Source organism: Phocoena phocoena, chromosome 11, assembly GCF_963924675.1.
Source record: "Phocoena phocoena chromosome 11, mPhoPho1.1, whole genome shotgun sequence".
NCBI lineage: Eukaryota > Metazoa > Chordata > Mammalia > Artiodactyla > Phocoenidae > Phocoena > Phocoena phocoena.
The window spans coordinates 69559-208369 of record NC_089229.1 but is presented as its reverse complement, the minus strand read 5'-3'; the positions used below and the strand labels follow the sequence as shown (position 1 = coordinate 208369).

Genomic DNA, 138811 nt, shown 5'->3' with positions numbered 1-138811 from the left:
CTACCTGACCTAGAATCCAGTGAAAACAGCTTTCAGGAGATAGGGCAAAATAAAGACATTTTTAGACAAACTGAGAGTTTACCTCCCAAAGCTCTCAATAAGGAAAATTCTGAAGAATGTACTTCAGGCAAAAGGAGTCTTTTAAGACATTTATTTATTATTTTGAGGGAAGTTTTAACATTTTCATTTTATATACAAAGAGCTTGCATTGTTTCTGCATAGGGTAGATGTCCTCGATGACACATTCAAGGAAGTTCGCTTAGTCCAGCTTCATTTATGAAGCCAATATCCTTCTCATACTAGCAGAAACACTGGTGGCACATATTGAGGCCATATTTCCAGATCAGACCAGGCCGGTTTGAGCAGACATGGCAAAAGTGAGAGCCTTGCCGAATTTTCTCCGATGGCTCTGGTAGAGCTGCTGGTGACCCATCTTGCTTTCTTGGCTGCAACGAAGCAAAAAGCTAGACATTTAGATTTCAGAGATTGTTATTATTTCCTCGTAACAATCCCTTAAGAAAAAAGCTTCAAGTCCGATTCATTGTCATAATAGTTTTCCTCATTGGTAGAAATCTGTTTTCCAAAAGGTATAACTATTTGTAAGCATTCTTTCTTAAACCCAAAGAAGGACATTTTAACTGTCCTTTCCTTTAAGGCATAACAGTACTGAAAAACCCCATGGCTTTGGATCACTTATATGAAGAGATGAGAATATACCATTTATTTTTAACACGAGATTATGCTTGTTTGCTGTTGGAAATGATCCAGAAGAGAAGAACTTGATGATTCCAGAAAGGAGTTTAATTTAAAGCAAGGAACTTGAGCTGGCAATGAGAAAAGTGGGAGGATCGGGCTTCCCTGGTGGCGCAGTGGTTAAGAATCCGCCTGCCGACGCAGGGGACACGTGTTTGAGCCCTGGTCTGGGAAGATTCCATGAGCCGCGGAGCCACAACTACTGAGTCCACGCTCCTATAGCTCGTGCTCTGCAACAAGAGAAGCCACCACAATGAGAAGGCTGTGCACCGCAACTGAAGCGTAGCCTTCACTAGCCGCAACTAGAGAAAAGCCCGCACGCAGCAATGAAGACCAAATGCAGCCAAAAATAAATAAATAAAATAAACAAATTTATTTTTTTAAAAAGTGAATGTTAAAAAAAGAAGTGGGAGGGTCAATGGATTGGAGATCTGTGTTGCGTTTATAACATGGACCCCCAGTTCTTTGACACTCATCCCATTAAGAGGTGGATCTATGACTGCTCTCGTGAATCTGGATGGGATCGTGACTTTGACCAATAGGAAGCCATATGACTTCCAAGGCCAAATCAGAAAAGGCCATGCAGCTGACCCCTGGCCCTCCTAGTACAGTCACTCCGGGAGAAGCAAGCCATTATGTAAGAAGTCCAACTATCCTGAGACTGCCATGCTGGAGAGGTCAGGTGTAGGTGCTGGTTGACAGCCCCAGCTGAGCTCCCAGTCAACAGTACCAACTGTCAACTTTGCAAGTGAGCCATCTTCGACATCTAGCCCAGCTTACCTCCAGCTGTAACCAAAGTGCATGAGAAACCCCAGACAAGAGCTTCCCATTGGAGTCCTTCCCAAATTTATGACCCCCAATCTGTAAGCAGAGTAAAGTGGTCGTCTTAATTCTCTAAATTTGGTGGTAATTTGCTACACAGCAATAGTACCTGGAATAAGTTTCTTTATTTTTTCTCCCCTGGCCATGCTGTGCAGCTGGTGGGATCTTAGTTCCCCGATCAGGGATCGAACCTGGGCCCTTGACAGTGAGAGCACAGAGCCCTAACCACCGGACCGCTAGGGAATTCCCTGGAATAAGTTTCTTATGGAGTCAAAGAATTGTGAGTGTCATGGTAATACCATAAGAAAGCGAGAAAAATAGGAGGCAATCATCAGAGAATTGGAGGCTTAAAATCAAGAATCAGGAGGTGGTGAAGTTCCTGGTTTTGACAGTATTCCCAACAAGGTGTGGCTCGTAAGCTTTTCTTTCTTTTAAAAAATATTTATTTATTTATTTCGGCTGCGCCTGGCCTTAGCTGCAGCATGCAGGATCTTCACTGCAGAATGTGAACTCTTTAGTTATGGCATGAGGGATCTAGTTCCCTGACCAGGGATCGAACCCCAGCCCCCTGCACTGGGTGCACAGAGTCTTACCCACTGGACCACCAGGGAAGTCCCTCTTAAGCTTTTCATTTTTCAGTTTTAGCTATTGGCGTTTTTATTTTGTTTGTGATTTCGGTGCTATGTGAGTAGAGTAAAAGATAGAAGGTTTGCATTTATTTATTTTCTAATCTATGAGAAAATTGTCAGAAAGTATCCTCTGATGTCTTAGGATTCATCTGTCATGAGGATTGCTGAGAGTGTGTTGCTATTTCAGTTTTCCCACGTAAGTCCATTCGATTTTGTGTTTTGTACTAGGTGTACCATTAGTGGATCACAGACCATCAGACCTGATCAGGAGTCAAGGGTGTTGGATGGGTCATTTATGTGAATGTCCAAGTTAATCGGTTTGATGACAAGACTCGGGATAGAAAAGAAATCTGGGAAGTTTGGGTCACAACTCTTTGTGAGTCCAGCCCGGATCGGCACTCCTTGGGCAGCTGCCTCTGCCCAGCACTGATCAGCACCCGTCGGGGAAACAGCTCCTCCAGTCCCAGTCAGCACGTTTTAGGGAGAAATCTCCGTGGGCCCAATCAGCACCCTTTGTGGGACAGCTCCGACCAGCCCTGGTCAGCACCCAGACGTGGACAGCTCCTCCAGCTGCCCAGTCTCAGTCTGACTCACTCAGAGCCAGGCTTGGGACCCCAGCTCTTCTGATTCCTTGGGACGCCAGCGCAGCTCCTGGGGCTGCACCCACCACCCCACCAGGCCCCGTCCCATCCACTCCACACCCAAAGTCAGTTAACCAGAGGTGTGCGGACCGACTTCCCCACAGCAAGTTCCTCATTTAAACTCTCACCATACGAACTGATCCCCCATCCCCACTAATCCGCTTCTCACCTGCCCCCACCCCGAAAAAACCAAACCGCAACCCGCTTCTCCCCCAACCCGAGCCTCTTAGTCAAACCATCTTGTCTCCTCCAACCAGCTTCCCCGCAGTCCCCTTCGCCCTCCTCCCGGGTCCGCCCTCCTCCCCTCCTCCCCGGATCCTCCCTCCTCCCAGGTCCTCCCCTCCTCCCCTCCCCCCCGGCTCGCGCTGCCGCGGTGTCCTGGCGTCGAGGTGTGCTGGCGGCGGGGTGTCGCAGGGCGTGTCACGAGGTGACTTGGGGCGGGCTGAGGGCGGGCGGGAGGGAGCGACGAAGGGCGTGCGGGGCTGTCGCTCCGGGCACCCCTCCCCCGCCGCAGTCGGCGGACCTTTCCCCGGAGAAGATGGCGGATCGGGCGGAGATGTTTTCTCTTTCCACCTTTCACTCGCTGTCGCCGCCAGGCTGCAGGTACGCACTTGGGCGCCCCGGGCCTCGGCAGGCCCTTCCCTTCGTACAGCATCCCCTCTGACCCAGTCCCCAGACTTCTCCGACCCGACTCTGCCAACCCCCCCCCTCGTCGCTTTTGGGGGCCCAAGCCCCAGACCCCCCCCTCTGGTCCTGAGGCCCGTGGTTCCGGCTCCTCGCCCCCCGCCCCTCGGTTCCAGGTCTCCCCATTTTTGTCCTCCCCTTATGCCCGTCCTCCAGCCCCAGTGACCGCCCCCAACCCCAAAGTCCTGCTGGGATCCAGGGCTGCACCCAGCCTGAACAGCCGCCCCCCTCTAAGGTGGAGGTCCTCAGGGGTCGTGGGCGGAGCCTCTGAGGGGTGGGCTGCCTGCGCAGGACGCTGAGTACCCGCTCTGTGCTTGGCAGTGTCCTTTTGGCCTTGTTGGGCCTCTGGTGGAAGCCCGGCCTGGTCTGTAGGGCTCTGGGAGGGAGAGAGCCGAAATCAAGCCTGGGGCCTGGGGGAAGGGACTAGGGTGGGGAGAGGGCTGGACCTCTGGGTGTAGGCCTGCCTTCCGCAGGAGTGGGGGACAAACTGGCCAGATTCTGCTCCCGGAACAGCCTTCACCCCTCCCCCTCCTCCTGCTGCTGCAGCTTCAGCCCCCCCTCCCCCTTCTCCGCTCAGCCTGACTCCCCTGAGGCTGAGCCTGTGACCCAGAGGGGCCTGGAGCTGAGGGTAGAGGGGGGAGAGGCTGCTGGCTCTTTGCGGAAGGAGGGCCGGGAGGAGGGTTTGGGGGACAGGTGCCTCTTCTGAGCTGGTCGTGGCTCAAATTGAGGGGGAAATCCGCTGGAGAGCAGAGTTTGAGGTCCAAGATAATGGCAGGATGCAGGTCTGGGAGTTGGGGGCTCTGGAGATCACGGGGCCTAGAAGCTGGGGGGGGGGGTGTCTCTCTTGGCCCCTCCTTAGGACCAGTTCCTGGCCAGGGAGTCCAGGGTTGGTGGCTCTTTCAGGAGCCCTGTCCTTGCTCTCCTCTCCAGGCCTCCACAGGACATAAGTCTGGAAGAATTTGATGATGAAGATCTGTCTGAGATCACCGATGACTGTGGTCTGGGCCTCAGCTACGACTCGGACCATTGCGAGAAGGTGGGGAAGGGGCTGGGGGCAGAGAACTCTCTCAAGGGGGAGTCTCGCTTAGGTTATGCTTCGCAGTCTCGTGGGGGTTTAGGGTGGGTCTAAGCTCAGCCTTGAAACAAGAAATCCTCTGATTGCCCCCTCTCCCTTGGCCTCTCGACCCGGGGTCTTCCTTGATACCAGACCTCTCTTTTTCCGACAGAGGTCCACTGAGGACCTTCCCCATCAGTCCTCGCTTGACCCCCACCAGCTGGCTAGCTTGGGGGAGGGGAGATGTGTCTATGCTTTGGTGCCTCTGTGTACAGCTCACTTCCCAGAAAGATCTAACCCCTTCCAGCTGCCATCTCACCTCATCTCCTCCTTTGCCCTTTCCCCACCTCTCAGGCCTCCATCTGTCTGCCTCATGTCTCCAGCCCTGAAGTCTCCGCTGCCCATCTCCTCCTCCCCATTTCTTTACGTTTTTGTTTTCATTCAAGAACATTTCTGAGCAACTCCCATGTGGCAAGTGCTGGGGGCTTCCAGGTGCCTGGGAGGAGAGCAGGACACGTGTGGCTCTTGCCCTCAGGAGCTTATAACCTAGTAGGGGAGAAAGACATGAGAGAGGCAGTGGCTGCCTGAGTGTCAACGGCTGGATTCCAGTGAGGGGACAGAAGGTGCGACGAAGGGAACCCACCCAAGACTGAGGCCATCAGGGAGATTTTCCAGTGGAAGTGGCACACAACCGTGCCCTTAGGGAGGACTAGAAGGAACTGGCAGATGAGGGGGGTTGGAGGGAATGGAGGAGAGGCATTGCTGGTAAGGGATTAGTGGTCAGAGGCCCTGAGGTTGGTGAAGCCTGGTGCTGGCTGTCTTTACTTCATGCATTCATTTGATATTTACTGAGCTCTCACTGTGGGCCCGGTCCTGTTCTCGGTTGGGGGTGGGCTGTACCAGTGTCCAGTATGGACACGGTCCTGTCCTGGTGGGGCTTGCAGCTTGGTGGGGGAGACAGACCCGAAACTCTATGCGTTGTGTTAAAATGCTATGAAGGAAAAGTGCTGGTGTCAAATGTGACGGGGTTTGAGGGTGAGATGAGGCTGGCAGGTGGGTTGGGGCCACTTTTAGTATCTCTGTCACCCAGACTTAGGAGTTTGGGCTCTTACTTACCAAGAACTGTAGCGATCCTTATGTATCTTAAGCAGATTTTTTAAAAAGCTGCTCTGTTGGTGGAGAGCAGAGAGAACTGGAGGGAGGCATCTGTCCCTTGACTTATAGCTTCCTGCTTTCCCCTTTCCTGGCGCCTGGGACCCAAGTCACCATCCCACACTGGCCCAGCTCTGCCCTGGCCTTCTTCCCTGCAGGACAGCCTTTCCCTGGGGCGTTCGGAGCAGCCGCACCCCATCTGCTCCTTCCAGGATGACTTCCAGGAGTTTGAGATGATCGATGACAATGAAGAGGAGGAGGACGACGAGGAGGAAGAGGAAGAGGAAGAGGAGGAAGCAGAGGGGGAGGTTGAGGGGGGAGGCCCTGGCTCAGCAGCCCGCGCCCGGCAGCCCCTGATCCCCTCGCCCTCCCTGGAGGAGCCCCACAAGCACCGGCCCACCACGCTCCACCTGACGACGCTGGGAGCCCAGGTGAGCCGGCACCCAGACCCGCAGCTATCCGTGGTTCCCAGCATCCGGGACTGGTCCCCCGCGGCAGCCTGTCCCCCCACCTACCCCTGAGAGCTGGGGCCCCTCCTCAGCGCTGCTCTCCTCCCCCCGCCCCTCCCCTCCTCCCCAGGACTCCCTGAACAACAATGGAGGGTTTGCTCCAGGGCCTCCAGCCTCCAGGCAGGAAACAGTGCTGTGCCCACCGGCCCAGGAGCCCCTCAGAGGTGAGCTGGGCAGTGGTGGGCGGGGTTACGCCGGAGGCGAGGGAGGGAGGAGTGGGGGAGGTGGGCTGGCTGACCCAACCCCGTGCTCCGCAGAGCCGCCCGCCCCCCTCCCGCCCACGGACAGAAGCCCCTGCGGGGCGCAGTCACCTGTGCATCCGGGTTGCGACTCCGAAGGCAACCAGCCCGCAAGGCCCCTGGCGCCAGGTGGGGCCTCGCCCTCCTCGGATCCCGGCATCGAGGCCGACCTGGGGAGCGGCTCCAGCGGAGGCCGCGGGGGTCGGCGCAGCAGCCAGGAGCTGTCGTCGCCGGGCTCCGACTCTGAGGACGCGGGCGGCGCGCGCCTGGGGCGCATGATTTCCTCCATCTCAGAGACAGAGCTGGAGCGGAGCAGCGACGACGGCGGCAGCAGCAGCGGCCGCTCCTCGCACCTCACCAACTCCATCGAGGAGGCCTCATCGCCGGCCTCGGAGCCCGAGCCCGAGCCACCGTGCGAGCCCCCGCGCCGCCCCGCCTTCCTGCCCGTGGGCCCCGACGACACCAACAGCGAGTACGAGTCTGGGTCCGAGTCTGAGCCGGACCTCAGCGAGGACGCCGACTCGCCCTGGCTGCTCAGCAACCTCGTGAGCCGCATGATCTCCGAGGGCTCCTCGCCCATCCGCTGCCCTGGCCAGTGCCTGTCTCCTGCGCCGCGTCCTGCCGGGGAGTGTGCGTCGCCCGCCGGCGAGGCTCCCGAGGCGGCGGCGGGGCCGGGCGTGGAGCTGGTGGACATGGAGACGCTGTGTGGGCCGCCGCCCCCCGAGCCCTCCGCCCCTCGGCCCGGCCCCGCGCAGCCCGGGCCCTGCCTCTTCCTCAGCAACCCCACGCGCGACACCATCACGCCCCTGTGGGCCGCTCCGGGTCGCCCTGCCCGCCCGGGCCGCGCCTGCTCTGCCGCTTGCTCGGAGGAGGACGACGAGGATGAAGAGGAGGAGGACGAAGCCGAGCCCGAGGCAGCGCCCCCCGGGGGCCGGGGCACGGGCGCCACGGCGCCGGACGCCTCGCTGGTGTACGATGCGGTCAAGTACACGCTGGTGGTGGACGAGCACACGCAGCTGGAGCTGGTGAGCCTGCGGCGCTGCGCGCGCCTGGGCGAGGACAGCGGGGACAGCGGTGGCGAGGCCAGCGAGGAAGAGGCGGGAGCCGCACTGCTGGGCCGTGATCGGGGCTCCGGGGCTGCCTCCCCGGACAGCCCTGACCTCACCTTCTCCAAGAAGTTCCTCAATGTCTTTGTCAACAGCACCTCCCGATCTTCCAGTGAGTGGGAGGTGGGGAAAGGGGGTGGCCCCGGGGGAGCAGGCTGGCTCCTTGGCCCCAGGGCTTCCCCCAGGCCCCCGTAGGGTAGGGTGGGGTGGGGAGTTGCCTGGGGAAGGCTGCTCTGTCTCCAGCGCCCGCCCGGTGAGCTACTTCTCCCTCCCTCGGTGACTGAGGACAACCCACACCAGACCGTTGAGGGGAGGGGAGCTCCGCGGGGCCATCAAGTATTTCTCTTCCTGCCCCTCCCCTGAGCCTTGGTCTCTTTTGTTTCTGTCTCTCAGGCACCGAGTCTTTCGGCCTTTTTTCCTGCCTGGTCAATGGCGAGGAGAGAGAGCAAACCCATCGGGCTGTCTTCAGGTACAGCTTCTCCCCCTCGCTGCTAGCGACGCTCCATCTGAGCCTGCAGACGCTATGGGACACTGGTGGACACAACCCAACCGTTCCTGCCCCTGCCCCCGTGACCTCCTACCTCTGACCTGACCTCAGGTTCATTCCCCGCCATCCCGACGAGCTTGAGCTGGATGTGGACGACCCGGTCCTGGTGGAGGCCGAGGAGGACGACTTCTGGTTCCGTGGCTTCAACATGCGCACGGGGGAGCGTGGCGTCTTCCCCGCCTTCTATGCCCACGCGGTGCCCGGCCCGGCCAAGGACCTGCTGGGTGAGGCCCCTTCCCCAAGGGGCGTCTTGTCATCCGAGGTCCTCTCTTGCTCACCTGACCTAGGCCCCTGTGATCTCCCAGGGAGCAAGCGGGGTCCCTGCTGGGTGGAGCGCTTTGACGTGCAGTTCCTGGGCTCTGTGGAGGTGCCCTGTCACCAGGGCAATGGCATCCTGTGTGCAGCCATGCAGAAGGTCAGTCTGGAGGTGGGGGCCCCTGAGCCCTGCAGGCTGGCACAGCCCTTGGAGGCCCCAGGCCTCCGCCCTCTTCCACGGAGGGTTCCAGGATGCTTGGGGGCCTCAGGGCCCGGGCCCCCCCCAGCCCCTATTCAGAGGCCTGGCAGACAGGCCTCGGGCAGCGCTCAGCAGCTGTTCCCCGTCACCTTCCCGCCGGCCCCTCCCCCTCCTTCAGCCCATCCTATTCGTGTCTGAAAAGCAAGACCAGCTCTCACAGACCCTTCCCTGGAAGTTATTTGCACACTCGTTATTCACTCAGTGGACACTCGGTGAGGGCCGGCCCGTCTGCTGGGCCTGTGGGCGAGCGGGGGTGGGGCAGCAGGGCAGCAGCACGGCTCTGCGCCTGAGAGCCCGCGTCCAGCGCACGAGACGGGCAGTGAGCAGGCCGGGGTTGCTGGGGCCGCAGTCCTGGGGAGGGGCGGAAGGCAGACGAGGCAGGCCGTCCTGAGGCTGAGGAGAGGCCAAGGCCACGCTCACATCTTCCCGAATCGCTGCCAGGAGTCTTCAAACCTAATCGACAGCGTCCCGCCAAGAGGGAGAGATACCCTCGTAGGCCCTGGAGACCCTTTTCTCCCCTAACTTCTTCTGCAGATCGCCACTGCCCGGAAACTGACCGTCCACCTGCGTCCTCCTGCCTCCTGTGACCTTGAGATTTCTCTTCGGGGGGTCAAGCTGAGTCTAAGTGGAGGACCTGAGGTGGGGTGTGGGGGCCTGAGGCACAGGGGACGGTGGGAGGGGTGAGGCAAGGGGGTCAGACTGAGGCGCGTCCAGCAGGGGTGGCCGGAGTGGCCCTGGGCTGCTCTAACGTGGCCCTCTCCTGCCACCTCTGCTCTAGTTCCAGCACTGCAGCCACTTCTTCCAGATGAAGAACATCTCGTTCTGCGGCTGCCACCCCCGCAACAGCTGGTACGAGACTCACCCATCCCCTGGTCCCCTCAAACCCTGAGGGCTGCGCATTCACCATCCCACCCTCTCACCCGCACCCACTTGGCTCCAGGAGTTGAGTCCCCACATGGCGCCCACTCTGTTCTGGGTCCAGGACACCTGGATCAGACAGGCTCCCATCTGGTCTGGGTGGGGAGACAGACACACAGACAAGTGAGTGCTCGAAGCACTCGTGGGACTCTGGTGGACGTGCGCATGGGGCTGCAGTGAGCAGACCTGCAGGGAGGCGGGCAAATTCTCCTGGGACTTAGCGGGGTGGCTGAAGACCACTCTACAAACCTTGAAAGGCAAGTGGGTGACAGGGTGGATCTTCTTGGCAGGGAGCCAGCTGAGCCAGGGCTGTGGGCAAGGGGCACTAGGGGCTCTTTGGGGGCAGCTGGGTAAGGCTGGAGGGACACTAAGAGCACCTGTGTCCTTTTGACTATGCCAGGGAGCTCTGTGTCCTTTTGACTATGCCAGGGAGCTTATGCTTAATCCCATTGGCGATGAGGTCATGGGGTGACACGGTCAGGTTGACAGGCTGCCTCTGGCTGCTGTGCAGAGTGGAAGGACCCAAGTGCTGCTGGCAGGAGACCAGGTGGCTGCCGAGGTTATCCAGGTGCTGTGACCTAGTGGCATTTAGGAGGTGGGCAGGCAAGACCTGAGTTGATTGGATGTAGAGGCTGACCTGGAGAGAGAATCAAGGGTGGCCTGGGTGTTGAGCAGTTAGTAACCCACGCGCCAAGAGAAGAGGCCTGGAGTGAGTGGGCCTCACAGGCTGGCGATGCAGTGTTCAATCCAGAGGCAGTGAGGGTGAAGTGGCCGTTGCTACGTGGTCTGGAGTGTGGAAAGGAGACCTGGGGGGAGGTACGTTCGGAGCCGGTAGGTAACTTCGGCCGTGGGGCAGACAGGATAGCCAGGCAGAGAGAGAAGAGATGGGAGCGAAAGGGAAGCATAACCAGCAGATGGAGGGCTACAGCCTTCCTGCCCAGCCGGCCTCCTGTGCACAGGATGCCAGTGCCCTAGATGAAGCGACAGGAGGAGCTAACCTGTGACGCAGACAGGGCCAAGCAGAGGCTCCGAAGGGCCCAGTGGTATTTGAGGAAGCAGGTCCTCAGGTCCTCAGGGGAGGCAGGATGTGGGAAGGACACACTGCTGCTGGGGCTGAGGCTTGTGACAGATACTGAGGCCGGCATGTGTGTCACCTGGACACTTGTGGTAAGAGTGAGGGGCGCTCTGTCTGCTGGCTGGGCGATGGTGTCCACCCTCAGCCGGGTCAGAGCCCAGTTTGGTTTCTCCCTTGAGAGGGAGGTGGTTTGATGGGATCACAGTTTAGATGCTGCTCTGAGGGGTGGAGGGCCAGGGCTCAGAACAGGCGGCAGGCCAGATCTGGCACCATGAGGACCAGTGTGCACGGTGGCCCACACGGACAGTGGGCTGAGGGTGGCACACCTGAGAGAGGAAGGACAGCAGAGGGAAACTGTGGGTGCCACAGGCTCAGGCGTCCAGGCCAGACGCTGACCCGGATGCAGTTCCATGGCCAGGAACCGGCCCAGACTTTCCTGGTACATGTTACTGCAGAGCTCAGCCCAGTCCGCACAGTGAGGGGCCACAAGGAGCCAATGTCGGGCATCTCGCTGTGAAGCGGGCTGGATTAGGCACGTGCTGGGCCCACTGTCCGGATAAGGTGGGAGCATGTGACGTGTGAGATCACGGGTGGCTGAGAGCACCCCCAGGGCGCCACAGACGGGCTGCGTTTCCGACGCCCTCATCTAGAGGCCCAGCGCGCAGGGCCATTGTGAGGTTTGTGGGAGCTAATGACATAAAGAGCTTTGCTGAGGACGGTGCCTGGCACTCCCCGTGAATGGGATCATCTGAGCGTGGCATTCAAGATAAGGCCGTGACGTGTTCGTGGCCAACGTGAGCACGTTGTCCCAGCGATGATGCTGCCGTGTGGATTCCCATCTGGTGGAACCGCAAAACCCTAATCCCACCTGACGTGGGCTGCATTAGCCACGGTCGGGGGGTGGGTCTCAGCCCTCCTGCTGCAGGATTCTGGCAGTTCCTCCCTCTGGACAACAATTTTTATTAATGTCTTGATGAGAAGAAGGGCAGATTCAGGAAAGGCATACGTGGAACAGAGCTGGGGCGACAGAGCCAGGGTACAAGCTTCTTCAGAAAGACTGTTTTACATGTCAGGGCCCATGCCGAGCCCCACATCAGAGCCCGGAAAACAGCTGTGGGTTTGCAGGACCAGAGGTGGGACTGGGCAGGCTCAGGGTGTCAGGTGACATGACAGGGAAGAGTCAGCTGAGATGTGGTGCCCAGAAGACGGGGAGGCCTTGCTCTGTGGTCCAGGGGCAGGCTTTGGGTGGGGGTGGGGGGCACAGAGGCAGCTGGCACTGTCTTGGGAGAAGGAAGATGCAGTGGGACACCCTTGTGGACAGATGAGCATAGATCGCTAACTTCTCACAGATGCCCAGCGCTGTGCTTTGACGAGGACCCAGAAAGGGGCCTCGAATCTTGAAATCATGTGACCCGCACATTCCCCAGCCCCACACGCCCTCCCTGAGCCCTCTGTCCCTGGCTCTTCTCCCCGATCCCTGGGGGCTGAGGGGTGGACCCGGGGGCGTCCCGTGTGCTCACCGCCGCTCTCCCCGCAGCTATTTTGGCTTCATCACCAAACACCCGCTGCTGAGCCGTTTTGCCTGCCACGTTTTCGTCTCCCAGGAGTCGATGAGGCCCGTGGCCCAGAGTGTGGGGTGAGTGGGTCCGGAGGGTGGGTTGCAGGATTAGAGCTGGGCCAGCGTGGAGTGACGGCTGGGACTGGAGTGGGGATGCAGAACCGGTGCAGCGGTTCCCCGGGTAGGGGGGGCGGTGAGCAGACTGGGAGGAGGGATGGAGATGAAGTTTGGGGAGACAGGGGAGGGGAAGGGAGGGAAGGCCAGATGACAGTGGTGGTGGTGGAGGGTTGGGAAGGTGGTGGGCAGAACGCTTGGGGCAGGAGCGTGGAGGGGAGTCCTGGGCGTGGGAACGGCACGGGCACACTGACCACGGGGCTGGGGGTGGGAAGGCAGCATTGAGGTTAGACCGTAAGGAAATGGGGCCGGGCCAGGAGGGCTGAGGGACGAAGCTGGGGGCGGGGCATGGGCAGGCCCAGGTGGGCGGGCCTGGGGAGCCTGGGGCTGAGGCCGCTCTCTCCCCCAGCCGCGCCTTCCTGGAGTACTACCAGCGGCACCTGGAGTACGCCTGCCCCACAGAGGACATCTACCTGGAGTAGCCACCCGCCGCTCTCCCGCTCCGGGAGCGGCTGGGGCTGGGGGCATCTCATGCGGCCACCTCGACTTTGGCAAGGACTGGACTGGGGGCACATGGGACCTAGCATCTGGCGAGTCTCCGGGCTGTGCTGGGAACTCTCCTCCTTGCTCCCCAGGGGCTGCTGAAGCGTGGAGCCTGCACCTTCGCTACCCCTGATCTGTTCTCTCTGTGTCGCCCTGGCCTGCCCTTGGCCTCCCTCTTCTCTCCTCCTGTCTGTCTCTGCTCCTCTGTGCCTGCAAACTCTTGCCCTCTGCTCTTTACTTTGGGGTCAGAATTGGGAGGGGCGTGTGGAGGGAGCTCCCAGGTGATCCCCTCTTGCTTTTCCCGTGTGATTTATAAAGGAATTTTAATTTTTATAGTGAATATCAAGGGGTCATATCCCATCCTCACCATAGGGACAAAGAGAGGGACCCCCCCCCATAGTGCCCCACGAGGAGCTCAGGGGTGAGCAGGGAGGGGTTCCCCAGTAGGGCCCTGCGGGAGACTAGGAGTCGTGGTCACCCCAAGCCCCAGACGCTGCTAGGAGGAGGGGGCCCCGGCCCAGGCCCCGGCCACACCAGCATCTGCTATGCCGCTGCAAGCACTCCCCGCAGTCCAGCACCTCAATAAACTCTCTGCTTCGTGTGACCTTGGCTGTTTCTGGGGTGGGGGGGAGCAGATAAGGGGCCAGGGGCCCAGGCACTGTCCATGGCAGTGGGGACCAAGACCCCAGGGTGATGGAATCCGGAGACCCCTTCACTGCTCTCTGAAATCACGCTGGTGTCCCTGTGCGGCGCGCAGCGGGTGCTCTGCAAATACACTTGCTTGGCCAGCGAGGAAGCTGAGGCCAGAGAGAAAGGTCACGCAGCGTGTGTCATTTCCGCTGCACTGGAGCGCCAGGCCGGGAGGTGTGTGCGTGCTTATGTGTGGGCCTGGACGCTTGTGAGTGTGTGTGTGAGACAGAGAGCAGGCGCCAGTCTGCTTAGACCTTAAGATTAGTGTTTTTAAAATTCTCCACAGAAAGCCAGAAGAAAAGAGGTGACTGTCACATGCCCTAGGTGATTACAGATGGTACCTCCTGGAGAAAGGGCTTCCCTGGCCCCAGTGAGCCCCAGCTCTCAAGTGCTGAGGTCAGCATGGTGGTCAGTGCCTTTCTGAGGGTGGGCCTGCCCCCCGCCCTAACCCCCCGAGCCCAGGATGCCAGCAGCTCCAGGAAGACAACAGGTGAAGGTTAAGAAATGAGAGTGAGAAAGGCCAGTGTAGACAAGTTCAGTACATGAAGCTTGAAAACCACTGTCTATAGAAATCACACACCTCTACTCAAATTAATTTAAGGGCAACCGGCAAACAGAAAACATAGTCACGGGTTACGAATCGGTAAGTGGCCGCCCTTCGGCATTTGGGTAGCCCCGGCGCAGGCCGGGTCCCCGACCCTGCAAGAAGACCGACGCAGCAGAACATCTACGAGAAAACTTTCCTGATTACAGTAGAACGAGGCAGGCAGAGAGCCCCTGGACGCGCACCTCTGCCCCGCAGCCTGGGGGGCGTGACTCTCAGGTCCCTGTGGCTGCACCCCGCCCGCTGTTCCCTTCACTCTCTGTCAGGTGGAAATTTGACCCCCCATCTCGGGGGAGGCTCCATTTGCCCGGCCCCCACTCCGCCCCTGTTGGGCTCAGTCCCTCCCTCCAACTCATCTCCTCACGTCTCTGCATCCATACCTTTCCCTTCCTGTGGTGGCCCTTTGGGACAGCAGCCGGACACGCTTGGGCATCCTTCACCTGGAACAGCTTCCTGTCAGTAGGGTCCTTCCCACACCTGTCCACCTTCCTTCCGCCTCTGGTCTCCTTTCCTGCACCGGCCCGGGCACCTTCCTTCACCTCCCCAGCTGTTCCTTCTCGGGGCTGGCTCATGGTCTGCTCTGGCTCAGCTGCGCTCCAGACCCCGCCCTGGCTCTGTCCTGGGTCCCCTTACTGGCCTCCTCTCTCCCGCGGCGGCCTCGGTGCCTTCCCTGTGCTGAGGGCCCCAGAGTCCTGCCCCCGGCAGACCGTGTGGTTCAGCTCTGTGCTGTGCCTTACCTCACCAACACCAGTGCCCTCCAGGAGCGCTGCTTCTGCCAGTCACTGGCCAGGCGTGTGGTGGAGTTCGGTAAACGCGGGACCCTAACCAGGGCCCTGAGGTGCAGAGACACAGAACTGGTGGGAGCCACGGACACTTCGAACTGACGTGAGCCTCTTCCCCGTGTGCCCCATTCTATATTCTGTGCTTTGTGTCTCTTCCAGTTGCCTGAGCAGGAAGCGTGGAGGCACCCTAGACTGCCCCTGCTGTCAGCGCCACCCCCCACCACCCCAAGCCTGCCCCCCCCCCCCGGCCTCCCCGCCTCTGCCTGGATCTTTGTGCATCAAGCAGCCTCCTCTAGGCTCCCACCTCCACCTGTGTCTGCAATCCACCAGCTCCTGCAACCAGACACGGTTGTTTAAACAGAAACCTGAGCAGGCCGCTCGCCCTCTTAACTCTGCTGTGGCTCCCTGTGCGACCTCAGCCTGCCCTGTCGCTGCCCCTTTCCAGCCCCTCCTCCCTCCACCCCATTATTTCCACCCTGGACACTGAGCTTTCTCTGCATGTGGCTGGGTGACCTCCTATCCTCCCGGACGCAGGGGGGCCCTGGGCAGAGGCTGCCAACTGTGGGTCTGCTAGTGCCCCCGTCCTCCCAGAGCCTGGCACACGTGCTGGGGGCCCTCAGAGCCCTGAGTGGTGAGTGAGTAAGCCTCCAATGCCAGGACTGTGCCATCTGGAAATCCAGCCAAGGAGAGCATCCTAAATGAAAAGCTTTGTATTGTACATGTTCTTGTTTAAAATGTTGAAAACATAAAAGACAATCTAAATATTGACCAGTAGGGTGAACTGTATTAAGGTATATACACCTAATTGGAATAGTGGCTGGTACAAAAAAAGTGTGCTTACAAACGTTTAGTAATAATACAGAAATATTTGTTATGCTATTGAGGAAAAATAAATATGCAGAATCTACCCTAGAAACTACACTGAAAAAGACTGAAAGAAAGCACAAAGACTGCAGTCTTTGTTGCCGGAGGTGGGGCTGACAGTTTCTCTTCCTTTTTTTCTCTGCAATGAACATGTCTTGTTTCAAGCATTATATGTTGCTATTAGGGACCCCGGAATGCAAATAGAAACACCCACAGAAAACTAAAAAAACTACAGATACATTCATTAATTCCAAACATAGGGACTTCCCTGGTGGTCCAGTGGTAAAGAATCCACCTTACAGTGCAGGGGACGAGGGTTTGATCCCTGCTCAGGGAACTAAGATCCCAAGTGCTGCGGGGCAACTAAGCCCGGGAGCCACAACTACTGAGCTCGTGCTCCTCAACTAGGGAGCCTGCGTGCCGCAAACCACAGAACCCACACGCCCTGGAGCCTGCACGCCACAACTAGAGAGAGAAAAACCCGCACGCCACAACTAGAGAGAAGCCTGCACACGACAATGAAAGAGCCCACATGCCTCAACGAAGATCCCGTGTGCCGCAACTAAGACCTGATGCAGCCAAAAATAAAATAAAGAAATAATAAATACATCTAAAAAAAAGAACAAAAAAACCCCAAACATAAAAAGTTATTTTGGCCACAATGGAAATACCAATCTCATAGGATTTGGCGAGTTCAGCTGTCAGGCCAAGAGTGGGACTCCCCTGAGCGTATCTTTTCAACTTAAAGACGATTGCTAATGTTTTGGTGTATTTTTTTTCCAGTTTCCTTCTTATCTATGAGTTTTGTTTTGTTTTGTTTGAGGCCAGAAAGAGATTGGGAGAATCAAGGAATAATTTAGGGCAAAAAGATTAAGGCAAACAGGCTTCCCTGGTGGTGCAGTGGTTGAGAGTCCGCCTGCTGATGCAGGGGACACGGGTTCGTGCCCCGGTCCGGGAAGATCCCACATGCCGCGGAGCGGCTGGGCCCGTGAGCCATGGCCGCTGAGCCTGCGCGTCCGGAGCCTGTGCTCCGCAACGGGAGAGGCCACAGCAGTGAGAGGCCCGCGTACCGCAAAAAAAAAAAAAAAAAAAAAAAAAAAAAAAAAAAAAAAAAAAAAAGCTTAAGGCACAGTAGCTAAGATCATTATAAAATAAAGAATGGTGGTCTCAGCTCAGATTCTAGTTATGAAACTGCTGACCAAGAAATTCATGATTTAAAATGTTTGAGTGGCAAGAAAAGGAGAAAAACATAATCATAGATTCAAAAATATAATCAATAAGGTAAAAAGAAATACATGTACACCCTGGATTTTATATTCTGCATGTCAAGAGCTCGCTTCTTTTTGGATGCCACTGGGAATGTTTCAACAGTGGTTCGTGTGATAGGTGGGATGCAGAGCATTCAGCTCTAAGAGAACTGCCCAGGGAGACAGTCTAATAAATCAGGGCGTTTCTTGTGCCGCAGGAGGCCTGGACGCTGGTGTGGCTTCTAGAAGGTGACGTCGAAAACAGCAGGCTCCTTCCCTTGGTCCTGTGTGCTTAGTGTGTGGTCTTTGCCCTCATGACTGCCTGAGGGCTGCTGTATCTCTGGGCATTGTGCTCAGTTCCATGCAAGAGGACATACAAGGGCAGAGGGGCAGGCAGCTGGTTTTGTAAAAGCCCCACTGTGTGCTGTAGTGAGGAGAGGGCACGAACGAGGTAGGGAGGGAGCAAAAGCCAGTGTAAGGCCCATCCTTAAGGCTGGCTGCCCTTCTGAGAAGCATAAGAGTTCTTCCCTGAACCATATACCCGAAGGACGGGAAGCAGGAACACTTACCTGCTGGCTCCTGACCCCCACTGGTTGAGGACCACCCCAGGAGTGTACACCCCTTGCCCTTTAGAGCAGCTCGTTTGCGGGCTGAGAGCAGAGAGAAGAAGCAAGCCCTGCCTACACCAGGCCTGGGGTCAGGGAGCTGGCAGGACTCTCCAGACATCCCACAGGCAGTGTCCAGCCGTGATGAGGGTCAGGGTCGAGTTCAACACCCACAGGTAAGATGTGGGGTTCACAGTCACAGTCACGGGGGGTAGGAGGGGCGTGTCCAGGTATCTCTTCTTCCCTCCTGAGGGAAACCACAGCACCCACAGCACAACGTTCTGTTCCTTCCAAACACACGTGGCTCCTTCCAGAGGATGCTGGGATCCCTGAGGAAGCCACTCGGTGGGCGTGGATGGTCTCAGGCTCACAGGAAAAGGGCTGCTTTTCAAATCAACAGCAGCAGAGAAGGGACATCGCAGACAGCATGTGGGGCTGTGAGTGTGTGTATGAATACGCGTGAGCGTGTGCATGTCTGTGTCGAGCATGCGGGCCCGTTTGCGGGCGGTGTGCACGCACACGGGAGAGCACGTGCGCATACTGGTGCCTCTACAAAGAGGGTGCATCGCACTAAAGCAGCTAAAATGATGAGAAACAAGCTTTTCTGCCCTCAGAGCCTCACAGCGAGACCAAAAGTGGAGGGGGAGGGGGAGAACCTTGCGTCAGGTCTCAGCAGACGGGGAAGCAGCCCTGACTGGTTCCATCATTTCCCGCACCCCCGCCCCGCCCCGCCCCGCAGTTGCACTTTTGTAGCACCAAGCTCTCTTCCTTTGTCGTGTTTACGACAAATTTTTTTCTTCCAGTTTTCTCGAGATACAGTTGACACAATCACGATTAATATTTTATTTCTACTGAAGTATAAAATATACATGGCATCATAAAGGACACTCAAGCTACACACTCAAGTGTGTAGCTCAAGTGCATTATATATATGTGTGCACCACGTTTCCACCACCCCCAGTCAAGACAGAGAACTTCTGTAGCACCTGACGGTTCCCGATCCTTGTTCCCAGGCAATACCCACACCCCGAAACCTGGGAAGTTGAGTTTCTACCACACTGAACTCCATTTGGTCTGAGTGCACAGGGTTGATGGTCATCTCCTTTGCTAGGCATTAAGCACCAAAGGAGCAGGGGTGAGTCCCCTCTGTCGATCTGTGCCCCAGCCCTAAGCGCAGCTCTGGGTGGTAAGTAAAGGTCTGTGGAACTAATAAAGCGATGCTCACCACCCAGCTGGGCGACAGACCTGGACAAGGCGCCTGCACGTTAGGCCTGAGTGCTGGCATTCATGTATTCTTGCTGGAGGGTTTGACCTTTGGATGTGATACAGAGATCATGCACCTGCTTCCATTCCTCTCTGTTCTCATCCTGAAACCAAGGCACCTCGAGGTGACTGCAGGCCCCCTAGAAGAGAAGCTGCAGGCTGCAGGGGGTGGGCATGCCCAGACCACACGTGCACGTGGGCCCTCCTTATGTCAGCGTCAGTGGCTGAAGGGGCCTCCAAGGAAACCACTGCCCTGTGGGGGCAGCTCCAAGATACAGCAGGATTTGGGGCATGGCTAGTGCCGCCCCCAAACCAGACTAGAAGTGATGGGAGAGTCACATGGAGAACACAGAAGGGGCCTCAGCACACGGTATCTGACACCACAGGCTCGCTCAGGAGGACCCCGCACACATACACATGCCCTCTACACGTCCCGTTCACACATCATTCCAGCAAGACTGCTTTCAGCTGCAAGTGATAGACAAGCCAGCAGCACTTGGCTTAAATAGGCTGGTTTATTTTCTTACATTGTGAGCTCTGGAGGTACATGGCCGGAGACACGTGTTTAGCGGATGCATGATGTCTGGTCAGGGCCCGTGATTCTGCAGCACCGCCCTCACCACTCCTGGAGGATGAGTGATGCAGGAGACCCCGCGATTCAAGCAGGCGCCCCTGACCTTTCACTGACCAGGACCCTTGGTCACACGCCTCTCTTGGACCAATCACTGGACTGTGATTGGCTCAGACTGGCTACTAGCCTCCTGGGACTAGGAGAGCCTGTACCTCAGAGGTCACGGGGCCTCTGCCCACCAGTGAAACAGTGAGGGGACCGTGAGGAGGACGGGGATGGCTGTTTGGTCTACCATGAGGACAGGACACCCACTCGGGGCCCTGAGCCCCCAGACAGCACTCTTCTCACTCAACCAATGCTGAGGGAGCATGTGGGGTGTGACAGCCGCTCTAGGAGCACGTGGCCCTGGATCGGTACACACACAAGGGGACCCCAGGAGGGCTACGTGCCACCACGCAGATGCCAGTGGGTGGGCAGGCAGGAGGCCCCTCTGCAGAGAAGATGCCAGACAGAGTCAAAGATGAGCATCTTCCCCTGATGATGGGCAACCCGGCCAGCTGCCAGGGCTGACGGACGAGGGCTGTGGGGTGGGGCATGGCGGGCCACTCCAAGGAGTCTGGGTTCTATTCTGAGCATGACAGGAAGCCTGCAGTTTTGAGCACAAATGGAGCCCAACCTGCTTGTTTTTGAGAGATCACTTTGCCGGTGGGGAATGGCTCCCATGGGGGCAGAGGCGAAGCCAGGAGACTGGAAATGTGTGTGCAGGTAGGAAATGCAGAGTTCTGGAAGGGGCACTGGGGGACCGAGGGGAAGCCTCTGGAGCTGCTGACATGCCTTCCTCAGAGCTGGCAGGGCTCCCCAGCCCACTTCACCACAGTAGACCGTGTAACCCCTCCCCCTCCTTCAGACAGGTTTCTAACACCCAGGGCGGTCCAGTTCCTGTGCTTCTTCCCCGGGGAAAACCTGGCTCTTGTGGGCACTCCGCGTCTTCGGGGTCCGCTGCCCGCCATGCCCTCGCCCCCTCCTCACCCCGTCCTGGCACATAAAAGCACCTAGTTTTGCCCCCGTGAACAGGTGTGCCCACACTCACCACCACGCTTGTCTGCACTGACACAAGCAATCACCAGGGGGAGGGGGACAGCTTCCGGAGCCAACCTCTCACTGGCTGGGTGACCTCAGACAAGTTGCTGGACCTCTCCACGCCTCAGGTTCCTCATTTGTAACGGGCAGAACAACACCTATCTCAGGGCTATCACAAGGATCATGTGAATTCTCACACCTACAAGTGTCAGCTGGTGTTATTAGCGTGCTCAGGTACAAACCACCTCTCCACACCCACAGCACAGCAAAGAACCATCACACGCCTGGGTGGGGCGAGGGGCCTGGGGCTGGCCTCCGCCTGTGCTCTCAGGGCTGGAGCTCAGGGCAGTGGCAGCAGGATGGCCTGGGGGTGCAGCTGGGCTGACAGCAGACCTGCAGGGCAGGGTCCTCGCCCCGGGCTATCTGGCTGGGGCCGAAGGTCATGGCAGCATCAAACTGGGCCTTGAGCAGCTGAAGTTGCTTCAGCGCCTGCAGCGCCTCTGGGGCGACCTCAGCCACACCCCCCAGAAGGTTGTAGTTCTCACCAGGGTCCTCAGACAGGTCAAAGAGCAGCGGGGGCTCATGGGCAGTCAGAGGACTAGAGGCATGGCAGGCAGGGTCCGCAGTGGTGTCGCTGTGGACAGAGCCTGGGGAGGGGGACACATCTGTGCACAGGGTGGGGGCGGGGGGGGGTAGGCTCTGGGGCTACGAGGGGTGGGCGGGGCTGGGGAGAGGCAGTTACCCTGGGTGAAGAAGTGTGCCTTGTACTTGCCGCTTCGCACAGCGAAGACCCCTCGGACCTCGTCTGGGTAGGCCGGGTAGAAGAAGAGGGTCTGCCGGGGGCTCTGGGGGCAAAGTCGGGGGTCTGCACATACCTGGAGCCTCAGCCCTGCGTTGGGCCCTGGCTGTGCAGTGGCTCCCTGCCCACCCGAGAGCCCCAGGGGCGGCACCCCCTGGACACTGCTCAACAGAGGGTCTGCCTGGCCCCAGGGGCTTCAGGTGCTCCCCATACTCACTCCCGGGGAGGGCAAGTTGGGGGGGCCCGGGGGGGGGTTGGGGGGAGCAGGGGTCATGAGGTCACGGGCCCTACCTTGCCTGTGCCCAGCAGCAGAGGGCTGAGGTCAACGCCATCCAAGGTGACATTGGGCAGCGGGGCCCCTGCCAGGGCTGCCAGGGTGGGCAGTAGGTCCAGGGAGCTGGCTAGCTCATGGGTCACACCTGCGGGTAGAGGGCTGTATAGTCACTCCATCTGTGATCAAGGTTGGGGAGGTGGGGCCAAGTGTCCAGGAGGAGAAGGCCTGAAGACTGACCGGGAGCGATGTGGCCTGGCCAGAAGGCCAAGGCAGGCTCTCGGACGCCCCCCTCGAAAGTGGTTCCCTTTCCGCATCGCAGGAGGCCAGAGCAGCCGCCGTGGGACATCCGCATCGTCTCAGGTCTGCAACACCCGAGAGGTTATCTGCGATGAGGGGCCCAGGGTCTCTGGCCTGCCCCAGTGACCGCGGCCCCAGACTCCTAAGTTACACATTTTGCCCAGAAACGGCCAGCATGTGCCTGTCCGCTCCCTGTCCTACCAAGACAAGCACCTCCATGTACTCGTGGCCCCAGCCTCCCACACACATGCACCTGGTGTCACCACATATGGCCAGCATCTCCCGAGACCCCCTTATCCCACTACATCCTCGGCCAGCAGTCAAGATGGGAAGACCCTAGGGCCCTGTGAGGGATCGACCAGCATCCTCTGCCCCCTGCCAGAGTACCCGTTGTCTGCAGTGAAGAAGACCAGTGTCTCTCCGAGCAGCCCCAGGTCCCCCACAGCCGTCATCAGGGCCCCCACGGCCGCATCCAGCTCCATCAGGGAGTCCCCAAACGGCCCTCGGCCTGAGCGCCCCAAAAAGCTCTGCCCACTGAACTGGGGGTAGTGGGTGTGCTGGGGATGGAGACAGGAGTTAGCAGCAGGTAGAGGTCACAGGCAGCCCTGGGCTGGGGGGGGGGGCACGATCACTCACATGGGAGGCGTAGTACAGGAAGAACGGGCGGCCCTGGCGCTGGGCATCCGCCATGAGGTCACGGGCGAAGGCCACGTAGCGGGCCTCAAGTCCAGGAAGCCAAGGGGGCTGTGCCTCCACCGATAGGTTGGCCAACAGAGGGACAGGGACCAGGCCCTGGTCGCAGCCGCCATCGCAGGGGGTGGCCGGCGGGAAGCAGGTCAGGTTCTGGCAAGGGCCCTGGGGGAGCAGCTCCTTCAGAGGTCTGGGCTGTGGGCTGGGGCTGTAGGGTCAAGGGGGAGGACCCCTGTGGTTCCTACCTGGTCATGGGAGTATGGGATGCCCAGGAATCGATGGAAGCCATGGTGGGGGGGCAGAAAGGCCCCCTCAGGCCCCACCCCAAGGTGCCATTTGCCAGCTATCCCTGTGAGGTAGCCTCGGGCAGTCAGGACCTCAGCCAGGGTCACCTCCTCCAGGGGCAGGCCCCCTCGGGAGCTGGGCTCCAGAACGCCAGGGTACAGGCCCATCCGAACTGGGAGTCGGCCGGTCAGGAGAGCAGCCCTATAGGACAAGTCACAGAGTCCGTGAGAGGGAGCAAAAGTGACTGAGATGGACACAAGGAGAAGGGGAGGGAGAGGACAAAAACAAAGAGACGCGAACTTCTCCACAGAGGGATGGAGACCCTCTTCCTCCCTCTGCAACCCAGAGTGCATCTGGGAGGAACTGGATGGGCAGGGGTGGGCATTTGGGGTGAGGGCTCCCGGTCTCCTTGCTCACCGGGAGGGTGTGCACAGAGACACAGGCACGTAGAAGTCCGTGAACCGCAGACCCCCTGCGGCCAGTTGGTCCAGATTGGGGGTGGTGGAACTGGGGTGTCCATAGGAGCCCAGGTCCCCATAGCCCAGGTCATCAGCAAAGATCAGCACAATGTTGGGTGGGCTGGTAGCAGCCAGGCCGGCAGCCAAGGCCAGAGTGAGGGTCCACAGAGCCACCATGGCACCCGGCAGACAGGCCTGTAGCAAGAGACCCTTGGGAGGGAAGGCAAAATGGTTCCAGAAAGCTCTATCCCAGAACCCCAGACCCAAGGCACTACCCTCCCCTGAGACCCCAGACCCAGGCACTAACTTCCGATACCCCAGACCCAGGCACTACCCTCCCCTGAGACCTCAGACCCAGGCACTACCCTCCCCTGAGACCTCAGACCCAAATACTCCCCTAACCCCGCCTGAGACAACTCCTTTCCTTAAGTCCCAGCGAACTCGGCACCTGAGACCCTTGACCTCAACAGAACGCAGGAGCCCGTATCCTGGGATCTAACTCCCTGGGGACCCTCAAGGGCCAGGACACCTTTAGATTCTTAGGCGGAGATCTGACCCTCTTCACGTAAAGGTCCAGGCCCAGGCTCGTGATCGGGGCAGAAGTCCCAGGACGCTGACCCGCACGAAGCGGGACGAAGGCAGTTCACGGCCGAGGAGGGGCGAACGCGGAACAGCGGGCAGCAGTGCCCTCTGCCGGCGCTTCCGCCTGGCCCGGTCCCGCCCCCGGCCCGCCCTGCGACCCGCCCCCTGACCCCGTGACTTCCGCGCGGCCACCCCACCCCACCCCCGCAGGGGCGGGGCGCAGGGCCAGGCAGGGGGCGCCCGGCCCGGGGGTGCGGCGAGGCCTTCTCTGACCGGGGTTGGGGGCGGGGTCGCGATCCTGCGGCGGGGGACGGCCTGGGCGGGGGGCGGCGCGGTCGTGCGCGCGCGCTCCGATCCGGTTTGCCCCCCGAGGCATTTGGCGCCACGTGCGGGGCGGCGGGGGAGGTGCTCGCAAGCGGGTTGCCGGCGTTCGCGCTCGGCGCGCGGTGTGTTCCTTAAGGGGCCTGAACCCGGAGAGTGTGGAACGAGCGAATCGAAACAAAAACCGTGGAGCCCGCGGGCTGCTGGCTTTTCCTTCAACACTACTTTTGGTGTTTTTCTTGAAACAGGAGATAAAAATTTCTTCCCAACCCTTTCCCCTCCGTTCATGTGTGTGTCTGTTGTGCGTCAGGGTGTGTGTGTGTGTGATGTGTGTGTGTGTGTGTGTGTGTGTGTGTGTGATGTGCGGTGTGCGAGGTGGGGCGTGTGTGTGCTGTGTAGAGGGGCATATGGGGTTTGCTCTGCGTCCGGGTTACACCAATGGGAAGGGCCCATCGAAAGCGGAGATGACGGTCCTGGCTCCATCACTGCACAGCTTCGGACGAATGGCTTCACCTTTTTGGTCCGCAGTTTGTTTAGCTGTTTCAAAGTAAGAGAACGCCCCAGGGGGTGGTTAGGTGGGTATCTTAGTGCAGCTGAAGACCCCACGTAACTCCCCCAGAGCGCCTCCCCACAGCAGCTCCCCTAGGACATTCGTCGCCCACCCCCAGCCCTCCCCAGGGCAGCTCTCAGGCTTCAGGGTCCCCCACAAGGTCGGACCTCAGGAAGAGCAGGATGCGGGCTGCTGGTTGGGTAGGGCTTCCCGTGGTTACTGACCCTGGAGCCAGTGGGAGAGTGGACAGGGCCCCTGAAAGGCCTCTGGTCACTGGGGTGGGGGCCAAGACACAGTTTCCACTGCAGCCCTGGCTGGGGAGCTGGTATTTTGCTGGTGAGAGATGAAAGCTCAAGATGAGAGGCAGCGTGGGGTAGAAAATTGGAAGGGTAGCGACTCCCAAAGACACGGCTGGGCCTGCGGCTGCTGCTGGCCTCGTGGGGAACGGAAGGGGCTCCGGTGAGCCACCCCCTTGGTGTCACATTCCAGTGTGGTTTCTGGGCCGGTGCGTGGGAGCAGTATGGGGTGGGTGGCCAGGACAGAAAGTTTTTCCGTGGCCCAGAAATCTTTGAACTTGTAATTGGAACTATCACAGCTGGTTGGTGCTGTGAATCGGAGTTTAAAAGGAATCAACCAAAAGCACTTTCTTCCCTCTCTGCTGCAAGCTGGGAACCACCCCAGGCAGCGGAGGGCCTGCCCTGATTCTCTGGAAGAGCCGGCCTGTGGTTGTGATGTTATGCAAATGACTGGCACTTTCCCCTGCAGTCTCTGGAGGCTGTTCTGGTGTGTGCACACGGGACGGCAGAGCCAGCCCAGCCCTGACCTCTGGGTGGGGGGAGGGCGCATGTGCTGCCAGCTGTGTTTGTTCAAAGCCACGCTCTGCGGGCGCCAGAGTCTTTTGGAGATGTGAGCCTTTCTTGGCTTTGCTGCGGGAGCCGGCAAGAGGGTCAGCTTGGGACAGAGCCCCGGTGCGAGGCATCCTGCCAGGCTGCGGAAGTGGCTCTGGGCATTGCTAATTTGGAACTAACACCCACAGTTAGGAGAGGGGCCCTGTGAGCGGTGCGTGCCTGCTCTTTGGGCACCTAGGGCAAGGGAGGGCCTCCCATTTCCTGGGCCTGCCTGGGGTGAGTGGGGTGGGCCAGCCGCTTCATGGAGAACACTTGGCCCACCTGAAGGGCTTCTGCAGTGGTTCTTGGGACTGGCGGATGTGGGGGGACCCAGGACACCGAAGACCATCTGTGCAGGCCTCCACCTCCTCCTTTGGGTCTGCTCCGTCCACTTTGCCCTCAGCAACCATCATTCCTGTCCCCTGGATATTGGAGGAAAATGATCCTAAGTCAGGCGGGACTGACTGAGCACAGGTTCTGGATCTGAGGGGCTCGGATGGTGTTGGCTGTTTGTGCTGTGCTTAAAACCAGGGCTCATGACAGCCCATGTGAATGAAGCCAAGATGCTGGAAACTCTTTGGTTTAATACAGAAAAAGGCATCCAAAGACAGAGAGGGACAGGAGTGTATTGTGCTTGACCTGCTCTGTTGTCCCCTAACTGTCCTCTGTGAGGGCCTGGAAGATGCTCTCACTGAGACATTGAGGTGGACCTTGGAGTAAGGAAGGGAAGCAGCCACACCCTTGCAAGGCTCTGGGGAGCTGGCCGTGGTGGGACACAAATGAAATGGATGAAAAGATGCTAGGGTGGCAGAGGCCACATGGCCAGGCAGGTATTATCACCATCATGGTCAGGCAGAATGGCGTGCCCTCAGATTTTTGGCTCCCTGGCCAGTGGAGTTACCCTCCAGGACAAAAGCAGGGGTCAGCACTAGTGGAGGCGGGGCTGGTGGTGGAAAGACCCTGGGTATCAGGAACACGGCCCAGACGTGACTCACAGCGCAGCTCCTCTTCCAGTTCCTGGACATGAGTCACTCACAGACCTGGAGCCCTCTGTCAGAGGGAAAGACCTGGCAGAAACACCCAAGGCTGTACTAAGTCTTTTTCCTGGCCTCCGCTGCAGGGAGGTATGGCCTTTGGCCAGGATGGCCATGCACTAGGGGAAGGGACACCTCAGGCTCGGAGGGGTTGTTGGGCACTGGCTCTGAGCGAATGCCACTTCTTGGACATTCTTTTTTTTTTTTTTTTTTTTTTTGTGGTACGCGGGCCCCTCACTGTTGTGGCCTCTCCCGTTGTGGAGCACAGGCTCCGGACGCGCAGGCTCAGCGGCCATGGCTCACAGGCCCAGCCACTCCGCGGCATGTGGGAACTTCCCGGACCGGGGCACGAACCCGTGTCCCCTGCATCGGCAGGCGGACTCTCAACCACTGTGCCACCAGGGAAGCCCCACTTCTTGAACATTCTGATGCCCCCACAGTCCACTGATAGAGCTGGGCTTTGGAAGTCAGACAAGTCATGCATTTGAGGCCACTGTCCGTCCCACAATGGATACAGTGGTTACGTGAATTTATTTTGTATTAATCTCCCTGGTTCTCAAGCATATTATTCAAACAGATATGTTGAGCAGCTGGACAGCACAACACTACCTGCTGATCTAGACAAGGACTCTGAAGGTGGAAAGCTCAATGGAGTCTCCTATAGCAGTTGAGGAAACACCAGCTACTTTAACAGGTAAACCCCGAAGTCTCAGTGACTCAATACAATAGACATTTATTTCTTGCTCACAGGAAGTCCAGTTTGCGACATAGGCAGGAATGGGGGTGGGTGAGTCTCTGCTCCATATAGGCATTTAGGGACCCGTGCTGAAGGAAGTGCTGCCATTTGTGACATGTGGATTTAAGGTCATCCTAGACGCCTACATTCAGCCAGCGGAAGAGCGAACAGAGAGTGTGCAGGATAAGCAGGTGGTATTTATGGGTTAGGCCTAGGAGTGGCACACATCATTTCTACCCAAACCAATTCCAGAACTCTGCGACATGGCCTTACCTAGATGCGAAAGGGGCTGGGAAATACAGACTCCGAGGTGTGGTCTGTTGGAGCCAGCAGTTGGAATATCAGTTTTCTGACACCTCAGTTTGCTGACTGTGGCAAAAAGGAACAAATCCCCAGGGGACTAGTTCTGTGGTATTGTTGGGGGAGAGTATAATTCTAGCAGCTCAGGGTAAGTGCTACTTTCAGTACTTCCAATGACGTTGTAGACACTAATTCCATGTATTAAATACCTTTCTGCTCAAACTAGCCGTACGTGGGTCTATAATCTACACCTAAACCCTAGCTTTTACAGTCAGTGAGATGAGAGGTGGAGGAACTGGGAGGCCATGGTGTGAGGGATCACTTGGAGAGACATGGAGGATGTCAGAACTTGGAGTGAGCAGACAACCTGTCATCAGGGTGCTGAAGTTCTCAGTGAATGAGAGGATGTGGTTGACCAGGAGGGACCCATTTGATCACTGCTGTATTCCTAGTGCCTTACCCTCATACTTTGTTGTATGTGGGTAATAAACATTTTTAAGTGCAGGATGTTGGACTTCCCTGGTGGCGCAGTGGTTAAGAGTCTGCCTGCCAGTGCAGGGGACATGGGTTCGAGCCCTGGTCCAGGAAGATCCCACATGCCGCAGAGCAACTAAGCCCCTGCGCCACAACTACTGAGCCTGCGCTCTAGAGCCCGCGAGCCACAACTACTGAGCCCGCATGCTGCAACTACTGAAGCCCGTGCGCCTACAGCCTGTGCTCCACAACAAGAGAAGCCACCGCAATGAGAAGCCCACACACCGCAACAAAGAGTAGCCCCCTCTCGCCACAACTAGAGAAGGCCTGCGTGCAACAACGAAGACCCAATGCAGCCAAAAATAAATAAATTTATTTTAAAAAGTAAAATAAAATGCAGGATGTCTTTCTGTTCATTTATTGATTCATTTAATATCTGACCAGCAAACAATCATTAAGCACTTCTATGTGCTGACTGCTGTGGCTGAATAAGAAAAACAGATTTCCAACAATATAACCTAAAACCCCTCTATTGTAAAACACTTGAAAATGCTGAGTAAAATATAGTAAGTAGAAACTAAAAGCAACAGGGTAAGCAAGTGTGATATCAGGGACATTCTCAATACCAGGAACTTAAAGCTCTGGGTTTTAATGGCTGCATAGAAGGCAAGAGAAAGGGATGTGGGCCCATGCAATATAAGAAGTTGGTATTTTGATACCCACATAAAGTCAGGATTATTAAAGACTCGTAATTTCAGTAAAAGGTTACAAAGGCTAGGAAAAAAAATCTCCTTTCCAGGAAAGAGAAATGAGAAAATTTGTGACAAACTCACCACAAGACAGAACTCAAATCTCCCTTCAGAATTCATAAGTACAGACTTTTACCTTCAAATGGGTGTGGGTTTTAAATATATACTGGATGGGTTTTTTTTGGTCACACTGCACAGCTTGCAGGATCTTAGTTCCTCGACCAGGAATCGAACCTGCGCCCCCAGCAGCGGAAGTGTGGAGTCCTAACCACTGGACCATAAGGGAATTCCCTACCTGGGTGGTTTAGAATTGAGTTGAAGTGGTTATATGTTGGCAGCATTGAGGCACCTAGCAGGAGCAAATGCAAATCACCTCTGGAGGAGTTCAATCCCTCCAGCTTACCACAGTTTGGATTAACCAAACATGAGATCACAATCTAAAAATCACAAAACATGTAAGGATGCTAAAAATGGCCTCAGAGATAAAAGATGCAGTTGAAAGCCTGAACAAGGAATGAGAAACTGTTAGAAAGCATCAGAAAAAAAGGATAAAGGAAAAGAAAGAATCTGATAGATTTTAAAACAAATGAAATATAACTTTAGAAATGAAAAATATAATAATTGAAATTTCAATGGGCAGGTTAATAGCAGCCTAGGCACAGCTGAGAATTATTGAACTAGAAGATGGTAGACTGAATGCAAAATAGTTAGACTGGGAGATAAGACCATTTTATAGAAGTTACAGTGAGAAGGTCTAATATATATTAAAAATTTCATTCTTTTAAAAAATTTCACAATTTATAATTTAACAAAATATATTCACAATGTTGTAGAACCATCACCACTATTCATTTCCAGAACTTGTTCATTATCTCAAAGAGAAACTCTGTCCCCATTAACAATACTATCTATTCTCTCCTTTCCCCAGCCCCTGGTAACCCCTATTCTGCTTTCTGTCCTATTCTAGGAACCTCAGATCAGTAGAGTCATATAATGTTTGCCCTTTGTGAATGGCTTATTTCCCTTCACATAATGTTTTCAACGTTCATACATGAGGTCTAACATATTTTTAAAAGAAGATACTGAGGAGGTACAATATTAAAAAAGATAATAGCAGAGAATTTTCAGATTTGATGAAAGACATAACTCCTCAGATTCAGGAATCACAACAAATCGCAAACTGGATAAATAAAAGTAAAAGAACACCTAGCCACATCATATTGAAATTGAATAATATTAAAGACAACAGGGTCTGAAAAGTAGCCAGAGAGAACAAATTACCTACGGAAAGAATAACAATTCAAAACAGTATTTATTTTAATGGCAACAAGATGACAATAGAATAGTAAGTTTAAAATGTGGCATGTCAATAACTGTTAATCTAGAATTGTATACCCACAGTGGCATCTTGCTAGTTGCCTATTCTGATATCCATCATGACTTCTTCCTTATTAACAGAGCCCTGGTTTTCTAGGAGGCAGTAATGTGCTCACTTAAGAAAGAACATTTTCTAGCCTCACTTGCAGCCAGACCCAGTTCTGGCCAATAGGATGTACGCAGTTATTGGGTAAGGTATCAAAATGTTCCTTAAGTGTGCCAGCTATCTGTTCATAATGAAAAACTCTCTACAGACAAGGACTACAAGGTAATTTTCTAAATCTGATGAGGGGTATCTATAAAAAAACCTTCAGATAACATACTTCATGGTGAAATAGCAAACATTTTCTACTGATGATTGAGAGAAAAGCAAGAATGCCTGCTCTTATCACTTCTGTATGACACTGTACTGGTGGTCATTGCAACAAGGCAAGAAAAATAAATGAAAGGCATAAACATTCAAAATAAGGAAGTATTTTGCTATCTGCTGATGATTTATGTAGAAAATCCTAAGGAATCTACAAAAATACTATAAAATGAAGTGAATTTAACAAGGTTATAAGCTACAAAATTTACCTACAAAAATCAGTTGTATTTTTATATACTAGCAACAAACAATTATAGCATGAAATTTAAAAATTTCATTTGTAATAACGTGAAATAACGAAATTCTTAGGAGCAAATTTAACAAAATGTTTAAGAATGCAACCCTGAAAACTACTAAGCCTTGCTGAGATACCTGAGGAAAACAAAATAAATGGGGGACATACCATGTTCAAACATTAGAAGATTCAATATTGTTAAGATGTCCATTTTCTCTAAAGATATTTATAGACTCAACGCAATACCCAATTAAATTCCCAGGTGGGTTTTAATTTTTGTAGAAATTGACAAGCTGATTCTAAAACTTCTAAAACATAGAAATGAAAATGACCTAGAATAGCCAACAAAATTAAAAAAGAATGAAGTTGTAGGACTTACACTATCTGATTTCAAGACTTAGTATAGAGTTATAGAAATTAAGATAAGTGTGGTATTGGAGAAAGTGTATAAATATAGATTAGGGTGTCCCTGGTGGCACAGTGGTTAAGAATCCGCCTGCCAATGCAGGGGATACAGGTTCGAGGCCTGGTCCAGGAAGATCCCATATGCTGCAGAGCAACTAAGTCCGTGCACCACAACTACTGAGCCTGCCCTCTAGAGCCTGTGAGCCACAAATACTGAGCCCGCATGCCACAACTACTGAAGCCCGCACTCCTAGAGCCCATGCTCCGCAACATGAGAAGCCACCACAGTGAGAAGCCCATGCACCACTACCAAGAGTAGCCCCCGCTCGCCACAACTAGAGAAAGCCTGCGTGCAGCAACGAAGACACAACGCAGCCAAAAAAAAATAAATAAAATAAATAAATAAATAAAATTATAAATATAGATTAAAGGAAAAGTAAAGAAAGTGCAAAGGCAATTCAGTGGGAAAGGAAAGTCTTCAAAAATGGTGTTGAGGGCTTCCCTGGTGGCGCAGTGGTTGAGAACCTGCCTGCCAATGCAGGGGACACGGGTTCGAGCCCCGGTCTGGGAAGATCCCACATGCCGCAGAGCAACTGGGCCCGTGAGCCACAACTACTGAGCCTGCGCATCTGGAGCCTGTGCTCCGCAACAAGAGAGGCCGCGATAGTGAGAGGCCCGCGCACCACGATGAAGAGTGGCCCCCGCTTGCCACAACTAGAGAAAGCCCTCGGACAGAAACGAAGACCCAACGCAGCCAAAAATAAATAAATAAAATTAAAAAAAAAAAAAAAAAAAAATGGTGTTGAGAGGTCCCTAAAATAGTGGTGGAGACAGAAAGTAGAAAAGTGGTTACAGGGGCCGGAGGAGGGGAATGGAGTGTTACTAATTAATGGGCACAGAGTTTCCATATGGCATGATGAAAAAGTTCTGGACATAGTGGTGATGGTTGCAAAACAATGTAAATAAAAATATTTTAAAATAATTAAAAAATGGAATGAAACAACTGGACACCCCAAAAGGGAAAATACAAACATCAACATTTTCTTGACACCACAAATAAAAATTAACTTGAAATTAATCATAGAACTAAATGAAAAGTTAAAACTACAACTTCTCATTGAAAACACAGGAGAAAATTTTATGATCTCGCAGGAGGCAAAAATTTCTTGGATAGGATACAGAATATAAATGATAGAAGAAAAAAGATAAGCTCACTCTATAATAATAAAAAACTTCTGTTCTTTGAAGGAAACTACTATGAAAGTGAAAGGAAGCTACAAAACTAGAGAACTTTTGCAATACACGTATCTTGCAAAAAAATTTGTTCCCACAATATATAAAGAGCTTCAAAATTTCAATTAGGTAAACTACACATTTTAAAAAAAATGGTCAGTGGACTTGAATGGACACTTCACAAAAGACATGTGAATGGCTAATAAGCATATGAAAAGAGTCTCAATATCATTAGTCATCAGAGAAATGCAAATTTAATCACACAAGGAGATACCACTATACATCCATTAGAATGGCTAAAAATTAAAAAGACAGGAAATACCAAGTGTTAGCGAGGATGTGGAGGAGATGGGAAAAGCTGGAATGTAAAATGGTACTATCATTCTGGAAAACTGCTTGCCAGTTTCTTTAAAAGTTAGCAAAAATATTCACAGCAGTTTTATTCATAACTGTCCCAAACTAGAATCAACCCAAATATGCATATCAACGTGGTATTTTCATAAAATGGAATGCTGCTCAGAACAAAAAGAATGGACTGAGTGGGATTTATCCCTAGGAGGGCTTCCCTTCAAGATGGTGGGTGGGGACGTGTGAGTGCAAGGGGACCCTGGCAGAAAGTAGGCTGGGGATCCCCTGTCATTCAGAAAGTTGAGAAGGAGGGGCTAGGAATTACCTTTCATAAAAAGGTAAGCCCCTCCCTCCCTGCAATAACAGCCCCACTTCTCTTCTGGCCCAGGGGTCTCTCCAGTCCCCCGCCGACTATACTCAGGGAGCAGTTCTGTGCCCTGCAGCTGGAGTCAGCTGACCCCACCCCACTCCAGCATGGTCCCACTGTGCCCAGCTGGCCCCTTCCCCTGAAGTTGCTGTGACATTAGGGCTGTGCAGCCGACTCTTCAGCTTTTGTTGGCTTTTCCATCTTCTGATCCATCCGTATCATGTCTTCACAGATTTTATTCACAATCCATGTGCCTGTCTTTTAACACTAGGATGGACTTATTATTTTAAAAAATATATTGTTCCTTTTAACGCTACTGTATTATACACTTAAAAGTGGTTAAGATGGTAAATTTTGTTATGTATTATTTACCATAATAATTAAAAAAAAAAACCTCACATAGTTCTTAAATTGTCAGTGACCTTTGGGAAGAAGAGGTAAACATGTAGGCAAAACTCACAGTCTTGGGGCTTCCGTGGTGGCGTAGTGGTTGACTGCGCTGTCCCCCCTGCAGGGGACACGGGTTCATGCCCCGGTCCGGGAGGATCCCACATGCCGCGGAGCGGCTGGGCCCGTGAGCCACGGCCACTGAGCCTGCGCGTCCGGAGCCTGCGCTCCGCAACGGGAGAGGCCACGACAGCGAGAGGACTACATACTGCAAAAAAACCCCCCAAAAACCTCAGAGTCTTGAACCAAAGGGTAAGCAGAATCCTAAGTGTAAAATTAACTAGGCATATATTTCTCACTCTTAATTTCACTGTTAAAATAATATTTTAAGTCTAATGCTCTTCCTAAGAACTTACAACAAAGATCAGCCGTCCCTTCTCACGCCTCTAAGTTTTGCCACTATACATGAAGAATGTGCATTAGAATGCACTCCTTTGGTTGAGATGACAGAAACCAAATCTGAACTAGCTTTATGATTATACCAAAAATGTGTTCACTATGTACCAGGCACATGGTGAGTGTGTCACATCCATGGACCTCATCTAACCTGCACAACAGCCCAGGGGGAAAGGAGCCACCTTGTCAGCCCAAAGGCAGGTTTTTGGTATGTGGCCTGAATGAGGGAGGGAATGAAGTAATTCTTACCATTGTACCCAATGTACCAGAGCTCACAGGGAGACATAGGGAAGCAAGGAGGCTTTCTCAGGCCACTGGGGTATCTCGTGGCTGAGCTGGCATTCCAGTCGAGGCCCTTGCCCTAGGGCCAGCCCTTCAGCCTCTCTTTTCCATGGATTTTCAGCCTAGAAGGGAAAGCCCCTTCTAGGGACCCTTGGCTCTTGAAACCAAAGGCAAGAAAAGCAGATTTCAGGGACCGAGTCTGGGGGCTCAAGCTCCTCGTCTCCTGTATCTATATTCCTTGCAGCGTTGCTTTCTTCCCAAGGCTGGAATCTCGGTCACTAGCAGTTGCCGAGCTACATCTTTCCTGTGAATTCCAAGAGTAGAAAAAGGGTTTCTTCCCTTAGTTGCAAGCGTAAGACTCCAGGGCAGGATTCTCACTGGTCCTGCTTGGGTCACATTCCCACTGATGTGTTTCAAATCCTGGTTTCTCCACTGATGAGCCACATGTGATTCTGGACAAGTTAAGTTACTTCCAGTTTGCTTTGTTTCCTCATCTGTTACGTGAGGACAGTAATGGGTTTGCTTAGTGATTTTGTGATGACTGAATGAGTTAATACATGTCATACACTTAGGATGGCACGCAGTGCTCAAAAACCCGGTGAGTAATCTATTTTCATAATTCTTATTATATATTTCTCTTTTATTTAAGCAATTTTCATAAAGCTTTGTGGTGATCTCGCTGTGGAGAAGTCTCCCTATGAAGTTGTCACCACTGCGTGTCCCCAACAACGTTGGGGTCTGAACTGTATTACTCTTTGTAGTCCCCAGGACCGCCAAGCCAAGAAATTAAGAGAAAACAAGTCCTGGGCCAGTCGCACTCCTCTGAGGGACACATCTAGGCTGCCCAGGATTTCCACATCAATACAGGCCCAGCTGAGTTCGTAACCCCAAGTCACAAAACTGTCACAGAAAGAACCTACAGTCCCCCTACAGTGAGTGAGTCGGTGGACACCGCAAACAGGATTAGACCACCAAAAATTTCACATAAGGGAACTACTGACTAGAATTTTAAAATAAATGTTTTTAGAATAATTAAAGACAAAAGAAATCTAAAAATTGCATTAAATAAAAAAGAAAAAGCCAATATAAAGAAAGAGCAAGCAGATTTGATAATGTACGAAACAGGGCTTACAGAAATAGAACCTACGGTCATTGAAATTTTTTTTTTTTTTTTTTTTTTTTTTTTTTTTTTTTTCGGTCATTGAAATTTAAAAGTCTGTGGGGAAAAAACCAACAACAACCCTATGGATGGGATTAACAGCAGATTAAAATCAAACAGAATCAGTGAGATGGAAGTCAGAATTGGGAAAATTACTCAGAATACAGCACACAGAGAGAAAAATCTTCCAAGTATTGAGAAAAAAATAATTTGTCAATTTAGAATTCTACAGTGGCTAAATTATCACTCAAAATGAGGGTGAAATAAGACATTTCAAAGACTGAAATTTGTCACTACTTTCAGGAAGAAGAAAATTCAAGCCAGAAGGAAAGTGAGTAAAGAGCGGGTTGACATGTGACTCCTGAAGCAGCCTCAAGACTCACTGGAGTGAGGACGATGTGGACAAATATCTGCAGCTAAAGCATCTTAAACTCCCCCTAGTTCCCGAGGTGGGTGGAGACAGTAATTAACTTCAGGCTTTGTTAATCCCACATGCTGAAAATTTAAGTGTGTTTATGAAAATGAAAGAAGGAGAATGCTGGACTTCCAAAACAATGGGAGTTGAGGGAAAAAGGAATAAAGATAATGTGATCAATCAAACGGAGGGCCCAAAGGGAGAAAAAAGCAGCACAGAGGAAAGACAAAAACAAAAAACCAACCGACAACACAAAATAAGATGGTAAAAAAATATGAAAACATATCAGTAATCAATAATCACAATAAAGCACCATCAAAAGTTGAAAATTGTAAGATTGGTTTTCATAAAAATCTGGCCACACATACTATTTACCACAAGCACACCTAGGAATGTAAGATGTAGAAAGGATAAAAGGAAAATGAGGGGAAAAGACATATGAGGTCAATACTCACAGAAAAGTGCCGTGCCTAGGCTAATTATTGAAAAAAAAAATTAAGGCAAAAAGCATAGGGATAAAGAAGGGTACCATATAATAATAAGAGGAATAATTTATCAGGAAGCTATAATAATCCTAAACCTGTTAGCATTAAAAACAAAGTCTGGAAAGACATATAAATCCCAAATTGGCAAAATTTCACGGTGAGACTGCTAAAGTGAGATTTTATCCCACTTCTTTTAGTAACTTATAAATCAAGCAAACAGAACATTAGAAAGGCCATAGGATATTTGAATAATACAATTAACAAGCTTGATACAATGGAGATATATATATATACACCTGCATTATGCAGATCACCTTCTGACCACAACACAATAAAAAAAGAAATCAGTAGCTAAGGGTTAGTCCTCCCTCCAAAGAAAACCTAGTTTACATTTGAAAATTTAAGTAAGCACATTTTGCAGCAATTCCTAAAGCAAACAATATAATTGATATTAGAAAATCAACAAGATGAAATTAAAAATGCTACTTATCAAGACTTACTGGACATAACTAAAGTCACACTTGGAAATTTATAACCTTATATACTCATTGTCAGAGAAGAGAAAGACTAAAAATTGAGTTGAGTACCCAGCTGAAGAAATAAGAAAACGAATCTTAACAACAACCAAAACAGTAGAAAGAAATAAACAAAATAGAAATAGAGATGATTAACAGAATGAAAAGTTGATTCTTTAGAAATGGATTTGCATTCCTAGAGAGATAAAACTTAACAAATCAGACTCAGGATGAAACAGAATCTAACTATACTGATGTTAAATAACTAGAAGCAAAACAACAACAGCAACAAACAAACAAACAAACCCCCAAAACCCTACCCACAAAAGTACACCAGATCCGGACAGTCAACTGAACACTCGGGTATTCTGCCCCTACAATCTGCTCTGGAGGTTGGAGAGGGTCTGCTCTGAAGAAAGTTGGGCGTGAACAGTCTGTAGATGAAGGTTCAGCAAACACACGCTGAGCATCGACTGAGCACCAGGGCCTTGGACACAGCAGTGAACCAAACAGGCAAAGCTCCCTCTCCACAGGGAGCCTCCATTCTGTGGGGTGGGGGTGGGGGGCGGGGAAGACAGATCCTAAACAGTGAGCAACAAGTAAGTGAATTACAGGCAGGTGGGCACTAGGGCGCTGCGGAGGAGAGATCAGAGTGGAGCATAGACTGGGAGAGAAGCCCGAGGGCAGCCAGGGGAGCAGCGGACAGCAGGACGCTCATCTCCCCGCCCCCCCCCCCCCCCCCCGCCCCCAGTTGTCAAGGAAACCAGGGGTGAGGGGAGATCGGAGAGAACGCAGGCCTGTGGGGTTTTCAGCGAGAGGCGGATTGTGCGGCCAGGCCGAGGGATGAGAGGGAGGGAAGGGTTAGGGTTTGGGTGAGGAAGTGGCCCCAGGAATGTAAAAGGAGGGAGGGATGGCATGGTGAGGGAGGGGTCACAAACGGCCTCACCAGGAAGGGCCAGGAGTTGGGGGTGGACCACCCACGCTGTGGGGGGGGGGGCTTAAGACTTTGAGAGTGTGGGGCACCAAGGGTGTCAGACGGCCTATGTGTGCAGGGGTTAACCCACGGATGGGTTTGATCCTGTGCCAGGCACTGTTCTGGACGCTTTGCCCACGTGAGCTCCCACAGGCCCCAGGCGTCTGAACGTATGTGGTGGGAAGAAGTGGGGATGGGAGAACCATGGGTCATTCTGGAACCTTAGCCCTGATGGAAGGAGTGGAGATGCAGAGGGGCCATGGAGTCTGGGGAATCCTCACCTTCAAGGACAGAGACAGGAGAGCAGCGGGGTGAGGCTGGGAGGTGGTGAAGAGCCTGGGGGTCTTTTATTCTCCACAAAATACCTTGTCCCTGGGCTTCCTCCTCTGTAAACCCACCATGTTGCAGGGACAGGAGGACATTGTGTGGGTAAGGTGCTTCTGGGTATTGGAACTTTTGCCATTTGCCAGGGTGGTGGTGGGTCCAGAGGAGTGGTGCCGGTTTGGCATTCGTTCATTATGTACCCATCCTTTGCGCCAGGTGCTCTGTGGAAACAGCCCTGGCAGTGCAGGCCCGCCTGAGCCTGGAGAACAGGAATGTGGCCATCGTCAAGGTTGTGAGGTTTTCTCCTGAAAGCTCGGCATTCATCTTGCTGGACTCACCGAGGCCAGTGGGTTGCTGGGGAGGCCGAGGGGGCCTCCGTGAGGTCCAGGATGGGCGGCCACGTGGGCGCCTGGCTCTCCAGGTCAAGGGTAGGTTTGCAGGGAGAGCACGGAGGCCTGGGGCTGCTCTGCAGCTGGTTGTGAGCCTCCTCCTTCAGTCCCACCACGAATCGGGGACTCCGGTGAGCACGGCCGGCCTTGCAGCTGCCACAGTGGGAGGGATGAGGGACACGGGGCGGGGGGGGGGGGCAGCTCTGGGTGACTCAGGGAGGGGAGAACAGGGGCAGGAAGACAGTGGAGACAGGAGGGGGGCCGGGAAGCACTAGCTTCCTCTCTCCAGGGCTGGGCCACGTGCTTCCCAATGTGCTTCCTGCAGATAAGTGGGCTTCCGACAGCCCCTTCCTGCTCCCCCCTTCCCCTACCCCTCCCATCCTGCTCCAGCCCCTGGGGACCCTCAGCTCCCCGACTCAGGCCAGGCCAGTGGCCTTGGGAAGAGCCTGGACATCCTGGGGCCACATTTCTAGGCAGGCAGGGTCCACCCAGGCTCGGGAAGAAAGCGGGCCCAGACCACAGACAGCGCTGGAAACTCGGCTCTGCGGGGTCAGTGAAATCCTGGGAGGCAGAGATTTTTCCTGAAGGGGGGGCCGGCTGGGCAGGGAGAGAGCCCGGTTTCCCTCAGGGGTCAGGGCTGGTCCTGGGGAAGAGGGCCGCGCTCTGGGGTGACCAGAGGCTGTTGGGGGGGGAGGGGTGGGTATTGCGGGGCTCTGTGGGGAGGAGGCTGTTCTTGGAGGGGGTGTCAAGCGCTGGTCCGTGTGGGGTAAGGCTGCTTCCAGGTTGTCATGGGGAGGGGTAGGGAGGCTTTCTGTGTGTGTGTGGGGGGGGGGGGGGGAGGTTCATTCAAGTTTATTCCCGGGAGGCTCAGGGGACCCAGGGCTGCTCTTGGAGAAGGTAGGTGAGGCTGGGCTGTCTTCTGCCAGGGACCCGAAGGTGTCCTCATGCTGGGGTGTTCTGTGAAGGTCGGCCAGGGTGAGCGGCTGCGGGGGTCAGGGCCTGTTTCTGGGGAGGAGTCAGGCATGCTGGGGGAGTTCTGGGGGAGTCAGAAGCTGTTTCTCGGGAAATCAGGGCTATTTCGACGTCAAGGGGCCGCTCTTCGCTTTTAGGGACCTTGGGGGCACAGGGTTTCCCAGCACTGGGGTAGTTCTGTGAGGCTGATGAGTGTTGGTGGGACCTGGCCAGCTCCAGTGGGGCGGTGGCGCCTGAGCTAGTTTCTTTACTGCGCTCCCCTCTCCTCCGCCTACTCATCACCCCCTCCCGCGTTGCCACGACAACGCGTGAAACTAAAATTCACTTCCCGGTTGCAGGTGGAGGCTAGTGGCGCCCCCTCCCCTAAGCCCTTCCTCTCAGGTCGCGCCCCCATCTTGTCGTCGCTAAGGTGACTGGGAGGGCGTGACAGGCGTTGGAGCTAGACGGACCAGGGGACCTGAGGAGGAGGGCAGAAGAGGCGGGCCTCAGAGTCCGGAGTGAACTCCCCAGCCTCGGCCAGGGGTGGGGGAGCCGGGAGCCGCGCGGCACACTGTTCGGCGTGGTCCTAAGGGTTAAGTTGTGAGGTTAATTGGTTCTGGCTGTGGGAGAAGTCCCGGCCCCTCCAGGTTTCCGAGGTCCCCACCGTCCCACCCCAGGACTGGGGCAGTGTTGGTCTCTGTCATCTCCTCCGGGGCTTGAGTGGGGTGGGGAGGGGAGGTCGGTAGGGTGGTAGAGAAGCTGCCACCCCCGGAAATTAATTTTCCTGTTTTTCTCTCCCCTTCCTGCCCTGCCTCTGGTCCCTGTGCCCAAGGCGGCCCCCACGCCAGGTCCAAGACCCCCTCCTCTCCGCATCTTCCCCTGTGGGCCACAGATGCTCTTCCGCAGCCGAACGGCGGCGCGGCCCTCGCTGCTCAGCTACTCTCCCCACACTGAGGCCTAGGACTCCCCACACCCCCGGCGCAGCCCCTAGGCCCCCGCCTTGCTGAGCGGCCCTCGCCCTTCGCACCAACCCCACCCCTCACCCCTCACCCCGGGACCCCGCAAAGTACCCCTCGCCCTCGGCTGGCTCTGAGCCCTCCCGGCCCCCGCCTCCGGCGCAGCCCCCTTGCCACCCCCGCTTTCCTCGCCGCTCAGGCCCCCTCCCCCCGCCGCCCCCGCCCCCAGGGAAGGCAGGCGCCGAGCGGAGCCGGGGCCGATGCAGCTGAGCCGCGCCGCCGCCGCCGCCGCCGCCGCCGCCCCTGCGGAGCCCTCGGCGCCGCTGTCCCCCGTGCCGGCCCCGGCCCCCCCCGGCCCCCTCCCGCGCAGCGCGGCCGACGGGGCTCCGGTGGGGGGGCAGGGGGGGCCGGGGCGCCGCGAGGAGCCCCGGGGCGCCCAGCTCCCGGCCGCGAGCGGCCACGGCCGGGGCGCGGGGATGGACGGCCCCGGGGCCAGCGCCGTGATCGTGCGCGTCGGCATCCCGGACCTTCAGCAGACGGTGAGCCTCGCCGCCCGGATCCCGGCGGCACCCTCGCCCTCCTCTCCCAGCCCCCCACCCGCGCTCTCGGAGCCCTGTGCTGGAGACCCCAGGCCCGCCGCTACTCACCCCTCCCCCACCACCTCCGCCGGGACCCTCCCCACCTCCAGGGCGGGGGCGGGGCCCGGGGAAGCACCGCCCTCGGGGCGAGGCCTAGCCGGCGGGGCGCGGAGGCTCGGGGTCCGCGGCCTGGGCGCGCGGGGCCCGGGGACTCAGTACTCAGCGCCGCGCGGGGCCGATCGGCGCTCACGCTCCCGCTCCGCCGCAGAAGTGCCTGCGCCTGGACCCGGCCGCGCCGGTGTGGGCAGCCAAGCAGCGCGTGCTCTGCGCCCTCAACCACAGCCTCCAGGACGCGCTCAACTACGGGCTCTTTCAGCCGCCCTCCCGGGGCCGCGCGGGCAAGTTCCTGGACGAGGAGCGGCTCCTACAGGAATACCCGCCCAACCTGGACACGCCCCTGCCCTACCTGGAGGTGAGCGGCGGCCGGGGGCGCGGCAGGGGTCGGGCTGAGAGCTCCGAGCTCCGGGACGGGAGCGGCGGAGGGCGCGGCAGCGAGGGGCACGGACGCGGCGAGTTAGTGTGGAAGCGGCGGGCGGGGGGGGGGGTGTTGAGTTGTGTGTCTGGCGCGTGAGGTGTGAGCCGCGTGCCGTGCGTGTGGTCAGCGGCACGTGCGATGGGGTGTGAGCAGGCGTGAGTGCCCGGAGCGCTGTGTGGAGTAAGCCAGCCGTGGTCTGTGTGCATGTCGGTGTCAGCGTCTCCTCCTCCCCGCCCGTGAAGTTGTCCGAAGGGCGACCTAAGCTTCCTCGTTTGCTCACCCGTTCACGGTGTAAAGGCTGTTGAGCGCCCTGTGAGCAAGGGGACCCAGACCCACGGTTTGGAGGTGGGGGTGGCAAGTGCAGTGAGCACTGAAGCCAAGAATTACGGTGGCAGAGCTCAGAGCCGGCTTGGCCTCCGTGGTGGCCCCGGCAAGTAGGGACAGTTCTTCCCAGAGACGGGATGTCTCGGAAGGTCAGCCTGGAACCTGGTCTTGGAAGAGGACTGAGGTTTCCAGGGAATCCCGGGGATGGGAATGAGACAGAAAGGGCACTGCAGGCAGACAGCTGGGCGTACATCACGCCTGACCTCTGTGTTGGTGGTGTCCATGGTAGTGTGCATGGCTTCGTGTGGCTGGCCGGCAGGGGTTTTGTGACGGGGGCGGGGGGGGGGGTGGTGGTGGTGGTGGTGGCGAGCAGCGTGGGGCCCTAGCCGCACAGAAGTGGGCAGGACTCGGTTCTGTGCATACTTTCACTCACTCAGCCCAGGCGGATGCCTTTTTCTGCCTTGTCTTTACCTGAGCAGTTTCGATACAAGCGACGAGTTTATGCCCAGAACCTTATTGACGATAAGCAGTTTGCAAAGCTTCACACGAAGGTAAGGAGGCAGCCACAGGGAGTGGACTCCAAGGTCACCTTCTACACCCCCTCCGACCGCCGCCCCCCATGACCAGTGTTCACCCACCCCAGCCTTAACTGGGTTTTGTGGTGTCAAAAATGTTGTTTAAAAATTCCCTTCTTGAGGCCCTCCACCTGTTCCCAGAACCCCCCACCCGACCTTGGTTGGGGCTGACCAGTCAGTCCTGCCAGCGTTGGCTCAGTCTGCTTTCTCTTGTCCTTAGGGGCCCAGAGTGGGTGTTGGGGACGGCTAGAGGGCTGGGTGCAGACTCGGGGTACCACGGCTTTGGGGTGGTCGGTCTGGTGATGGGTTCTAGTCAGATCAGACTCTGGCTGACCCCTCTGGTGGGCCCCGGCTAAGGGGTGGAGTGCGATAGGGCACAGTGTCTTTGTGGGGGAGAAGTGAGCAGGCGCCAGATGTGGCTGTTGCGGGGAGCTGGGTGGGGGTGGGGAGAACAGGGAGCCCAGCACTTAGTAGTCATCCAGTGCTGGGCACTTTAGGCATCTCATTAATTTTCTTCTGTGAGGGACTGTTATTATCCCATTTCACAGATGAAGATACTGAGTCCCAGGGAAGTTAAGTGACTTACTTACAGCTCTGCATCCAGTGATGCTGGGGCTGAACCCAGATCTTTCTGACTCTGGGGCCCTGCCCCTAGGCATACCTGTGGAGTCTTTACTCCTCGATAATGTTGCTAGGAGGGTCTGACCCCAAGTGCTCTTTGGGGGGCACCTCCCTGTCTTCTCTGAATGTAGGAGGGGCAGGGTGGGTGCCACGGCCCTTCCCACAGTCAGAGTCGCTGAGCTCCCACCCCAGGCTCCCCTGGGCCAATGGACATTTGCTTGCTGGACACTTTATTGACAGTCTCTGGAGCCTAAGAGAGGGATCTGAACATTCACCCCTGTGGCCCAGTGACCGCGCTGTGATCCTGGGGCCTCCGTGCCAGACTTCTCTGCTACCCTGGGGCATGTGGTGGTCAGTAGCCATGACTCTGTGGCTGGGCAGAGACTCCCTCACTGGCCCCGGTGTGACCTATCACCCTGGGTTCCTCCTGTAGTTGCCCCTCCACCAAAACTGTCCCCAGTGACCCACAGGACACCAGTGACTCCTGACCTTCAGTGAGTCCCACTCGTTTTTAGGATGCGTTTCAATTCCTTACCACAGTCCCGTGTTTCTGCCTGCCTGGGCTCCAGCTGGCCCCCACCATCACACTGCCCCCCTCCCTCCCTGCCGGCTACAGCTGAGGTCTTCCCTCTCAGCCATGAGCATCATTCCTCCTTTCTCATTGCCTGACCCCCCTGGAGGATGCTACCTCCCGTGGAGCTGTGTCTTATTTCTGATGCACTTCGTTTCTAGAGGGCCCGGGGCCTCTGGCCAGGGCACCTTGCCTTGTGCACGTGGCACTGTAGCACCAGCAGGAGCTCAGTGAGGCTTTGCTGGGTAAATTAGCGCACGACTGGGGGTATGAATGAAAGGCAGTCAAGGTCACGTGACAGGAGGGGGACACCTGGTGATGGGGGAGGGCCCCGGAGTTGGCAGTCTGCCATGGGGTGAGCTTGTGAAGAAAATGGGCTGGATGAGGAACAGGCTACCTTGAGAGTGATGGGGATGTGGGCTGCCCTGGGCTGGCTCTTGCCCACGTGGCCTCGGGCTCTTCCAGGCTGGACAGGTTGGGGCACCAGGAGCCAGGGAGAGAAGCCAGGGCAGGGGCTGAGGTTGGGGTAGGGAACTCACTCAGGGGGCGTGAGCGAGGGCAGCCTGGCCTTGTCGAGGGGCTGGCTGGGCTCAGGCTGACAGCTGTGTTGGGCTTGGGATGCAGGGAAGGACTTGGAGCAGGGCGTGGGTCCAGCTGAGCTGGGATCGGGGCCACAGCGGGAGTGCAGGGCTTAGGGTGACACGAGAGGAGTGACAAGGTCACGATGTAGGCTGATAGGTCAGACTGAGGGCGGGGTGGGGTGGTAGATGCCCCACAGGTAATCTGAGGCTCCCTGGTGGAAGGTGGGTGATGGTCAGATGATGGTGGCCGTGGTGTGGGCTGATCAGGATGGCTGGGTATTCCAGGCGAACCTGAAGAAGTTTATGGAATATGTCCAGCTGCACAACACGGAAAAGGTGGCACGCCTGCTGGACAAGGGGCTGGACCCCAATTTCCACGATCCTGACTCAGGAGGTGAGAAGCAGAGCAGGAAGGGGCATGGCCTTGGAATGGCCAGGACTATGACCTTCATCTATCCCTTGAACCCAGAGTGTCCTCTGAGCCTTGCGGCCCAGCTAGACGATGCCACGGACCTGCTGAAGGTGCTGAGGAACGGCGGTGCTCACCTGGACTTCCGCACCCGCGACGGGCTCACCGCTGTGCACTGTGCCACGCGCCAGCGGAATGCGGCGGCCTTGACGGTCAGTGCGGGCACAGCCCTGGCCTGGAGGGGCGTGCGGCCCAGTAGCGGGAGGAGGCTGGCCTGGCATGAATACTGAGGTTCTCGCTCTCAGACCCTGCTGGACCTGGGCGCTTCCCCCGACTACAAGGACAGCCGCGGCCTGACGCCCTTGTACCACAGCGCCCTGGGTGGGGGAGACGCCCTCTGCTGTGAGCTGCTTCTGCACGACCACGCTCGGCTGGGGACCGCCGACGAGAATGGCTGGCAGGAGGTCCACCAGGTGGGCGGGGAGCACGACGGCGGGGGTGTCCCCGGCTCTGTCTCTGGGGTTTGGGGCTTGGGCTCTGTCCAGGGGCCCAGCAGCACCTCTTTCCTCCCCCAGGCCTGCCGCTTTGGGCACGTGCAGCACCTGGAGCACCTGCTGTTCTACGGAGCCAACATGGGGGCTCAGAACGCCTCGGGGAACACAGCCCTGCACATCTGTGCCCTCTACAACCAGGTGTGCCTGCGCCTGTGCACACGTGTGTGTACACACAGGTGATGCTGTACAGTGACTACCTGTGTGTGCACGTCTGACCCTGTGTGTCGCGCCACAAGTGCGTGTTCTGCGTCCTGCAGTGAGCTGTGGCCTTGTAGACCTACGTGTGTATAGCGTTTCCCTGCACACACGTGTCGTGTGTGTGTTCTGCACAACCAGGTGTGAATTGTGTGCACTTGGGCCCTCTGGGGCCTGACCTGCTTGTCCCTGTGCTACAAATGTGTGCGCTGAACATGTAGGCGTGGGTACGTGTGCCCTGCACTCTGGTGCGCGCATGTGCTGTCGCCCAGTTGCAACCCCTACTCCGACCCTCCCACAGGAGAGCTGTGCCCGCGTCCTGCTTTTCCGTGGAGCCAATAAGGATGTCCGCAATTATAACAGCCAGACAGCCTTCCAGGTACACCAGTGTCTGCAGGAGCATGAGGCTGCCCCAGGGTGTGTTTGTCTGTTTGTATGGGGCTTGGTCTCTCTAGACCTTGCTTTTTTTCCCTATAGAGTAATAAGGGAGCTCTGACTCCAGGATCGCCCCAGGGTGGGATGGAGGAAGGGGGTGAGCCGGTGCAGTGCCCAGCTCGTGGTGGGGGTGTTTGTTGAGGGTGGTTCCCTTGGTCCCCCTTCCAGGAAGAGGAGAAGAGGGCTAGAGGGCCCTGGGGCCAAGGGAGAACACGTGTGGGCCTGACCTACCAGAGACAGGTGGGGTGCAGAGGCCGAACCAGGGGCGAGAGGGGTGGTCCCAGATCCCGACTGAACTCAGGTCATGTTTCTGGGCCTTTTCTCTGGCCAGGCTTGGTTCTTAGCACCAGGATGACCCGACGGATGGGTCTCTGTGTGGCCTGGAGTTTGTGGGGGGAGTCGGGGACCACGTCATGGGGACTTTGGACACGGAGGGAGCTGGGACCCCACTCTCAGTGGGAGCAAGGGCCTTCATAGGAGACGTGGGAAGAGCAGGTGTGGCCACTGATTGTCTAGTCAAGGGGGCAGAGGCAGCAGTGGAGGGCTTTCTGGATGACGAGATGCAGGGGTGGGGGCACGGAGCAGAGAGGGTGACAGGAGTAAGGTAGTGGTGGGCCATGGCTGAGACAGAAAAGATGGTGTGTGGAGGGGCCCTTAAGAGAACAGGCAGAGTGGTCAGCACGTCCCAGCTTTAGCTCCAAGAGTCTCATGTCCCAGGAGGCCCCTCAGTCCCATGCAGACTGGGGTGGTGAGTTTAGGCAGGGGACAGGGTCTGAACCTGGGGCCCCCAGCCGAGGAAGACCCCACACAGGGGTCCGAGAAGGCGCCGCTGGGGCCCAGGGGAGGCGCGTTTGGGGTTGCTGAGCCTCCCTCCCGCCCCTCCCCTCCCGCAGGTGGCCATCATAGCAGGGAACTTTGAGCTTGCGGAGGTCATCAAGACTCACAAAGATTCGGATGTTGGTGAGTTCTGCCCACCCAGGTCCCTGCTGAATGTGCATTTGTGGGGGTCGTCGGGGCCCAGCAGTGCAAGGGTCAGTGGGGATGTTACAAGGAAGCCCCCATACCCTGAGCCTTTTCCTTCAGTTCTCCCAGCCACGGTCCAGGCTGAGAGTCAGGCAGGCCTCAGCTGCCCCTCTTCTTTGGACAGACATGCCAGGGCTCCTGGGGTCACCATTATCTTTCTGTCTACCTGATCCAGAGTGAGCTCACCCGGCTGGGGTTAGGCATTTGTCGCTGAGCTGAGAGGTCCATATCAGTTAGTCCCATTGTGGGCATCAGCTCTGCCGGCCGTGTACCCTTACCTGCTCAGGTGTCACACATACACTCAGAAGACGCAGCCAGGTGTTCGTGAGTATTTATGATAAACCCTGTTATTTTAGTTCACTGTTGTAACAACCCCCCAATGAGTGGTTGTTGTTAGTCCATTCTTACAGAGGAGGAAACTGAGGCACAGAAGGGTTAATGGCAAAGCCTGTCTTCAGTCCTGAGCGATCCAGGGATCCCTCCTTGTTACCCCACTCCCTCTGCGCACACTTCCTCCATGAGTCAGTTGTCACGTCCCACCCCAGCTTGGGGACCCGGGTGGGACCTGCACACAGAGGAGGAGCGGCAGGGAGACTTTGCCCAGTCATCCTTCCTTTTCCTCAGGCACGAAGCCCACCTGAAGGGATCTGGTAGGCTGAGCCCTGTCACCCTTCCCCGGACAGGTCACCTGGAAGCCTCTTGGCAGCCTCACCTTCCCCCTCTAGACTGACCAGCTGGAAGCAGGGATCCTACCTGGGAGCAGCCACCTCTGCTTCCTCACCTGTTGCCTTGGGCTACCTCTGGGTCCACAGGCTCTCCCACCCTCTCTTGTGTGTACACTTTCAAGTACACTTCTCTCAGACTTGCTATCCCAGAGTGCTTTTGAAGAGTGCCTTAGGGAGGTGCTTCTCACTTAGCAATGTACATTTGAGTCACCCAGGGATCTAGTTAAATGTAGATTCTGACTCAGAGGGTCTGGGTGGAGCCTGAGGTTCTGCATTTCTAAAAGCTGGAGGTGAGGACCAAGGCCCACACTTTGCATAACAGGAGTCTAGAATAGGGCTTGGCAAACAATGCTCCCAGGCCAAATCCAGCCCACCGTCAAAATCAGATTCATGTAACATAAAATTAACTATTTTAAATTGAATAATTCAGTGGTATTTAGTACATTCCCAACCGACTCTATTGAATTCCAAAACATGTTCATCCTCCCAAATGGAAGCAACATATATGTTAAGCAACGATTCCACATTCCCCTCTCCCTCAACCCCTGTCAACTATTAACATACTTTCTGTCTGTAGAGATTTACCTATTCTGGATGTTTCATTTAAGTGGAATGACCCTTAGTATTTGGCTTCCTTGTTTTCAAGCTTTATCCATATTGTAGGATGTATCACTACTTCATTCCTTTTTATGGCTGAATAATATTCCATTGTTTGTATATGTGACATTTTGTTTATCCATTCATCCTTTGATGGACACTTGGGCTGTTTCCACCCTTTGGCTATTGTGAATATTGCTGCTACGAAGATGTGTGAAATGTATTTGCTTGAAAACCTGTTTTCAATTATTTTGGGTGTACACGTAGGAGTGGAATTGCTGGGTCATATGATAATTCTATATTTAATTTTTTGAGGAACTACCAAATTGTTTTTCACCATTTTACATTCCCCCAGCAATGCATGAGGGTTCCAAATTCTTCAGATCCTCACCACCACTTGTTATTACCTTTAAAAGAATATTTTTTATTAAAAAATTTTTTTTATTATAGCCATTCTAGTCTAAGTGAAGTGGTATCTCATTGTGGTTTTGATTTGCATTTCCCTAATGGTTGTTGATGCATCTTTTCATGTGCTTGTTGGCTGTTTGTACATCTTTTTTGGAGAAATGTCAGGTTCTTTGCTCATTTTTATTTATTTTTAAAAATATTTATTTATTTATTTCGGCTTTGCCGGGTCTTAGTTGCAGCATGCGGGATCTTTTAGGTGCGGCATGAGGGCTTCTTAGTTGCGGCATGCATGTGGGACCTAGTTCCCCTACCAGGGATAGAACCTGGGCCCCCTGCATTGGGAGCACGGAGTCTTACCCACTGAACCACCAGGGAAGTCCCTTTGCTCATTTTAAAATTGCTCATAGAATAAGTTAGGAAGTGTTCCTACCTCTTCCATTTTTGGGGAAGAATTTGAGAAGGATTTTGCTAATTCTTCTTTAAATGTTTGGTGGAATTCATTAGCGATGCCATTTCATGCTGGATTTTTCTTTGTTGGGAGATTTGTGATTACTGATCCAATCTCCTTGCTTTTTATGGGTCTGTTTAGATTTTCTATTTCTTCTTGAGTCAGTTTTGGTAATTTATGTTTTTCTAGAATTTGTCCATCTAGTTTATCTACTTTGTTGACATACAATTATTCATTGTATTCTCTTATATTTCTTTTTACTTGTATAACGTTGGCAGTAATACCCCAATTTTCATTTCTGATTTCAGTTATTTGTGTCCCCCTTCTCTTTTTTTTCTTAGTCAGTCTAGCTAAAGTTTTGTCAATTTTGTTGATATTTTCAAAGAAACAACTTTTGGTGTCATTGATTCTCTCTGTATTTCTATTCTCTATTTTGTTTATCTCATGTAAGTTTTATTATTTCCTTCCTCTGCTAGCTTTGGGTTTGGTTTGCTTCTCTTTTTCTAGTTCCTTAAATAGGTTATTGATTTGAGACCTTTATCCCTTTTTAATGTAGGTGCTTACAGCTATAAATTTACCTTTTAGTACTGCTTTTACTGCATCCCGTAAGTTTTGGTATGTTGTATTTTTGTTTTTCTTTTCTCAAAGTGTTTTCAATTTTCCTTATGATTTCTGTTTTGACACATTGATTGTTTAAGAGTGTTGTTTAATTTTTCACATATTTGGGAATTTTCCAGGTTTTTTTTCCTGTTCTTAATTTCTAGCTTCATTCCATTGTCATTGCAGAAGATACTTTGTATGATTTCAGTCTTTTTAAATTTATTGACACTTTTTTGGTGACCTCATTAATGATCTATCTTGGAGAATGTTCCATGTGCACTTGAGAATAATGCGTATTCTGCTCTTGTTCTGTGGAGTGTCCTATATATATATCTGTTAGGTCTAATTGGGTCAAGTCTTCTATGTCCTTATTGATCTTGCCTTTAGATGTTCTATTCATTATTGAAGGTGGGGTGTTAAAGTCTTAAATATTATTGTAGAACTGTCTATTTCTCCAAAGATATCAGTGTTTGTTTCATATATTTTGATGCTTTGTTGTATACGTATTAATAATTGTTAATCTATTTGATGAATTGACACTTTTATCAATATATAATGTCCTCTGTCTCTTGTAACACTTTTTATCTTTTAAGTCTATTTTGTCCGATATTAATGTAGCTACTTAGCTCTCTTTTGGTTACTATTTACATGAAATATCTTCCATTATCCTTTTATTTTAAGCCTACTTGTGTCTCTGGATCTAAAGTGATTCTTTTGTAAATAGTACATAGTTGGATCATGTTTTTAAACTCACCATCTGCTATTTAAATAAAGTTTTATTAGAACTCAGCCACACCCATCTGCTTATACATCATTTGAGGCTGTTTTCATGCCGCAGTGGCCGTGCTGAGTCCTTGCAACAGAGACTGTATGGCTTGCAAAGCCTGAAATGGTTACTATCTGATTCATTACAGATGTTTGCCAACCCCTGGTCTAGAACATCTTTTACAGTTTCTCTGGTTATGGTCAACTGCAAACAGTCCTATACAGTGGTAGTCTGGTGAGATTTGTCACATGTGGCCGGTTTTGTCTCTCTGGAAGCCTGTGAAATAGGCAGTTCCAAGACCTCATTTGGCTGACAGGAAGGGCAGGCTTTTACCCCTGAAGGTAGAGGTAGAGGCAGTTTGGTATGTGTCCCTCCTGGCATCATAGTTTCAGTCATGGGGTGACCAGCTGTCCTGGTTTGCCTGGGACTGAGGCAGTTCCTGGGACATAGGATTCTACTTTTAAAATCTGGAAATACCAGGCAAACCAGGACAAGTTGGTCACCCTTTCTGGCTGCCCAGAGTCTCACCTGTCCCCCCTACCCCCTCCCAGTACCATTCAGGGAAACCCCCAGCTATGCGAAGCGGCGGCGCCTGGCTGGCCCTAGCGGCCTTGCCTCTCCTCGGCCCCTGCAGCGCTCGGCCAGTGACATCAACCTGAAGGGTGAGGTGCAGCCAGCAGCTTCTCCTGGACCTTCACTGCGAAGCCTCCCCCACCAGCTGCTGCTCCAGCGGCTGCAGGAAGAGAAAGACCGGGACCGGGATGGTGACCAGCAGAGTGACGGCAGTGGCCCCGCAGCAGGCAGGGGCAGCCAGAGTAAGATCAGGTATGTGGGGGCCGGGACCTGAGCCTGGAGGAGCCAGCATTAGCGGGGCAGGGAGGGGCCTGTTGGTGCCTGGCACCTCTGCAGTGATGAGCTGAGGCTTTGGGTCGGCAGGGGGGGGTCTCTTTGGATGGGAAAGGGAAGAAGGTGAGGTCCCCCATGCTGATCTCTGGCTGGAGCTGGACTTGTCCCAAAGGCAGTGGGCAGCTGAGGGAGAATGTTGTGGGGAGAGGGTCTGGTCAGACCTGTGGTTTAGAAAGGTTCCTGCAGTGCCAGGGAGGAGGATGAGGGCTGGGATGAGGCAGGGCTGGGTGACGTGTGGCAAGAGGTCAGGGACTGGAGCTTCCTCTCCATGAGGGCTCAAAATCTATGGGTGGACGCTAGCCCTGTTCCCAAGGGGGGAGTCTTCATCCCAAGACTCCCTCTTGGTGTTTCCCCAACCCCTCTGGCCCTGTATAACCACAGGACCCCATGGCTCTTCTCTTTATCCCTCACCATGAGTGCTGGGACCCTGAGAACCAAGGACGTCTGAAGGACTTGGCATTCCTAGAACTTAGAGCAAAAAGCCTGGGCGGGAGCCCCACCAGACTCTGTGGGCTGGAGCCCCACTGAGCTGAGCAGTGGGGAGTGGAAGGTAGAAACTGGCTCTGCAGACAGATGGATGGGCTCCAGTGCAGTCCTTGCATCTGCCTCCCGTGTGGCCTTGTGCGGATTAGCCAACCACTCTGTGCCTACCTTTCTCATCAGTAAGGTAGGCTAATCCTACCCGAAAGATTTCCTTTGGGAAGCCTTCTGGAGCCCGGGCAGTGGAGGCTCCCTACTGGGACCCCGTGGCCCACAGCAGCGGCCTGCTGCTGCTGATTAAGGCCTCTCTCCTCCCTGCACCTGGAGGGCAGGAGCTGTCTTTCTCATTTCCCACAGTTGCTCCAGAGCCAGTCACATAGAAGGTGCTCGGCTGACATGTTGACTGAAAGAGTTACATAAATAGCACTTTGTTTTCACAGTGACAGCTGGGCTGAGCGGCGTAGTGTTGACCGTGTGTGAGGCTGTGCTGTATTTTACAGATGAGGGTCCTAACTCTCAGGTGGGGTAAATGACTTGCCCAAAGCCACAGAGCTGGGAAGCAGCTTAACTTGCCCCCGGCTAGACCTGATTCCCAAACTTCCTAAGCCTGAGCGTTCCGCAGAGGGCTTGGGGTGCAGCAGGAGCTTATAAAAGCCATTTCTTCCTCTGCTGTCGTCCCTGCTCGTATAGCCTCGACCTGTGATGTCCCTACCCAGACTGCAAGGCTACCTGTCCTGCCCCAAATCACCTCAGTTCTCCCCCAAAACTTTTGCATGGCCCAGTGGCTAAAAGAACAAACTTTGGGGTGTTTCAGTTTTGCAGATGGGCTGCCCCTGAGCTGGAGCTGTGTGGAAGCCCTGCTTTCGTGCAGTTTTCGTATATTCGGTCATTCTTTTAGCAAACACAAGCTGAGACCTGCTCTGTGGGGAGAACAGAATTATTATAGCTTTCTTTCCAGCAAACATTTAGTAGGTGCCTAGGGTGCCAGATGTGGTGGGGGGCTAAGGGCGAAGCAGCAGCTGGGGCGGAGCGATCCAGGTAATTTTTATTGGGGGTAAGGGAGTCAGTCCCCCAGTGAGTGGCCAGGAGGGGGCTGAGGAAGTTTGGTGCACCCTGGAGGGAGAGGGCCTCAGGGGGAGAGATCACGTTTGGTGGAAGGAGAGAAGGTTAGACGGCTGAGTTTGAGCTGCTGTTTTGGGGTGGTGGGTAGAGGTGGCCGACGTGGCAGTTTCCCCCGGCTCCCCCTGTTGGCAAAGCCTGGCATGAAGTGTAGTCGCAGAGTCCCCACCACCATCGCAGAGCCGGACAGAGGAAGGTGCATTGGGAGCTGAGAGACAGTAACTTAACAGTTGGCCGGAGGAGGAGCATCAGGATAGCTGAGGTGTTGGGGACGGCCTTATGAGCGGCCGCGGGAGGGAGAAGAAGGTACCCAGCCTTGTTACTGAAGTGCAGCTAATTCTCGTCCCAGAGAGCCTGGCTATCGGTGGAGAACGTGGACCTGGTCGGCCTAGGTGCCAGGGAGCCAGTGCAGGCCGTTGAGCAGGGGCAGAGGCGTAGGGCCGAGGCCTCAGGCTCGGTGCCCAGATCGGGGGAGTGGTCCGGGCAAGGCGGTCAGCCTGGAGAGGGCATGAACATCCGAGGCAGATGTCCAGGAGGAGAAGACCCAGGTCGGGAGGGGGATTCTGGCGCCCAGCACACGCAGCGGTCAGGGTGTGAGGAGGCCAAGGCCCGAGCTGGAGGGTGCGGGCGCGGACCCGCTGGGGGAGCCCCTCCTGGCGGCGAGGCGGACCTTCACGGAGGCGCTTCCCTCCTGTCCGAAGCCTCCAGTCCCCTCCCCAGCTCCCACCCAGCCGGTCCCGCCTCCCCCGTCCCCGCGCTCCTCCGTCGGACTGACCCCTCCCCCACCTTCCCCTCTGGGCACCCTAGTCCCCTTCCTCGGCCCCTCGGCCTCTCCCGCGTCGGGGCCGCGGCGACCGGGCCGCAGGGGGGAGAGGAGGGAGCCCGGCCCGCCGCCCGCAGAGGGAGGAGCCGGGCCGCGGAGGAGGCGGGGCGCGCGGAGCGGCCGTGGCATGGAGCGAGCCCGGCGCGCCCGGGAGCGCAGCCCCGCGGCCCCGGAGCCCTGAGCGGGCGCGGCTCGTGCGCTGGCGGGAGCGGGCCGGGCGCGGCGGCGCGGCCCATGGAGCGGCCCCGGGCCGGGCCCCCGGCGGGCGGGCGGGCGGCCGCGGCGGGCGGCGGGCGGCGGGCGCTGCGGCGGCGGCTGCGGTGAGGCCGGCGGCGGGGCCGGGCCGCGCGCCATGGAGGCCCCGGGCGCCGGCTTCGCGTGCCCGCTGCCCCCCGGCATCGCGTCCGTCACCTACGTGTTCGTCTACAGCCCGAGCGGTCCCGGCGGCCCCGGCGGCCCCGGTCCCGTGCCCGGCCCTGGCCCGGCGCCCCCCGCGGCCCCCGCGCCGCCGCCCCGGGGCCCGAAGCGGAAACTTTACAGCGCTGTCCCCGGCCGCAAGTTCATCGCCGTGAAGGCGCACAGCCCGCAGGGCGAGGGCGAGATCCCGCTGCACCGCGGCGAGGCCGTGAAGGGTGAGGGGGCGCGGGGGGCGCGGTCGCGGTGGGGGGGGGCGCGGCGCGGGGCCTCCTGGGGTTCGCGGACGCCACTCTGGGGTGCCCGGCCCGGCTTCCCGGCGACCGTGGAGGGACTGATGCCATTTTGGGGCGTCTGTTATTAGGGGTGTCCCTGGGAACTCTGAGTCGCCGTGGTCATTATGGGTTGCATCTGCCACTGGGGATTCCTTGTGTCACTGTGAAGGGCTCTGTCAGGGAGGGGTGTCAGTCTTTACGGGGTTCCTGTCGTGGGTCCCTCTCCATCCTCTGTCATTTTGGGTTTTCCGTGTCACAACAGAAGCTCCTCTCGTCATGGGGGTGTTTCTGTGTCATGCTCGGGGCTGGTGGTGGTGGGGTTCTCTGTGTTCGTAGGACCTTATCCTATTATAGAGCTTCCTTGAATTATGGGGTTCCTGTGTCACTTCTGGGACTTTCTTCACTGGAAACGCTTGTGATATGTGGGAATTCTCTGCCATTCTGGGGGTATATGTGACAGTTAATGTGGGTGTCTGTGATGAGGGGGTCCTGTGCCACGACAAGCTCCTTGCATTACGAGTGTCTCTGTCATCACTGGGGTCCTCACCTCATGAGCGCTCTCTGCCCGTGGAGCCTAAGAAAGACACAGTTGCGAGGGTCAGCTCTCCATGGCCCATCATGTGGCCTAATCCAATGACCCTGAGCTCTTGGCCGTGACCCCTGGGGTGGGCGACAGAGCAAGGTTGCTTGGGGGTTGGTTGAAGAGGTGGGAGGAGAGGGGTCAGCTGGGAGGGCAGGAGTAGGATTGTGGCCCCTACCTCTGCCTCCTGTCCCCCCCTCGAGTGTGTCCATCTGTGCGTCTCTCTGTCCCCCACATGCCCATCCTGTGCTGTGCCCATCTGTTCTTTTCTGTCTTCTGTGTGGATCCCAAAATTTTCCCAGGGAAAAAGACAGGAGGATGAAGGAAGGGACGGGAAGGGAAGGAGAGACGTGAAGGGTGGGTGGGCAGAGCCTGAGCCCGAGGAGGTGGAGGTGGGGCTGGTGGTGCTGGTGGGAGAGGTGTGGCCCTCCGGCCGCCCTCCTCCGCCCTGACAGCCCGTCTGGCTTCTGTCCCTCCAGTGCTCAGCATTGGGGAGGGCGGTTTTTGGGAGGGGACCGTGAAAGGCCGCACAGGCTGGTTCCCGGCTGACTGCGTGGAGGAGGTGCAGATGAGACAGTATGACACGCGGCACGGTGAGTGACCCCTACGTCCCCTGGGTGGCCCCTGAGGGTGCCGCCCCTTCCAGCTGCCCGTTGGTCTTGCTTGGAGGCGGATCCTCATTGTGTACACAGAGAAAAGACTAGAACAAACTCAAACACACGTTCGAAGTAGGTGCAAACTCGTGTACATGACAGACACGGCACGCGTTCACCCCATACTTACTTACCAACACACACGTGTGCATCTGGATCCTGGACAGCTGTGGAGACACGTGTGACGTGCGCGCCCATGGGACGCACACGTATGAACGTGCACCGGTCTGTGATCCCACGTGTGGCTCTCAGTGACCACAACCCTTCCCAGACATGGTTCTCACAGAAATGCTGGGTGCTTGGAGTGTGTGATTGCTGTGTGGCTGGCAGACAAGTAAAGAGGTCAGTATGAGAAAAGAGGCATCTTTCCAAAGTGGACAGATTGTCCAAGTGGGCAGTGCAGGGAGGCCTGGGCCAGCCAAAAGGAAATGAGGCCAGTTGGGCCCAGAGGGGCTGTCATGGGTGCCCTGGGGCCAGGATGGTCTGAGGGCAGCAGGTGGGGGATGGCTGCATCCTTAGCCTGCAGGGAGGACGTGAGGGCAAAGGCCGTGGCTCCTGGGGCTGGTGAGCAGCCTCGGTCCAACCCTGCTCACCACCTGAACCTCCAGGAAGGACCCCTCTGGGAGTTGGGATCTGAGGTGGTCCTGCCAGTGGAAAGGAGCGGCTGGTCCTTTCAAGACCCCAGCCAGGGCTGACTGCGCACCCAGGAGGCCCCTCGACCCGCAGGTATTATTTCTGGCCCCGAGAGCTGGTGGGACAAGGGAGCCCCCTCCTGAATGGTGGCTAAGTGGTGGTCACTAGTGGTGTGTCGGGACCCAGGGTGCATACCTCTGTCTTTCTGCACATGAAGGGCTCAGACCCAGGGTTGCTGTGCTCCCTTATCCTGGGTTGCGGGTTTCCCCAGGGGAGCCCACCCCTGTGTGGCCTGGACCCCTGCCCTGGGTGGAGTGTGGCAGAGCCCAGGGAAGCAGGAGTGTGGCCGCTGATCCACTCCTGATCAGGAGCCTTTACTTTTTTTTTTTTAAGTTTTACTTATTTATTTATTTTTATTGGAGTATAATTGCTTCACAATGGAGCCTTTACTCTCATACCTGGCTGTTCACACCGCCTCACCCTGACGGCTCTCCTTGCGGCTGGGAGCCTGGGAGGGACACGACATCCTGTATTCTGCCCATTGTGGGCAGGTGGGGTGGTATGTTGAGGTGGGGAGTGGTTTCGGAAGTTTGGGCTCTGGTGCCAACTGGACAGGAGAGGTGAGGGGAAGGAGGGGCCTCGAGACCTGCGTAGGGAGTGGGTCCTGTGGGCCCCTATAGGGTGGGCAATGAAGGTTCTGGTCTGAGAACTCTGCGGGTCCAGGGGCAGTTGGAGCTGAGTCTGAAGCTGGGGAGGAAGGAAGGGAGGTCTGGACTGGAGTTGGAATTTGAGAACAGCCCGTGTTTGTTAGGTGTTTGACGTGCGCTGGACCCTGTGTCGGGAGCTGGGGTCACAGGGGCTGGCTCTCTGCCTAGCGAGGGGCAGGCGGGCACACTGCATGGCTGTGACAGGCGTGAGCACAGGGGCCTCCCTGGGTCGGTCTGAAGGAGTCCGGGGGCCTTTAAAGCAGAGGTGTTGTTTGAGCTAAGCCTTGAAGGATCGCTAGGACCATCTAGGTGGTCAGCATGATGGGGGTGGGGGCAGAGCCTGTTGGCCAGGGCACGGCATGGCCTTCTAGATCTACACGTGCTGGCACCCAGTGTGCTCCAAGCAGTGTCAGGATGCCTGGCTGGGTGTTAAGCTCTCTTACCTCTGAGAGTTCACTGACTTGTCCCAGCATGCCTGGGAGGTGGGGACAGTTGTTGTTAGTTCATCTCTAGGAGGGTTCTCTTCCGCAGCCCAAGGAGCAGAGTCTTGTTTGCAGTGTAGGCAGTGGGCTGCAGGGTCTGTGCTGTAGCTGCCACGCTTCATGGGCTCTGGCTGAGCGAACCTGTGCGTTGAGGGGCGGGTGGCAGGGCTGGAGTGGGGAGTGTGAGGGCTGGTCCCGCGTCCTGGGACTAGGGGCTAAAGTTTGTGGCGGTGTCGCAGGAGGCGTCTGGGGGGCGCTGTCCTGATCGTGCTGGTCATTTAGGATTAGGGTGATGGCCCAGGCAGGGCAAAGCAGGGAGACGGAGACGGGATGGGCAGGGCTGGACTGGAGTCATAGAGAAGGGAGACGACACAGAGCAACCTGTTGAAGGAGCTATAGGCCTCCGGGCAGTGGTGGGGCTCCTAGACAGGGGTGGCTCTGGGGTTTGTCATCTGAAAGTGTCAGAAGGTACCTGGGTAGATGGGAGTGTTTCATGGATGGGCAGGGAGACAGGCCTGCGGGGGCTGCCTGCTGGGAGGGGGTGGGAATAACCTCTGTCCTTACCTGCAGGCCCGGCCGCCAGCTGCTCTGGGCAGAGTCTCTGATTTGGGACCCAGGGGCTGAGTTCTGCCAGAGGCGAGAGGGCAGCCCAGGAACAGGAACCTGCTTCCAACAGGCCCAGATCCAAAGAAAGATCTGTTTCTGAGACTGGAGCAGGGACAGAGAAGGGACTTAGAGGCCAAGGAGGGGATACTGCCAACACGTGTGGGCCAGGCCGATGCCCAGGGTCAGCAGAGAGCAAGGCTCCCACGGCACCCATCTGGGTGAAAGGAGCAGTTGCAAGCAGGGAGAGTTGAGCTGTGAGGGGAGGGAGTGGGGAGGCGGCCCTGGGCATCCTGGAGGCTGGCATAGAACACCAAAGCTATGGCTCTGGCTGGCATCCTCCCTCCTCCCCCTTTCTTTCCAGTACTGGGGGTGGGGGGGGCATGCTGTGTGTTTTCATTTGCGTTATGTAATAATTTGTGTTTGGTCGATAAATATAAAAATAGGAGTCCAGTGATCTGCAGAGGGTCTTTTTTGGGGGAGGGGTCCTTCTGCAGGCAGGCACCGTGAACATTTCCGAAGTTGGGTCAGCGTGGAGAAGGGTGTGGTGGAGGTGAGGAGAGGCCTGGCCTGCTCTGGCTTTGGGGACGGCAGGGTGGTGGGTGCAGGTGTGCTGCAGAGGGAGGAGAGGGTGTGAGCACTGGGGACGGTGCCAGTGAGATCAGACTATAGGCCATCAGAACCTAGGGGGCCTCCAAGGTGAATTTTCCTGCTTTATAAGGAGAGGGCCAGAAGGGACTGTCGAACATACTGAGAATCACACAAGTTAGTGGCAGGGTTCTGAAATCCAGATCAATACTTTTCCTGATACCTGTGTCTTCTGATGTTAACAGGAGCTCTTCTTTCCATCCAGCCACTGCTCCATCTACTCTTTTTAAAAAATTTTTTAATTTTTGGCTGTGTTGCGTCTTCGTTGCTGCACGCAGGCTTCCTCTAGTCGCGGTGAGCAGGGGCTACTCTTTGTTGAGGTGCACGGGCTTCTCGTTGCGGTGGCTTCTCTTGTTGCGGAGCGTGGGCTCTAGGCACGTGGGCTTCAGTAGTTGCAGCATGTGAGCTCAGTAGTTGCGGCGCATGGGCTCTAGGGCCCGCAGGCTTCAGTAGTGTGGCTCACGGGCTCAGTAGTTGTGGCTCATGGGCCCTAGAGCACAGGCTCAGTAGTTGTGGCGCACGGGCTTAGTTGCTCTGCGGCATGTGGGATCTTCCCGGGCCAGGGATCAAACCTGTGTCCCCTGCGTTGGCAGGTGGATTCTTAAACCACTGCGCCACCAGGGAAGTCCCTCCGTCTACTATTTTTTTAAAAACTAATTAATTAATTTAGTTTTGGCTGTGCTGGGTCTTTGTTGCAGTGTGCGGGCTTCTCATTGTGGTGGCTTCTCTTGTTGTGGAGCACGGGCTCTAGGCTTCAGTAGTTGTGGCTTGCGGGCTCTAGGGCTCAGGCTCAGTAGTTGTGGCTCATGGGCTTAGTTGCTTCGCGGCATGTGGGATCTTCCCAGACCAGGGATCGAACCCGTGTCCCCTGCATTGGCACGCGGATTCTTAGCCACTGTTCCACCAGGGAAGTCCCCTCTGTCTACTCTTACATCCATCTATGCTTTCACTCACCCACCCATCCTGTCATCCATCTACTCATCCATCAACCCACCTAGCAGACCCAGTCCACCCTTCCCCTCCTTCCATCCATCCCCCCACCCCCCTACCCTGCTCTCTTTCCCTCCATCCACTTATATATACATTTACCTGTTGATCCATCTTTCTGTCTACCTCTTGTTCCATCCATCCTTCCATCCACCCCCCCCCCCCCACCCAGCCAGTTGTCCACCTGTCTGTCCTTCCAGTTGGCATTTGGAACGCCTGTTGTGTGCCAGGTGCTGTGCTTGGTGCTAGGATCACAGAAACAACTGCGACATGGTCCTTACCCTCAGGAGCTTACAGTTAGTGGAGGAGACAGTCGTCAGAATCATAGGTCCCCTCTCGGGCCTCCTTTCCTGCTCTCTCTCTTGCTCCCTCCGCCCCAGCTGCCCAGGCTGTTCACTGTCCCAGAAAGCCTTTACCCACACGGAGGGCTGCTCCCTTACGTCCTCGTGCCTTTGTTCACCTCTCCCTTCCTGGGGAGGCCTTCATGTGACCACCTAGAATTGCAGCGCACCAAACGGCTTCCTTTTTTCTTACCGCTTACCAGCATTCTACACGTTCTGTGCGTACCTGTTTCTCGTCTCCTCTCTCTCTTCATCTGTACAGTTTAGCCTGTAAACTCTGCAGGGTAGGGGGGCTTCGTTCTGTTCTCTGCTCCATTCTTGGAGCCTGGTACGTAGTAAGAGCTCAGTACGTACTTGTTGAATGAATAAGTTGCTCTTGAGGAATGCTAAGCTGGTAGAGAAGGGGGGAGGAGCTGAGGGGTGAAATTACAGGTGGTGGTGGAGCTGGAGACAGAGGTGCTGGGGGCTGGGGGCCAGGAGTGGGTGCGAGGGTACCAGAAAATCCAGTGTACGTGTGCAGGCAGCTGGAGAGGTAAGCCTGGAGCAGGGAGGGTCGTGACTGGAGGTGCGGACTGGAACCTGCAGGCTTGCAGGACATCAGCGAGGCCGAGGGTGGGGCAGCTCTGCAGTGGCTGTGAGGGACTCTGAGATCAAGAGTACAGATGGGGATAAAGCTCTGTGGGATGCAGTGACAGCAGGATAGGGGGACCTAGCCCCCCATACATGGACCCCCTCCCTGCCCACGCAGAGGTGGGGTCTGGAGCAAAGGACCCCATGGGGATGAGCGTCTCTGTGGTGAGGGGTACGTTGAAGACACAGGGCCGCCTCAGTGCCAGTTCACAGGGGTATGTAGCGTGACACCTGCGCGTGACTGTGGGTCACGCACACGTATGAGCACAGCACCTGCGCGTGACTGCAGGTCCCAGAGACACGCCTGTATGAACGCAGCACTTACACGTGACTCCAGGCCACACGTGTGCGTGCGCACACCTTCTCTGCCCTTAGTTTGGGGGCTTGCTGACTCTCTCTGTGCTTGCCCTGGCCCTGGCCCTGTCCGGTCTGCTGTGTGCAGCCACTCAGGAGAAAGATGAGCCACAGCTCCTGCCCCCGTCTGGACCCTGACCCCTAGAGGCAAGAGTTCCTGCATGGTCCCCTCAGCCTTCTCACCTAGGACCGCTGGGCCCAGGACCCCAGGGTTTGGACCCCCCACTTCCATGCGGGCACTACCAGGCCAGGGGCGTGTGCGTGAGCGTGCGTGCGTGTGCGTGTGCGCACGCGTGCGGCTGGTGACCGGCGTCGTTCAGGGGGCGGTTCACGCCACTTGGAGGATGAGACCCTCCGTCAGCTCCTGAACCTCCCCTCAGAAACCCGGGAGGACCGGACGAAGCGACTTTTCCGCCACTACACGGTGGGCTCCTATGACAGCCTCTCTGCGCACAGGTACAGGTGGGGCAGGTGGGCAGGCGGGCGAGGGTGGGCACGCGTGCGATGGAGCGTCAGATGTGGAGGGAGGCCTCCCGGGTGAGTCCAAGGACAGCTCCCAGGGTGGGCTGTGCCCGTGCCCGTGGGGTCCTGTCTGGGGCACGTGCTTTCCCGGCAGGGTTCTCCTCACCTTTCTGTTTTCCTCTGTCAGCGATTATGTCATCGACGACAAGGTGGCTGTCCTGCAGAAACGGGACCACGAAGGCTTTGGTTTTGTGCTCCGGGGGGCCAAAGGTAACGGAGCGGGGTACCCGGCTGTCAAGGGCTGTGCACCACTCGGGGTGTCTTCTGTGTCCTGCCTCTGCTCCTTTCCTCTGCTCTCCTCCTGCCGCGCCCCTGCCCCCCTTTCTTCTCCCCCACCCGCTTCCTCTCCCTGCTGTGACTCTGTATTCTTGGTTTGGGATGTTGGTAGGAGGCAGCGGGTCCTTTCCCTCATTGGTTCCCAGGATCTCTGCTGTGCGTGTCTAATGGAGCGGGGGCCTTTCTGGTGGGGTGAGTGGCGGGGGCGGGGGGGGGGGTCTCTCAGAGGGGTGTGTCCTGGATTCCCGGGCTGGCTCTTCTTGCGCTGGGCAGCCCCCGCCTGCCGCCCCCCGGCCCAGGTCGTTCGTGGGAGGTTGCTGTGTGGCAGCCACCTCCACCTGGACCCTGCTGGCAGGACGCCGTCCTTATTGCCCTCTTCCCGTCCCACAGCAGAGACCCCCATCGAGGAGTTCACGCCCACGCCGGCCTTCCCAGCGCTTCAGTATCTCGAGTCGGTGGACGTGGAGGGCGTGGCCTGGAGGGCCGGGCTGCGCACGGGGGACTTCCTAATCGAGGTGAGGCTCGTCCTTCCCTGTGGGGCCCTGTGGGGTGCTGGCCTCTGTCCGAGCCCGAGGAGGACTCACCTGGATGGCCCCCGGGCCCTGACTGTCCCAGGTGAACGGAGTGAACGTGGTGAAGGTCGGGCACAAGCAGGTGGTGGCTCTGATCCGCCAGGGCGGGAACCGCCTCGTTATGAAGGTGGTGTCAGTGACAAGGAAGCCCGAAGAAGATGGGGCTCGGCGCAGAGGTGAGGGCTCGGGCTTCGGACCTCTGTGCCCAGTCTCCCTGCTCTGTGCCCTGACCTTAGACCTTTGACCCCAGGCCCATGCTCCTCTCATCACCCCCGGCCCCAGACTGCTGACTGCTGACGTCAGAGGCCTGAACCTAGGCGAACGCCCACGTGCGCCGCCTGGGTGCCAATCCCCGATGTTAGACAGCCAACCCTCTCCCGGCCTCTGACCCCAGGTTGCCCTCCTAAGATCCCTGCCCCCTCCTTCCCGGCGCCCCCCAGCCCCTGGCATGGAAGAGCCCTCCTTCCCGACGCTGCCAGCAGCTGCCTGGAGGCCGGGGTTGCCATAGCAACTGTGAGGTTGACGCTGCGCTGCCGCTTATTGTCGGAGGGAAGGGGGAGGCGGCACCTGAGGGAAGAGGAAAAGCGTCTTCTCCCCGCGCCAACGTCGCGGCACAGCCTGGGCCCAGGAGGCTTTGCTGACCGGGTCTAGCCCAGCCCAGGCCCTGGCTTGGCTGACCACACCCTGGTCCCCCGAGGGGCAGCGGCCTCCAGGCCTGGCGGGGTGGGGGGGGGGGCGGGCGCTGGAGCAGCAGGAGCCCGGCCTGCCGGGAGACCCCTCCCAGCCCCCACCCCATGACTCTGCCCTCGAAGCCTTCCACGTGGGCCCTCGGGCTGAGGCTGGCCAGCCCTGTGATCCCCCTGGGGCCCTCGACCACCGCCTGAGGCCCTGGCTGCCCTGGCCCAGCCCGGCCTTCAGCGCCCCCTGAGCTCCCAGCGCCATGAAGAAGTTTGCATCCAGCCGCAGCCTGAACAAGATCCTGGCGCAGTGTGACTCGTCCTCCCGGGAGTACGAGGAGATCCAAGCGGTGGAGCGCAGGTGGCACCTGCACCTGGCCACGCCGCGCTGCCTGCTGCTGGACAGGAGGTCCAAGGCCTCCCTCTTCTTTGCAGCCCCGCCGCCCCCTAAGAGGGCCCCCAGTACCACGCTGACCCTGCGCTCCAAGTCCATGACGGCGGAGCTTGAGGAGCTTGGTGAGTGGCAGGGCAGGCGGTGGGCAGATAGCCCAGGGTGGGGGGCCAGGTCAGGGGAGCTGGGCCAAAGCCAGGCAGAGACAGCGGGGAGGGAGGACCGAGAGGTGGATGTATGGACAGGTTAGAGGTAAATGGGTGGGTGCTGAAGTGGTGGGGGAATTGGGTGTCTGTGGGCTGAAAAGGGAGCTGACGTGTGGATGGATCGAGGGCTGAGGGGCAGGGTGACAGGGCTGGGGATAGGCAGTGGGACCACCACGTCTGGCGGTGGGGAATCGGGCCCTGGCTCACCAGTGTGTTTGCATGCGTGTGCGCACGCAGCCCCTGGTCCTCCACACCTCCAGGATGACTTTACGTCTTCATTTCATCCAAGTGAGAAAAGGGGACCTGACCTTTGCTCCCGGCTCTGCCAGGCACTAGCTGTGTGGTCTTTGCATTTCCTTTACCCTCTCAGCACCCGTTCACACGTCAGTTACGCAGGGCTCAGTAGAGTGAGCTGCCGACCTCACGGGGCCGTTGTGAACGTTGCTGGTACGGTGATGGGACAGGTCCTCGTAAGTTGCAGGAGGCAAACAAGAGTGTGTTGGGGCTTTGATGGGTATGTGGGGGCACGATTCCAGGGTGACCACCAGCAGCCTCATCGTGGGTGTGTCTCGATATATGTGACCGTTAATAGCCTCATCATTGGCATGTTCAGATATACATGACCGTGTCCTGACATACGTGACAGTTAATAATGGTTACGCCCTGACTTACACGACCGTGAACATCTTTATCATGGCATGTCCCAATGCACATGACTGTTAACGTGCTCGATCCTTCTATAACCTGAACCTAATTCGAGTCCCAGACTTTGCTCTCGTTCCAGCCATAGAAGGACCCCTGACTCTGGTCGTGTGCTGAGCTCTAACCCAGTCGTGGGCACAGGAAGGGCCTTGATCCTGGTTCTAGACTGCGCCCCAACCCTGGCTTCAGGCTTGGTTCTTCCCCAGACATAGAAGGAACCCTTACCTGTCCCCTAAAATTATTTCTGACCTCCCTCATGGACTGATCCCTGACCCTAGACCTCTGCTGAGCCCTTCCCTTCCAAGCAGGTACTCTTTTTTTTTTTTTTTTGCGGTACGCGGGCCTCTCACTGCTGTGGCCTCTCCCGTTGCGGAGCACAGGCTCCAGACGCGCAGGCTCAGCGGCCATGGCTCATGAGCCCAGCCGCTCCGCGGCATGTGGGATCCTCCCGGACTGGGGCACGAACCCGCGTCCCCTGCATCGGCAGGCGGACTCTCAACCACTGCGCCACCAGGGAAGCCCTGAGCAGGTACTCTTGACTGCAGTTTAGTTTGGTGTGGAGGACAGCCACCAAGATAGATTAGGCTGATGTGGTCAGGACCTCCTTCCCCATAAATATTCTGAATAAAGTAAAACTCTAAAAATACATAGCCATCTCAAAACAAAAGAAGAGGAATTTCCCAGTTCTCGAAAATGAAGAGAGAAATCAGAGCCAAGGGAGTGAGAGGAAGCAGATGCTCCCATAGTCCATGAGGGCTTGGGACCAATACAGATCCTACGGGCAGGGCACTGGGGCTCTGATACCCCCACAAAGCCAAGAGATGGGGGAAAGTAGAGCCAAGCCCAGGACTTGGAATTAGCATCAGAAGAACTGGGAACCGTAGAATGCTATGAAAGAGACAAAACAAGGTGTTTAAATACAAAGTTTGAGAGAAATAACAGAACTCATAATGAAAGAACAACACAGTGGGGGGGGGGGGGAATAAGGATAAGCAGATTTAAAAAGGATTCCTAAAGAAATGTTATTGAAACAAAAATAGAGCCCCTGAGATTTTAAAAATCTGTGCCTGGGAAACAATATGGTAGACCCACCTGAAGGAAGAAACTATGAATTAAAAGATAAATCTGAGGAAACTACCCAAAATTCAGCACAGAAAGATAAGGAGATGCAAAATATCAAAGAGTAGACAAAAAATATGGAGGACAACTGAGAAAAATCCCAGCCTAAATAGAGTCCCAGAGGGAAAGAGTTAAAAGACTGGGGAAGAGGCAATATTTGAAGAGTAAATGGCTAAGACTTTTCTAAAATTGAACGAGGACATGAGACTCCAGTTTGCAGGAGTGTACGTCTGAAGCAATGAAGTAAAAACAAAGCTACCCCTAGACCTGTCATAGTAAAATTTCACACCATAGACGAAAAGAAAAGCCTTAACTGCCAGAGAATGATGACTTAGAAAGGAACAGGGGTCAGACTGACAGCGGAGGTCTGATCAGCAGATGCTAGAAGACAGCGGAACAGAAACTTCAAAGTCTTGGGTCAGAATGCCTTCGCACCTGGAATTCTATGCCTAGTAACCTCGCTCATTCAAGAGTAAGGCAGAGAAGCTCCGGGCCCCGGGGTCACAAGGGTGCAAGGCTAGTCATGGGGAGCTGACCCACTGCACTGATTGAAGATCCAAACTGGTCAATAAACCAATACCAGTAGGCAGCTGGGTCTGGCTAGACCCCACACCGGGCTCTGGTGGATGGTTCCTGGGAGTCTCCTGCCAGAGGCCGTCACGTGGCCACGTTCAGGTGCACGTTCAGAAAGAGGTGCTTGGGCAGCCTGAGGTCTGTCATCCAGGGACCCAGGGACTGTGCGCTGCAGAAACAGAAGAGCTGCCTTCTGCCCTCTGGGCTGCTTCTGTGTGCAGAGACCAGTGGATGGAAGAAGAGCCTCCTTCCTCTCTGGCCTGGGTATCCCCTCTGTTGCCTTGTGACAGGGTTGCTCCACAGACCCCTGTCTTCCAGAGGGAGGGGGCTCACTCTTGCGGCCCGAGGTCAGCATCCTTTTCACCAGCTTTTCCTGAGCAGAGTCTGGGGGAGGGTGAAGGGACAGCCTACCACAGAGCCTCCATCCACACTGCTGAGTGAGGGGGTCACAGCTTTTGTTGAACTGGACCCGGGCCCTTCCCGTGGCTCTGTTCAGAGGAAACCCACAGGAGACCCACTCCTGCCCCTGGACGACAGCTGTCCTGGGAAGCCAGTCCACCTGCCGACCTTCGGTAGACACACCTGGTTTGAGGAAGCCAGGCCAGCATCAGGGTTTTCCCAGGTACCTAAGCGATCATCCCATGATCCAGTGTTTGTGCTTTTACGGGACAGAAGTAAGACCCGTGGGTTCGTTGCCAGCATAAACATGTCAGTTTTATGTCACAGTACCGAGGGCTGATAGGGCCCTTTAGTGTCTGTGGTCTGTTGAGCAGATGACCTGAACACCTGGGAAGAAGGGAAAATGGGAGGCGACAGAAAAGCAGGTGGCAAGGATGGGGGCTCACGCAAGGTGGCTCCCTGTGGCTTGGAGGGCCCTGCAGGAGGAAGAGGAAGGGAAGGTATATCCTGCCCCCTGGGGGGGCACTGGTGTCCCAAAAAAGGAAGGGCTGAGGTGGCTGGCGGAAACGGCATTAAGAGGAGGGGTTGGGTGGGGACTCTCCTGAGAGGGAGAGAGAGGGAGGAGGAGGGAGGAGGAGGGAGGAGGAGGAGGGAGGAGGAGGGAGGGAGGGGGAGGGAGGAGGAGGGAGGAGGAGGGAGGGTGGGACCCCTCTAGTGCCCTTCAGCCCTGGGGCCCCTCACACTCAGCAGGTGCTCATTGCGTAGCTCGAACCAAGGACGTGCTGGGGCTGCAGAGGTTGGTGGAGACCCAGGCCAGAGGGGCCCTGATGGGTCCAGGCCCCTCCTGTCCATCCTCTTTCCCCTAAGAAAGCTGGAACTTCTGGGTTCCTTGCTCTTTCGAGATGAGAATGTCAGGGCAGGTGCCATGCCAGGGTGTGGTCCCTGACTGGCCTTGGTCTGGAAAACACGCTGACTTGCCTGTTGTTGGGAACACACTGCAGGAATGCTTGTGGGTGGCCACTGCACCATTGGTGGCCTCTGAAATGGGTTTTTATGGGGTTTTGCCTTTTTTCTGAACAAACGTTTGAACCAAGTGTGACTTAGCTGTGTGTCCACACAGGCGTGTGCATGTCTGTGTGTGTGGACGTACACAAGCACGTGTGAGTGTGTGTGCGCGCGTGCGTACAAGCATTGTCCCTGCTTGTGGTTGTCCCCACCTTGAATTTCATGTACTGACTGGGTATTTGGGTCGATTTCCCACCCACGATCTGACAAGGGTATAGGCCAGGGGTGGTGGGGGTCTGGGAGATCCTGGCTGTTGGGAGGGTAAGGATGGGCTAGGAGGGGGTGGGAGTGGGGAGTGGGGCCCGGGTGCCGAGGGACAAATCCTGCCTCTCACCCCGTTTACTCTGTTTCTTGATTCCAAGCCTCCATTCGGAGAAGGAAAGGGGGTGAGTCATCTACTGTGCTCGGGGCCCAGCTTTGCCTGACCCTTGGCTGCGGAAGTGCTTGTGTGTGAGGGGCTCCTGTTCGAGTCAGGGGGTCTGGGAGCCTGGGTTGCACCCTCCTGTTGGCCTTCTCCGTGGGGAGCTGCTGGGGGCACAGTGGAAGGACCTGGGAAGGGTCAGATGGGCCTGGGATGGTGAGTGTGGCCACAATCCTCGGGGGCCCGAGTGAGCTGGGGGCAGTGGTGTGAGGGCCGTGGGGGCTGCTGAGGCAGAGCTGGAAAGGCGTCCCAGTGGAGGCCACAGCGCGTGCCACAGCCCGGAGCAGAGGGGGGAAGGGTTCAGAGGGCCCAGCTGTGGAGCTCGCTTGGGGAACAAGGTGACCGGGCTGGTGGGGGCGGGGGTGTCAGGTGCTCAGCCCCAGCCCGTGCTGCTTCTCTCTGCTTGTTTCCTGGGGCTCCTGTGCCTGGTGTGTGGGTCCCGTCTCTGTGCTGATCTGTTACGGGCTCAAGCCTAAGCCTGGCCCTTCAGGAGCGGGAATCTGGGCCCCAGAGCTGCTGGCTTGACCACCCCGCCCCTCCCGTCAGACCTCCCACCCTGGATCCTTTGAAGCTCCTTCCTGGATGTCCTGGATGTCCAGCCTGGCCACATGAGGCACGGCAGCCAGGCGGGGACAGAGTCTGGGCTTGGGTGCTGAGGTCCAGGGTCTGGCGGGGTCGAGGGCCTGGCCTTTGCCAGCCGGCTCCACCTCACGTGGAGACTGGAGCCTCTTTGTGCTGTACAGGAGTCCGTGCCAGGCAGGGGCCTGAGGTGGCTTTGTGGCCCCAGGCGTGTGTGTTCACTCGTTTGTCTCTGTGCCTGGTGCCCGCCCACCCCTCACTCCAGGATCCACTGGGCCTTCCCTGTGCCAGGGACACACTTGCCCATCTGTCTGAGCCCAGGTTCCCTGTGTGACCTGCGATCTCACCCTCTGAATTCTCCCGTCGCCCTTGCCCCGGTCCCAGGTGAAATGCTTTCCCTTTTCAGGGTCTTTTCAGGTATAAAACAGATGACTAGGTCTCCTCTGGGGACACTTTTCTTCACACCTTTGAGGCAGGCACACAAGCTATTTCTGGAATATTTTGGTTCTTTCCTCAGCTCATTAGCGGGGCTCCCAGGGTGCTCTGCTGTGGCCTGTGTGCTTCTTCCAGCTGTAGGGGAAGTGACGGCGATTCGTCGCCCCCGCAGGCCCCTCATCCCTGCTTAGGTCCTGGTTCAAACAGCTGCATCCCCAGCTGCGTCCCTGCCGCATAGCGACCCTGACAGCCAGTGTAGTGCCCCAGACCTGGTTCCTAATGGGCTTCATTTCTTTTGTTAAGTATCTGAAGTCATTTATTTAAGAATATAGTTTTCTCATTTTGTTGGGGATTGGTGTCAACCTCACCAGCTTGTAGTTTGCAGAATTCTTGATGCTTTTCCTTTTGAAAATAAGTCTCGTCTGGCCTCAGCACCATGGCCCCATGGCCAACAATATTCGCTTTGCTAATAACTTCACGCACACTGCTTTGGGTCTCTGAGATTGAGTGCTTCTGGACCTAGAGCCGCAGCCTCTAAATCCACAGCTCGGGTGAGCGTGCGCCCCGTGTGTCCCACAGAAATATCTTTCCGCTCATGTCGTTAGGTCTGTGGTTTCCGGATAATCCGGTTGTTAAGTCTGATCCCTCACTTATCGGATCTATGATCTGGGGCAACTTATCTCTCTCAGAGCTTCAGATTCTTCTTGGGTAAAATGGGGGCAATAGCGATCCCTTCTGCCTGTGGTGGTTGCAGCATGAGAGGGGCCACATAAACCTCTTCTAACTCTGGAAATCCCCACGGACTTAGCAAATGGTGATCATGGTGATTTCAGCTTCCAAAGGGAAATTGCTTACCTCATCACAGAAGCAAACAGGAAGGCCCCTCTAGCAGCCCGCCCCTGTCTGCAGCTGGGGGCGCTGGGAGCTGTGCACAGGCCAGGCGAGCTGGTCTGTAGATGGAGCGTGTTGCTGGTCACTCGTAGCATTTGTTGAACTCTCTTGTATTTGGGGACCAGGCTGGACGCGCAGGGCACGCTGGCGAGGGTATTTGCCCTCCTCCTGACAGCCCGTGTGGAGGCGCACAGACATGAAGAATTGTAGCAAGTGTGTCCTCAGTGCTTGCATTGAGCCAGGCACAGCTGTAGCACCTCTGCCGTATGTGCTAATTCTCACAACAGACACTGAAGCAGGTACCTTTCTTAATGCCTGTTATCAGATCAGGAAATCAAGTCACAAAGAGGTTAGGTCAGAACAGTCAGTATACAGGATGGGTCTGGGTTGGGTCGGGTACTGTACATCTTGGAGGAGTTTATTTCCTTCCCCACAGCAATGGCTGAGCAGTGCTGGGAGGAGGTGTCAGGGCTGACCACAGTTCTCCAAGGGGGGCACTTGGGGCATAAAAGGACTAAGTGTAACCAGATGCGTGGTCCTCTGTGGTTGGCACAGCTCCTAAGAGTCTGGAAGGGCTCAGGGATTTCGAGGCTGAGTGATGGGTGGGCTGCGGTGGGGCTCCTGGATGAGAGGGGCAGTGTGGCGGCCAGGTGCACGTGGGAGCTGCCCCCAGCCCCTGCTGTGTCCCGTGTGCTGGCTCTAAGCGGGCCCTCCCCGGTCAGCCGTCCACAGCTGATAGGTTTCAGACACGTGTTTAACAAAATCTCCAAGGCACTCGGTAATCAAAAACACCACTTTCAGAAACATTACATAGCTTTAAGAAAAACAAGCAAAGTTTTTCTTTTACAACAGATTTGAAAAGAGCGCCGCCCGAGGGCACCTGGTTCAGGCCTCAGCCCTGGGCTTGTCCTTCCCCCTCCTGGCTTCTGGGGCTGCTTTCTAAGGGGCCGGTGGAAGCCCCCCCCAGCACTGCCCCTCCCAATATCCTTTGCACCCCCCACCCTTGGTGGGGCTGCTTTTCGGGGGTTGTAGGTTCTGTGGCCTCCTGATCTGCATACAGCTATTTCTTAGGTCTCTAGCCTCGGGCAGTGAGCCCCCCCAGCCCCCCATGGTTCTTGGTTTATACACATTCTTTGTGGGCAGCGACTGTGCATCAGGTCTGTTCTGGGGCTACAGCTTATCTTTTGGTGCAGTGGCGGTACAGACAGGCGAGTAATGCCACGTGCTAAGGAGAAGAATGAAAGGGCAAAGGGAAATGGGGAAATTCAGGAGGTCTCTGGGCTGTAAACAGTCCCGCCCCCTGCCTGGTTCTCTCCCTAATGGTCAGCCAGGCTTTTCCTGGAGTGGGGTTCGCGGGGTCTCCTGGAGCCTCCCTGAGGACGGAGGGGCCGGGCTGGAGCAGGGTCTGGGTTCTGGTGTGTGAGGGCCTTGGATGGGATACAAGTTAGGGGGCTTCCTGTCATGTTTCTGGATTGTGTGCCTTGGGGAGTGAGGGGCCGAGGTGGGCGGGGCCCCAGTGGCCTCTGTCAGCAGCCCCGGGAGGACAAGCCAGGATGCGTGAGTGGGGCTGCAGGGGGCTGTAGTGGGTTCAAGGTCCCTGTGGCTGAGACGGCACCTCCTTGGCTGTGCAGAGAAGCTGGACGAAATCCTGGCAGCCGCCACGGAGCCTGCGCTGAGGCCAGACATCGCGGATGCTGACTCGAGAGCTGCCACCGTCAAACAGCGGCCCACCAGTCGGAGGATCACCCCTGCCGAGATCAGCGTAAGCCAGCCTGGCAGCTGGGGGCACTGGGGGATGGGTGGGGCATGGGGTCAGAGTGCCATGTCCCCTACTGGGTGTTTGTGCATTTTGGAGGGTGAGGGTCCATCATTTGGACTCCACTCTCCAGGGGTGCGGGTGAAGGACCCCATAGCGTCTCCCGAAGACACCTGGGGCCATCAGCCCTCAGAACAGCCACAGTCCAGCTCGTGCTGAGCTCTCACTCTTCTGGCACCTCCCGCCTTAGGCAGGTTCTGTGCCACCTAGAGCAAGGACCCCAGCCGTGCTGAGGCCACAACATGGTGTCGCTGTCCCCCCCCCCCCCCCCGCCCACTCCTCTCACTTGGCACCTTCTGGGCTGCTCCCGCAGCCTCACCTCGGCCATACCCAGGACCCCTGACTGCTCTGGCCCGTCTGCATCACTCCTGTCCAGTGCTGCCTATGCCTGTGGGCCCGCAGCCATGCCCCTGTTCTTTGGAGGCAGGGCCTGGGCCTGGCTTCTGGGTCAGACACCATGGGAATTAGCACTGTTGGAATTAGCACATGGGGTGTCTGATCTCAGGCTTGGGAGGAGGATGGGTGGGGCTGGATGGGCAGCTGGGGACCCCAGTGCTCTGGGACCTCCATATACCCCCACCCCCTCCAACTCTCACAGTCACTGTTTGAGCGCCAGGGCCTCCCAGGCCCAGAGAAGCTGCCAGGCTCCCTGCGGAAGGGGATTCCACGGACCAAATCTGTAGGTATGGCTGGGCAGGGAGCTGCATGGGGCTGGAGGACTGGGGCGGGGGCTGGAGTGCGTGCGGGGCTGGAGGACCCTGTCTCTCCCCACCCTTTGACTGAGGTTTCCAGTTTCTCTCTGAGTCCTGTCTCTCCCTGGCCTCAACCCAGGAATCTCATTTTTTGTGGACGTATATGGATGTGTGTGTGGGGTGTCAGTCCTTCCCCCAACCCAGAGATACTTTGCTGAAAGATACCCTTGAGGCTTCTCGCCATCTGTCACCCCCTGCCAGTGGGCACCCCCGTCTGTACTTCCCACAGACACCAGCATCCCTGTCCCTGGGTCTTCCATATCCTACCTGGCTGTGCCCCCTCCAGCCCGAGTACCTGCCACGTTTCTGATGCTAAGCTACCCTCCCCTTGAATCTGCCCTCTCCCCTCCCCCTGGCACCCCAGTTATTGCTCTGTATCTCTCCTCTCCTTCACAGCCAGTTTTCTCCGGAAGTCACCCATACTTGCTGTCTCCCATTCCCTGCCTGCCTTTCGGCCTTTTAGGGAATTGTCCATACCTGAAACTGTTCTCACCAGGGTCACCAGTGGTTTCCAGGGCGTTCCTCCCAGTGGACACATTTGATTTTGCTGCTCCCTCCTCCATGAAATTTTCCTACCCAGGGCTTCTAAGACAACACTTAACTGGTTTTGTCCTCAGTTCTTAGGCTGGACCTGTTCAGTGCCCGTCGTTCCCCTGCAAGATGTGGGTCCTTCTCAAGGCTATGTCCTTAGCCTCTTTGCCTTCTGCACCTGTCTCCTTGGGGCCTCATCACATCTCACCCTTGGCCATCTCCTCTCTTGTTGACCCCAGACTGGGTCATCTAATAAGCCCCACCCACTGCTCCTCCCTCTAGGCATCTAGTCCCCCCTTACCTGCCCACCTGTCCATCCATCCCCCTACAGACATGTCCAGTTGTCTGTCCATCTGTTCACCCACTGACCTTTCCACTTGTGCATCCATTTGTCCCTGTGTACCCCACCGCTCTGTGTTCTACACACACTGGTTCATTTAGTACTTACAGTAACCCTGCTGAGGTAACACCATCAGCACCTCTGGATTATAGATGAGAAAACTGAGGCAAAGAGGTAAAATGACTTGCTCAAGGTCACACAGCTGCCTTACCTGTCTTCTATTCACTCATCTGGCCAGTTTCTGCAAACCCCATCCCTCATTCACCCCAGGACCCCAGTTGATTGATGCACACTCTAGGCTGATGCTGGGCAGGGTCTGGGGGCTCAGCTGGAGGAGGTGACATGTCTGCAGACAGCTCAGCTCAGCAGTTACATGGGGGGTGCAAAAGCACATTTACTAGGGAGCACCAACCATGCTTGGGTGTCAAGAAAGGCCGGGCATATGTGTGTGTGTTTGGGCTCAGACATGCAGGATACTTTGCTGAGTGGGGGTTTCTGAGAGATAATGGCATGAACTGCTGACAGCAGTGGTCCTTCAGAGACCGCTGTGGGTCATTTCTGTAGGTAGGAGGGTGGGGGAGAGGACACATGAGACTGCAGCTACTTTGGAGCCAAGAGGCACTCCCCCCTCACCTCCCTGGCCTAAGCCCTGGGCATCCTCTGTGGTTTCCTCCTTATTCTCTGCCTCCCCGGACAAATTAGGGATGGCCGGCTTCCTCACCGTCCTTGCAGTCTTACCTGGCCAGGCCTTATTGTCTTGTGCCTCAGCGTCCGGAGACCACAGCTTTGGTCTCCTCTTGACCTCCTGCCCCAGCTTCACCCTCTAGTCCATCCCTCTGGCCACAGGGGGCTTTCTGCACAAGATAACCACCTCACATCCCTAGAGTTGGTCCTCTGTGGGCTCTGCCTTGCCTTGGGGCCCTGAGGCCTAGCCCCAGCCCTCTCCTGCTTCATCTAGGGACCTTTGTCTCTGCCTCCCTCTGAGTGACATCTACCAGGACTGGCTGTTCTCCACCTGCCCTCATCTGCCTGGATGGCCTGTCCCTCAGCCCCACCCAGTCTCAGTACTGACCACCACAGGTCCGCATCTAAGTGCCTGTCCTTCAGGCTGCAAGCCTCAGTGGAGATTGCCAGGTGGTCCCTGCTCACCCTCCTGGACCCTCCTGTGCTCGGTCCATGGGTGGCTCATCTTTAATCCCCCTCGCCCTAGCCTGCCGCCTGTCACCCACTTGAACGCTGGCTGAGGTGTCTCAGACTCCGGGACTCCTACCCCTTGTCCTGGCTACGTGGCCCTGGGCACACGTCTCAACCCTTGAAACCTCAGGGTTGAGGTTCGCACAGAGGGCTGTACTCACAGACTGAGTACTGAGTAACTGCCCATGGTGATAGTAGATGTAGGTCCTGCATCTTGGGGCTGGTGCGCAGAAAGCGCTGGAGAAACGCTCACGGCTGTTACTTGGGCAGCGGCCCCACCCGCTCTGTATCAGAACGGATTCCCATTTTCATCACAAGGAAAGTGACTTGTCTTTACCCTGGGTCAGCACGTGGCATGCTGACCCTCCGGCGTGTTCCAGGTGCAGCAGCTTGTCCCACGTGGCTCCATCTCATGCACAAGCTTGTGGGTGTTGAGCTGCGTTTACATGCTGCGCGAGAAATGCAGCAGGGAGGAGACCCAGGCCGAACCGGGCACAGAATCTGTGTCCAGCAGTGGGGGTGGAAGCCTGGCCTAAAAATGATGATGGTGATGATGATGACGACGACGACCTCAGCCACCTTCCTGGGGGCGCTGCTGGGGGCTCAGCCCTGTGCTATAAGCTTTGAATGGCTTCACTTCACACTTCAGTGGGAGGGGGCAGGTCTCCAGAGATGAGGAAACTGAAGTGCCAAGAGGTTAAGAGGTATCAGACAAGAAGTGGCAGGGCTGGAATTCAAGCCTTATCTTATACAAAAGCTCCCCCATGCCCCATGCCCCTTGCTGAGCCGGCGGGTAAGAGCCCTTATACAGGACACACGCAAACAGTGCCGGGTGGGAGGCCTGGTGAGCACCGTGGTGGCCAAAGGAGGAGGTGGTTGGGAACAGGCAGTCTGCGTCGTCGTGAGTTCATAAAAATGGGACCAAGCCCAGAGTGAGGCCAGGTGTAGATTCCCAAAGGCTTGTTGCAGAGACCTGTGTGTCAGCACTGAGGAGCTACCCCTCCACTGTCCTTCGATCGGGCTGCCTTACACCTGCAGCCTAACCGAACACCTGCAGCACAGGTGTGCGCATTGTGTACACAGGAACGCTCGGGAGGCCCTGCCCTGTCCTAGCTGGGCGGTGGGACAGTGGGGGCTCTGAGCGCTCCAGCCATGACCCTGCACAGGTCCTAATGACAAGCTGAGTGCGGCAGGAAGTAGGGTTTACTTTCAGTCCATGTTGTCCATGAGAGAACTGGGGCACAGAGGGGCTCAGGGCCTGGCCTGGGGTCACACAGCCCATAAGGAGTGAAACTAAAACACGTGTCAGGTGCTCAGCCTGCCGTTCCACTGCTGCCCGCCCTCCCTCCTGCCCAGCCTTTCTGAATTTCCGCCACTAGGGCTATGGCAGTGACCTCCTGGCAGCCTCCCCCAGTCCAGTGCCCGTCGGTCTCTGGGGTAGAGCCTTTCAGGACTTCTCTTTACAAAGCCTCCCTCACCTGGGCATCGGCTCTCCTCCCCGGCCACAGCCCTGCTGCCCCCTTGTCCACAGCGCGTCACTCTTGCTTGGGAGAGTTCCCGCTCATTTCTGACCATCTCCCTTCTTCCCGCCTCTGGTTGCCACCAGGGCCCCCCAGTGACACCTGCTTGTTCCACTGCTGGTGGTTCTGGGATGAGGCCTTGTGCAGTCTTGTGTGTGAAGGCCTGTGCCAGCCACCCCCTGGCCCTTCTCTGCAGTTCTGTCCCCACGACTGGGGGTGGGGGTGGGGCTGCCCCTGCCCTCCTGCGGTGTTGACCTTGGGCTCTCTCCATGTACCCAACCTGAGTAGGCAGAATTTGGGTCTTCTGTCACAGCCTCCGCTGGGGGGCCCTCCTCTCCGCTATATCTGAACGGATACCTCTCCCCAGTCTCCGCAGGAGCCCTCCCAACCCGGCGGGGACGAGCCCAGACTGGGGATCTTGCTTAGATCCCCTGCTCTGGGATCCCCGTGTCTCCCCCTGATCTCTACTAGCGCCCACGCCCACCCTGACTCCGTCCTCTGGCTGGCGGCCAGCACCGCCCGCGGATTAAGAAGGCGCCTTGGCGTCCAGGACCTTGGCTGCCCTGGGGTGGGGGTGGGGGGCGGGGCCGGCCTCTGCGGACGGGGAGGGCGGGCACCTGGGTCAGGAGGGGCCTCCTCGAAGGCCCCTGGCTCCTGGGCCGGGCTCACCGGGGCCCCTCTGTCCGCAGGGGAAGATGAGAAGCTGGCGTCCTTGCTGGAGGGGCGCTTCCCGAGGAGCACGTCGATGCAGGATTCAGTGCGCGAGGGCCGAGGTATCCCGCCCCCGCCGCAGACCGCACCGCCGCCCCCGCCCGCACCCTACTACTTCGACTCCGGGCCGCCCCCCGCCTTCTCGCCGCCGCCTCCGCCGGGCCGCGCCTATGACACCGTGCGCTCCAGCTTCAAACCCGGTCTGGAGGCGCGCCTTGGGGCGGGCGCCCCGGGCCTGTATGATCCCGGCGCGGCCCTGGGGCCGCTGCCCTACCCGGAACGGCAGAAGCGCGCGCGGTCCATGATCATCCTTCAGGACTCGGCGCCCGAGGCAGGCGACGTCCCCCGGCCCCCGCCAGCGGCCACTCCGCCGGAGCGCCCGAAGCGTCGGCCGCGGCCGCCCGGCCCCGACAGCCCTTACGCCAACCTCGGCGCCTTCAGCGCCAGCCTCTTCGCGCCGTCCAAACCTCAGCGCCGCAAAAGCCCGCTGGTGAAGCAGTTGCAGGTGGAGGATGCGCAGGAGCGCGCGGCCCTGGCCGTGGGTAGCCCTGGCCCGGCGGGCGGCAGCTTCGCCCGGGAGCCCTCCCCGACACACCGCGGGCCTCGGCCGAGCGGCCTCGACTACAGCGCCGGAGACGGCCCCGGGCTCGCCTTCGGCGGCCCGGCCCCAGGCAAGGACCGGCGGCTGGAGGAGCGGCGGCGCTCCACCGTCTTCCTGTCTGTCGGAGCCGTCGAGAGCAGCCCTCCTAGCGCAGATATGCCCTCCCTCCAGCCCTCCCGCTCCATTGACGAGCGCCTGCTGGGGCCCGGCGCCACCACCGGCCGTGACCTGCTGCTGCCCTCCCCTGTCTCCGCTCTGAAGCCATTGGTCAGCGGCTCGAGCCTTGGGCCTTCGGGCTCCACCTTCATCCACCCGCTCACCGGCAAACCCCTGGACCCCAGCTCACCCCTGGCCCTTGCCCTGGCTGCCCGGGAGCGGGCTCTGGCCTCCCAGGCGCCCTCCCGCTCCCCCACACCTGTGCACAGCCCTGACACCGACCGCCCTGGGCCCTTGTTTGTGGATGTGCAGGCTCGTGACACTGAGCGAGGGCCCCTGGCCTCCCCAGCCTTCTCCCCGAGGAGCCCCGCCTGGGTTCCTGTGCCTGCTCGCAGGGAAGCCGAGAAAGCTCCCCGGGAGGAGCGGAAGTCACCGGAGGACAAGAAGTCCATGATCCTCAGCGTCCTGGACACATCCCTGCAGCGGCCAGCCGGCCTCATCGTCGTGCACGCCACCAGCAATGGGCAGGAGCCCAGTGGGCTGGGGGCCGGAGAGGAGCGCCCGGGCACCCCAGAGCTGGCCCCGGCCCCCACACAGTCGGCTGTGGTGGCAGAGCCCCTGCCTAGCCCCCGGGCCCAGCCCCCTGGCAGTACCCCGACAGACCCTGGGCTGGGCCAGGGCAGCTCGGAGGAGGAGCCAGAGCTGGTATTCGCCGTGAACCTGCCGCCGGCCCAGCTGTCCTCCAGCGACGAGGAGACCAGAGAGGAGCTGGCCCGCATCGGACTCGTGCCGCCTCCTGAAGAGTTTGCCAATGGGGTCCTGCTGGCCACCCCACTCCCTGGCCCAGGTCCCTCGCCCGCCACGCTGCCAGGCCCGGCCTCAGGGAAGCCGAGCAGCGAGCCGCCCCCTGCCCCCGAGTCTGCAGCGGATTCGGGGGTGGAGGAGGCCGACACGCGCAGCTCCAGCGACCCCCACCTGGAGACCACGAGCACCATCTCCACAGTGTCCAGCATGTCCACCCTGAGCTCGGAGAGCGGGGAACTCACCGACACCCACACCTCCTTCGCCGACGGACATACTTTTCTACTCGAGAAGCCACCAGTGCCTCCCAAGCCCAAGCTCAAGTCCCCGCTGGGGAAGGGGCCGGTGACTTTCAGGGACCCGCTGCTGAAGCAGTCCTCGGACAGCGAGCTCATGGCCCAGCAGTATCATGCCGCCTCCGCCGGGCTGGCCTCCGCTGCCGGGCCTGCTCGCCCTCGCTACCTCTTCCAGAGAAGGTCCAAGCTGTGGGGGGACCCCGTGGAGAGCCGGGGGCTCCCCGGGCCCGAAGACGACAAGCCAACTGTGATCAGTGAGCTCAGCTCCCGCCTGCAACAGCTGAACAAAGACACTCGCTCCCTGGGGGAGGAGCCGGTTGGCGGCCTGGGCGGCCTGCTGGACCCTGCCAAGAAGTCGCCCATCGCGGCAGCTCGGTGAGCAGGGCGGTGTGGGGAGGGTCCTGTCCCTTGTCCCCTGTCCATGCCCACCCCGTTCTTCCTCTTGTCCTTCCATGGTTCCCTCTGTTCCTCCTCCACAGCCCTTGCTGTTCCCTCCCTCACCTGTCCGTGGCACCCATCCCTGTGCTTCTCCCGTCCACATCTCTGTCCTTTATCTGGCCTTGCTTTACCTGTCTGAGACCGAAGGCTCTTTCAGCGATCTGAAATATCAGGGGTTCTGTTCTCTCTGTCCCTGTCGGTGTTGGCAGTGGGAGCTGGGCACCCACCGGAGACCCAAGCTGGCCATGAACGCCTTCACAGCCCTCCTGGAGGCTCCCTGCCCCGGGGTCCCTGCGCTCTCACTCTCTCACCTGACGTAGCTGCCTCTACTACCATCAGGGGTCGTTCTCTGGTCCACACTCAAGTTGCAGCTCTCCCCGAGCCCCACCCCAGCTACTTGGCTTCTCTGTGGCCACTTGGCTGTCCCACGTGGCCGGTGCCATCGTTCCTCGCTTCCTTTCGTAGCTGCCTCGCTTCCTTTTGAAACCTGGAGTACACTGGGTCCTTTTCCTCTTAGGACCCACCACCGGTTTCCCGTTTTCTGCCCCGGAAACATTTCTGTTCAGTCTCTCAGCACCGCCTCAGAGTCTCTCAAGCACAGATCCCTGTGCGTGATTTTCAGAGTGCATCGGGAAACCATTCTTGGGCGGAAATCATGCCGTTTTTCTGTACCTCCGTCTGCTCTCTCTTCTTCATACCTTACCCGTTCCTCTGTCCTCCCCGCCCACTTCCTACACACGGTGGGGACTTAAAGAGGCTGCGTGGTGCCCTGGAAGTGGGGGGAGGGGCCGAGCAGGGGGCTGGGGTGCTGCTCTGGCTGGGCAGAAGCTGCCAGAGCCTCTGGGCTCATCCCTTGGCCCTTTCCTTGAGGACCTCATTCCCAAGGCTCCACCCCCAAGGGGTGCCTCCTCGGGCCTGTGGGCTCCAGGCTTGCTGGCGGGAGAGCTGATTCCTGCCCACGCGTGGTCTGAGGCAGAGCTGGTCGTCCCCTGGCCAGCCCTTGTCTGCCTTTGCCTTCTGTGCCCCGTAGCCCTCCCCCACCTCTGGCTTTGTGGGTAGCACTTGGGTTGCCACCTCCTGAGTCCTTCTCGCCACCCTGAAGACCAACCTAGTGAGTCTTTCCTGCCAGCCTTGGGAGGCAGAGTTCACAGAGCAGTGAGGCATCCAGGTCTTGCGCACAAGGGCTTGTCTCATCTACTTTCTTCCAGCTGAGGACTCGAAGGATAAGTGGGGTCTCGGGAGACGAGTGACGCCTCTCCTGCGTGGTTGGGCAGCGCTGCCCTCCGGCTCCCATCACCCCAGGCTTGCGCCGGGGCCCTCCCCTTTTCACCTCTTCCAACTCCCAGTTGAATGTGAAAGCCCTCTTCCCAGCAGGGTGATGTTTAAAGTGCCCTTCGAGTGGGTGTCAGGGGTGTGGCCAGGAGTGTCCAGTTGCAGTGAGCAGCCCAGGTCCTAGGCCTCTGTGGAACAGAGGCGGGGATCCCTGATGCAGCCTGGACCAGTCCCCATCTTCAGTCTCTGTTTCTCCCCCCTCCACCAGCCCTTCCTTTCCTCTGTGCCCCTTGGTCCTGATGAAAATTAAAGCCATTGACAGCGGGTAGCACAGTGCCCGGCACAGCACAGACCTCAATAAAACATTTGCTAAACGGCCGAAAGAACAAAGCTGAACGCAAGTGCTGTCTTTTGTGACTTGAGGTCTAGGGAGGTGGCTTAGGACAAATGCCACAGAAGGACAGACGCTTGGTTGAGGTTTGCTGGTTGTCGAGCCCCTTGGCCGAGCTCAGGAGAGCCCCGGTGTTGCCTTAGCTCTGCTGGCTCTTGTGGTGCAGCTGGGCCGTCACAGGGCAGGAGGAGGTGGTCTCTGGGCTGGACCTGCCGCCACGTCCCTCACGGTCGTCCTCAGCGTTTCCCCTTTGTCACGGCGAGGTGCTCTTGGCCAGTGGGTCTGGGTCATGCCAGAACCTGTGTTTGTTTCCTTTCTTGGAAGTGGTGTGGGGGAGGGGCAAGGCCAGCAGTTCCAACCTGTACATCCCATCTGTCCTGCCGGCCCACGGGAGAGTGAGCCTCTTTCCCTCAGGAGTTCCTGCAGAATCCCGGCCTCCGATTGGCTTCGTGTGGATCCCCTGCCTCCCCTGAAACGGTCACTGGGGTCAGGGAGGCATAGGGCTACTGTTGGCCAGGCCTGCCTCATATGCTATCCTGGGAGCCAGGGCATGGGGTCAGCCAGAGCTACCGGATGGGTGCTGAGTGAGGGGGGCGGGTATCCAAAGGAACATCAGGTGCTGTTCCCAAAGGTGCCAGATGCCGGAGAGCCTAAAGCAAGAGACTCCCTGTGCCATGGCATTCACCAGCTTTAGCACCTTGCTTTGTTCCCTGACATCGGCCTGGGGTCAGGGGGCCCTGGATCCCCACCCTCAGCAGATTGCGTCTGAGTTTGTATTCTTGGACAAACCACTTAACCTCAGTGAACTTCAGTCCCACCCCTGTGAAATGGTGAGGGTGACCAGGCCCTCAGGCGGGCTGGTAGGAGGACTCTTAGGGTCCTTACGGGAAAATGAGTGCTCTGCACTGGAAAAGGCCAAGTCACGTTACCTCCTTTTCAGAGCCATTCTGTTCGATGGATAATAATAGAATCTCCCTTTTCCAGACGACAAAATTGAGCTTCTAAGGAGATCCGTGCCAGCCAGCAGATGGTGGCATCTGACCTCAAGCCCCACTCTCTGGCCCCTGGAATCTGGGGCCTCTGTCGTTCAGCCGCTTCTAGTGACAGACGCTGTGTGTGTGCCGCAGTTCCCCTCACACAGAAGTGCGTGTGTTCGTTCTGTAGACCGAACCTTTGTCTGTCAGTCAGGTGCGTCACAGGCAGCGCGTGGCTTCTGAGATCACCTGCAGTTGAGCCCAGCCAGTGCCGCTTGAGAGGCCCAGCAGCTACCCGTCTGCCCTGCGCTTCCACTCCCACTTCCCTCTACGTTTCCTTCGGCCCCTGTTCACACTTCCTTCCTTCCTTCCGTCCTCTTACGCGCCCCTTCTTGCCCTCGGACCTGGGTGGAACCGTGGCCCCCGGAGTGGGCCCCACTGCCTGTCCTGGACCCTTCACTTCTGGCCCCTGGCAGGCGGCTGAGCGGGGATGCTGTGGCCACGTCCAGTCAGCCCCGCACGTGGCCGGCAGTGGCTGTGTTGCCCATCGGCGCTGCTGGGCAGCTCTTGTCTTGCCGCCGCCGGCGGCGGCTAGTGTCTGACACTCATTTCTCACACGGCGATAAAAGTGCTGGTGATACTGTCTTTCAGAGACATGTCCAAAGTGCAGGAAGTTCTGATGTCCAGCGGGGCTGTTTCCTTCCCAGGATGGATCCTAGCTGAAGCCCTAGGGCAGTTGGCACGGCCACCCAGTGGGTCACGCCCCTGTGCCTTGTCCACTGGCCCCCCATGTGTTCCCTCGCGGGCCTGCCCCTCTCCTCACCCGACAGACACCACCAGAAAGGAAGCGCTTGCTCTGCTCACCTTCCTCGCTGGCAGCTCAGTCTAGGCTCCGGCGTCCTTCCCCCGCAAGACACTCTGCGGCCCGAGGTCTAGGAGGATCTCAGAAGGGGAAGGGGACGTTACCCCTTATGTCATGGACTTGAAGCACCTTGTGGAAATGGCACTGGGGCATCCGGAAGGCCCATGGCCTTTGGCTTTTTGGAACTTTGATCCCAGACCATCCACCTCTTTATGCTTCTGGCTTTGGGTCTAGCCTGATAGGCAGAACATTTGTCTGCTCAGAGCCCCACATCTGCTCTGAACTCCCTTTGTCTTCCAGACCCCACGGGTGGTCTGAGGGGCACATGTCTCTGAGCCCCACAGCAATACTCAGTTTTGCTGTGGCCCTCAGTTTTACACCTGTCTGACCGTCACATCTGATGTTACAGAAAAAAGTTCATGGCGAAATAGCTTTGGAAACCCAAAGTTGACGAGGTTTCTTTCCTGCAGTACTTCTCAGAACTTTTGATGTGCTGTGTGCTGTGGTCTCGGGCAGCTTCTTTGGTAGATCACTAATTAGCATCCCACAGAAGATGCACATCTCTGCGATGGTGGAGAAACCCCGCCCTGGGGACCTACTGTGAGCTCTGTCCTGCTAGCCCATCTGACAGGGATCTGGATAAAGCTATACATGACTGCAGGTGCCTCAGGGCTTGTTCTTTTGAAACTGGACCTGTTGTTTGCCGGCCAGTGCAGGGCACAGGGGCCAGGATGTGCTCTGTCCTTGCGGAGGTCCTCACGGGTTGGGGACCTGTGAGGTGTGTTTTTGCAGGAGGTGTGATCAGGGCTTCAGGAGTTCACGGAACTCTGCTAGGGGAGCGGGAAGGGGTCACAGAGGAGGGGCCGTAGGGGCATCTGGGTGCATCAAGGTTGGAGCCATGACCTGGTGTGGGCGGTGGGAAGTTAGGGCTGGAGTGAGACACAGAGACCAGAGAGAGCGCAGTGGACGCTCACAAGCCCGTATATAGTTTGTGCTCCTGTTGAGGATTATTTCGGTGAATGAGGTTCTTAGATTTCAAAAGGCCACAGGCCTAGACCTGCCCTGTGTGAGTGCAGTGGCAGAAGGCTCCAGGCGGGGAGCAGGGCCGGAGTGGGCTTTTCCTTGCCTGTTGGCACCAATGGGTTGACAGGCAGTCGAGCCTGAGAGTGACATGTCACATTGTTTTATAACACAGTTTTTCAGTGCATATTGTGCTCCTGGCTTTGAGCTAGGCACCGAGCGTCAAGGATAGCAATTAGGAAGTGAGATGAAGGTCCCGAGTGAGAGCGCGGAAGGTCTGGGTCCAGAGGTGGCTGCGGGCGAGGAGGGCCAGGGTTAATGCTGGGAGTTGGTGGCGCATCGGCCATGGCGGGGAGGGTGGAGCGGCTGATGGTGGCTCGCAGGCCTCTGGTGTGGGCAGGACTGGGGCGAGGGAGAGCATGTTTGGAGACCCCAGGAGAGGTCTGGGGAGAGTGGCTTGGCTTCACATGTGGCATTCTTGGGCACATCGGTCACAGGAAAGGGTGGGAGTGGGTGACACGGCCTGGGAGAAAGTGCAAACTAAGAGGGGAGCCTATCTAGGAAGGAAGAGGTAGAGGAGAGGGTGCCGGGCGAGGGGTGGTGGGGCAGGAGCAGACCTCACTGGTCGAGGAGTCACGAGGAAGCAGGCAGTGCAAGGTTCAGACACTGGTGGCAAAGTTGCTGGGGAGTGTGGAGCCTGGCTGAGACGTCTGGGGAAAGACCGGAAGGCGTCCAGGGGTGCTGTGCCTAGTGAGGTACCACATGTTAGAGAGTGGGTGGCCCAGAAGCCCTCTGGGAGGCTGGCAGGGGTTGTGATGTGGCCATGCCGTGGTCAGAGCCTGGCTGGGGAGGCCGTCAGACAGCTCAGAGTGGTGATGGACAGCAATGGCTCTGCAGAGGTGGTGTGGAAACATGTGGACCTTGACCATGGACACTCCCGGGGTGCCTGGCCTGGGACAATGTGGGAAGTGCCCTGTTCCCCAAGAGGAAGGGGAGAAGCAGCAGACGTCTGGGCCGTGGGCATCCCCGGCCACTCCCTGCTATGCCCTGGGGCCTTGGGAGGGCAGCCTTAGGATTGTGACCCGTCCTCTCCCCTGCACTCCGCTGGATCAGTCCCTCACTCATGGCACCTCCTGGCACCAGCCCTAGCCTCTGGCAGGTGCCCACCTCCCCACACCCAGTATCTCCCCTCGGCAGGGTCTCCCTGGTGCTTCTGAGCCAGTCTGCCCTCATCCTAGGCCTCCAGCTCACCCCCTGCCAGGGCTGCAGACCGTGCTCCAGGGGACTCTGGGGGTGGGCCACGCAGAACTGCATCCCGAGATGCAGGTCCCCATGCCAGGGTGGGATGCTTGAGGCCCCGGGGTGCGGGAGGGGAGTGCTGTACTGGGCCCGATCCCCCAGCACTGCCCCCTCGCCCTCTCCCTAGCAATCACGACCACTTGGGCACCTACCACCTCCTTGGCACCCTCCCCCACCCTCCACTGCCGCCCCACTTTGCTCCGAAACCCAGGCGGTACCGTGGAGGTCAGATGTGGGAGAGGGGAAGGTCTCTTCCGGTGATCGGTGCCTGTTCCTTGAGCCCATCACCCCAGGCGTCCTTTGAGTCCCTCTCTGCTGGGTGGGGGAAGCATGGTCTGGCCTCTTCAAGAGGCTCTGCTCTGGGTCTGAGCAGGTGGGCGAGGCAGCAGGGACAGAGGCTGAGGAGAGGGAGCCAGTGGAAGGCAGTGGAAACCAGGCTGAGTGGGAGGGACAGAGTTGGGTCTCCAGCGGGAGGCTCACCTTGCACGGCTGAGACAGGAAGAGACCAAACCTGCTTTCAGGGGAGGAGGGATGCTCAGGGTGCCTGTGCAGTGTGGGACAGGTGCCAGTCAGGGTAGCACAGAGGTGGGTGGGGGAACCCAGGGGAGGGGTCCTTAGCCCAGTGTGGGCAAGGGCAGGGAGAGGGAGGTGCGATGGCAGCTGGAGAGAGGCCCTTCAGGCAGCAGCAACACAAGGGGACACGAAGCATCCCCAAGTGCCAGGGGTCTGCTGAGCAGCTGCCACACAGGGCTCTTAGTAAAGCCTGTGGATGGACACCACTGTGGTCTGCGCTTCACAGACCAGAGAACAGCTCACAGGCAAGCCAGGAGCCCACCCAGCTCTGCCCACGTCGTGCCTGCACTTTCCTTCCTCCAGCAGCTCCAGATGTGCTCCCTCCCATCGCACCTGGGCCCACTGCACCTGAATCCCTCTCTTACTGGGTATCTGGCCAGGGGGTCCCTGCACCTGGCTGCCCTCGCTGTGGCCGTGACTGGGGGCCATGTGCCTGCTCTGAGGGCCTGGGCCGCTAACACTCTCTCTCATTGCTCTCTCCCGCCCATCTGCATGTGGCTGCTCTGTCTAGCTGCGCGGTGGTCCCGAGCGCCGGCTGTGTAAGTGAGCATGCCCATCCCATGCCTCTCACTGTCTGTGCACTGCACCTGCCCGCCTGGATCTCTGCTCTGCGTGGCTTCATGGGGCTTTGGTGCCACTGACGGCCCCATGAGGCTTCCCGTGGCCACAGTAGGGGATAGGGAAAGAAACGGGGTGGAGGTGGCATGGGATCTAGGAGTGGGTTTTCTCTGGAGGAGTTCCCCCAGCCAGGCCTCCCACCATGGCCATGCTGGGGGGCGTGGCGGGGCTGAAGACCTGGGGTCCTATCAGGTGATGCTGGGAAGTGAAGACCCGTGTGTGTGTGTGTGTGTGTGTGTGTGTGTGTGTGTGCGCGTGCACACGTGCTGCTGTCACTGTCGTGAGCAGGCCACTGCCACTCCTGCCACTGCTGCTGCATGTATGTAACACACGTGGGTGCTACCGCTGCTGCTGTGTGCTGTCCCGTGCGGGGAGGCCGAGTGTCATGGGTGTGTTGCTGCCTCACGCCTGCCCTGCACGTGCCGCCGCTCTGTGTGGGTGTGAACGCCGCCTCGTGTCTGTCTCAGACCTCATGGACTTGTTCCGTCTTGTGCTGCCACCAGCCTGTACCACGACTCAGCCAGCCGTGTGGCCAGCCCAGGTCTTTCTGGGTCCCCTCGTGATGACAGAGGGGGAAGTGGTGTGTGGGAGAAGTGGTGAGGGGTCTTGCCGGAGTCTTACTCTCCAGGGTGTGGGTGGACGGGGCAGTGTCCAGAGCTGGTGTCCCGGGCTGTCAGAAATGCGGTGGGAAGCCCTTTGTCCCAGCAGCTGTCTTTCCTCTGGCAGCCTGCTCTTGGAGCCCGCAAAGAGTGGAGGGGGCCAGGGGTTTTACTCCTCGTGGGCCGCTCAGTCTAGGGCCCCGCCTCCCCCAGCAGGGCACTGGCTCTGAGTCTGAGGACCAGGCCAGAGTAACCACAGGACCCTACCCTCCTTTCTTCCTCTGGCCCTAAGGCTACCCACCGAGTCCCAGGCCACCCCCTCCCGCCCCCACCCTCCCACAGTCCTCCTGGCCGCTGGCCCCCGCCCCTCCGCCCACCCCCACCTGGCCTAGTGCCCCTCACCTGGCCTTGACCCCCTCTCCCTCCGCAGGCTCTTCAGCAGCCTCGGTGAGCTGAGCTCCATCTCAGCGCAGCGCAGCCCTGGGGGCCCGGGCGGCGGGGCCTCCTACCCGGTGCGGCCCGGCGGCCGCTACCCAGTGGCGCGGCGCGCCCCGAGCCCAGTGAAGCCCGCGTCGCTGGAGCGGGTGGAGGGGCTGGGGGCGGGCGCGGGGGGCGCGGGGCGGCCCTTCGGCCTCACGCCCCCCACCATCCTCAAGTCGTCCAGCCTCTCCATCCCGCACGAGCCGAAGGAGGTGCGCTTTGTGGTGCGCAGTGTGAGCGCGCGCAGCCGCTCACCCTCGCCTTCGCCGCTGCCCTCGCCAGCGCCTGGCCCCGGCCCCGGGGCCCCCAGCCCGCGCCGGCCCTTCCAGCAAAAGCCCCTGCAACTCTGGAGCAAGTTCGACGTGGGCGACTGGCTGGAGAGCATCCACTTGGGCGAGCACCGCGACCGCTTCGAGGACCACGAGATCGAGGGCGCGCACCTGCCGGCGCTCACCAAGGACGACTTCGTGGAGCTGGGCGTCACGCGCGTGGGCCACCGCATGAACATCGAGCGCGCGCTCAGGCAGCTGGACGGCAGCTGACGCCCCCCCGCCCCCCATGCCCGCGCCCTGCCGGCAGGGTCCCCCACCTCCGCCCCCGGGCCGCGGGCTCGGCCCGCCCCCTAACCCCCACCCCAACGGCGCCCGGGCCAGGAATGTTGCATGAATCGTCCTGTTTGCTGTTGCTCGGAGACTTGCCCTGTACATTGCTTAGTGCCCTCCCAGGCCGTCGAGCCCCACCCAGCACACGGTCAGGAAGGGCGCGGGCCGTGGGGCGGGGGTGGGGGTGGGGGGGGCTGGAGCGGGAGGGGGTTGGGGACGGGGGTGCTCCGGCCTGACCATCTCCCGCTCAGCTCCTGGTGGCTACTTTCGCAGAGGGGGGAACCTAGTCCAGCATGCAAGGTCAAGACACACCTTGGTGACTCGGGGGGAGGGGGGAGACATTGGGGTTCTCGGTTGGGGGCCAAGGAGCCCCCCTGTTTTGCATATTTTAATCCACTCTATATTTGGAACGAGAAAAGGAACAAATATCTCTGTCCTCAATAGCTTCCCTTCCCCTCCCCTCCAGCCCCCCACTGGTTCCGCTGCGGCTGCCCAGTCTTCCATCTCTGGCCCCTCAACTGCCACTGCCACCCCACATGGGGTGGGGGACGCTCCAGCTGGTCTGGGGTTGGCCAGGGTCCTAGTAACCCGCCCTGGGGCCCCGGCTGGGCCCTCTCCCCTCGCTGAGCTATAGTGTGCCCCACCGACCCTTCAGGTGCTGCGTGGAGGAGGGGCGGCAGGCAGCGAGTCCTGCTGGGCACTAGCAAGGTCAGATGGCCTGGGAGACCGTGGCCCTGGAGCGGGGGTGGGGTGGGAGGGCAGGGCCCTGGCCCCCGCCCCCAGCTCTCTCTCTCACAGGGTCCCTCCCCAGTAGGGGTCTAGCCTCCTCCCCACGCTGCTGGGCGACTACAGCAAAGAAGCCTCCCTGCCTCAGACCTGAAGTCTCCAGTTCCGCCCTGCGTGTGGGCGCACATGTGCGAGTGTGTGAATCTCGGGGTGCGACTGAGTGCATCGGAGCCCCGCGTGTGCCTGACTGGAGAGCGGTCCCTAGGGGCCACTCTGGACTAGTGTAGGGGCTTCGGAAGCGTGCACAGGGTGCGTGCATGGGTGTGTGCCTGTGAAAGCACCCCGTCTCCACTTCCAAAGAAAGTCAGAGGTTGTCTTGCACACTGGGACCTGCTGTTTGCCCAGCCTGTCCCTCCAGAGCCTCGCCGAGCCTGCGTGGGCCTTCTTGGTGAAGGCTTGCTGCTTGGGAGAGGCCCCCAAGGGCCCCTGGAGGCAGTGCTCTCCCCCCCCCCCCACCCCGTCGGGCTTCATAGGGGCAGCCCTAGAGCCAGGCCACTGCGAGCCCCGGGGAGAGGCAAAGGCCCCGGCGGGCACCCCAGCCCCCTTACTGTGACTACTCACACTCAGCAATGACCTGTGGGGCGGGGGGCCCGGGACGTTTTTAAACCTAGGCTGTGGAGTCTGGACTAAGCTCCATCCACGTCACTCACAAGTTTCTGTTTATATTTCTAGCTTTTTTTAATAAAAATTAAAAAACCCAGAAAACAGAAGTTTTCACAGCCCAGGGACCTGGCACGCCGGTCTGTGCCCACCTGCCCCGCCCCCAGCCCGCTGGCCCCATTCCCTGGGCAGATTCACACCCAGTAACCCTTTCACCAAGAGACCAGGTCACACACACAGCAGCAGTCACTGTAACAGACTGCCACATACACACTCGTCTCACACTCACCTGTGGGTTTTTGGTTCCGTTCAATTTGGGTTTTTAACTTTACAGGGTCAGTTCTGCTTCACCCCTCCTTTTGTATGGAGTTCCAGCTGGGGGATTTCACCCCCTGCTCCAGTCCTGAGGCCTCCTGACCCTGACGTTGTGATACACCCCACAGAGATCTATGTTTCTTATATTATTATTATTGATAATAATTATTATAATATTATTATGTAATAAATTTATAAGAAATGAAACCATCTCTCTGTTGCCTGCTTGAGAGGAGATATTGGGAGCACAAACTCTGCTGTCCCTTGGACAGCTCACACAAACCTCCCCGGCCTCAAGTAAGCATTCAGCCACACGCCGCGATCACCTGCAGATCCCCGTCTCTGCCCCAGTCTCTCTGCCGAGCTCCAAGCCCATGCGCCCGGCTTCTCCGTGCCTCTCTCTCTCCCCAAGCCCTGCTGGACCTGAGCCCATGCTTCCTGAGCTGGAAGCTTCGCCCTCTGCTCACCAGCTCAGTGAATGACACCTCCTGAGCTATAAGTCCGGTTGTCCTCCGTGGCCTCTGTCCACTTTTCCCCCTGGTTCCAGTTGTCCCTAAATTCTGCTGCTCCTGTCTTTGAACCCTCTTCTGTCTACCCGTGCTTTCCAGCCCCCAAAGCTTCTGCCCACGTTCAGGCCTTCTCCCCTCTGAGCCAGCTGCCACCAGCCACTGATGGGGCAAGTGCCGTGTGGCACCTGGTGGGGGCTGGTAGCTCACAGGAAGGGCAGAGGCACCTCTAAGAGTGAAAGGAGGAGGAACAGTGAGACGAGAGGGCCAAGGAGACCCAGAGGGAGCCGTGAAAGGGTGGAGACTGCGGGGCCCAGGTCTGAGACAGGGCCAGAAGCCGCAGAGGTGGGATATCAGACCAATTGGGCACCAGTCGCCCGGTGGGGTTTTAGGAGGGCAGTGGGTGCAGAGCCTGGCCACGCTGGGTCAAGGTGGAATGTGAAAGTGACACACGACAAACGTAGACCTCGATTCAGGATGGGGCCTGGGCGACGCCTCCAGGGAAGGGTGAGGATCCCAGGGAGAGTAAGAACGGTGGATGGGTGAAGCCTTGTGGGCAGAAGCGGGGTGGACTCAGGAGTCTTTACCCGGAGGTGGGGGGAAGGCAGAGCAGCTCTGAGGAGCAGGTGAAGGTCTGGACGGCCTGCAAAGGAAGGTGAAGGCCCCAGTGAGGCTGCGACGGCGACTGCTTGGCAGTGGGACCTTGAGAGAGGCTCACCGTCTGTCTAGAAAGCCCCCCGGTTTCAAATTTTCAACACTTTTCAAATTTTTGGCTTCGTTTTCAAGTTAGAAGCAGTGGTCATCCTACAGAAGAGGCCAAGAAGGGAGTCGAGGAGTGGGGGCCTGGGAGGGCCCGGGTGTGCGGGACAGAGGTGGGGCCCTGACTCGCTCTGGGCCGGAGCGCTGTGGCAGCTGGGGCGCTGGGCTCCTCTGAGCTGTGCGTGGAACCCTGGGCCTCCCCGGAACTGGGCCCTGGACTTGGGGCGAGTCCAGCTTTCCAGTGGAGGAGAGGAAGAGCTCGGCAGTGGGAGCCGCCTTCCCTGGGAATGGCGTTGCCGTCCTGGCCCCCGGGGGTCTGGGGAGACCGATGTCCCCACGGGTTGGAAGCCACCCCAGTGCCTCAGAAAATGGGTCAGAACCTTCCAGATCTATACCAGAGAAGCCTGCAGCGGCAGGTGGAGAGATGGCAGAGGGACACAGGGCTGAGTGAGCTGAAGCCTCCAAACGCCTGTGGCCACTTTCTCACTCTGGACGACGAACTCCCTGCCCCGCCTCTGCCTCGTCACGACCTCAGAATGTTCCAGCTTTATCCTCTCAGGGGCCCCAAGCAACTCACCAGTGCTCTCTGTGGAACCCGGAGCAGAGGCTGTGGCTCCAGCCCTCCCTCACCACCAGCCACCCCCAAGGTCCTGGGGGCACTAAGGCTGGCTGGACGATGAGGTTTCTTCTCTGCCGGGGGCCGTGCTGGAGAACAACAGAGGATGGGAGAAGTGAGGCAGGGGCCGGTGGGAGCCGGCAGAGGTCAAGGGTCAGCGTGAGGAAGATGGGGTGGGAGTTGGACTGTTCAGGTGAGTGGGGTGCAGAGTGGACAGGAGCAGGGCGGAGGGCTGGGGTCAGTCACGTCGGGGTGCGGAGGGAGTGGGACAGGAGACCGGGGAGAAGGAACCTCGCGGGGAGGGGTGCGGGAGCCCCACCTTGGCCTGAGCCCAGCCCCCAGTAGCCACTGAGACCCCATCCTCTGGCCCCGGAATCCTAACTGTCCTGTACCTTCCCACCTCCCTCCTTTGCTCTGGGGAACAGCGTGGAGAAGGCAAACGCAGTCACCCTTCCATTAGGTTTAATGACAAAATTAAGCCTCTGCCGGTCTGTGTGTCTATCGCTCAACCCATGACTGTGGCCGGGGGCAGGTGCTCTAACCCCTCCAAGAATCAGAAGCGGGCGCTACTCTGAAGAGTCAAACAAGAATTGTCTTCTAGGATCTAGACATTGGGTCTTCAATCTTTGTTACTGCATAACCCCTAAATGTTTTGAAAAACTGGGTACCACTTTTCATTTTGAAGTTTATATGTTACGTTTTCATCCTATATTTTGAAAAACTTGCAAAAGTTATGATTTCCAGAAAATTGTACATATTAACATTTAAAATAAATGGTTACATCATTCTGTTAAATGATTCTCATGGATCTAAGTACCGTATCAATTTTATGCCCATCAAAATCCTGTGAAAACACCTGAATAACATTTTCTTTAACAAGCAGACCTTTAACATCACTTCTAGAGTTCCTGTTGCCATTTCTCGAACTATATTTCCAAACAGGCACAGTCTGACACTGAGTTAAAATAAGCAAGGCCTCGGGTTGGTGAAATAGGACCTCGAAACCTTCAGATAGAAGAGGTGAGACCACCTGAGATGAGAGAGAGGAGAGAGAGAGGGAGAGAGAGAGAGAGGGAGAGAGAGAGACACCTTGAACACTTATGTAAGGCAGAAGAGTCCTCCTGAAAGTCAAGTAGAAGAAACAAGTCCTGTGACACTCAGGTATGGGCAGTAAGAGATCCTAACAGATAAAGTATCTAAGAGCCCTGAAACGGACGGAGGGGAGATGAATCCTCCTTACGCTCAGGGAGCGGAGAGGGAGACCTCCCGACATGCAGTAGCAGAGAGAAAAATCTCGTGACACTCCAATAGTTGATATCTTTGAGACCTGATTGCATTTATATAAGGGAGATAAAACCTCCCGCTTGGCAGGAAGGGAAATAATGAATCTCAAACTCATCTTTGTAATAGGAGAGAACAAGACCTTCTGACCTGCAGGGAGAGTATATTTGGGGCCAGTCATGTGGAGAAAATAACTTCCTGACAACAAGGTGTGTGAGAGGATGTCTCTGGACATTGGAGAGGAAGTGAGATGGCCCGACAATTAGGTAGAATAGATGGAAAAGCCTGATACCCGGGGACAACGAAGCCTCATGACACTCAAATAAGGAAGATGAGACGTGCTTGTACTAAAGTAAGGGACAGGAGACCCCTCGGTCACTTAGAGAGAAGAGGCAGGACCTCCAGACACAGAGCAGAAGAGATGAGACCTCCCGACACTCAGGGCCTGTAAGACCTCCTTGCGCTCACATGGGAGATAGAGATTTCATGACCCTCAGGTAGGGGAGATGAGACCTCCAGACACCCAGGAAGGGGAGAGAAAGACTTCAGACAGTCAGGGGGTTGAGAGGAGAGCTTTGGACACTTATGTAGAGGAGAGGAGACCTTGTGGTGCTCAGGTAGAGAAGATGTAAGCTCACGACATTCCAGAAGGGAGATGACGGTCTCCTCAAGCAGGGGCTGGGAGACTTCCTGGCCGTCAAGTGGGGATTCTCGCATCCCTGACACCCCAGTGTGGCAGTTGAAGCCTCAGAGTACTCACATAGGTGAGATGCAACCTCTTGACACTCAGATAGAGGATGTGAGGCCTTTCGGTTCTCAGGCAGAAGATGGGACAAAGTGACACTCAGGCGGTGGAGCTGAGGCCTTTGGCCCCGAGATGGAAGAAAAGAGACATCGTCACAGTCGGGGAGAGGAGACGGCAGCCCCTGATACTCAGGTAAGATATATGCCACCTGCTGGATGTCCAGTTGAGCGGGAAGTGACCTCCTGAAAGTTACATGAAATGAGAAAGTAGGACATTTCGTCAGAGACGATGCTCGGGTAAAGGAATCGAGATCGTCTGACAACCTGGAAACTCTTCACACCTGGAAAGAGGACATGAGGTGTCCTGACAGTCGGGTGGGAGAGGTGGGACCTTGTGACACTCATATAGGTGGAGTGCAACTCCTTGACACTCAGATAGGCCAGTTGAGACCTTATACTCAGGTACAGGAGCTAAGACTGCTCCTCCAGTAGGTAGAGATGCGACCTCCCACACTCTTACGGGGGAGGTAAAACTTTTTAACATCCAGGTGGGTGAGGTGAGCATTCTCCTACCCTGGGAGGCGAGATGCTGTCTCCTGACGGTCAGAAGAAACATCACTTCATGGCATTCAGGTAACTGTGCTGAGAATTCCTGACACTCAGGTATAGGAGACCCTGCTGCACATGGCCCCAGGGAGGAGACCTGGAGACACTCAGGTAGAAGACACCAAGACCCTGTGGACACAAAGGTGGGCTTTGTAGTCTTAAGCTGGGTAAGTTCAAAATGGTCTTCAGAAAGCGTGCTGATAGCACACACTTGGAAGAGGGAAAGACAATTTCCCCCCGCAGTGTTAAGGGTCTGTCAACACGTGGAGCCTCCCTCGAACCGCTGACATTTTGCACCATCTTGTCGCAGAGTGGCTGAGCTGTCCCTCAGTCTGTGAGTTGGAATGGGACTGTGGCTACAGCTTGCGTGAGGGTCAGACCCTGAACCTGCATAAAGCTGGAACCTCAGATGGTGTGGGACCTTGGAAGATAACTGGGACTGAAGATCCTGGCCTTGGGACAGAGGGAGGGGGCTGCACGTGAACCCACGTCACGCTGGCGCGGGGGAAACCTGTGCAGGAAGTTGGGAAGTCACTTCAGCATGAACCGGTTGAGCTAAAGGGCTCCTCCTGCCTGGCCTGACTGCTTGGAGGGTGGGGGGTGGGAGGTCACTCTGCTGATTGGTCAGAAGGCCATGGAGCTTTGTGAGGTCACTGGGCTTCCAGGCCAGGCTGGGGCAGGAGTTTGGTAGAGATGCTGCCAACTGCCGTTCTGCTGGTCTTGGCAGTGTCTGTGGTCGCTAGAGATAACACCACGTGTGAGTAAGTGTCGGAGACACAGGGGCGGGGAGGGTGTCCTCTGAGTAAGAGACCCCACCCAGACACCCTCTGTCCAGGGCTCTGGAGGAAGCCAAGCTGGGGCCTCAGCGGTCCCCCGGGTCTCACAGCGCCTGTTACCCACATCCCCAACCCAGACCATCCCTGCTCCCAGCATCCTCATCCCAGAGCCCCCAGGGCCCCAGACGTCCATGGTTTCCTCCAGAGATCGACTCCTGGGGCTCTGCAGCACACAGGCCTGTGCTCCCTCCCCGCCCAGTGACGGACTTCACTGCCTCTTGAACGGGAGTCTTGATTCTCAGGAGCTCCTGTCCTCCCGCAGATACTGGGACCCCCCCCCCCACTGAGGGTGACCCCAAAGGCCCCAGGGTATCGTCAGGCGGTACCTCTGGGACCTCCACTCCACGTGTAGAATCCCAAGCCCCCAAGGTGCCCCGCAATGCCAATGGCTGCCAAACTCCCACCAGAGACACAGAGCCCTGACCTTCCCCCTCTGGACCGCTCCCGCCCCAGTGTGCCCCCCTCCCCTGGGGGTCACTTTATCTACCTGCGGCTGCTCTCCTCCTACCATTGTCCAACCCAGCCCTGCAGCCCCAGGACCCGCCGGCTCTTCCCGGAGTTTCCCACACAAGATGACCCCCCTCTGCTCCCACCTTTAGCCTCCCCCTCTGATCAGGGAACTCCCATACTTCTAGGGCCCTCACAGTCTGTCCTAGCTACCCATGGGCCCCTCTATCCCCACCTTGTGACCACACTCACAAGACCCAAGAAATGCCACCCCTGGAAAAGTTCCTGGAGCCCGTGGCTTCCTGTCACAGCCGCCACAGCACCACTGCTCAGCCGTCCCCCTGGATCCCACACCCTCGAGCTGCCCCTGCTTTCGCAGGACCCCACAGCTCTTCCCCACTGTGACCAGCCCCATGCCCCTCTCCCCCAGTTGTGGAGGCAAGGGGACAGGCTGGCCTATTCTTGATTCGAACTGTGCCCATGGTCTCTCCTCAGTGGCCCCTGCGGGCTACGGTTCAGGCAGAACCAGCAAGGGGGCATGCGTATCATCGGTGGGCAGCCCGCAGCGGTCGGGGCCTGGCCCTGGATGGTCAGCCTCCAGGTCCTCACGTACCATGACAATCGGCGGTATCACGTGTGTGGGGGCACCTTGCTGAACGCCCACTGGCTGCTCACTGCTGCTCACTGCTTCCGGAGCAAAACGTATGTGCGGGAACACGCGGAGGGGGTCTTCAGAAAGGCTCTTCTCAGAACTGGGCGTTCTCCGAGGGTCTGTGTGCCGGGGAAACCTGATGCTTTGGGCCCCGTGTGGTTGACCCACACCCGCTGGGGATGGGGTGCTCCAAGGGTCACGGTCACCAGCCAGTCCCCAGTGAGGGTGACCTGGCTTACCTCTGTGACCACAGCAAAGTTACCGACTGGAGGCTGATTTTCGGAGCAAGGGAAGTCGTGTGGGGAAGCAATAAGCCAGTGAAGCCGCCTCTGCAGGAGAGATACGCTGAGAAAATCATCATTCACGAGAAATACTCCTCGGGCTCAGAGGCAAACGACATTGCTCTCATGAAGATCACCCCTCCTGTTCCCTGTGGGCACTTCATTGGACCAGGCTGCCTGCCCCAATTTCGGGCAGGCCCACCCAGAATTCCCCAGACATGCTGGGTGGCCGGCTGGGGATTCTTAAAAGACAACGGTGAGTACTGGCAGGGAGAAGTGCTGGTCACCTCGTTGGTGGTCCTTGAGGTGAAGGGGAAATATGTGGATGCCTGCCCTAGCCCCACCCAGTCCCCAGCACGGTGCTGTGAGCGGGTCCAGTCACTGTCCCCTTTCACAGCCAGAGAAACAGAGTGGAGTTCCCTGCCCAGGGCCCCTCACTGGTGGCTGGTGTGCCCCCTGGGGAGAGGCAGATGGCAGGCGCCAGGAGAACCTTGGCGTCTTTAGCATGGAGTCGAGGCTGTGCCTGGAGCCCCGGGGTGAGTTCTGGAAGTGGGGGACATGCCCCGTAGCAGCACTTGGAGAAGGGCTTTAGACTGAGCCTCCCTCTCTCAGTGCCTCAGTTTCCCCATCTGTATATGGAAGGGCAGGTCACGTGGTCTCCAAGCTCTGCGGCTCCTGAGCCTGGCCCTTCTGTCCTAGTGCCACCTCTGCTCCACATGCTTCCCAGCAGCCCATCCTGCCCAGCCGTTACTGCGCGTGTCCTCTGGAGACCGGGAGAGGGGCTGGCGGTGGGTGTGGCTTTCTGCGGATCAGCAAGGTTCTGCTAGCAGGGCAAGACGGAGTAGGACAGGCTCTGCTCGTGAGCTGCCCATTCAGCTTTCCGTAGGTGGGTGCGTGAGTCACATTAGGGATGTGAAGGTGTGATTGAAATTAACTTAGCTTTCAATCTCTTTTGTTCATTGATAATGGAAAATCTGGGATTCCTAACTCAAGGCAGTTCAATCATTTGGGGTTTAAAACTCAGTATTGTTTTCTTTTTTTGGTAACAAAAATTGGTAATTTTGGATTCTTCCCTTAACTCGTTTTCTCCTCTCTCAAAGTTTGCTCTTAGTTTCTGATAGGATTGCCGCCTATGCTGTCCCTCGGGGAAGGGCATCTCCTCCCAGCCGCCTGTGCTTTCACTGGCCTTTGCTGACTCACAACCTTTCCTCCCTGGCCTGGGGCGTCAATCCCTGTCCGGCTGTTGCTATCTGTGGCTCTGCCATCATCTCTAGAGAAAGTGCACACTTTCTTCTTTTCTCATCCCCTGGCCTGCCCTGCTCTGCCCACCCGTCCAACGGGGGTTCTTTTGGGGGTTCTTGCAGTCCCTGGAAGGCTGGTCTCAGGATTTCTATCTGGTGACCGCCGCCCCCCCTCCCCGCCCGCCAACCCCACCTCTGCTGTCCTTTTGCTCAGGAGAACTGTGGGCTCCCACCTATACCCTGGATGTCATGCAAGACCTATTTTGTTCTAGAATCACCTTAAATTTAATGAGATTTCTATCTTTTTTTTTTTGCAAGCACATCCCCCACCTTTAAGGCCAAGTCTTAAAGAAACCCCCAGCCTCCTGTGATAGTCCTTCCGACCTTTCTTTTCCTTGACCTACCTGTTCCTTGAACTTGGATGCTTTGGGGCTGGAAGAGCACTTTTGGGAATCGGCCTCTTTTTCCATTGAATTTTTAGCTCCTGCAGGCTTTTTTGCCATTTGATGTTTAAAGCCAAGGTGCTGGGACTGAGAAAACTCTTCTGTGTTTCAGGACACCTGGCTCTTAACAGTGAATCTCATGGCTTTCAAGACTGTGGGCTCTGCCATAGATTTAAAAGCTCACCTTAATGGCCAACAAGCCAGGCTTGCCATTGTTATTTCCGTGTTACCCCTACCCGAAGGGCAGTGCGTGTACAAAACCCTCATTGCTGCTTGGATGGGAAGGAAAGGTGGGGGCTGAGGAGATTGGAAGCGTAACCAAAGCCACGTACACATGCATTCAGCAGCCATCTACTGAATGCTGCCTGTGCCCGCCCCACCCGCAGAGCTCCACGGGGCGCCTGCCTTCCAGTCTCGGCCTTCAGAGCCACGCTCCGGGTCTGCCCCTCCGACAGGTCTGTCCTGGCAGCTCCCATCTGTACTGCAGACGACGGTCAAGCCCACTGGGCTGTGGCTGGGCTGTGGGTGCTGCTGTGGCAGGGCCAGTGGAACCCTCCTGTCTGTGGGACCACGTGATGCAGAGGGGCGGTCGCGTGGGCTCTTGGGCTCCAAGCCAGAGGCAATGGAGCTGGCTGCTCCGGCCCCATCACAGGCTGGGCCTTTCTTAACCCCTGGTCATGGCTGAGCATCTGAGGTAATAAAGGAAGTTCTAACGTGGCCTCAGGGGTCATTTCAACCACCCGTGCCCCTGACAGGTCTGCCTGTGTGTGGAGGCCCTGCATAGCCCTGCTCTCTCCACATCTCAAAACAGATACGAGGCACATGGAGAGGGACTCATCAGACCAAGTCCAGCGGGTCCCATCCACAACCGGGTGGAGGATAAAAAGCAGGGGGGTGACCTATAGCCAGAACGAAAGGCATGGCCTGGACTTGAGTCTAGAGAGGAAAACCTGGGTGTGAATCCAAGCTGCACCAGGTCCCTGCCGTGACCCTGGCAAGCGGTGCTCCAATCTCCTGATGGGAGGAAAGGGGAATAACCGTTCCTAGCTCCTGAGGCAGCTGTGAGGAGTGAAGGGGACGAAGCCTGTGCGATTCATAGTGAGCGCTCAGGGCATCCTCGTATAATTGTTCACATCCCCGCTGTAAGCCATCATCTACCATTAACGTACACGACGCTCCAGCTGTATCCCTCCATCCTCCACCTGCCGTCTGCCCACGTGCACCTCCTTCCTCTCTTCCTCTCTCCTCCACCTCCATCTCCCGTCTCTCCTCTGCTCTTCCAGCTGTGTGTTTTCTTCCGTTCAGGAGTGGGTAAGGAGAGGCCGGGGGCATTGACTTGCATGGATCTCAGGTTTAAACAGAGCATTTCAGGACGATGGGGTTTTAGTGGAGGGAGGAAGGCTTTACCAGAACACGTCTTCTGTGATCACTGACCACTGAGTTGCCTGGCTGTAGCCCCCAGGATATCACCTAAACTGCAGGAGGCACGTGTGGACATCATCGACCTCAACTTATGTAACTCGACCGGCTGGTACAATGGGCGCATTCGTTCAACCAATGTGTGCGCAGGGTATCCTGAAGGCAAGATTGACACCTGCCAGGTAACTTTCCTTTGGGTGTCCAGGCCCTTGCGGACACCTCTTTTTTGGATCCCTGAGCAAATTTCCCCGGTCCCGTCTTCCAGCATCTGCAGTCAGTGAGCTGCCCCTACAAAGAGTCAATCACCATCTGTAGAACTTCATCCCACCCTAACGCAGAGATCATATGGTCCAAACACTGCTCCAAAGACGATGCTCACCTCTCTTCACCACAATGCAAAACAGTCAAATCCCCTTGCACACACATGCTCACGTATGCACGTAAAACCACGTGCACAGGCACATGTGTTTGCTCATCCTGCCCCCTCACTGCGAGGAAACCCATGACAATCCACACCCTTCTCACATCCCAGAGAAGCTGTTGGTGCACCTCAACTTTACCACAACCGCCTGTGTTTATGGCAGCAGGGAACCATACGACTGCAAAAATGCCTCCCAGAGTCTATGACGCTTCTGGGCAGGGAAAGTGGCTCCGGCAGAGAGCGACTTCTGTGTCCTTCTGGGCAGGGGGACAGCGGCGGGCCTCTCATGTGCAGGGAGAGCGTGGAAAACGGCTACGTGGTCGTGGGAATCACAAGCTGGGGCGTAGGCTGTGCCCGAGCTAAGCGCCCCGGAGTCTACACGTCTACCTGGTCCTATCTGAACTGGATTGCTTCCAAGATTGGTTCTAACGCTTTGCACAGGATTCAGTTGCCCACCCCTCCCCCTCCTTCTACTCCAGCGCCCCCCATTAAACCCGCCTCCACTCAGCCTTCTATTCGCCCACCTTGGTACTTCCAACACCCTCCTCGACCACCTCCCTCCCAGAGCCCCGCTGCAGTGGCCCGACCGCAACCCGCAGCTCCACCGCCCCCCGCTCCCCAGCCGCCCCCCCCTCTCCAACCGCCCCCCCGTCCCCCACCGCCACCTTCCGCTAAACCTCCCCAAGCACTTTCTTTTGCCAAGCGACTACAGCAGCTCATAGAGGCCTTGAAGGGGAAGGCCTTTTTTGACAGAAAGTGCACTTATGAAATGGAGACCACAGACATCCCAGAGCAGCCTGCCTCCTTCTGACCTGACTCCCTTCTCAACGGACCCATTGAATCCCTCACTCCTGAGGAAAAAAAGTCGAAATAAATGATTATAAATACAAATATAAGTATATGTACATAAAGAGATGCTTTCTGGACTTCTTCCTATCTGCCCTCCCCAACTCAATCCCTCATCTCAACCACCTTGCCGCCTCCGTTCACCACCCGACAAGTTGGAATTGCTTGTATTAATGATGTCAATTGTGGTTCTTTTTAAATCTTGATTTTAAAAACTAGAGCAAGGTGACCTGGGGCTGTGGTCCAGGTAATCATTTAGCACTTAGTGTCTCTGCATATTAAATCAACGGGCCTCTCAGCTCCTGTGAGGTGAGCTGACTAGAAATGAAGGGTGTGCGTCCAAGTCTGCTGGAGGCCATGCTCTCCTGGTGGTGTGAAGAGACAGACCCACGAGAGGAATCTGTCCTTAGTTTGTTTCTTCTCTCCTCCTTGAGGTGGAAAATTCTGCCCTGGGCCTGTGATCTGTAGCTGACACTTGGGTCTCCTTCCTGGAGAGACAGGGCTGAGCTCAAGGAACACTCTGATGGGAGCCTGCAGAGTCTAGGCGGCGGGTTCTTGTATACCTTCTGCAAACTTCCCATGCACGTGACTATAACCTAATCCCCTTCTTATATTTTCACTGTTCATATTACTCTTTGACTTCCTTTTTTTCATTTATCAAATACAGACATTTCCATATTAGCACATACGGACCCCTTCTCTAACCACGCTCCACAGTATGGGCATTTATGAGCTATAGTGTCACGTTTCCTTCCTAGGAGGGAATTTCGTCTTCCATTTTACTTCCCCCTCAATGTGCACGTTTCCCCACATCTGGTTCATAACAAATTCATCAATCCTTGCCAATCTAATGGATGTTTTAATCTTCATTTTTAAAATTATGAATGAAGCTGTTTATAAGTGAAGCAAGACTCTTTTTTTTGCGGTAGGCGGGCCCCTCACTGCTGTGGCCTCTCCTGCTGCGGAGCATAGGCTCCGGACGCGCAGGCTCAGTGGCCATGGCTCACGGGCCCAGCCGCTCCGTGGCATGAACCCACGTCTCCTGCATCGGCAGGCGGACTCTCAACCACTGCGCCACCAGGGAAGCCCTGGATTTAAAATTTTTTGAGATAAGAATCCAAGCTTCTAACTTTTCACCTTGATTAAGATGACTTAAATCTTGCGTTATATTAAAGCACTCAAATAAAACTATGCTCTTCATAGAGAGTAACCATCAAGACGTGGCTTAGTGATGATGAACGGACTGTTGTATCATTTCAGCTCCGCTTTGTTCTTCAGTCACTGAAACACGGATATCAAGCCAAATATACACATTTTTTCACATATACAGTATTATACCACTTTGTAAAATAGAGACCATTTCCTAAATGACAATCTACATTCTTAAAAGCAAATAAAAAATTTTACATATTTCTTCTTCAGTGCAAAGCCTTTGAAAACAAACTCATTCAGAAAAGTGGTGCTTTACGTTTGGCTAGCTGTCTATTACCTAAATCATACAAGACACAGCTATGAGAAAGTAAAGAAGGAAAAAATTAACAATAGTGGCAATATAATCATTTGAAAATTATGTGCATTCAACCAAATGTTAGCTGACAGCTGCAACAAGCCAAACCATGATTTACTGAACATTCTAATCAGTTCAAACTTTACACTCTTATTATGTTAGGGAATAACTTCTCTTATACCACTGCTATCTCCTATAGGTAATTTGTTTAGTATGATTACATTCAAGGCCTTAGGATTGTTACCTCTTAAACTATACCACGTGTGTTTAAGTATTCTGTGAACTATGTAGGACAGAATATACTTTAAGATTAAATAGCACTTCTCTATTAAGTCCTTTTTTCAGAAGACTGCAGAATCAACCAAAAATGACCTTCCATAAATTTTTTTCCACATTAAAAATGATAAATGGTTCTTATATGATCAGAAATTTTGTTCAGGTCAGAAAAATGTTACAATAAACTGGAGTTTTAGTGTTCCATAACACCTAAAATCTGTTTGTTTTATTTCTTGGTAACATTAGCATAAATCTGCTTACAAAAATATAATTCAAAAGTTAGACTTCTAAATAAATTCCAGCTCCTTTCTCAGCTCTGATTTTTTTCTTTACTTAAATCAGCAAATCCATTTAACATAGAGGTGAAGCACCTAAATAGTTCAAAAGATTTTTCTCTAGCTGCCTAAAAATGAACTGATTAAATCATATTCAATGCAGGAACATCATTTCAGTTCACACCCGACCCTGAGAAGGTTCCAAGAAATGCGACAAGAACAAAGCCACCAGGAGTGTCCCCTATTGTTTTATGTTCAGTAAACATCGGGATTTTTAAAATATACAATAAACGTATACTGCACCAAGAGTATCAACAGAGGTGCTGAAGTCACATATAGAAGTGTGAAATGCCCTGCTTCAGATATTCTAATTTGTAAATAAATACCTATGATGTAACAATAACACGTTTCCACAGTGATCTGGGAACAGTGCCATTTTCTTGCCAATTTAATGGATTAATTTCCTTAACTAACTCTACAATTAAATACATAACACATGCTTCTTTAAAAAATGTGCTATAGGGACTTCCCTGGTGGTCCACTTGTTAAGACTCCACGCTCCTAATGTAGGGGCCTGGGTTTGATCCCTGGTCAGGGAACTAGATCCCGCATGCCGCAACTAAAAAGGTACTGTGTGCCGCAACGAAGATCTTACACCCGGCAACAAAGATCCCATGTGCGGCAACTAAGAGCCGGCGCAGCCAAATAGATAAATAAAATGTGCTATACACAATTACAAGACGCTGGAACTAAGCTTAACCATACTTTAATTAGTAAACTCACTTTTCTTATGCTTCTGTTAAAGGAAGAACAATGTGCTGCTATGATACTTCCAATGTAATGAGTTTTGTTCAAGATTATGAAAAGTTTGAATAATTCCCCTCCAGACCATTTCATTTCAAATTTATACAGCTTCTTTAGTTACTTGACCAAGCCAGAAGAAAATAAAAGGAAAAAAGACACTCAGCCAGATGAGATAAAGAATGCTAACACGAGGTCCAGGCGCAGCTTGGGTTTTCTGTCCCAAGTGCCAGCGAGAGCAACGACAGACGGGTGTACACCTAAACAGAGTGCCAGTTCAGTCCATTTTTACTGGGCTCAAAATTTTTAATCAGAGTGATGAAATAAAATTCACACTTTGTGGCAAGACAAGAAACAATTAAACGTAGAATTTCTCTCTCCCGGTCTGGGCCTCCTCAGACCCTTTAGTGTGTGCTGTGTATCTGCATTAACCAGACCTCCTCAGGTGAGAACCTTCTTTCCTAATCGTGTAAGGAGCAAAGACGACCCACTGCTGCCTCTGTACACGCAGATCTGGTTGTGTAAACTATCAATATGTCATTTGATATGTAACACGTTGTCTCAAAAAGGTATATAACTGTTCTTTGACCAAAAATGGGCCCAACAGTCCTCAGGGCTTTCTGCAAGACTGTCTCCTGGGTAATAATACTCAAATTGGCTCAAGTAAAATTTTCCATTCCTTCCTTAGATCAGCTATTGATTAATTAATTGAAGGGCCTCAATGAATTTCTTCAATTCTTCTTTCAGTAAGGCAGCGACACTCTGGTTGGATGATGTGCGCTTCTCTGCATAATACTTTATCTTTGGTTTTGTCTTGCTTGTCTGAAGAATAGCAAAACAGCATTTTGAAAAGCAAGTGTGAAAGTAGCTCTTTTGCCCATTTCTGTTCCCCTCTAAACTTGAAAGAACCTAATTAACCTGTTTATTCTTTTCCTAGATAAGAAGAACTAAGAATAAAGAATTAAGTAAAGAATGACCAGCTCTCTATCCCCAACAACCCCCTCAGCAACCCTGCAGGCAGATCACACGGGCAAGACGGGCATCAGAAGGGAGAGTCAGCCAGCCTGCACGCAATAGGGAAGGATGCAGAACACAGCCTCTTGCCTCGATGATTCACTGAGATTCTCCCCCCCTCTCGCTTTTCCCTTTAAAAACTGTCATGGCTGAGTAGAATCTTTGGATTTGGTCTGGGGATATGAGTCTGCCTTCTCCCCAGATCGCCGGCTTTTCTGATTAAAACATCTTTCCTGTCTACTGACACTTGCCTCTCGATTGTTGGCTTTTGAGCGGTGAACAGCTGAACCTGAGTTTGGTAACAAATGTAATCATTTGGTTATTTTTATTCACAGGCAGCATTGATTTCTTTCTTTTTTATAAATTTATTTAATTATCTTTGGCTGCATTGGGTCTTTGTTGCTGTACGTGGGCTTTCTCTAGTTGCGGCGAGTGGGGGTGGGGGGCTACTCTTCGTTGTGGTGCGCGGGCTCCTCATTGCAGTGGTTTCTCTTGTTGTGATGCATGGGCTCTAGGTGTGCAAGCTTCAGTAGTTGTGTCACGTGGGCTCAGTAGTTGTGGTTCACGGGCTCTAGAGCTCATGCTCAGTAGTTGTGGCGCACGGGCTTAGTTGCTCAGTGGCATGTGGAATCTTCCTGGACCAGGGCTTGAACCCGTGTCCGCTGCATTGGCAGGGGGATTCTTAACCACTGGCAGGAGGATTCTTAACCACCAGGGAAGTCCAGCATTGACTTCTTATTAGGCTGGCTGCTGTCATATTCACAGGTAATGTCCCATGTATGCAATAAGATGGATATTCTTTCAGAGAATCAAAATTGTGAAGACTTTCAAATATGCATTTGTTGGTAGTCAGATCAAAACACAAGAAATATGAAGTTTTTGAAATATGATAATCATATTTTTCACAAACCTTAATCGGTTACTGGCTCAGTGTTATGCTTATGGTTTCCAGTTAAGATAACACCTCAGCCACAACAATGGCTGTACTCACCCCATCTTTATTCAAAATTGAAGTTCCACACAGAAAAGCAATGGACTTTTTAAATGTAATAATGACTTCTTTCCCATTTTCCAGGTCTTTTATCCTACTTCCTAGCCATTTAAAGTCTGATAATATTTCTTCAAAATAAAAATCCTTCTTTTTTTAAAAAAATAATTTATCTATTTATGTATTTTATTTTCGGCTGCTGTTGGGTCTTCGTTGCTGCACACGGGCTTTCTCTAGTTGTGGCAAGCAGGGGTTACTCTTTGTTGTGGTGTGAGGGATTCTCATTTTGGTGGCTTCTCTTATTGTAGAGCACGGGCTTTAGGCACGTGAGCTTCAGTAGTTGTGGTACGTGGGCTCAGTAGTTGTGGCTTGTAGGCTCTAGAGCACAGGGTCAGTAGTTGAGGCACACGGGCTTAAGTTGCTCCATGGCATGTGGGATCTTCCTGGAGCAGGGCTCGAACCTGTGTCCCCTGCATTGGCAGGCAGATTCTTAACCACTGCACCACCAGGGAAGTCCCTAAAATCCTTCTTTAAGTGCAACTGGATACAAAATTTTGGAAGAGACACTGCTGAGGCTAACATATAAACATTATTCACATCAGAATTTCTTGATTTATTTTTCTGGCAATCAAATATCCACCCCCCCCCCCCCCCCCCACCAAACAAAGTTGCCAACTCATTCCCCGTGAAAACTTTCCATTGACCATCCTCCTGGAGTTCTGCCACAGCCAGCTGGTCTGCACTGGGACCTGTAGATAGCACTATCTGAGCGTTCTCTTTCTCTGCCAGTCTCCGGGAAATTTCCAGCACAGACTCTCCTTCATATTTGGGCATTTAATGGTAGAAAAGTCTGGATCAGGATCTTTTTGTTCTGGTAATGGAATTGGAGGCTTAAAACCAAACACGTGCAGAGTCAACTGCACATAGTCATGTCCGACCCCATGAAAAGATATATGTACACATTTCAAGGTGGTCTTTGAGTTTGATTCCCTGTGAAAACCAGTCTTTTTCAGATCTTCCATGTGTCTCCTGTAATGTCCTGCAGAGAGTCTCTCTCCAGTAGGCTGGCATTCACTAAATCATTATTCCGGGAAGCATTCCAGGGTTCCACACAGTCCTCTATGCGTTGTGGACTTTCTTCACCATGAGGAGATGTGATCTAAACACCAGTTTCCCAATAGACCCTTTGTCTGTTCTCTTCCTTGCAGTTGTGAGAGGCAGTAATCATCACACCTCCAACTGCTTTGAGCTCCTGGACTGCATATGATGTAGGAACTTATTTCGGAAAAAGGTACACAGAAACATCGTTAGCCAGCAAGACTGAAATGGTGAGTTTAGGAAGTCTTTGGATGCTGCAGCTGTTAGTTACTTGACCCCAGCTGTCATACCCAAGACAAAGTTTCTCAACATCTCTCAAGGTATTTGTGCATCTTCTGTGTTGATTGGATTACTGTAAGGTCATTAATATAGCAAAACCCTGCCACCAGAGCAGAACCAAGTCCTGCAGCTCCAAAAGTCATCCAGCAACAAAGAAACTCCTTGTTTGTCCCATTCAGTAACAGATTTTCAAATTGTTCTTTTGTTTTGGCATTGTTTACTGGTTTGCAAAGGGTGGCTAAATATAAAAAATCAATCAATGTAATTCACTACATTGATAGAAGTGAGGTGGAAAGACCACACAGTCATCTCAACTAATGCAGGAAGAGTATTAGACAAAATCCAGCAGCCTTTTATAATGAAAGCACTCAGAAAATCAGGAATAGAAGGGAACTTCTACAACATGATAAAGGCCATATGAAAAATCCATAGCTAACATCACATTCAGTGGTGAAAAACTGAAAAATTTCCCCCTAAGATCAGGAACAAAACAAGGATGGCTGCTTTTACTATTTAATTCAACATAGTACTGGAAATTCCAGTCAGAGGAGTTAGGCAAGAAAAGGAAATACAAGTCACCCACATTGGAAAGGAAGAAGTAAAACCTTTTCAATATGCACATGATATGATTCTATTTATAGAAAAACCCCCAGAGTATGTGCAGGAAAACTATTAGAATTAATAAAAGAATTCAGCAAAGTTTCAGGGTACAAGATCAACACACAAAAGTCAGCTGTTTCTATAAACAGCAAGGGATAAATAAAAAAGTAAATAGCATCTAAAAAAATCTGGAAATAAATTTAACCAAGAAGTGAGAGATTCATACGTGAAAAGTACAAACATTGATGAAAGAAGTTAAAGATATAAATAAATGGGAAAAAAAAGGAAAGACATCCAGTGTTCATGAATTGGAAGACTTAATATTGTTAAGATGTCAAAACAATCTTTAGAAAGAAGTTGAAGGACTCATACTTTCCAAGTTCAAAACTGTACTACAAAGCTACAGTAATTGAAATAGTGTGGTATTGGCATAAGGATAGACATCTAGACCAATGGAATAGAATTGAGAGTCCAGAAATAAACTCATACAACTATGACCAATTGATTTTTGACAAAGGTGGCAAGACCATTCAGACAGAAAAGAATAGTGTTCTTGACAAATATTGCTAGGACAACGGGATATCCACATGCAAAGGTAGGAAGCTGGATCCCTACGTTATACTATATATAAAAATTAACTCAAAATGGATCAATGACTTACATATAAGAGCTAAAACCATAAAACTCTTAAAAGAGAACATAAGGGTAAGTCTTCATGACCTTGGACTTGGCAATGGGTTCTTAGATATGACACCAAGAGCATGAGCAATAAAAGAAAAATAAAGATAAATTGGACTTGATCAAAATTAAATACTTTTCAGGGAATTCCCTTGATGTCCCAGTGGTTAGGACTCGGTGTTTTCACTGCCAAGGGCCCGGGTTCGACCCCTGGTTGGGGAACTAAGATCCCGAAAGTCACGAGGCACGGCCAAAAAAAAAAAAAAAAAAAAGTTAAATACTTTTGTTCATTAAGGACATTATCAAGAAAGTGTAAATACAACCTGTAGAATGGGAAAAATATTTGTAAAAGTCATAAATAAGAATTTAATATCCAGAATATGTAAAGAATTCTTATAACTCAACAGCAAAAAGTCAAACAACTCAATTTAAAAATAAGCAAAATAGGGGCTTCCCTGGTGGTGCAGTGGTTGAGAGTCCGCCTGCCAATGCAGGGGACACGGGTTCGTGCCCCGGTCCGGGAAGATCCCACATGCCGCGGAGCGGCTGGGCCCGTGAGCCATGGCCGCTGGGCCTGCGCGTCCGGAGCCTGTGCTCCGCAACGGGAGAGGCCACAACAGTGAGAGGCCCGCGTACCGGGAAAAAAAAAAAAAAGCAAAATACTTGAATAATTGTTTCTCCAAATAAATAATACAAATGAAGGGGAAATGTATCTCAAAACCACAGTGAAGTACCACTTCATAACTACTAAGATGGCTTATCTTTAAAAATGGAAAATAACAAGGGCTAGCAAGGATGTGGGAAATTGGAACTCTTGTACATTGCTTGTAGGACAGCAATGTAAAATGGTGTAAAATGGCGGTTCCGCTGTGGAAAACACATTGGCAATTCCTCAAAAGTTTACACATAAAATTACTATATGATCTTTTTTTAAAAAATAAATTTGTTTTTGGCTGTGTTGAAAGCTGCGTGCAGGTTTTCTCTAGTTGTGGCAAGCGGGGGCTACTCTGCATTGGGGTGCGTGGGCTTCTCATGGTGGTGGCTTCTCTTGTTGCGGAGCACAGGCTCTAGGCGCATGGGCTCAGTAGTTGTGCCTCGCAGGCTCTAGAGCACAGGCTCAGTAGTTGTGGTACATGGGCTTAGTTGCTCCGTGGCATGCAGGATCTTCCCGGACCAGGGATGGAGTCTGTGTCCCCTGCACTGGCAGGAGGATTCTTAACCACTGCGCCACCAGGAAAGTCCCACTATATGATCTTGTAATTCCACTCCTAGATCACTGTGCTATGCCCTCCTCCCCCACCCCCCAACTTAAATGTTGAAGCCCTTACCCTCATGTGATTGTATTTGGAGACATGGTCTTCAGGAAGTAATTAAGGTTAAATGAGGTCATAAGGGTGGGGCCCTAATTAGGATGTCACTATGGGGGTCACAGGATATAGTCTTTTTAAAAAAACTATTTATTTTTTGGCTGCGTTGAGTCTTTGTTGCTGCGTGTGGGCTTTCTCTAGGTGTGCCGAGCGGGGGCTACTCTTTGTTGCGGTGCGCGGGTTTCTCACTGCGTTGGCTTCTCGTTGCGGGGCACGGGCTCTAGAGCGCAGGCTCAGTAGCTGTGCAGCACGGGCTTAGTTGCTCCGTGGCACGTGGGATCTTCCTGGACCCGGGCTCAAACCCGGGCCCCGGCACTGGCAAGTGGATTCTTAACCACTGCGCCACCAGGTAAGTCCCAGGACATAGTCTTTTAAGAGGAATCTACCTGAACACAAAGAGGTCATGTGGGCACACAGTGAGATGGCAGCTGCCTACAAGCCAAAAGAGGCTTCAGAATGAAACCTACCTTGCCAGCATCTTCACCTTAGACTTCCCGGCCTCCAGAACTGTGAGAAATAAATACCTGTTGTAAGCCACCCAGTCAGCGGTATCTTGTTACAGCAGCCTGAGCAGACTCTGACACCCAAAAGCATTGAAAACTGCTCATATAAGCACATGTATAAGCATGTCCATAGCAGCACTATTCGCAATAGCTGAAAGATGGATCCAAACATCCATCAATGGATGAACGGATAGACAACTTGTGTTATTTAATACAATGGAACATTATTTAGCCATAGAGAGGAATGAAGTAGATGATATATGCGTGAATCTTGAAAACATGCTGAGTGAAAGACACAATAAAAGGTCACATATCGTTTTATTTCATTTATATGAAATATCCAGAGTAGATAAATCCATAGAGACAGAAAGCACGTGGATCAGTGTTTCAAAGGGGCTGAGGGGAGGGAGCGTTGGAGAAAGTACTTAACGAGTAAGGGGTTTCACTTCAGAGTGATGGGGATGTTTTAGAACCAGACAGAGGTGACAGCTGCACAACACTGTAACTGTACTAAATGGCCCTGCACTGTGTACTTTCATTTTATGTTCTGCAATTTCACCTCAATGAATTAGTTAAAAAAGACTCAGGGGTGGTGTTCCCGTATGTCAGGATGACATACTGCTTTAAGAAGCACGTGGATTTGAGCAATGTATGGGTAGGTGGCCACGGATATTGCTGGCACCCTGCCTGAGCACTTATCCCCTACCTACTTTGAGTGTTGAAACTCACAGCTTCCCTTTCCCCAAGGAACTGTCCTTGCTAAAACAGGAGCCCTTTTGCCCTGGACACCATGAGTCACCCCTTCCACCTCCTCCTCACACACTTGGTCAACTGGCACAAGAAGGGCCCTGGTCTCAAAGTGGGACCGTCCTTGTAAGGCAGTTTGTCCTCCAGAGCTTCCCTAGGGATGGGGAGACTGAAGCTGGTCCCCAGCAGAGACAGAAAACTGCCACAATGAGTCATCTGAACAAGAGTTGCCTCCTCAGGCTTTGCTTCCAGGGAACCTGATGCAAAATGGTTACGTAAAGCCAATACTGATGGTGAATTATATGGTTTTTGAATTATATCTCAGTGAAGCCATTATATTTAAAAAACACTTATTAATCATCTATAATAACTAAAGGGTTGTTTCTGTCGTTGTTTTTAAAAGTACATCTCACCAGGGTAACGCATTCCTGAAATTTCCTGGTCGGGTTAAATCTGTGAAGTTGAAATTGTAAGCATCAGTAATCTAAAGGGTAAAAATGCTTGTTCTTGACTCCCAAACAAATACCCATTCTTTTAAAAACACTAAATTCCACGGAAACGGTCTCTGTGACAATAAATCTAGAGATAACATTACAGGTCACGGCAGTCTCCCCTTACTAACGTGGCTGATGATCCGCTCGTTCTCTTGTGACTCTTTGCTCAGAGAAATCCATGCCCACAAAGCATGCACATCTATTCAACGTAAATAAAAATAAATTTAAAAAATGGAAATGATGTACAAGATGATCATAAAAGCATCCTAGTGAACCACAAGTCCTGGAGATAAATGGAAAAGGCAGCATGAGAGTTCTCAGCAGCCCTTGCCACCCAAGGAGGTACAATGTCCACACTAGTCCTCAAGAAAAATGAAGGAAATCCTCCCTTGTTGAAATAGGAGTTTTAAAGGAAGCTTTCCGAAAGTCAATTTTTTACAATGCAAACAGGTGTGCCTTGTGGTGTGGCTGTATTGACCCTCGATGTTTACAACTATGATGTTTGTGTATTACTAAGTATGGCCAGACCAGTCGCCTGCTTTCACATGATGTTAACAACAAACTTGGGCCTGTGATCTTGGCCTCGCTGTTCATCAATGTACTGGCTGTACCTAGAAGAACTCTGGAAAAACTTACGGAATGAACAGCTCTCTGCTCAAAACCATTTTCTTAAAATGGTTGGTTTCGTTGGGAGACTAGAGGAAAAAGGACAGTCAGGAATTAGAAATCATTCCCTTGGTAGAAATGCAACGAATAGGCCCTGAGGTCAGTTCTGGGAGGGGGAAAAAAAACACCTAAATTTCCTTTTATTTAAGAGACACACACAGAATGTTCCCCGATTTTCTTCACCGTCCCACATAACCTGGAGGGTCCATCCTTAATTCTACCTCAGGGTCTGGTGTGGACCCCTTACACCTGTTGATGGCACTTGCTGGTGTTGACCCCTTCCCTGCCCGACTACAGGGGAGGGAACAACTGTGAAGGGTCAGGTCTCACGGGCCATGGCAGTGGGGGAAGCAAATGGGATGGTTGGGTCTGTAGGAGGCATAGCAGGGGATGGCCTGGAAGAATGTCTCACGTGAGAGCTGAAGGACTGCCGAAGGGAGGGGTATTCTGAACTCCCCCCCCTCCCCAAGTCGGCCGTGGAGAGAGGCCTCCTTCCGTGGCTCAGGAGGGAGATGGGCTCTCGACGCGGCCACGCTGCTCTTTGCCCAGCATATCCTCCTCCTTCTGCTCCAAGCTGATGCTCTGTGAACAAGGTTGCAGGTGAGGCCTGGCCTTGCATTTGCCCAACTGTAGCTCTGACACCTCTAGGGGCAGTGCCCTCGACGAGCACGTGTGGCCTGCAAAGTCGGTCTGTTGGGTTATGCTCTGCACCCCTATGAAGGGAAGCCGCTTCCTCTACGCCACCTGACATCCGGGCCTGACCTACCTCAAGCTCCTGCAAAACCTCATCCATGAAGTCCCGGGAGTTCTGTTTGTAAGACACAGCTAATCGAATTGCATCGCTGAAGAGCTGGAGGTAAGGTGAAGGTGGTGGGAAGGAAAACAAGGCCGTGGGGCCAGTGGCCTGGACTCTGCCTGCCCTGTACCCACTGGCCCCGTTCCCATCATATGTCCACACAGTACTCCACCCTAAAATCAGCAAGGTCACTCCTCAATTCACCTTTTCCCTGTCACCCTGACCCCATGCATGGTCAACGTACCTTTTCTTCACCAAGCCCAACCCACCACCGGCCCTACTGTCAATGCTCACACGACCCCTTCCTGTCACCACATGCTCAGCACAGCCCCCAAAACAGTGCCCGTCCTCTCCACCAGCCCTGCAGCCAGCCCTTCTCTCCATCGCTTCCCTGGTAACTTCAGCACCAGGCCTTCCCCGGCCTTACGAGACTGTCTCTGCAGTCTCCCATTACCTTCACAACGTTGGTACCATCAGCAGCTGAGACAAAGTACAGGGGCAGGGAGAACTTCCTGGCAAAACTGAAGCTTTTTTGGGTCATCTTTATGTCTGCTGTAGAGAGAAGGTAGGACATGGGCCTGTCTACAAAGGCAAAGGGAGAGAATTTTGCAGGGTGGGTCACTGGAGGTCCCCATTCTAGGAAGAGGGACGAGGAGGGACAACCAGGGGACGTGTCTTAGAAAGAGTTCACTTCACTGGGATCTGTATCTCGAGAAGGCAGGTTGGCTCACTTGGATCCTTACTGGGAGGGCAGTGATGGCAAGAAACCAAGGGCTGTGTGTCGGGAAAAAGAATGGACCATTGACGGTTCGCTGGCCCAGCAAAGGAAGAGGAAACGTGTGACGGTGGGTCCCCCCATGAATTGCTGGCACCCAGATGTAGGGTGGCCTCACCATCGATTTTATTGGCCACCACAATGCATGGAATCTCTGGCCTGAACTCCCGAAGCTCTGTATACCAGGTGCTCAGGTTCTTGTAGGTGATTTTCCTCTGCACATCAAATACCTGCAATTAGCAGAGGAAAGAAGACAGCCCAAGTGCATCAGTGTCTCTGCATGCCACCCCCAGGTGACACACACACAAGCAGGCAAACACGGGCTTGGCAACTCGGACCACGCACCACTCTGAGCGGCCTCCCCTCTAACCACAAGGGCTATGCCTTGCCCACCCTTCTCACCCTCTAGAACCTTCATCTTGTCACCTTATTTACCTATTTTAACCAGATTTTATCATTTTACTTATTGATAAGTCCGTTACAAATGGTAAGCTTTTTGTTTTTTTCGTAGTCTAACTACTGCTTAAACTTTGTTTAAAAACTCCTTTATAATGGGACTTCCCTGCTGGTCCAGTGGTTAAGACTCCACACTTCCAATGCAGGGAGCGTGGGTTCCATCCCTGGTTGGGGAACCAAGATCCCACATGCCACGCGTGGTGTGGCCAAAAAACCCCAAAACACCTCCTCTATGATAATCTTAAATGTTTCTAGAATTTCCTTTCAGTTATTTTGATTTACTTTTAATTATAAACTTTTAATTTTGTATTTTAGACTTTGCAGAAGTACTTTTGTCTTTTATTATTTTGTAGCTTATCATAATTTTATTAACTTTCTATAATTTATAGTTTTTACCTATTGAAAAGTGCCCGCAAGAAGCATGAGCACTGTGACTGGCTCTAGGGCGGGGAGGACAGAAGCCCTAAGATGCTTCAAGTTGCTGCTACAGGGATCCTTCAAGCCCCTCGCAGGAGCTCCTCAAAGGCCAGCTTTCTGTTGCCCAGACACCCTCCAGAAGAGACTCACATGTCCAAACTGCCCCAGCACAACAGTGGATTGAGATGCACAACCCTGTAACCTGCTGGAATGGCAGATCTTACTTCTAAACAACCCAGCCCTTCACGGGAGTAACCATGTCCAGGGCCAGGGATTCCCCCTGCATGGCAGTGGGCTCTGGTCAGCAGCTGTCACACCTGAGGCAGCAGGAGGTCCACCTGAGAGGCTCTTCTATGGTACTCTCCAGGCCCAATTTCAATAAATGACTACTTTGTCTTGAATTCCCAATAAAGACTTCTTTTAAAATACGCTTGTAATGAAACTTCCGGAATCTGCTTCACACCTCCCATGGCTGCCTTCCATGGTGACTGTTAGTCACACTTTGTCCAGGTCTGGTTTCCTGAGCTTCCTTTCCTTGTTTTGAGAGCCGAGGAGCTGGTTAGGCTGAGAAGCATACCCTTTGGGGTTTCAAGGTGGAGGGTGGAACCCCAGCTCCCTCTGGGACTATCAGGTCCCCATGTGGTCACGAGAGGCTGAGCGCTTTCTACCGGCAAGGCCCCCTACAGCAGGCTGGGGCTGGTGGTAGGCACCTGCACATACAGGTATGCAGGGAGGCTGGCAGGACGAACACCCCAGGTCTCAGAAGAGGGCCCAAAAGGAGCTAGTAGAGATGTGTCAGAGGCAAGAGGTCACGACTGCTGGCACTAGTCTGCCCCCATTTGCCTTACCCTGTTACCCTCTTTTGTTTTGTCCCATTATAGGTACTAGCATTAAATTTTGGAAAATTTCAAGAGATCTTGTGCTTAAGGGACAGAAGAGCCTGAGAAAGGAGCCAGTGAGTTTGTGGGCAGGAGGTCCTAAAGGACACAGGTTTACTGTTCCTCTCTCTATTCGTGGCCCTTGCCATAGCTGAGTGTCAGGCTCTCCTGCGGCACTTGTCACCCACTGGCTACTGGGCTGGACCTCTGAGGGCTGTGCTCTAGACAGCAAAGTGAGAGGCTGAGACGGAGGAGGGGCCCATTTTGGAGGGGAAAGCTCCCTGGGAACCAGAGCCTGCTCAGCCCCAGCATCTGCCCCTAGAGAGCAGCGGATGAGGGAGGCCTCCATTAGGGAGGGACTGTGTTGGACTCTTAGATGCTCTGCCTGATGATGAGGCCCTGAACTTGCTCCTCCCGCTGGAACTGTGGCTCCACACACCCCCCCACCCCCCACCCCCCAAAGAGAAGCTGGCTCTGGCGTGTTCTCACTCCGAACCTCTGGGAAGCACGTGCAGTCTGAAGCCTGTGCTAATCCTTCCCTTCAGCACCCAGCCCTGGTGAGGAGGGCCCAGTCCTGCTGGGCCCTTCATCCCTTCACCCCTCAGGCCAGACTTGCCCAGAGCCTTTGCCCTCCAGTTGGTTTCATACCATGATGCAGGCGTGGGCCTTGTGGTAGTAGGAGGCGTGCATGCTCTGGAACCGCTCTTGGCCTGCTGTGTCCCAAAAGTCTGCAATGTGAACACAGCTCTGACTGCCTGATGGGGGATGAAGGGCAGAGAGCCCCAGACGCTGAGCACCTCTGTGCGGTGTCTGTGTTCGGAAACACAGGCACCCGTGGGAGGATGGGGAGCAACGGAGACCACACAGCTCGCGGGTGTGTTGTCAGGATGTAACGCACCTGGGCGTGCGTGGGGGCGGGTGAGAGGGAGACCCAGGGCCAGGAGGAAGGAGAGTACAGACAGGGAGCCCCAAGAGGGAGAGGGTCAGTGACCTCCTTCCCCCACCTATAAGATGCAGGACGCTCCAAGGTCACAACTAGGTCCAATTCCCATGTGTGCTGATCACAGAGGGTGGACACAGTCAGGCCGGACGTGTGGTCTGGCCAAGGGGAAGGTTGTGACCACATTTAAAGCCAAACCCTTTGTGGCAGATGACACTCAGACCAACCCTGTTATTTCTTTACACTGGCTGGAGAGCACCGGGACAGAACCCCGCGTGCTTCCTCCCACCCTCCCTGGCTTCCGGGCTCTCTGGGTTGTACCTATCACCCTTCATCCACGCCTGGGGCCTCATTTCCCCCTGCTTGATTCTCTCCCCCCCCACTTCTCCCTCCTGAGAGTGGTGTGGCTCGGCACTGTGCTGCTCACCCACAAGGACGGTCTTGCCGTCCACCGTGGCCGTGTGCTTGTACAGGGTCAGGGCGTGTGTGGACAGCTGCCGGGGCTGACTGCACTTAGGTTAAGGGGCAAAGATGAATGAAAAGAGACGTAAGCAAGGTGCTGGGGGGCGGCTGCTGGGGGGATGGAATGGGCTCTCTCTCTCCTTCTTTAAGAAGTTACTTAGGGGCTTCCCTGGTGGCGCAGTGGTTGAGAGTCCGCCTGCCCATGCAGGACACATGGGTTCGTGCCCCAGTCCAGGAAGATCCCACATGCCACAGGGTGGCTGGGCCCGTGAGCCATGGTCACTGAGCCTGCGCGTCCAGAGCCTGTGCTCCACAACGGGAGAGAACACAACAGTGAGAGGCCCATGTACCACAAAAAAAAAAAAAAAAAAAAAGCAAGAAAAATAAAATTAAATAAATAAAAAGAAAAATAATAAAATTTAAAAAAAAAAAAAAAAAAAGAAGTTACTTAGATTTTAAACTGAATGAGTGTTGCAGACAGAGGATCAACTTCAAATATCACAGGCACAAGCTCCATGGAAAGGTGACGGGTGGGAGAGGTTGGGATTATGTCCTGGCCACCTAAGTCCAAGGGAAAACATGGAATGGAATTTTACAGAGCAGCTGTTTGAAACAGCATCACGTAGTTGGCCAATGAGACTGCGGGGATGCCCCAGCTCCCCATGGATGGGGCTCTTGCAGGCCAGAGAGGAAACCCAGCCATAAGAAGCAACATGACAGTTCCAGGGAAAAAAAGTCTTCATAAGCCAGACAGCTGACAAACTGTTTATGAACTGTAGTTTGCTTTTTGCAACCGTATCAAAAAGCTTGGGGAATAACATTTCCTGAAGCTGCAAGATGCTGTGTGGTTCATCGGAGCTGGGATGATGCAGGTGGGTGGGTGCAAAGGAGAACTCGGTAGAAGGTGAAGTAAGATACACTTAGAGTCTACCACGGGGGGGCTGGGGCCCCGGGCAGGGAGCAGGGCGCTCTGGGGCTCTTCTCACCCCCAGTTCTCAATGGACTCACTCGGGAAGCTTTTAAAAACCATCCCAATTGTCTCATTCCAAACCTGCACAATGCAACGATTCACGGAAGGAGGGTGGGGCTGGTGGTTCCTATTTTACAAAGTTGACTCATACCAGAGAATGTTTAAACATTAGAGAGCCCAAGCTCTGAGGTCAGAGATGTTAAGTGACTTGCCCAGCGCCAGAGCTACTAAGAAGGAAGAGGTGGCGTTTGAGTCCAGGCATTTGACGAGGTACTTACTGTTAGCCATTCCACTGCTTTCCTAATAGAAAGCAGATCCAAATGTGAGTAAGCCTGAAAATATGCAGCACCAACAACATGTGATGCCACGTGGGTCAGCTGGTGAGAAGCCAGCATGAAACAAAATCTGCGAATTTACTCACTTATCCCTCCTCCCTGGACCGCTGGAGCAAAGGGGTGGGCAGTGGGGCTGAGCTGGCCTGAGGGTGGAAAGGGCCACAGGAACAAGGAGCATTTCAAAACTTGAAGGATACAATCCATCCATGAGAAATCTCTCCATAAGTCTGTAAGGAGAATGTGCAAGTGGTCAGGTGCATCCCTCAACGCTCCTGCCTGCCCCTGTTGCACCACCCAAGGGTTGAAAACTTGGAAGCCAGCTGTGGCTTCCCCCCTCCCACTCCTTCCACAGCTACACAGTTTCCTTTCAAGGACAATGCCCAGGAACCACCCACCCACCCTCTTTCTGACTCCCCTTAAGTTCCTGACACCCTTCGGCTATAACGCTGACCCAGCACCCACAGATGCTTTCCCTGTGGGCAGGGACCCCAGCTTCCTCCTTTTAGGGAATAAACAAACTGTGGTACATCTATAATATGGACTACTACTCAGCAATAGCAAGGAAACAATTACCGATATACCCAACAATTTGAACAAATCTGAAGGGTATTACGCTGAGTGAAAAAGGTCACATGTTGTATAATTCCTTTTATACAATGCTGCCAAGATGACACAATTATAGAGATGGAGAATATTAGTGGCTACAGGGGTTAATAGGGGTGGTAGGAGGTGAAGTGGGGTGGGTGTGACTATAAATGGACAGCAGGACCGAGGTCTCTGCAGTGATGGAATAGTTTTGTACCTTGAGTCCAGTGATGCTTACACAAATCTACACATGTGACAAAATGACACAGAATTATACATATGCATTGAACTAATGCCAGTTTCCTGAATTTGATCTCGTACTACAGTTATGTAAGATATAACCACTGGGGAAACTGGGTGAAGGGTACACAGGCCCTCTCTGTATTCTCTTTGCAACGTCCTATAAATCTGTTATTTCAAAATGAAAAGTTAAGAAATAAACAAAACAAAACAAAACAGACTGGGAGAAGCTACGTGCAATGCCAATCACTGACGAAGAATTAATATACAGAGATTATGAACGGCTCTGATACGTGAATAAGAGAACACACACACAACCTGGGTCCTAAGAATATGAACAGACAATTCAGAAGAATGGCTAAAAAACATATGAAGAGATGCTCAATCTTGAATGATTTTAATGTAAATTAATGATTTTCATGCAAATTAAAATAAAATGAAGTAGCACACACATCCTTCAGATTAGCAAAGTTGAAAAAGTCGTATGATACCAAATGTTGCACATTTTGTGGAAACTCTTGTACTGTGCCGGTAGGAGTGCGAACTTAATATACTACTACTTTGGAGAGCAACTGGGATAAGTCAAAGTTTGAGCTAATCCTAAAACTGGGCAATTTCACTCCAAGTCTAATAGACTGTGTGCCCAAGATGATAGGCATAAAAATATTCACTGCAGTATTGTGTCTAATACCATAAAAATTGTAATTTCATAACTGTTCTTCAACAGAAGAATGGACAAATATATTTTAGTACAAAAAAATTTAAAATAATTACTAAGTGCTTGCCATTTGCCAGATACTATGCTAGGTGCCATGATATAACATTTAACAAAACAGAGGAAAATTCCTGTCTTCATGGAGCTTACGGTCTAGTGGGTGAAGACAGACAGTAAACACACACTTAAAATATATATAGCCACGTGTATGGTCACTGGATTTAGAAAAGCATTACTGCAATTCAACGGGGTAAAGGATTGTTTTATCAAGAAATGGTGTGGAAACAACTGGATATCTATGTAGGAAAAAAATGAACATTACTTGCGGACATTACTTAAAATGGTGGAGTATGAAGTTCTATGGGTCGCTCCCTCAACTGAAACAACCAATAACTGGAAAAAATGATCAGAATCAACTATTTCAGAACTCTGGAACCTGACTGGACACAACGACCAGTAGAGTGCTGGATAAAAGGAGAGTGCTGGTCTTGTGCAAAAGAACAACACGCACAAACCAGCAATGGTCACCCACTCCTCAGGCCCACTGCAGCTAGGCGGTGCCCCGTGTTCCAAATGTCTGGCTCCAGTAGAGATACTTTCCTCAAAAAGTTTGGCCGAGGAGCCGGATCTCAGCTCTCTCAGGCTTCAGAGTCTTCCCCTGCTGGCATCTATTGGAAATTTAAAGGGATAGGAATACTATTCCCTTTGTTTCTTTCCCCTTTTGGAGCCAAATATTTAAGGAAATCTTTATCAGGTCACTGTCTGATCACAGATAATGGAATAGAAATATCAGTGACCACACACAAGAAGGAATATACACTTTGCAAAAATAGTATATGGAAAAGTTACAAGTGGATACTCCAGCTCTAAACAAGCAGAAATCAGCCATACCCGAGGAGTGGGAATATCTGAGTTCCAAAGTCACCACATCAAAATACTCAGAATGTCTAATTATCAACCAGAAAATTACAAAGCATACAACGAAACAGGAAGGTATAGCCTATTCTCATGATAAAAAGAATTTAACAGAAACAATACCTGAAGAAATCCAGACCCTGGAATTACCAGTCAAAGAAGTTAAATCAATTATATTAAATATGCTCAAAAAACTAAAGAAAACCATGGACGAAGAACTAAAGGAAATTAGAAAGCAACATATAAACAGAATGAGAGTATTAATAAAGAGATAGAAATTATGAAAAGAAACCAAACGGATATTCTGGAGCTGAAAAGTACAATAATTTAAATGAAAAACTCCCTAGACAGTTTCAACAGCATACTTGAGAAGGCAGAAGAAAGGATCAGCAAACTTGAAGATAAGGCAACTGGAATTATCCAGTCTGAGAAGCAGAAAGAAAAACGAGTAAAAATGACCAGTGCCTAAGGAGCCTATCAGACAACATAAATCATCCTAACACATGCATCATAAATAGAAGAGGGGTGGGGGCAGAGAGACTAGTTGAAGAAATAATGGCTAAAAACTTCCCAAACCTGACGCAAGACATGAATGTACACACCCAGGGAGCTCAACAAACTCCAAATAGGATAAACTCACAGAGATCCACATTATAGGCAAATTGACAAAACTCAAAGACAAAATCCTCAATAAGATAAACAGCCAACTTCTCATCAGACACCACTGAGATCAGAAGGCAGTGGAATGATATATTTAAAGTCCTGAAAAAAAAATTGTCGAAAAAGAATTCTATGTTCAGCAAACTATCCTTCAAGAATGAAGGAGAAATTAAGACATTCCCAGATAAACATAAGCTGATGTGGCTTATTACCAGAAGATCTGTCCTATAAGAAATGGTACAATAAGTCCTTTAGGTTGAAATGAAAGGACACTAGACAGTAACTTGAAGCCGTATGAAGAAATAAAGATCTTCAGTAAAGGTAGCTACACAGGTAAATATAATAACCAGTATTCTTGGGCTTCCCTGGTGGTGCAGTGCTTAAGAATCCACTTGCCAATGCAGGGGACATGGGTTCGAACCCTGGTCCAGGAAGATCCCACACGCTGCAGAGCAACTAAGCCTGTGTGCCACAACTACTGAGCCTGCGCTCTAGAGCCCACAAGGCACAACTACTGAGCCTGTGTACCACAATTACTGAGGCCCATGCACCTAGAGCCCGTGCTCTGCAACAAAAGAAGCCACCGTGATGAGAAGCCCGTGCACCACAACGAAGAGTAGCCCCCATTTGCAGAAACTAGAAGAAAGCCTGTGCGCAGCAACAAAGACCCAAAGCAGCCAAAAAAAAAAAAAACAAAAAACCCCAAAACCAGTATTCTCCTATTTTTGGTTTGTAACTCCTCTTTTTTCCCATGATTTAAAAGACAAATATGTAAAACTATAATTGTAAATCTATGTTAGTGATCACAATGTAAAAAAGTTGTAATTTGTGACAAAACAATATCAAGGGGAGGGATAGAAATATATAGGAGCAGAGTGTTGGTATACTATTATAACTAAACTGGTATTCAAATAGGCTGCTATAAAGTTTAGATATTAATTATAATCTTCAAGGCAACCATTAATAAACAACTAAAAAAATTATACAAGACAGGAAGGGACTCAAAATAGTACACTACAAAAAATTAAAAAAAAAAAAAGAAAAAGTAATGGAGCACTTGAGGAAAAAAAACTGGAGACATAAAACAAATAGCTAAATGGCAGAAGTAAATCCTTCTTTATCAGTAATAGCTTTAATTATTGTTGTTGCAAATGAGAATAGATAAAACTCTCCAATTAAAAGTGAGAGATTGGCAGAGTATATTAAAAAAACATGATCCAGGTATGTCCTAACTGTAAGACACTTGCTTTAGATACAAGGTCACAAAGAAGTTGGAAAACAAAAGGATGATAAAGATATTGCATGCAAACAGTATTCAAAAGAGAAATGGGGTGACTATACTACAGTCAGACAAAATAAACTTTTAAGTGACAAATGTTAGAAGAGACAAAGAAGGACATTATATATTGATAAAAAGTTCAATCTATCAAAAAGATATAAAAGTTATAAACATATATGCACCGCACAACAGAGTCCCAAAATATATGAAGCTAACACTGACACAACTAAAGGGAGAAATAGAGAGTTGCACAATAATATATTGAGATTTCAATACCCCACTTTCAATAACGAGTAGAACAATGAAACAGAGGACTTGAACCACACTAACTAGGTCTAACCACCAATTAGACCTAACAGACATACACAGGATACTCCACCCAACAATAGTAGTATACATGTTCTTCTCAAGTGAACATGAGTTAGGCCACAAAAAAAGTCATAATAAAATTTAAAAGACTTAGATCATACAAAGTATCTTTTCAAATAAAATGGAATGAAACTAGAAATTAATAACAGAAGAAAAATCACCATAAGGTGGAAATTAAATCAAATAGGGAAGATTTAGTCAAATTAAATCAATAACAGAACTGTACATCTTTAGGTAGTAGACATGAAAGAGGAAACTAAACTCAAAGCTAGCAGAAGGAAGGAAATAATAAAGATTAGAGTGGAGATAAACAAAATACAGAATAGAAAGACAACAGACAAAAATCAGTGTAACCAGAAATTAGTTCTCTGAAAAGATCAACAAAATCAACAAACCTTAGCTAGACTAAGAAAAGAGAGAGGACACAAATGATCAAAATCAGAACTGAAACTGGGGACAGTAACATCAATTTTACAGAAACAAAAAGAATTACAAGAGAATACGATGAACGAACAAGTTGGATAACTGAGATGAAGTGCACAAATTCCTAGAAACATACAAACTACCAAACAGATTCAAGATGAAATAGAAAATCTGAGTAGACCTATACCAAGTAAGGAGATTATATCAGTATTCAAAAATCTCCCATAAGGAAAAGTCCGGGACTGGATGGCTTCACTGGTGAATCCTACAAACCATTTCATGAACAAACACCAATCCTTCTCAAACTCTTCCCAAAAATTGAGGAGGAGGGAACACTTCATAATTCTTTCTATGAGGCCAGTGGTACCCTGATTCCAAAGCCAGACAATGACACTACTAGAAAAGAAACCTACAGGCCAATATTCCTCATGAATTTCGTTGTAAAAATCCTCAAAAACATCCACTGGCAAAACCCAAATCACATTAAAAGGATTATACATCATCAAAAGGACCAAGGGAGATTTATTCTCAGAGTATAAGGATGGTTCAACTTAAAAAAATTAATCAAACATGTCATATTAATAGAACAAAGGAAAAATCCTACATATTCATCTCAATAAATGCAGAAAAAGCATTTGACAAAAACCAACACCATCTCATGACAAAAACTAGGAATAGAAGGTAATTACCTCTAGGATAAAGGCCATATATGAAAACCCCACAGTTAATACTCAACTGCAAAAGACTGAAAGCTTTCCCTTATAATGAGAAACAAGAGGATGCCTACTTTTGCCACTTCTATTCAACACAGTACTGGCAGTTCTAGCCAGAGCACTGCGATGAGAAAACAGTTATTGTGAGTTGCTTCCTAGACATTTTACGGCATGACAATCCTGCTCACACCTAAAGTCTGGACATTTAGATGAGGACCTGAGTTTAGGATTCCCGCCACAAGTTCCTGCTTTGCTTTTCCCAGGGCACCTTTTAAAATAAACAGACTTGAGGCTGAGAAAAGTTAGTGACCTCTGCCCCAATCAGCAAAGCCCCTAGGGAATTACTGACAGCTACCTGGGTCTAAGGATATGTTAATAACAGATACAAGTGGAAACCAAGGTGAAACTGGGGCACCTGGGTATAAGACTAAACTAGGCATCTGGTTAGGGGCAAGTTTACCCTCATCCTGCGAAGGCAGAAATGGATGTGTGCCCCACTGGTCCAAGACAGCTGAGAAACAGGCTCACACCCTGTGGAGACAAGCTGCCAGCACTGCAGAGCCTCCCTTCAGGGGGAGTTCCACGCCTGTGCACAGAGGCACTGAAGTCAGTTAAAAGAGTGAGTCAATCTTTACACTGGGACTTCCCTGGTGGCGCAGTGGATGGGAATCTGTCTCCCAATGCAGGGGACACGGGTTCCATCCCTGGTCCAGGAAGATCCCACATGCCGCAGAGCAACTAAGCCCATGCGCCACAACTACTGAGCCTGTGCTCTACAGCCCAGGAGCCACAACTACTGAGCCCGTGTGCCACAACTACTGAAGCCCGCGCACCTAAAGCCCATGCTCCGCAACAAGAGAAGCCACCGCAGTGAGAAGCCCACTCACCTCAACAGAGTAGCCCCCGCTCACTGCAACTAGAGAAAGCCCGCTCGCAGCAACCAAGAGCCAACACAGCCCAAAATAAATAAAAATTAAATCTTATAAGAAAAAAAAAATCTTTACGCTGCTTATAGTCAGGCATCATTTCTATCCACTCTTCTCAACTCTGAGTTCTTTCAAGACAGTATCTTCACCACCTTTCTTCGACCTGTCGCTGGTTGTGCCAGTCACACTTCTCACACTTTCCTCTCCCCATTCCCACCGTCTGCATCTTGCAGTCTCTCAGCCCCATACCACACACAGGAATACCCCAGCTCTCACCTCACCAGGACTGCTTCAGTAGTCTCTAGGGTGACCCGTCCCATACTTTCTGCCAGGACTCATGGATAAAGCTCAGTTTCCTCAGTCCTGTGACTTGCCCCTGGGGACGCCCTCCTCCCCAAACACACACAGCTGCTGATGTGACGCTCCCTTGTTCCCCCATGCAGATCTGGGCTCCAGCCAAGACTACTCTCTCACCACTCCCATAGAAGCTATACTCCTCTATGCCTCTGGAGGAATTTTCTAACAACCCAGACCCACTCTGGGCCTGGCATTTCTTCCCTAATCTCCCAACATACTTGGACTTGCCCACAGCGCTGTCCCCCAGGCAGATGATTTTCACATTGTCATCGGCATCGTATTTCTCTTGGTCCAGCTCACAGGGTTTGGCTCTGTCCCCGGCCATTGGCTCCTGGCTGTAGAAAGGGGATCAGCTCAGGGGACGGGGGTCTTGTCACCGTCTGGGAAGATCAAGAAGAGGCTGTTGTTAAAGAGATGAGAAGTCCCCTCCACCAAATCCACTTCCTCTTCCTGGACAGGGGAGACAATGAGCTGACAAGAGAGGGGCCCAAGGAAACACTTACATCCTTCTCTATTCACCACTCACCTGGCTAGCACTTGCTGAATCATGGGGCTGTAATCTTGTCCCCACCCAGATCTTCTGAGAGTGGTTTACCCTATGTCATCTCTTTACTTCAGCTATGCTCAGAACCACAACTCCCACTCCCACCTGGAGAGACTATTCTAAAGCCATGTTGAAGCTTTACCAGTTTTACCTACAAGCGTTTTCTCACTTGTAAAGCAGGGACAAAACTCAGTGCCCACATCACATGATTGAGTTGAGACACTGTCTGACAAAGAGACAGGGCTCTGTAAGCCTGAATTCTCATCACTGAATGACAGATCACACAGCCAAAGAACCCTAACCTGTATTCCTGATCCTCTACCTCATGGTTCTCACTTCCACTTCATTTTCCATCATACTGCCATCAGTAGCTGCCTTTTCCTCTCTCAACTAGGCATTCCCCAGACCCTCTTCTCTAGGGTTATTTCAACCTCTACTAGTTTCAGGTATCTCCTAAATGCTGATGATGCCAAATCTGTATCTCCACAGAGATCGCTTCCCTCAGTGCCAGACTCAGGTATGCAATTGCCTACCACATTTTGAATAGCGAACTATTCCACACAGGCAAAAATAACCTGGGAAACCTAAGCCCTGCCCACCCCAAAGTCGCTCCTCACGTTCTCTGTCTGTACAATACATCACCAGCCACCCAATGCCAACATCGAGGCGTAACAATCTCTACCTCTATTCCACTATCCTCATGTCCTTAAGCCCAAATATAACTTCACAAACATTACTGGGAATGTGCCGTAGTCCACACTCTGAGTTAACTCGGCACACAAAAATGATGCAACGACAACGCAGCATCAGTGCTCGCACTTACTGAGGGTTCATCACGGGTACATCTTGCACCCGGATAGGAGACACGATGGCAAAGTCTACTGTGGCAAGAGCTATGACAGACGTGCACACAAGGGTGGAAAATACCGACAGGACCCCTGAGTTTCCCTAACTGCAATGCTACTGTTTCTGCTCAGGTAGGGACTCAGCCTTCTTTACCGAGGTACCCTCAGCCTCAAAAGCAGTGACTGGGAAGGGGCAGATGCCCGATAAGCATAATGAGTGGCTGTCCCTTCTACCTCCACCCTGTAGCTGGAGCGACCTGTTCGGAAGCCAAACGCGGCCAAACCCGTTCTCAAAGACCTTCAATAGGTGTCGATGTCCTCGCCACCCAGTGGATAAGTTCTCTTTCACTCAAGTAGTTTTCGGGCACCAAACAGGTCTGAGAACCACTTTACCCCCGCAGCCAGGCTGGGCTGCCTTCGCCCCCCCCCCCCCCCCCGCCGTTGCCAGAACCCACTGTCCCGTTCTTCCCCGCACGGGCCAAGGGCCCGAGGACGGCCTTGGAGGGGCGGTTCCCACATGCGAGGCCGCCACCCGCGCGACTTCGTCTTCTCGGCCGTTCCCGGGCGAGGTCTGGAGACCAGGAGCGCCGCAGGTCGGTCCGCCGACGGCCAGCCGCCCTCAGGGCCCCGAGTCCCCCTCGGATCCCGCCCCGTCCCGGACCCTGCCCTGTCTCGGACCCCGCGAGTCAGCCCGGGTCCCACCGCGGTTCACTCAGCTTCCAGCGCTGCCCGCGTCCTCGCAGATGCTACGCAACCGCGCAAGGACCCTAGGAGGGCTGCCCGGCCAAAGGCCTGAAGGACCTCGCCGGGGGCTGGCTGGCTAGTCCAGTGCCGGGCGAGAGTACTGCCGGTCAATGAGTACCCGGACCGGGCCGGCCTGGGGCTTCCAATAGCCGGAGTCTGGGGTGGGCTTTGGCCCCGGGGCTGAGCCAGGGTTCAAGCGGCTGTAGGCCTTGGGGAGTGACTGGGCGGCCGCGGGGGGGGAACGACTGGGGAAGCGTTCCTGAGGCGTGGGGGCGCGGCCTGTGGCGTGTGGGGCGGGGTGCAGGCACGGGGGCAGGGTGCTCAGGTGCGGTGGGTGGGCCATAGGTGTGGGGCCGGAGTCTTGTGTGGGAGTTGGTGCCCGAGTGCGGGGACTTCTTTGGGGGTGATGGAAGGGGCGCAGAGCAGCGCTGGGGAAAGTGGAGGGGTGGGGCCTCATGTGTGGGAGGCAGAAGACTAGGTGATTTCTAAAGTTTGTAATTCTCTCTTGGGGCCATTCTGAGCATATTTTTCTTTCTTTTTAAAAAAAAAGTTTATTTATTTTTGGTCTTTGTTGCTGCGCGCGGGCTTTCTCTAGTTGCCGCGAGAGGGGGCTACTCTTCGTTGCGGTGCGCGGGCTTCTCATTGCAGTGGCTTCTCGTTGCGGAGCACGGGCTCTAGGCACACGGGCTTGCGTAGTTGTGGCACGAGGGCTCAGTAGCTGTGGCTCGCGGGTTCTAGAGCGCAGGCTCAGTAGTTGTGGCGCACGGGCTTAGTTGCTCTGCGGCATGTGGGATCTTCCCGGACCAGGGGTGGAAACTGTATCCCCTGCATTGGCAGGCGGACCCTTAACCACTGCGCCACCAGGGAAGCCCCATGAGCATATTTTTCTACTCCATTGTTGTTAACCGAGAATTGCGACAGCCACGACTGAGCCAGGTTTATCAGGGAACCTAGTTCTCCCTCCACACAGCTCGGCAGTGAGATGCCGGCTCAGGGGCATTCATTGATGTATTCAGGAAGTACCTGTTGAGGGCAGCTGTGGGCTAAGACAGGCATTCCTCCTGGGGACTGAGGGTACAGCGGAGAGCAACAGAGCTGCCATCTTGGAGCTGACCTTCCAGTGGCGCAGACGTGTAAATCAACTAGCTGTTGTAATAAAATTACAGACAAATCCTCTGAAGAAAGTGCGCAGGACGCCGAGAGAAAGCAACAGGGGAAGTGAGCTGGGCTTCAGCGCGTAATCAGGTGCTAACCTAGGGAAAGGCCCCACTCAAAGGCTGTCTGGCAAAAGAGCCTTTTGGAACGGAATTAGAGTAGTCATTGTATGATTTGTATTCTTTTAAATTTGTTAAGTTGTGTTTCATGGCCCAGAATGTGGTCTATTTTGGTATATGTTCCATGTGAGCTTGAGAAGAATGTGTATTCTGCTGTTGTTGGATGAAGTAGTGTATAGATGTCCATTATATCCAGTTGATTGAAGGTGCTATTGAGTTCAGCTACGTCCTCACTGATTTTCTGCCTGCTGGCTCTGTCCATTTCTGAGAGAGGGGTGTTGAAGTCTCAAAATAATACTGGAATCATCTATTTCTCATTGCTGTTCTTCTTTTTGCCTCAAGTAGTTTGACACCCTGTTGTTTGGTACATACATTAAGGACTGCATGTCTTCTTGAAATATTGACCCCTTTATCATTATGTAATACCTCTCTTTATCTCTGATAACTTTCCTTGGTCTGAAGTCCTCTCTATCTGAAATTGAGATAGCTACTCCTGATTTCTTTTAATTGGTGTTAGTATGATATATCTTTCTCCATGCATTTACTTTAGACAGCAGATAGCTGGGTCTTGTTTGATTCACTCTGACAATCTGTCTTGTAATTGGTATATTTAGACAAGTGATATTCAAAGTGATTATTGATATTGTTTGATTAATATCTACCTATTTGTTCCTAGTTTCTATTTGTTGCCCTTGTTCTTTTTTTCCTATTTTGTCTTTCCTACTTTTTTTTTTTTTTTTTGCCTTTTGGGGTTTTAATTGAGCATTTTAATTTTATATGATTCCATTTCCTCCCCTCTCCTGTCATATCAATCATGCTTATTTTGTTTTTACATTTTTGATGGTTGCCCTAGAGTTTGAAATGTACATTTATAAAATATTCAAGTCCGGTTAATAACACTATACCACTTCACAGGTAGTGCAGGTGCCTTATAATAATGAAATACTCCTATTCTTCCCGCCTGTCCTTTATCTCACTTATATATAAGCACACATAACTGAATGCATTGTTGACATTATTATTTTGAATAAACTGTTATCTATTAGAGCAACTGAGAAAAAGAAAAATTAAAAGTTTTCCCTTCACTTATTCATCCTCTGATGGTAGATGTGGATCCAAGTTTATGATCTTCATTATTTTCCTTCTCTCTGAAGAACTTCTTTATAACATTTCTTGCAAGGCAGGTCAATTTTTGTTTGTCTGAAAAAGTCTCCTTCACTTTTTTTTTTTTTTTTGCGGTACACTGGCCTTTCACTGCTGTGGCCTCTCCCGCCGCGGAGCACAGGCTCCAGATGCGCAGGCCCAGCGGCCATGGCATGCGGGATCCTCCCGGACAGGGGCACGAACCCGTGCCCCCCGCATCGGCAGGCGGACTGCACCACCAGGGAAGCCCTCTCCTTCACTTTTGAAAGATACTTTCATAGAATTCTAGCTTCGTGGTTTTTTCTCTCAGTACTGTAAGTATTTCACTCCACTCTCTTCTTGCATTCCTGGCTTCTGAGAAGTATGTAATTCTTACCTTTGTTACTTCATGGGTAAGATGTTTTTTCCCTGTGGTTTTTTTCAAGGTTTTTTCTGTATGTTGGTTTTTCTGAAGTTTGAATATGGTATGCTTAGGTGGTTTTTTTTTTTTTTTTTTTGGTGGCGTTTATCCTGCCTGGTGTTCTCTGAGCTTCCTGGGTCTCTGTTTTTGTGTCTGACATTAATTTGGTGGAAATTCTCAGGCTTTAGTGCTTCTGTTCTGTTCTGGGTTTTTTTCTGGTATTTCCATTATGTGTATGTTACACCTTTTGTCTTGGATATTCTGTCCTGGTTTTTATATCCTCAAGCTCAGAGATTCTTTTCCTCAGCCACAACTCGTATCCTAATAAGCCCATCGAAAATGTTCTTCATTTTTGTTACAGTATTTATGATCTCTAACATTTCTTTTTAACTAATTCTTAAAAATTCCATTTCTGTTCTTACATTATCCATGTTATTTATTTGTTCCAGTAAATCCCTTAGCATATTAATAAATATTGTTTTAAACTCCCAATCTGATAATTCCAAATTCTTGCCGTATCTGACTCTGGTTCTGATGCTTGTTCAGTCTCTTCAAACTATGCTTTTTGCTTTTGAGTATGCCTTGTAATTTTTGTTGAAAGTTGGACATGTACTAAGTAAAAGGAACTGTAGTAAATAGGCCTTAGTAATGTGATGTTAGATGTGGGAGAACAGAAGTGTTCTGTAGTCCTGTGACTAGGCCTCAGTCTTTGGTGAGCCTGTGCCCCTGGACTGTGAACTTCACCAGTTTTTTCCCTCCTAAGGTAGGACAGGATGGATAGAGCTAGCTGGAGTTGAGTATTTCTCTTCTGTCAGTTTGGTTGAGCTGTCATAAAACCCTAACAGGTCAGACTCTGGCAAAATGGTTTCTCCTGAGGGCAGGCCTTGTTAAGAACAGAATGCCCTGGTGTATTTTAAAGTAGTTATTTTTTCTTTCCTTCTGCTGGAAGCATGAGGGATTTTTCTCCAATATTCACTGTGAAGACCTGGAGCTCTCCTGGAGGTAAAACTCACAAAAGTGTGGGAGCTCCCCTAAGACTGGGCCCACCCTGGAGTTTTTAGCTCTCAGATTTGTCCACACTGAGTGTTCAGTGACTTGTCAATTACAGTAGGTAGGTTTACCTTTCCTGATGCTGGTTCCTGCGATGTGTTTCTACTTGTGGGCTTCTGCTCTGCCTGTCTTTCTCTTCATTTTGGGGGGCAGTGGTTTGCTCTGTGACCTCACCTCTCTAAGAATAGCTGGTTAATTTTTCAGTTTAGCTTCTTACTTGTTAGGACAGAGTGTCAACTTCTGAACTCCTTGCATGCTGGACCATAAACTGGAAGGCTACCAGGTACTCTGTTTTGGGGGTGTATTTTCATTGGTGGCTGGTGAAGTTCACAGCCAGACACTTTGGACTTTGATACCAACATCTTTGCTCCCCTTCCCCCAGAATAGATTATTATTATTATTACTTTTGCTACTCTTTGAAGTTGCATGTCATCACAGCTGAGCCTCTGTCTTCTTTGGTCACTCCCATTCATTCAAGCCCACTCCAACCTACTTTGAATGCCCAACACTACAGAAGTTGCACATGCCAATGTCATCAGTGACGTCTCTGGTGCGAAATATAGCGAGTACATTCCAGGCTTAGCTATACCAGACTCTCAGCAGCATTCGACTGCTTTTTTCGATACCACATTCTCTCGGTTTCCTTCTTGCTTTTCTGGCTGTTTCTTATCCTCTTTAATTATCTTAGGTTAGGATTATGGTGAGAAGTTAGGGTTTAGTAGTTAGGGTCAGGATCAGGGTTTGAGACAGTGGTCGGGGGTCCAAGATCTAGGATAGGGTTCAGGGATCCGAAATTAGAGATAGGGTTCAAGGGTTAAGAGTCAGGGACTAGGGTTCAGGTTTGGGTTGGAGTATGGGTTAGTTAGGGTATGGGTTTGGGTATGGGTTAGAGTACAGGATAGGGCTAGGGTCAGGGCTAGGACAAAAGCTAGGTTTTAGGATTTAGGGCTTAGGACTAGGGCTAGGGCCAAGGGAAAGGGTCTAGGGGCTAGAGTTAGAGGATAACAGGGTTAGGGTTAGAGTTAGGGTTAGGAGTAGTGAATTTAGGCATAGAGATTAGGGATTAGGGTTTGAGGGTTATGTTAGCATTAAGGGTAACTGGCCCACATTTCTCTCCTTTTTTTCCCATCTCCCTGAGACCTCTAGGAGGACGGCACTCTCTAAGGGTCACTCATGAATGAAAGGTTGAACTGGACCATTAGTTGGGTTAGCGTTAGGGGTCAGAGTTAGGGTTTGATATCTTCTCTGCTTTTCTGACATGGTATTGTCATGGTTGTTTTAAAAAGTAATTTACTTCCCAGTCATTTCAAACATACAGAACACTTTCAGTAACAGTAAAAAGTGCTCACATTTGCCACTTCACATGAAATATTCCAGTTTATTTTACCCAAAATAGGGACATTCTCCCCAGGAGCCAGCATATAACCCCAAAATGAGTAAATCAAAAGGTTTCCACTTTATAATTTAATCCACAGGCCCACTTCAACTTTCAGCAGGTTTTCCAGCTGTTTGAAAATGTCTCTTTGCATTCTGATCCAGTTTTCTTTTTCTGGAATCGTTACTGAGATTTCCCCGTATTTTTACAGTCTTCATGGGTTTAGAGCACATGATACGAGTCTGTGTTTGTGGCCTTTTCTGTATGCCGCCTTTTACTTTGGATGATTTCAGTGTTCATCCATGTTGTAATACTATCAGTACTTGACTTTTTTTTTTCATTGTGATTAGAAATGTGTAACATGACATTTACCATTTAAGCGTTTTAAGTGTACAGTCCTGTGGCATTAGCTGCCTCTCATTGTCGTGCAATTATTCTCACCATCCGTCTCTGGGACTTCTTCATTTTCTGCAAGTGAAACTCTCTGTCCATTACACACTAACTCCACTCAGCCCCTGGCAACCACATTGTCTTTGTCTCCGAATTTGACTTATCTGGATACCTTATATAAGTGGAATCATATAATACTTGTCCTGTGACCAACTTATTTTTAGCATGGTGACTTCAAGTTTCATCATGTGTGCGATGTGTGGGAATTACCTTAGTTTTAAAGGCTGAATCATATCATATACCACGTTTTGTTATTTGTTCATCAGTCGATGGTTACGTGGGTTGCTTCCACATTTTTGGCCATTGTGAATAATGCTGGTATGAATATGGTTGTACAAATAACCGTTCTACTTACTGCTTTCAAATACTTGAGTCTATGCCCTGAAGTGGAATTGACAGATCGTATGTTAACTGCTTAAGTGTTTGAGGAGCTGCCATATTGTTTTCCACAGCGGCTGTGCCATTTTACTTAATTTCTTTGTATAGTAGAATAATAGGATAGTTTATGGATCTACACATTTTGTTTATCCATTCACCCTTTGATGGACATTTCAGTCATTTCTACCTTCTGGCTCTTGTGAACAGTGCTGCTATGAATATTCGTGTATATATATGTATATATATATATATATATATATATAGTTTGAACACCTATTAGTCAATTCTTTGATGTCTATATCTCGGAGTGGAGTTGTTGAACCATAAGGTAATAAGGTAATTGTATAGATATATTTTTTAATAAGTTTATTTATTTATTTTTGGCTGCATTGGGTCTTCGTTGCTGCGCACGGGCTTTCTCTACTTGCGGCGAGTGGGGGCTACTCTTTGTTTCGGTGCGCGGGCTTCAGTATTTGTGGCTTGAGGGCTCAGTAGTTGGGGCTCAAGGGCTCTAGAGCGCAGGCTCAATAGTTGTGGCGCACGGGCTTAGTTGCTCTGCCGCATGTGGGATCTTCCCGGACCAGGGGTCGAACCCGTGTCCCCTGCATTGGCAGGCAGATTCTTAACCACTGCACCACCAGGGAAGCCTGGTAACTGTATTTTTATCTTTTTGAGGAAATGTCAAAAATGTACACATAGGCTGCACCATTTTCCATTTCCACAAGCAATGCTTAAGAGTTCCAATTTCTCTACATTGTTGGCAACATTTGATATTTTCTATTTTTTTTTAATAACCATTCTAGTATGTGTAAAGGGGGATTGCACTGCGGTATTAACTTGCATTTCCATTATGATTACTGATGTTTGACATCTTTTTAAGAATTTACTATTTGTTATTTCTTATCTAGAGAAGTGCCTATTCAAGTCCTTTTCCATTAAAAAAATTGGGTTGTCTTTTTGTTGATGATTTGTAAACGTTCTTGATATATTCTGAAGAACAGACTCTTGTCAGATATATGATGTGCAAATATTTTCTTCCATTCTGTGAGCTGTATTTTCCCTCTCTGTATATCACCTTTTGATGCACGGAAGTTTTTAAAATTGAGGAAATATAATCTGTCCATTATTACATGGATACTGTAACCGTCCTCCTTTGCTTATCTGTTACTTCCCACTCCCAGTGTAAGATAACTGGCTTCCACCTCTGTCATTTATTGAATTCATTGCTTGTTCCAGTCCAGATTACAGATTTAGTAGGTTCAGTATTGTTAGCTTCTATCACCATGGGAAAGAACTTAGACTCCAGTATTTATGTATGGTACATTTCCCCTTTGTTCTACAGATTCCATTGTTTTCCATGGTTAATTAGGTCAAGTACCTTTTGCCCCCCCCACACCTCACCCCACCAACAGTGAGTTTTGTATACTTCTAAATCAGTTAGATTCCTTGTCACATTCTCTATTCCATCCTGTGAAACTCCCATATCCTAAATAACTAAATTTGATTATATATTATTTACTTGTTGGGTTGTAAAAATCCATGGGTTTAAACTAATGCATAGTGGCAGGTATCCAACATTAAATTATCATATGGAATATTTCAATGCCCAGCCCATAACTTGTTTGCCATCTCTGTTTTACCTGCTCCAGAATGTCATACAAATGGGGCCATACAGTGCGCAGCCTCTTCAGACGGGATTCTTTCACTTAGCAATATACATGTTAAGATCCACCCATGTTTTGTGCATGGGTTGATGGTTTATTCCTTCCTATTTCTGAATAGTATTTCATTACATGTGAATGGGAGGAAGAATAATTTTCCCTCTACCCTCCTAGGTTCTTGGATGAGGACCCCCCCATAGTAAGAGACATACATAATCATCCAGACAAGTGCATATAGAGAAATTTCAAAAATTTTGGCCGTGAGTCAGTAAAACGTAGTAATACAAAATCATCTGTTTATGTAAAATAGTAGACTCTGAATTGTGTTTCTGGCAGAGGGAAGACAAAGATTGCTTGCCTAGTGAGAGCTAAAGCTTTTCACTAATATATGGGGAGAAGACTTTTAAGATTTTTGATTTGCCCTGATATGTAATCTTATGGAGGCTGTGGACTGAATTCTGGACAATGGAATTTCTGGAAATACTATGTATCCATCTTGTTTTTTTTTTTTTTTTTAAATCAATCTGAGTGGATAAAATATCTAGTTTGTCTACAATTAGCTTTTTCCTTTCTGGTCTCAGGTAGTGATTTTAGTGGAGTAAGTTACTGTTCAATGGTTGGGCGTGATAGGCAAGAAAGCATTGCGGATTTTTTTTGGGGGGGGAGGGGGTGTTAATTGCACGTATGAGGTGAAGAAATAAATGTCTAATTTTTTTGCAAGAAACATTATCAACCTTGAGACTAGTTGAATATCTTGAATACTGTAAATCGTGTTCAAATATCCTTAATAATAATATATTTTTGTTTTTGTTTTTGTTTTTTTGGCTGCACCAAGTGGCATGCAGTTTCCCCGACCAGGGGTCGAACGTGTGCCCCCTGCAGTGGAAGCCCGGAGTCTTAACCACTGGACTGCCAGGGAAGTCCATGATATATTTTCGAAATGTCTCATGTTTTATGACAGGAGGCAAGAAGCACAATTAAAGGCAAGACACCCTCAAGTTAGAGTTATTTCCTTGGATGTTCACATTTAAAGACACAGCTCTTGCTGGGAGAAGGGCCTGAGGAAGGACGGAAGCATTTAAAATAAGAATTTCTGGGGCATATTTCCTGTTATCAGAGATGTAGGGCAATTACTATTTAGGTTTATCTTCATTCTGGACTGTAGGACAGTTCTCTTCCCAACGCCCAGACATGAGAAGAAAGTGGAGACTTTCATATCGATAAGAAGGGTGAGTGGGCTTTGAATTCCTCCTACAGCTGCATTTCTGTTTCGTGCAGATGAGATTAGTAAAGCAAGGATGGTTGTTTTTAATTCTTCAAGGAATTGCATATCTTGCTCAGTGATCATTTCAAGAGGCTGAACTGTCCATCCAACTTCACTATCTTGGATTTGCCTCTTTATAACAAGAAGAAGATTTCCAACTAAGATGTAAATCAAAGAATTCTTGTGTGCGGATTAGAGCTGTGTGCCTTTGGGATGTTTTCACGAATCCTTCCACAAAGGCTTGGCATGCTCTGTCTCGCTCAGAGCGCATGGTTCCATTTTAGCCCAAGTGGTCTTAGCAGAGGAGGCCTCACAAATCGCTCCTCTCAGGCCTGAAGAGCAGCCTCCAATGGGGCCAAGTTCTGAAAATTAGCAGAAGGTTCTGGCCAAGGATCTGGCCGTTTGCAGTCTCGGAGAGGGTTTTCTCCAGGGGCATCTGAAAAGTGGCATGAGCAGAGTGTATATACATGGGGGTGATGGTTGATTGTGTACACGGATTTTATTTTTTCCTCGAAATCTGATTTCCGTTCTTTTGTTTTGTTAAGGAAGTGATCTTAGGCTCGCTGTGATACTTCTATGTCTTTTTAAAAAATTTGATCATCTGAGAGGTTTCAATAGGATATTTGTTTTAGGGTGAGAACATTTATTTATTTATTACATCTTTATTGGAGTATAATTGCTTTACAATGTGTGTTAGTTTCTGCTGTACAACAAAGTGAATCAGCTATATATATATACATGTATCCCCATATCCCCTCCCTCTTGAGCCTCCCTCCCACCCTCCCTATCCCACCCCTCTAGGTCGTCATAAAGCATCGAGCTGATCTCCCTGTGCTATGCAGCAGCTTCCTAGTAGCTATCTGTTTTACATTTGGTAGTGTATATATGTTAATGCTACTGTCTCACTTCGTCCCAGCTTCTCCTTCCAGCCTTGTGTCCTCAAGTCCATTCTCTACATCTGCGTCTTTATTCCTGCCCTGCCACTAGGTTGATCAGCATCAGTTTTTTAGATTCCATATATATGTGTTAGCATACGGTATTTGTTTTTCTCTCTCTGACTTACTTCACTCTATATGACAGACTCTAGGTCCATCCACCTTACTACAAATAACCCAATTTCGTTCCTTTTTATGGCTGAGTGATAGTCCATTGTATATATATGCCACATCTTCTTTATCCATTCATCTGTTGATGGACAGTTAGGGGGTGAGAACCTTTTAAAAATATCCTTGCAAATATCTTATCAGGTGTTTGGCCAGGGCAACCAGTATATTCTCCTGTATTGAACCCTTTTTTTTTCCCTCCCAGGCGGTTTCCAAAGGTATACTTATTCCTAAACATGCCTCAGAACCAATAAGCCTTATTATAGCTTAACAATGGACAAAAAGGTGTCACTAAAGAGGTTGAAAAAAGAGCAGCCGTGATACAGAGTCACTCCCAAAGACAGCCAAAAGAAATAAAGACTACATGAGTCCCTGAGAGCTGGCAGCCTCCTTAAGTAGCACATCAGCTTCAAGTGGGGTGCAACCCACATTTCTGGACAACCAGCTACAAATTCTAAGGACCCAAATGTGACAGTTGGCTGCCAGTACACTCAGGCTGTACAACCAGTGTTCCTTGCAGGAGGAAAGACACAGAGGGAACACTCTCAATGGATCCAGGCCAATCTCCCAGGATACCAAATGGGGCAAACGGGAAAGCAATGCTGTATCTGGAGGGAAAGGACACTGAGAGGACCCAGAACTGAGGGCCATGCAAAATCACAACGTCCAGAGAAGAGGTCCCCCCAAGTGTTTCCTCATGCCAGTCTAGATTAGCAAAGGAGAAGACAAGGAGAGATTGTCACTGCCCTCATTTGACCCAGTCAGAGCAGATATCTGGGAGGCTGATCTGGTCAGAATTATTACCTTTTCTTTGTTCTTTCAGACATCCTGAGAATCCATCACAGCCTCTGGAGTGAGTGGTGTGCCCCAGCCTTCCCTTTGTGTTCACCAAAACTGTGAAAAAAGAATACAATTTCCTCGACTTTCTCAGGATTAGTGGCTGGGGCTTGTAAGTTAAACTTGCAGAAGACAGGTTAGCGGGAGAAAGTGTTTGTTTCCATGCGCACAGGAGCCAACCAAAAAAGTCACTCAGTGCTAAACAATGAGAGTCAAAGGCTTATAACCTAACCTAACAAGGAAAGGGGGAGGGGAGAATTGGCTTCTATGGGAAGAACAGAGAGGTTTCTTCAGGAAAGACAAACAGGTTCTTTGGAAAACAATGGGATATGAGAAAGTTTGTGATAATGTTTGCGTCTTCTTCAGGGTCATAAAACACCTCACAGAAGGGACTTATGGTGGGTTTACTCTTGGTCTCTCTCCTGGGAATAGCAGCCACCCTAAAGAGGGAATTTACAGCAGTGGTCATTTCTCAGAAGTTTCTGCTTTTATTCAGATGAGGGAAGCTCCAAGAAAGCTCTTTTTTTCCTGCATCTATTGAATCTCATGTATCTTCAGCTTA

At 53.5% G+C, this 138811-nt stretch overlaps 5 protein-coding genes and 2 pseudogenes across 7 annotated transcripts; 3 read left to right on the top strand and 4 right to left on the bottom strand.

Annotated features, from left to right (window-relative positions):
* Positions 1-245: 245 nt before the first annotated feature.
* Positions 246-433, bottom strand: LOC136130685 (small ribosomal subunit protein uS14-like; annotated as a pseudogene).
* A 2950-nt stretch (positions 434-3383) lies between these two features.
* Positions 3384-13462, top strand: MAPK8IP2 (mitogen-activated protein kinase 8 interacting protein 2). Its single transcript, XM_065887125.1, has 12 exons — positions 3384-3448; positions 4460-4565; positions 5894-6166; positions 6315-6408; positions 6502-7701; positions 7983-8058; positions 8188-8360; positions 8442-8551; positions 9185-9289; positions 9429-9499; positions 12181-12279; positions 12725-13462. The coding sequence occupies exons 1-12, from the start codon at positions 3384-3386 to the stop codon at positions 12795-12797; spliced, it is 2445 nt and encodes an 814-aa protein (XP_065743197.1). The 3' UTR covers positions 12798-13462.
* A 7302-nt stretch (positions 13463-20764) lies between these two features.
* Positions 20765-23571, bottom strand: ARSA (arylsulfatase A). Its single transcript, XM_065887390.1, has 8 exons — positions 23327-23571; positions 22870-23110; positions 22571-22789; positions 22322-22491; positions 21875-21999; positions 21655-21782; positions 21307-21409; positions 20765-21211 (listed from the first exon to the last, which is right to left on the bottom strand). The coding sequence occupies exons 1-8, from the start codon at positions 23542-23544 to the stop codon at positions 20892-20894; spliced, it is 1524 nt and encodes a 507-aa protein (XP_065743462.1). The 5' UTR covers positions 23545-23571; the 3' UTR covers positions 20765-20891.
* A 17313-nt stretch (positions 23572-40884) lies between these two features.
* SHANK3 (SH3 and multiple ankyrin repeat domains 3) lies at positions 40885-89789 on the top strand. 2 transcript variants are annotated; one of them, XM_065886644.1, is made up of 22 exons: positions 40885-41163; positions 41471-41674; positions 42499-42612; positions 44695-44803; positions 44879-45030; positions 45124-45291; positions 45394-45510; positions 45869-45946; positions 46896-46962; positions 51121-51394; positions 54327-54529; positions 55646-55759; positions 61585-61660; positions 61854-61936; positions 62393-62517; positions 62618-62750; positions 63687-63767; positions 68069-68092; positions 71664-71794; positions 72447-72531; positions 76875-79125; positions 87227-89789. In XM_065886644.1, the coding sequence occupies exons 1-22, from the start codon at positions 40885-40887 to the stop codon at positions 87816-87818; spliced, it is 5460 nt and encodes a 1819-aa protein (XP_065742716.1). In that variant the 3' UTR covers positions 87819-89789. The 2 variants fall into 2 exon arrangements, with proteins under 2 accessions (XP_065742716.1, XP_065742717.1); XM_065886645.1 differs by having other exon boundaries at positions 42541-42612; positions 87227-87818.
* Positions 89790-94775: 4986 nt separating this feature from the next.
* ACR (acrosin) lies at positions 94776-100738 on the top strand. The gene is made up of 5 exons (XM_065887299.1): positions 94776-94852; positions 95870-96076; positions 96280-96563; positions 99447-99592; positions 100097-100738. Exons 1-5 carry the CDS (start codon positions 94785-94787, stop codon positions 100640-100642), a joined length of 1251 nt encoding a protein of 416 aa, XP_065743371.1. The 5' UTR covers positions 94776-94784; the 3' UTR covers positions 100643-100738.
* Positions 100739-103796: 3058 nt separating this feature from the next.
* On the bottom strand, positions 103797-111236 carry LOC136130684 (glucose 1,6-bisphosphate synthase-like; annotated as a pseudogene).
* A 1235-nt stretch (positions 111237-112471) lies between these two features.
* On the bottom strand, positions 112472-125506 carry RABL2B (RAB, member of RAS oncogene family like 2B). Of its 2 annotated transcripts, none has more exons than XM_065886757.1 (8): positions 125400-125506; positions 118197-118226; positions 116660-116739; positions 115941-116020; positions 113660-113771; positions 113221-113318; positions 112737-112820; positions 112472-112552 (listed from the first exon to the last, which is right to left on the bottom strand). In XM_065886757.1, exons 1-8 carry the CDS (start codon positions 125504-125506, stop codon positions 112472-112474), a joined length of 672 nt encoding a protein of 223 aa, XP_065742829.1. The 2 variants fall into 2 exon arrangements, with proteins under 2 accessions (XP_065742829.1, XP_065742830.1); XM_065886758.1 differs by having other exon boundaries at positions 113221-113315.
* Between the last annotated feature and the right edge of the window lie 13305 nt (positions 125507-138811).

What these genes read in the sequence shown, in the direction of transcription:
- MAPK8IP2 (XM_065887125.1), top strand. Translation starts at nt 3,384, where the DNA reads ATGGCGGATCGGGCGGAGATGTTTTCTCTTTCCACCTTTCACTCGCTG. An exon ending in CAGCACCTCCCGATCTTCCA is followed by an intron (nt 7,702 to 7,982) that starts GTGAGTGGGAGG and finishes TCTGTCTCTCAG; the next exon opens with GCACCGAGTCTTTCGGCCTT. An exon ending in ACCCATCGGGCTGTCTTCAG is followed by an intron (nt 8,059 to 8,187) that starts GTACAGCTTCTC and finishes ACCTGACCTCAG; the next exon opens with GTTCATTCCCCGCCATCCCG.
- ARSA (XM_065887390.1), bottom strand. Translation starts at nt 23,544, where the DNA reads ATGGTGGCTCTGTGGACCCTCACTCTGGCCTTGGCTGCCGGCCTGGCT. An exon ending in GCCAGGCCACATCGCTCCCG is followed by an intron (nt 21,783 to 21,874) that starts GTCAGTCTTCAG and finishes CTCTACCCGCAG; the next exon opens with GTGTGACCCATGAGCTAGCC. An exon ending in GGCACACTTCTTCACCCAGG is followed by an intron (nt 21,212 to 21,306) that starts GTAACTGCCTCT and finishes CCCCCTCCCCAG; the next exon opens with GCTCTGTCCACAGCGACACC.
- SHANK3 (XM_065886644.1), top strand. Translation starts at nt 40,885, where the DNA reads ATGCAGCTGAGCCGCGCCGCCGCCGCCGCCGCCGCCGCCGCCCCTGCG. An exon ending in CGCCCCTGCCCTACCTGGAG is followed by an intron (nt 41,675 to 42,498) that starts GTGAGCGGCGGC and finishes TCACTCACTCAG; the next exon opens with CCCAGGCGGATGCCTTTTTC. An exon ending in GGCGGAGCTTGAGGAGCTTG is followed by an intron (nt 63,768 to 68,068) that starts GTGAGTGGCAGG and finishes CTTGATTCCAAG; the next exon opens with CCTCCATTCGGAGAAGGAAA.
- ACR (XM_065887299.1), top strand. Translation starts at nt 94,785, where the DNA reads ATGCTGCCAACTGCCGTTCTGCTGGTCTTGGCAGTGTCTGTGGTCGCT. An exon ending in AGAGATAACACCACGTGTGA is followed by an intron (nt 94,853 to 95,869) that starts GTAAGTGTCGGA and finishes GTCTCTCCTCAG; the next exon opens with TGGCCCCTGCGGGCTACGGT. An exon ending in GCAAGATTGACACCTGCCAG is followed by an intron (nt 99,593 to 100,096) that starts GTAACTTTCCTT and finishes CCTTCTGGGCAG; the next exon opens with GGGGACAGCGGCGGGCCTCT.
- RABL2B (XM_065886757.1), bottom strand. Translation starts at nt 125,506, where the DNA reads ATGGCCGGGGACAGAGCCAAACCCTGTGAGCTGGACCAAGAGAAATAC. An exon ending in AGATTTCTCATGGATGGATT is followed by an intron (nt 116,740 to 118,196) that starts GTATCCTTCAAG and finishes ACCTAAGTGCAG; the next exon opens with TCAGCCCCGGCAGCTGTCCA. An exon ending in CGGCAAGACCGTCCTTGTGG is followed by an intron (nt 116,021 to 116,659) that starts GTGAGCAGCACA and finishes TTCACATTGCAG; the next exon opens with ACTTTTGGGACACAGCAGGC.